At 50.4% G+C, this 142516-nt stretch overlaps 4 protein-coding genes across 9 annotated transcripts in view; 3 read left to right on the forward strand and 1 right to left on the reverse strand.

Moving 5' to 3' along the window:
* Window positions 1-17223: 17223 nt before the first annotated feature.
* On the reverse strand, window positions 17224-84642 carry srgap3 (SLIT-ROBO Rho GTPase activating protein 3). Its single transcript, XM_084705583.1, has 22 exons — window positions 84109-84642; window positions 65707-65902; window positions 56485-56647; window positions 51304-51366; window positions 46234-46419; window positions 43219-43347; window positions 38459-38680; window positions 38152-38253; window positions 36650-36847; window positions 36124-36208; window positions 34334-34361; window positions 32328-32430; window positions 31061-31121; window positions 29297-29374; window positions 28868-29002; window positions 28468-28573; window positions 26561-26788; window positions 25913-25986; window positions 22048-22228; window positions 21019-21162; window positions 19932-20280; window positions 17224-17634 (listed from the first exon to the last, which is right to left on the reverse strand). The coding sequence occupies exons 1-22, from the start codon at window positions 84173-84175 to the stop codon at window positions 17224-17226; spliced, it is 3309 nt and encodes a 1102-aa protein (XP_084561709.1). The 5' UTR covers window positions 84176-84642.
* A 6161-nt stretch (window positions 84643-90803) lies between these two features.
* On the forward strand, window positions 90804-98959 carry thumpd3 (THUMP domain containing 3). 6 transcript variants are annotated; one of them, XM_084704952.1, is made up of 10 exons: window positions 90804-90952; window positions 93004-93233; window positions 94172-94249; window positions 94444-94887; window positions 95316-95446; window positions 95900-95969; window positions 96796-96911; window positions 97323-97430; window positions 97573-97696; window positions 98342-98959. In XM_084704952.1, the coding sequence occupies exons 1-10, from the start codon at window positions 90847-90849 to the stop codon at window positions 98555-98557; spliced, it is 1623 nt and encodes a 540-aa protein (XP_084561078.1). In that variant the 5' UTR covers window positions 90804-90846; the 3' UTR covers window positions 98558-98959. The 6 variants fall into 6 exon arrangements, with proteins under 6 accessions (XP_084561078.1, XP_084561082.1, XP_084561081.1 ...); XM_084704956.1 differs by having other exon boundaries at window positions 90844-90952; window positions 92958-93233; XM_084704955.1 differs by lacking the exon at window positions 90804-90952 and adding an exon at window positions 91679-91706.
* Window positions 98960-99555: 596 nt separating this feature from the next.
* Window positions 99556-108493, forward strand: LOC146272294 (prostacyclin synthase-like). The gene is made up of 10 exons (XM_084704958.1): window positions 99556-99717; window positions 100637-100760; window positions 100914-101089; window positions 101981-102124; window positions 102880-103007; window positions 103641-103822; window positions 105385-105547; window positions 106184-106365; window positions 107967-108118; window positions 108236-108493. Exons 1-10 carry the CDS (start codon window positions 99650-99652, stop codon window positions 108384-108386), a joined length of 1470 nt encoding a protein of 489 aa, XP_084561084.1. The 5' UTR covers window positions 99556-99649; the 3' UTR covers window positions 108387-108493.
* Window positions 108494-110847: 2354 nt separating this feature from the next.
* LOC146272295 (potassium voltage-gated channel subfamily B member 1-like) overlaps window positions 110848-142516 on the forward strand; it is a 36345-nt gene continuing 4676 nt past the window's right edge. The window contains exon 1 of the mRNA XM_084705222.1: window positions 110848-111402. Within this exon, the coding sequence (XP_084561348.1) occupies window positions 110848-111402 (555 nt within the window). The remainder of the gene's footprint in view (window positions 111403-142516) is intronic.

Here is a 142516-nt window from a genome sequence, read left to right on the forward strand (position 1 = left end):
GATACTAGTTAGTATGTTCTCATGCAAGTTTGCTATTGATAAACAACCAATCGGGCTTCAAGACAGGCCACTCCACAAAAACCGCCCTCCTGTCAGTCACCACTTCCCTCCAGTCTGCCAGAGCAGCTTCAAGGTCACCCGTCATCATTCTGCTGGACCGTTCTGCAGCATTTGATACGGTTAACCATCAAATCCTGCTTGCCAGACTTTCTGAGATGGGCATTACTGGCACTGCATTTCAGTGAATCTCATCCTACATGTCGGGAAGATCCTACCAGGTCTCCTGGGAAGGCAAAGTGTCAGGCCCCCACCAGCTCTCCACTGATGTCCCACAGGGCTCCGTCCTTGGACCCCTCCTCTTCTCCCTGTACACCACCTCACTTGGACCAATCCTCACCTCCCATGGCTTCTCCTACCACCGCTACGCTGACGACACACAGCTGTACCTGTTGTTCCCCCAGACTGATCCGGGGATCTCAGCTAGGATTGAGGCCTGCCTCAAAGACGTCTCCGCCTGGATGACCGAGCACCACCTCCAGCTGAACCTCGCCAAAACAGAACTTCTCATCATCCCGGCTAAACCCTCCATCTCCCACGATCTCTCAATCACCCAGGGATCTGCAACGGTGACCCCCTCATCCTCTGCCAGGAACCTCGGGGTGACCATGGATAACAAGCTCTCACAGCTCACAGCCCACATTGCTGCAGTCTCCCGGTCTTGTAGATTTACCCTCTACATCATCCGGAAGATCAGGAGATACCTGTCTGAGCATTCCACCCAGCTGCTAGACCAAGCACTTGTCCTCTCCAAGTTGGACTACTGCTGCTCGCTGCTCGTCTCCCAGCATTTGCAACCTGCTCTCTCCAGAGGATTCAGAACGCGGCGGCCCGTCTCGTCTTCGATCTACCCAGACGCTCCCATGTTACCCCGTTCCTCATCTCCCTCCACTGGCTTCCCATCACGGCCCGTATCAGATTCAAGACCCTGGTACTGACCTTTCGAGCGGCGAACGGGACTGCACCCGACTACATCAAGTCTATGCTCCAGCCTTACAGCCCCAGCCGCCACCTACAGTCTTCTTCTGACAACCGTCTGGTGATCCCACCGCTCAAGAGCGCCTGGTCCCAACACAAGCTCTTCTCCTGCCTGGCGCCCCAATGAGTGAACCAGCTCCCCACCTCCATCAGAGACACTGACTGTCTCCCCACCTCCATCAGAGACACTGACTGTCTCCCCACCTCCATCAGAGACACTGACTGTCTCCCCACCTCCATCAGAGACACTGACTGTCTCCCCACCTCCATCAGAGACACTGACTGTCTCCCCACCTCCATCAGAGACACTGACTGTCTCCCCACCTCCATCAGAGACACTGACTGTCTCCCCACCTCCATCAGAGACACTGACTGTCTCCCCACCTCCATCAGAGACACTGACTGTCTCCCCACCTCCATCAGAGACACTGACTGTCTCCCCACCTCCATCAGAGACACTGACTGTCTCCCCACCTCCATCAGAGACACTGACTGTCTCCCCACCTCCATCAGAGACACTGACTGTCTCCCCACCTCCATCAGAGACACTGACTGTCTCCCCACCTCCATCAGAGACACTGACTGTCTCCCCACCTCCATCAGAGACACTGACTGTCTCCCCACCTCCATCAGAGACACTGACTGTCTCCCCACCTTCAAGAAAAGGCTCAAGACGCACTTGTTCCGGGAGTACAACGATACTTAAAAATGATTGGCTGGACCTGATGTTTCCTCCAGGATCACAATGACTCTTATTGAGAGACTTGTTGCTCTTGTTGGTTATTTGTAATTGACTTAAAACTACTGTACTTGCAGTGTAATATATTTTTGCTGCTTGCTTTTTTCCACAAGTACACCCTTGCACTTTGTTGAGGTTCATGTTGTTAAATTGTTTAATTGTAATTTGTACGACTACATGCTCTTATGGTTTTTCCCTTAGGGACTTATTTAGTTTTCACAGTGTATGCTTCATGTTTTGGCTACCCACAATGTTTGAGGCTACTTCATTGTTATGATCAGTGACCTATGCACTTTTGTAAAGCTCTCTTTTGGGAGTCGTTTTGGATAAAAGCATAAATCTAAATGTAATGTAATGATAAGAGTAGATTGTGTCTTTGTGTCAGGTTGAATAGATGTTCAGAGTCAGGCTCCCTAGTCAGGATAAGCCACGCCCCTTGGTTATGACAAGCCACGCCCCTTGGTTATGACAAGCCACGCCCTCTGGTCATGACAAGCCACGCCCCTTGGTTATGACAAGCCACGCCCTCTGGTCATGACAAGCCAAGCCCCTTGGTTATGACAAGCCACGCCCCTTGGTTATGACAAGCCACGCCCTCTGGTCATGACGAGCCACGCCCCTTGGTTATGACAAGCCACGCCCCCTGGTCAGGATGAGCCACGCCCCTTGGTTATGACAAGCCACGCCCCTTGGTTATGACAAGCCACGCCCTCTGGTCATGACAAGCCACGCCCCCTGGTCAGGATGAGCCACGCCCCCTGGTCAGGATGAGCCACGCCCCTTGGTTATGACAAGCCACGCCCTCTGGTCATGACAAGCCACGCCCCCTGGCCAGGATGAGCCACGCCCCCTGGTCAGGATGAGCCACGCCCCTTGGTTATGACAAGCCACGCCCCCTGGTCAGGATGAGCCACGCCCCCTGGTCAGGATAAGCCACGCCCCCTGGACGATCAGAAAACGAGTTTGGAAACGCAGGGAACGGTCAGCTCCTGAGTGAACAGCAGAGCAGTAATCACAGCTCACATTGGCGTCATGACGTGCCGCTCTCCAGGGCTGCTGGTGGCAAAGCCAGACTTCCTCCCCCTCTGATCAAGACATAGACCCCCTCGTCGACGGCCTGGAGATTTGTATTTGATCTGTCGGCCTGGGAAAGTGGTGTTCCTGCAGTTCTCACCAGCTCATCTTGTATTTCCCCGACAGATAACAGCATTGCTTGATGAGGCTGGTTCTCTGAACGATCACAGTGGCTTTGTGGCGACTGAAGACTTGGTTATCTAATCAAATAACGTGTATAGCCGTTTTTCACAAGCAGTGTTACAGAGGGCTTCACGTACGCCCATGGACCTGCTCCCTGAGCTATAGGCATGCACTGCTCATACAGCCCATACTGACTGCCAGTATGAAAACAGTGATTAAGAAGCACGTACCCTGGAGCGCCCCCTGGAGGCTCACCTGGCAGAGCAGGTACCACCTGGCCTGAGGCTTTACCAGCGGCCAAGATTCAATTCCAGCCTGGGCCATTGGCAGCATTGTATGCCCTCTCTCTCACTCTCTCTCTCCCTCCCCGGCCTTTCCCGTCTATCTTAATCTATCTATCCAATAAGGCAGAAAACTGCACAAGAAAAATCATTCCGGTCAGTGAGAGATCCTAGTACAGTATATTTATGACGGCTAGGATCCTCCAAGATTGAAGCACACGTCGTTGAAAGACGACTGTGACCAGTGATCCATTCTGGACCAGGTGATGATGTCAGTGACGATGTGTGTTGGGTGGACGGGAAGGTGCGACATGAGGAATGGACAGACGTAATGGAACACTAATGAATAGCACACATGCTGTCTCTCCTCCTCTGTGCTGCTGGAGATAGACTATCTCAGGATGGCAGACTTCACATCTGTGAGCTTTTGTCTTTTTCCACCACCAGAGAACTGTCCTAGAGTCATACTGTAACACCCAGTAGGGAGAGGGCCTTGTCAGGATTCCATCTATGAGCTGTGCAGGGGCCGGGTTACCAATCTGAAGAACCCATTATAGAGTGTGCTGTGTTTTCTAGCGAAGGACGTAGTGACAGTCCTCCTCCTGGCTGGCAGGTTTAGTCAGAAGAGCGAGACCAGAAAGGACCAGTTTCATTTGGTTCCATGTCACTCAGAGCAGAGGAGTTCTCAGTAGGTTCGAGTCAGTGTTGACATTTCAGTTTTTACGCCATACTAAGAAAGTTCTCTTCAGATTTATCTACTGTTGCCACACGCTTGTGAATTACAACCATTTACAGGCATGAATCTACAGCTTTCGTAACTTCTGAGGAAGAACTGATTTAGTGTGCTGCATATTAAATAGTTCAAATATTGATGTAAACGGACACTGTCATGGGATCTGATTAGTTTTCTTTTCTTTACTGAGCACACAGTCCTCTGGGCCACCATGAGGGATTGCTGTTGTAACTCTTGGAGGGTACAGTTCAGTTTCAAGAGATCCTTTGGGGTTTAAGCTCTGGATCTCTCTCCCAGAAGTATCTAAATGTCTCTCCAAAGCCCCTGCAAACACAAATATCGGAATCAGGTGACTTCGCTCATTGTGAGGGTGAATCTTGTCTGGCTCTTTGAACTCCGGCTCATCCCTGGTATCCCGAGAACAGCACGATCCGTATGTTCGGCTCGGTGATTGCGAGCGTGGCAGGGGTTCAGCAGCTCAGAATAATTGTGTTTAGGTGATTTGCGTTTGGATTTTTCCATGTATGGGCGTTCTAGATAATGGTCCATGATGTCAGCGCAACAACATTGGAGCAGCTGTTACACTTGAACTGCCACCATCTCTCGTTGCTTCCTCCTCGTCCTCCTCCTCTCTCTTCACCTCTTTCCACCTCTCTCTTCTCTCCTCTCTCTCTCCACCTCTCCTCTCTCTCTCCACCTCTCCTCTCTCTTCACCCCTCTCCTCTCTCTCTCCACCTTTCCTCTCTCTCTCCACCTCTCCTCTCTCTTCACCCCTCTCTCTTCTCTGAGCACAAAGGCAATGTAGCTTTGTCCTCCAGCTCCACATTGCTAATCCAGAACAGACTATATATATTATTCAATAATCCTGAGAATGCCATGTTTTGGTTGTCAGCTGTGCTTGATGTAACGGAACGATGATGTCTGTTCTGTCCTGGGTCACATTCCTGTTCATCAAATGCAGGAGACACGTTGACGCTTTAGATCCAGGTGCTGTATACGCGTCGGTTAGGCACTGGAGGACGTCCCGGGGGTACATAACCCCCCCCACCCCCAATCCTAGGAAAAATACACCCATTACAGCGTAGGTAATGTGTTACAGGCACTACTTTTGGTGTCCCCCAAAAGAATATATGAGATTTTTGCCCCTGAGTTTGGCTAACAGGTGATGAGGCCCTTGTAAGATTAGAAGTGTACAAAATTTCAGACAGACAAAGAGACAAAGGGATGGAAAAGACAAGGACAACATTGGAGCCAACGTTGTCTGGATTAAATTTCCCAGAAATCTAATCTCGCCAAACGTTCTTTGTGGAGTAATACTGGATGAAAACACAGTCCAAGTCAATCACCTAGCATCAAAATTCCTAAAAGAGATAATACTATAGCAGTGGCAGCAGTGAGGTTGTCATGGATAACAACATATGACATGTCTATCCTCGCTATTAGAGCGTGTGGGGTGAGTGTTAGAGAGGCTACATCTGACTCTGTGCAGCGTGTGGGGTGAGTGTTAGAGAGGCTATATCTGACTCTGTGCAGCGTGCGGGGTGAGTGTTAGAGAGGGTATATCTGACTCTGTGCAGCGTGCGGGGTGAGTGTTAGAGAGGCTATATCTGACTCTGTGCAGCGTGCGGGGTGAGTGTTAGAGAGGCTATATCTGACTCTGTGCAGCGTGTGGGGTGAGTGTTAGAGAGGGTATATCTGACTCTGTGTGAGAATTCCTGTTGCGCCCGCAGTACTGCTTGTAATTTGGTTTAAATTGGAAACTGGGATTGTATTCAGTCAGTAATGAAGCCTTTTGAATTGCATACACACACACACACACACACACACACATAGACAAGCACCCACAGACACACAGACACGCACACACACACACACAGACACACACACACACACACACACATAGACAAGCACCCACACACACACAAGCACCCACAGACACACAGACACGCACACACACACACACAGACACACACACACACACACACACACACATAGACAAGCACCCACACACACACAAGCACCCACAGACACACAGACACGCACACACACACATACACACAGATAGACACGCACACAGAGCATCAGCAGGCTGGGTGCTTCCTGGTCTGTGTGGAGCAGCTGTCCCTCCTGTGTCCCTCCTCTGTTCTTCCTGTGTGAGGAGTCCGCAGCTGGCGTGCTGACAGGCTGGTAGACAGGTAGGCTGGTAGGCAGGCTGGTAGGCTGGTAGGCAGGTAGGCAGGCTGGTAGGCAGGCTGGTAGACAGGTAGGCTGGTAGGCAGGTAGGCAGGCTGGTAGGCTAGTAGGCAGGCTGGTAGGCAGGTAGGCAGGTATGCAGGCTGGTAGGCAGGCTGGTAGACAGGTAGGCTGGTAGGCAGGTAGGCAGGCTGGTAGGCTAGTAGGCAGGCTGGTAGGCAGGTAGGCAGGCAGGTAGGGAGGTAGGCAGGCTGGTAGACAGGTAGGCAGGCAGGTAGGTAGGTAGGTAGGCAGGTAGGCAGGTAGGCAGGCTGGTAGGCAGGCTGGTAGGCAGGTAGGCAGGCTGGTAGGCAGGCTGGTAGGCAGGTAGGCTGGTAGGCAGGCTGGTAGGCAGGCAGGTAGGCATGCTGGTAGGCAGGTAGGCAGGCTGGTAGGCAGGCAGGTAGACAGGCTGGTAGGCTGGCTGGTGGGTAGGCAAGTAGGCAGGCTGGTGGGCAGGCTGGCAGGCTGGCAGGCTGGTAGGCTGGCAGGCTGGTAGGCAGGCTGGTAGGCAGGCTGGCAGGCTGGTAGGCTGGCAGGCTGGCAGGCTGGCAGGCTGGCAGGCTGGCAGGCTGGCAGGCTGATAGGCTGGTAGGCAGGTTGGTAGGCAGGCTGGCAGGCAGGCTGGTAGGCTGGCAGGCTGGTAGGCTGGTAGGCAGGCTGGTAGGCAGGCTGGTAGGCAGGCTGGTAGGCTGGCAGGCTGGCAGGCTGGTAGGCTGTTAGGCAGGCTGGCAGGTTGGTAGGCTGGTAGGCAGGTTGGCAGGTTGGCAGGCTGGTAGGCAGGCTCGTAGGCAGGCTGGCTGGTTGGTAGGCTGGTAGGCTGGCAGGCTGGTATGCAGGCTGGCCTATGATGGGAGGTGTGAAGGTGTCATGGTGTTGTGTGTGTGCATGGATGTTGTATGTTTGCTGTGTGTGAGCGAGCGGGCATGTGTGTGCATATAGGTCATATAGGATGTGAGTCATCACATGGCCAGTTAGAGCTGGGATTTTCCACTGATCAGGCCGCAGTGGCAGGCAGAGAGCAAACACAGTGTAATCATTCGAGCTCGGACTCTGGTTGACTCTGAAACAGGAAATCACACCTTTGAAGGACTCCCAAAGTCCAACGTTAATAGAAATGAATTTGCACATCAATAGCTTAGTGCACTTCCATACCGCCAGTCTGGAGGACAGTTCAACCCGTCGATAAATAATGAGCCTTTAGAGTTTCAAACAAATAAATCAAGAGAGATTTGTGTCTATTGGAACAATGCAATACAACTACTGAAGACTATTGAGTGGTATTGTACGTGAGGGGGGTGCGAGACAGTCGAAGTTAACAGATCAGTGTTGTGAGTGACTAGATGGTCTGTCTGGGTCTGCAGTGTTCCCCTGCCCAGCCCTGGGTCTGCAGTGTTCCCCTGCCCAGCCCTGGGTCTGCAGTGTTCCCCTGCTCAGCCCTGGGTCTGCAGTGTTCCCCTGCTCAGCTCTGGGTCTGCAGTGTTCCCCTGCCCGGCCCTGGGTCTGCAGTGTTCCCCTGCCCAGCCCTGGGTCTGCAGTGTTCCCCTGCTCAGCCCTGGGTCTGCAGTGTTCCCCTGCTCAGCTCTGGGTCTGCAGTGTTCCCCTGCTCAGCCCTGGGTCTGCAGTGTTCCCCTGCTCAGCTCTGGGTCTGCAGTGTTCCCCTGCTCAGCTCTGGGTCTGCAGTGTTCCCCTGCCCAGCCCTGGGTCTGCAGTGTTCCCCTGCCCAGCCCTGGGTCTGCAGTGTTCCCCTGCCCAGCCCTGGGTCTGCAGTGTTCCCCTGCCCAGCCCTGGGTCTGCAGTGTTCCCCTGCCCAGCCCTGGGTCTGCAGTGTTCCCCTGCCCAGCCCTGGGTCTGCAGTGTTCCCCTGCCCAGCCCTGGGTCTGCAGTGTTCCCCTGCCCAGCCCTGGGTCTGAGATGACCCGGACCCAATCACAGGATGGGACGTCTGGTTCTCCTCAGTGTGGAAATTGTGTTTGTCGCACACTTGCACGTGCCAGGCACACACGGACACGTACACACACAAACACACACACCCCAGCCTCAGTGCAGCTTCAGAGTGTCAGATGGCTGCTGCCCCCCCCACACACACACACACACACCCCCGCCTGTGTTTGTGCGTGCACATTTGTTTGTGTGTTTGTGAGTGTATGTGTGTTTACACGTGTGCGTTAATGTGACCGGAGGACAGTGCAGAGTGTATAAAGAGATCAAAGGTACAGCCCTAAGTGACCCTGTCTTCGTTAGAGCACGTCTCTCCTGCCCTCTCTCTCCTCAGTGCCAGCTTCCTGGCCCACAGCATCAGCTGGTCTCTCTCTCACACCTCAAATGCACCCTGTTCAACTACATGCCCTTCCCCTCATCAGAGCAAACAAGTCTTCCTTAGAATAGCAGCCCTTCAGTATTGCAGGAAAACCCTGAAGATTGAGTGCTGTCTTCCAGTATCAGTACAGCAGGGGGTCTGTGTTTCATCGAAGCCTGTTCGGACCAGATTGAACAGGTGTTACATTAGAAGGTAAATGGTCTTTCAGTGAGACAGGTATTCAGTGGAAAACATTAATTACTCAATCAAGAATGTCAATTTAGCACAATAAAAACTCTGTGTGTACTTTTTCAGTGGCAGAATAATCTTTACGGTACGTTAGGCGTGGACAAAACAACTGATACGGCAGATGTTGATATCAGCTTTTTTCCTGTTTTACGTCAGTAAGATTTTTTTTCTCAGAAACTCAAATATTTATTATTTCCGTTGTTTCCTTCAGGTTGGTAAAAGCCATCTTTTGTAAGAAGGTAACACAACTCCATTAGGGCATTCAACAATCGGATATCAGGGCTTTCCAGGGTTCAACAGAGGCTTGGGTGGTCAATGAGGGGAAAGTGACGCCCCCTGTCAACGACTTGTGTCGACAAGAAGGCATTAACCGAGTTGAGTGGTCTCCATCTCCAACGCTAACAATTGACAGTAATTCATGTTAAAGAAACACTTTCAAAAAGATACTTGAGTGAAATATTTTAGGCTGATGCCGCGTTCTGTTGGGGTTTGTATTCCTACAGTTCCTCACATCAGTCAAATCCACAAAGAGGGCCGTCCTCCGTGTTGAGTTCCTCCCCGCTCCACTAACAGCTCGGCTTCTCTTTAGCTCCACTTGAAAGATCTCCTCCTGTTAACCCCCAAGCCACGTGTGGTGTCACGGTAACAACATGACAATTATAAACACGTTTACATCGTACCACAGGGGACATCGTGGGCTGTCTGTATCGATCTGGGTGAGAGGGAGCTGTGCTGAAGTCCAGACAGCCATCTGTCAAACTGAATTAACGGGCTACTATGTATGCCCTGTCATCCCCACACACCCAAAGAGCTGAACTTCAGCGGAAAGAGGACACCATTTGAAGGTCTCGGTAGTTATACACTAGAGCATATTCAGTTCCCTGCGGCTGTAGCAAAAACTGACCAAAAGTGTAGTATCATTAAGTTGTGGGAACCAAATTCAGAATCTGCCTCGGTGACCTGGGAGCTGCAGGGTGGGATGGGTTACAGGTGTGGAGGAACCTCTCAGATCAAACTGCAGTGTGGAGGAACCTCTCAGATCAAACTGCAGTGTGGAGGAACCTCTCAGATCAAACTGCAGTGTGGAGGAACCTCTCAGATCAAACTGCAGTGTGGAGGAACCTCTCAGATCAAACTGCAGTGTGGAGGAACCTCTCAGATCAAACTGCAGTGTGGAGGAACCTCTCAGATCAAACTGCAGTGTGGAGGAACCTCTCAGATCAAACTGCAGTGTGGAGGAACCTCTCAGATCAAACTGCAGTGTGGAGGAACCTCTCAGATCAAACTGCAGTGTGGAGGAACCTCTCCGATCAAACTGCAGTGTCGAGGAACCTCTCAGATCAAACTGCAGTGTGGAGGAACCTCTCAGATCAAACTGCAGTGTGGAGGAACCTCTCAGATCAAACTGCACCACTTCCACCAGGCTCAGAAGATCCGTCTATATCACCAGGTTGTGAGTAGAAGGGTTTCCAGTCAAGTCAGGAAATCAACTTGAAGAACGGGTTACATAGATCTAAGTCTCAGGGCTGGGTGTGACTTTAATCCACATAAAAAGCCTTCATAAATACAAGCGTCCTCCGCAATGATCCCATTTCAGAATGTCCGAGAAGGACGAATGCGTCATCGCATCGCCACCCTACCCGCCGCAAGATCAGGGAGTAGCCAGCTCCTGGCCGGCGCCAGTAGGAGCGATGCAACAATGAAAAGATACATACAAATAAAGGAAGGAAGAGCCAGGTGTCGGCATGGCGAATGACCTCATCCTCACATGGAGATTGCAGACGGTAAACAACACCCTCTCCCTTTTCTACACCACCACCTCTCTTTCTATCACAGTCTTATCCTCCATTCTCCCTCCCTCCCCTCACCCTCTCAATGACAGAGAGCTGCAGAGTTTTCACAACCTTCAGAAGGACTTTGCGTCTAAAGCTATGTTGTGACCTCCGTGGAGGGAAGGACTCCTTCCACTCGTCCCACGTTCCTGATCTGTCTCACCTCCCTTCGGACAGAGAGCACTCTGTTCCTGATCTGTCTCACCTCCCTCCGGACAGACAGCACTCTGTTCTTGATCTGTCTCACCTCCCTCCGGACAGACAGCACCACGTTCCTGATCTGTCTCACCTTCCTCCAGACAGACAGCACTCTGTTCCTGATCTGTCTCACCTCCCTCCGGACAGACAGCACTTTGTTCCTGATCTGTCTCACCTTCCTCCGGACAGACAGCACCCTGTTCCTGATCTGTCTCACCTCCCTCCAGACAGACAGCACTCTGTTCCTGATCTGTCTCACCTCCCTCCGGACAGACAGCACCACATTCCTGATCTGTCTCACCTTCTTCCAGACAGACAGCACTCTGTTCCTGATCTGTCTCACCTCCCTCCGGACAGACAGCACCCTGTTCCTGATCTGTCTCACCTCCCTCCAGACAGACAGCACCCTGTTCCTGATCTGTCTCACCTCCCTCCAGACAGACAGCACCACGTTCCTGATCTGTCTCACCTCCCTCCGGACAGACAGCACCCTGTTCCTGATCTGTCTCACCTCCCTCCAGACAGACAGCACCACGTTCCTGATCTGTCTCACCTCCCTCCGGACAGACAGCACCCTGTTCCTGATCTGTCTCACCTCCCTCCAGACAGACAGCACCACGTTCCTGATCTGTCTCACCTCCCTCCGGACAGACAGCACCCTGTTCCTGATCTGTCTCCCCTTCCTATGGACACACTGTGCCCACCCTGGATGAAAGCCATGCAGCGTGGATGCAGGAGCAATAAAACTCTGACTTTTTGTTTAATCTTCTTTAATCCTGTTTGTTTGAGCCAGAACAATGTGAGCCAATGGCGTTCCAATTCAGCTTTAATTAAATTCTGATGAGGGATTGTTCCTAAGGAACTTTTTGGAGTGTTCGCTTCTGTAAGCTGTTGTTTAACAGAGCAAGGAAAGAAAATAGCATTTACTTGGATGTAAATATGAGCTAATCCCAAAATCCACAGTACCTCTGCTCTAACTGCCATTGCTTCATACTGCATCTCTATATGGCATTATGATGATCACCTTTTTACTGACATTTTGTGAAGTTAGTCAGGTTGATGAAAAGCATCGAAGATTATGATAAACCTGAAATTCAAGCAGCAAGAAACTGAAATGTCCAGATATAATTTCCAACCTATATTTCCAGATTGGAGAAAAGCCATGATGGAGATGAATTATTTATTGCACAACATTATGTCTCTTGGGGTTCCTGTTTAATAAAGCATTTGTGTGGAGGTCCATTTTTCCAAGTAGCAAATCTGCCTACTTAGGAAGTGAAGGTTTGTAGAAGGAAATTAAGATTATGCTGTACGCTCTGAAATACGCAGAAAAAAATATGCATATGCCTAATTACTGTATGTTGTGCTTTCAGTTTGCTTCCTTAATTGTTATTTTGAGGATTTGCTAAATTAGGCCATTGCATTTCCAGACCGAGGCGCGTCGCCAGGCGCGGAATTTGTGAAACATTATTGCTGCTTGCTTTTCTACAGGTACACTCTTGCACTTGTTAGCTTCGTGTTGTTTAATTGTAACTTGTTTAACTACATGCTCTTGTGGATCTGGCCTTTGGCACTTATTTTGGTTGTTCACAATGTATTCTTGATGGTTTGGCTACCCGCGATGTTTGGGACTATCTCGTTGTTATGATCAGTGACCTATGCACTTTTGTAAAGCTCTCCCTTGGAAGTCGCTTTGGATAAAAGCGTCTGTTAAATGAATAAATGTAAATGTAGGTGTGTCACCAGGTGTCACATCTCCGGGGGCTTCTGGATCATAACAACATCTCCTGCTTCACGCATTAACAGCCAGTCAGGGAACATCCCAGCATGCCACAGTTACGTTTTTGATCTCATTTAACTTGGTTATGTTGCTAATGGAAATTGAAGAGACACACTTGAAGAGATCCCAGTATCACGGAGGGAGTGAAGTGAAATGGTTACCAACCCCGCTTCTCTCAACTTCAAAGGAAGTGGTTGTATCTTGCCATGCCTGGTGCTTGTGTCAGGAAGTCGGTTCAAGAGAGATTCACGAGCCCTGGGAGGGTTTGAAGGAGAACTGTAGTCTCTCCAGAGGTACTCTGGGGATTGGTTGACTGAGCGGTTAGGGAGTCGGATCATTAATCAGAAGGTTGTTGGTTCGATTACCGGCCATGCCAAATGACTGTGTCCTTGGGCAAGGCACTTCACCCTACTTGATCTTGGCATTTCATGTGTGATTGATCTGAATATGTTTGGAATGTCAGGTTGTATATGTTCAGATGTGAAACTGACGTTTGCATTTTCAAACAGATGATATAGTATTCTCCGACCAATAGACTGCTGTGATTAGGGTTTAGTTACCTTCTTAGGATTAGTGCTCTCTGACGTGGAACTAATGTCCTTCGGTTCATCCCTTTCTCTGTGCATGCATTGCTGACTTGCTGCAACTACAATCTCCTGACAAAAGTGCTGACATACCTGTAACATGAACCACAATGTATAATTAACTTCCATACAGACTGTTTATCTTTTACATTGGTCTGGATTATGTTCTTTACAGAGCTGGCTCCCAAATGGGTAGTCTATGGTGCAATGCACACAAGCCTGTTTGATGCGGCAGGTTCTCCATCTTGAGGCCACATGCGGAACCGCAGCTGAGGAATCGCTAAGTTTGGGCCTTTTCGCTCTCTCCACAGGGAATCGTAATGTTCCAACTTGGTCATATGGGTTGGGTAACATAACACTTTAACCTACTTAGAAAAAGGCAGATTTCATCTACAAAACAAAACAGTCCTGGTCAACTAAAGTAAACTATATGCTAACATACAATTTAGATCAGCTCAGTTTAGCTCAGAAAGCCAGGTGTCTTCCTCCGTCTTTAAAGAAAATTATCGTGGCTGAGATCTTTTCTAGCCTATTTACCGCTGAGACACGGACTGACAGACTCCACAATGCTGCAAGACAGATCGATTGTTCAGTACAAATGTTGTTTTCTTCTCCGTAGTCAAACTAACGAAATAAAATACTCGGAGATGTTTGACATAAGAGAGCAAAACATTGTTGCTTTAATTTGGACATTGGATTCTTAACATCACATCAGTGGCATGGTGTACATCTTACATCACAAGGATCAAACCATACACTCTTGAACAAACGCATTACTTGGAGAGAGAGTAGGGAGAGAGAGGAGAAAGGGGAATCAACATTTTAAGAGCAACTTGTGCTAGTTACCGCAGTAACGGTACACCTTAACCAGCTTGGTCTGTCAATGGTCGTTTTCACGATGATTATATGTTCGTTTTTATCGTAGCAATCATACACGGCTTAATCAATTTTTGTAGCATACATTCCAGAACTCAAATGCACATCCTTGAACATCACGTAGGAAACATAGCTTAGAGAGGGGAGCAATGAGCGCTTTATAAACCGTGCAAGCGGACATGGGGACCCTTGGGCAGAATGTTTTGTAGAGTTAGCTTTAGCATTAAGGGTGAATTAGGCTACCTCAGGTTAGAGGAAATAACATGGGCGTCACTCAACCAAAGCATCGGGAGGAATAACAGTTGGAAAATCCATAAAAACAGGCAATCTGAGATTATTTTACTGAGCCGCTGTTAACGATTTGTAACTTTTTCTTTCTTTTTTAATTATTTTTTTTTGTTGACGATTCGACAGTTGCCTAGTCTTGATAAGCCTTCTGTAAATCGACAAGATCAAAAACTAAATAAATGTCATACATTTAGTCTATAGCCTAGCGTACCATTCACCCTGATGGGATGACAAAAAAAGTTCATAGTAATTATGTATATGGATGCGTACATTACATATGCACATATATCCTATCATTGATAAGAACACGATAGTCCCAGGGGTTTGTACATGCATGAAGATCATTACAAGGGATACAAAAATAAAACACCAAAATGTATATTGAACATTACAACTGAGTGACAACATAGGCCCTTTGTAGGCCCATTAGAAGAAATAAAGAAAAACAAGTTATCATAAGACCATTTATAAATCGATGATTATGTGCACAAAAGGCACTTTAAATACTCCTCTTGATAAAAGGGTAGATAAATAAACTTAAAAAAACACTGAAATATGAAAACAGTCTTGTTATCCCTAAAATATGTTAATTTCACTTCTTCAAATAAACATATAGTCCGTGCATCCTTTCCGTCGTATCTTATCACTTACAGTAAAGGGAATATGAAACACCACTACCCAGTTAGTTACCACAGATGAAGAATTGCAATACAGTAGTATGTTCAAAACCTATATGTTTTACCCCACCCACAAAGACCCATAAATGCTATAATACTACACTCCCATACCAAAGCCGCAGAACCACTTCTTTAAACTCCACGTAGATTGGAATCGATCCACTAGGAGGCGATATAACCACATGTAGTAGCCTACCACATAGCCTACAGTAAATAGATCTCTATTTCAGATGGTAAGGACATTTACTTTTTCCCGGTCAGATAACAGAGAGAGAATCACATGGTAGCGAAGCGAATTCACTGGCATGGAAATGTTTTTATGAAAGTATCTCAGTGCTTACGTCATGTATTGACATTAGGATTGAAGTTAGAATCGGTTTCCCAGTTCCAGTCCCATGACTGAAATTGCGGTGACAGTGACAACTGTCAATCATCATTTTAGATTCCAGAAAGGTAAAGACAGACCATTATACTGAAGCCCTACATGAAAGTTCCGTGTGCGTTTTGACCAAAGCAAGGCACCACATAGCCTACACGTATTGTTTAATGGCAACACATGCGTTGCAGAGTAGCCTACGGAGCAACATCGGGGCAGGCTGCGTTTAGCATGCCAACCACACAGCTCCGCTGCCTAGGAATGGAGAGCGGGTTGCGCCTCTGAGCACAGCGGGTAGAGCTACATCAGCGGTAAATAGTAGCATCTTAAACTAAGCTCCGTGCTGCAATGCATGAGAAACGCGATGTGTAAGGGTCACATCGACGTGTGGGATATGTAGGCTATTCTGACCAAATGGAAGAACGGATGGAGAGACCACGGTTTCCGTTAATATATTACAACATTTAATCAGCGCTAAATATGATCAGGCAGAGCCAGGGTTCTTCTAAACTTATCACATTTTCGATTTTAAAAGAACTTAGAACAGTACTTTCCAGTATATTTGACGCAGTAAAAGCATAACACCGGTTAGTCTTGAACAGGCAAGAGGTATGATCGTGGCAGCGTGTATACAAGTGTGTGGTCTTCAATGAAGGTACGAATACGTTTTTGTTGAAAGAGCCGTCTTGGAAACGAGAGACAAGTTTCCTGTCTGAATGTTGTTTACAACAACAGCATGCTGACGGAATGACGTCAGGATCAGAAACGTGACAAATGCGTATAGTGTCATTATTGGAATATCAGTAGATTTGTATTGTTGTTGTTTTGGTAAAAAAATAGTATGAAAATATGACAAAAATAGAAGAGCTTTGGGTTGTGTTTGGCGCATAATTGCTTGCCATATGCCATTCAGATCATCTTCTTGCCTGTACCGTTTTGACCTACAAGATACACCCCCCTCAGTCGTAAATTATTTACAAGTTAAACTACATAGTTTTACCACAGGTTTCTTACAATTAGTTGGTATTTTCGTTTCGTTTTTCTGCATCTCATGTCTGGAGGCCTATACAACGTTGCTATATGGTTACTTTAAACATCCCTTATACTATATTACAAACAGAAAGCAAAACAACTTCAAGTAAGTGTCTGTACAGCCAAAATTGTCAGCAATAGCCTTTTTGGTTCCAGTCACAGACACACTGAATGTCCTTGTCCAAAACGTTACCGGGACAACCAGTGACAATAAACACAAGTATTGCCTCACTTGCATTCAGATAACACATTAAAAGGAGAGGAACCTAGAATGTTTGAGGTAAAACATAAAAGAGAAAGACATTTTTCATTGAGGTTATTTGACACCAGGTCTTCATGTAGGCTACTTACTTCACATCAAGCTTGACAGAGTGCTGCGTCTACTTGCTATCAAACCTGCAGACTCTCCAACTGGCTCATCACCATGGCAACTCGGGCTCATTGGAGGAGCTTCCTGAATCCATGACATAAAGTCTAAACTGGGGAGGGGGAAAAAAACTAACAAGGAACTAGCGACTTTTACGGGGCGGGGGAGTAGGGAGGAGGGTAACTACCGTTCAGTAACTTGACAATCTTTCCCAGAAGTAGGAGCAGTCTCATTTGACACCTCCCCCGCCCCGCCCTGCCCCACCCTGCCCCGCCCCCCTCAGCTACATGGTCCCAGACTTGTCCCCGGCGGCGTTAGTTGCGTTAGCCGCGTTGGGCCACCGGGAAACATCTTATCAGTGGGCGTGACGGCCCCAGAAGTAGGAGCAGTCTCATTTGACACCTCCCCCGCCCGCCCGCCCTGCCCCACCCTGCCCCGCCCCCCTCAGCTACATGGTCCCAGACTTGTCCCCGGCGGCGTTAGTCGCGTTAGCCGCGTTGGGGCCACCGGGAAACATCTTATCAGTGGGCGTGACGGCCGGGCTGCCCACCCCCGAGGAGCTGGAGGAGCTGGAGCGGTGTTGGGTGGGCGGGGGCCGCAGCTGGGGCCCGCCCAGCCGGGCGGAGAGGGCCGGCTTGAAGGTGGTGAGCATCTCGGAGGTGGAGCTGTTGCTGCGGCGCATGGCAGCGTCCGGGTCCCGGATCATGATGGTGTGGAGCGGGCTGGAGGGCGGAGAGCTGGCCGGGTGCTTGGAGGGCTCCAGGGTGTCCAGGACCACGTCGGGAGCCTGCTTGACCGTGTTCTGACGCTCCAGCTCCCGCAGCTCGTGCAGCGCAGTGGTCATGGTCTTCTCGATGTCCTGGAGGGGGGGAAAGACACACACACACAGAGACACACATGGGCACACACACACAGAGACACACATGGGCACACACACACAGAGACACACATGGGCACACACACACAGAGACACACATGGGCACACACACACACAGAGACACACATGGGCACACACACACACACAGACACACACATGGGCACACACACACAGAGACACACATGGGCACACACACACACACACACACACACACACACAGAGACACACATGGGCACACACACACATGGGCACACACATAGACACGCATGAAATACACACAGAATAACACATATGGACAAACACAAAAAAACACAGAGAGAGAGCACATGAAAGCAGATCATAAATAATCTGTACTGACAGCAACCCCAATAATGTGATCCACTTTGGTGTCAGTCACTTTCAAAACGCATGTAAGTTGTTCTTCCAAGGTACTGAGCATCGACCAACAGCTTTCAACTGAACAGACTGTAACTGTGTGTGTTTCTCTCCAAGCTGCATGTTGGCTGTGAACAACACAGTCTGCTCTGGCTCCAGTCAGACCATCTGATCTCCCAGTCCCAGTCTCTCTCCATCTCTGTCCCTGACAACACAACCCCACTCTAACACAGGCATCAAATAAAAGAGATTATGAGAACACACGCATCTCTATCTCTCACACTCTCTTTCTCTCTCTCTCTTTCCTAAGGACCCCCTGCCTGCATCGCAACATAATTAAAGATCAGAGATAATATTTTAATCATCTCCACGTCTCCCTTGCTGCCAGCAAAGACACTCCTGGTGAGGGATCATTAGCTGTGGAGCTCCTCACCCTGCCCTTTCTAAAGGAGCTCCTCACCCTGCCCTTTCTAAAGGAGCTCCTCACCCTGCCCTTTCTAAAGGAGCTCCTCACCCTGCCCTTTCTAAAGGAGCTCCTCACCCTGCCCTTTCTAAAGGAGCTCCTCACCCTGCCCTTTCTAAAGGAGCTCCTCACCCTGCCCTTTCTAAAGGAGCTCCTCACCCTGCCCTTTCTAAAGGAGCTCCTCACCCTGCCCTTTCTAAAGGAGCTCCTCACCCTGCCCTTTCTAAAGGAGCTCCTCACCCTGCCCTTTCTAAAGGAGCTCCTCACCCTGCCCTTTCTAAAGGAGCTCCTCACCCTGCCCTTTCTAAAGGAGCTCCTCACCCTGCCCTTTCTAAAGGAGCTCCTCACCCTGCCCTTTCTAAAGGAGCTCCTCACCCTGCCCTTTCTAAAGGAGCTCCTCACCCTGCCCTTTCTAAAGGAGCTCCTCACCCTGCCCTTTCTAAAGGAGCTCCTCACCCTGCCCTTTCTAAAGGAGCTCCTCACCCTGCCCTTTCTAAAGGAGCTCCTCACCCTGCCCTTTCTAAAGGAGCTCCTCACCCTGCCCTTTCTAAAGGAGCTCCTCACCCTGCCCTTTCTAAAGGAGCTCCTCACCCTGCCCTTTCTAAAGGAGCTCCTCACCCTGCCCTTTCTAAAGGAGCTCCTCACCCTGCCCTTTCTAAAGGAGCTCCTCACCCTGCCCTTTCTAAAGGAGCTCCTCACCCTGCCCTTTCTAAAGGAGCTCCTCACCCTGCCCTTTCTAAAGGAGCTCCTCACCCTGCCCTTTCTAAAGCTCTCTATATTGACATTTAGTCATTTAGCAGACGCTCTTATCCAGAGCGACTTACAGTAAGTACAGGGACATTCCCCCACCCAAGGCAGGTAGGGTGAAGTGCCTTGCCCCCTGGACACAACGTCATGTGCACTGGCCGGGAATTGATCTGGCAACCTTCAGATTACCAGCCCAATGCTCTACCCACTCAGCCACCTGACTCCTCTCTATGCAATGAGTTCCTCCTCTCAGTGCACAGGCCTGGTAGATCACTTATACCCGTCTGCCTTTGAGAATGATTCAGCATAGAACCCTGTCACAACAACACCGCCAGGTCGCCTGGCCCTGTGGGGTTAGGGTTGTTGCGCCTCAGTATTGTTGGGAGGTGGAGGTCACGAGAGGTGAGAGGTCAGGGGAGGAGAGAGGTCAGGGTAGGTGGAGTTGTCTAAGTAATGGTGTGTATACCGCTGTATTCAACGGTGTTGAACTGTATGTGTGTATGCACATGAACCACACACAGAGAGAGAAATACAAGAACGAAAAGGAGAAAGAACAGTGAAAAAGGAGAGAGAAAGAGATGTAGAAAAACACAGATAGGAAGAGAGAAACACAGAGAGGAACATAGGGATAGAGAAAGAGAGAGAAACAGAGGCTCAACAAACAGACATGGTACTAGACCCAGAGGGGCCCCACCTCTGCCAGGGCCTCAGCCTCCAGGGTCTTGTGGTCTCCCAGGCTGCTGTGACGCGTGGCCCCCGGGGCCGGCCTCAGGGGGTGCCCCTCGGGGTACGTCTTCCTGTCGGGGTAGTTGATGCTGCCTGCGCTGCCGAAGGTTCCCAGACGCCTCTTCTCCGGGCTCTCCAGCCGGCTGCGGCCCGGCGCCACCTTGTGGGGGCTGCTGGGACAGGCGGCGGCACGGGGGGGCGTGTCCATGCCCCGGGGGGGCGTGTCCATGCCCCGGGGGGGGCTGTGGGTGTCGTTGCTCCGGCGACGAGGGATGGCGGCCCCGTCGGACCGTAGCCGCACCCTGGTGAGAGAGGGGCTGTTGGAGGAGAGGTCAAAGGTTATTGTAAAGACAGGGCAGGTAGAACGTCATTAAAAAGACTAGTTAGGTTATTGAAAATACATAAATTTGTAAAGCAACGCAAGTTCAGAATGAGATCGACCTACAAAACCTCCAGGATATCACCCATACAAGAAGCCTGAGGCAGGAACAGGGGTTTGGGAACTCCTGTGAGCTCAAGCTTTCCTCCTCAGGCCTTCAGGCCTCAGGCATTAAAGCACAGCTTTGAGGCAGCAGGAGAGAATGAAGTAGGAAGGCCCACCTCCCCATGACCCCTCCCAGGTGGTAGAGGCCCACCTCCCCATGACCCCTCCCAGGTGGTAGAGGCCCACCTCCCCATGACCCCTCCCAGGTGGTAGAGGCCCACCTCCCCATGACCCCTCCCAGGTGGTAGAGGCCCACCTCCCCATGACCCCTCCCAGGTGGTAGAGGCCCACCTCCCCATGACCCCTCCCAGGTGGTAGAGGCCCACCTCCCCATGACCCCTCCCAGGTTGTAGAGGCCCACCTCCCCATGACCCCTCCCAGGTGGTAGAGGCCCACCTCCCCATGACCCCTCCCAGGTGGTAGAGGCCCACCTCCCCATGACCCCTCCCAGGTGGTAGAGGCCCACCTCCCCATGACCCCTCCCAGGTGGTAGAGGCCCACCTCCCCATGACCCCTCCCAGGTGGTAGAGGCCCACCTCCCCATGACCCCTCCCAGGTTGTAGAGGCCCACCTCCCCATGACCCCTCCCAGGTTGTAGTCGGGCTCGCAGGGGGACGGAGCGTCGTTCTTGGAGGAGGCCTTGTCATCCAGCAGGGGCCCGCTGCTCGCCTCGCTGGCCGTCTTCTGACTCAGGGTGTCTGAGAACGCATCGTCCCTGCGGAAGGGAGGGGGAGGGAGGGAGGGAGGGAGGGAGGGAGGGGGAAGGGGGAGGGGGGAGGGAGGGGGAGGGGGGAGGGAGGGAGGGAGGGAGGGGGAGGGGGGATGTACAAAGAGAGAAACGGGGATAGAGAGAGAAAGAGAGGGTGGGAGAGAGACAGAGAAATATACAGAGAAGTATTGAGAGATTGAGGTCGAGAGAGGAGAGGTAGAGAGAGAAGGGAAGGAGAGGGGGCGAGAGAGAGGAAAGAGAGAGAGAGAGGGGCGAGAGAGATAGAAAGTGTGAAAGAAGAAGAGATAAGCAGCTGGCAGCATGACAGGAGGTTTATTAATCAAACAGATTCAATACGTGTATTTTCTCTCAACTGATCAACCTCATGTCATGTCACTTACACATCAATTACTGTTTTTTTCCTTCTTTAAAAATCCCTCAGGCGCGGACAGTAAACTATTAAAATGATATTCTATCTTCTTAATCGACTTGCCAGTAATTAATCACATTACACTGGAGCTGGAGTGAGAGTGGCTCTATGTCTCTCTATCTGGATGTAAATGTTGCTGCCAACTTTCTCTCTGGGGAATATTCCCCAGCAGTCTTCCTGTATCAGCGAGACATGGATCCCTTCCAGAGAGGAGCCTTCTGTGGCCTCGTCCCTGATGTTAAAGCAGTCTGCTCGGGAATCCCAAGACAACAACGCCAGCTCTGCCTTTAGAAAAGCCCACAACCTCCCCCCAGCCCCCCACTCCACTCTCCCTGTAGCGTGTTGGAAGCGTGTTGGAAGCGTGTTGGAAGCGTGTTGGAAGCGTGTTGGAAGCGTGTTGGAAGCGTGTTGGAAGCGTGTTGGAAGCGTGTTGGAAGCGTGTGGATCTATCGGCCACTCACAGATCCTGCACCACGATGTACTGGTGAGGGATCAGGCCGTCCACGCCGTTGTGGCGGCCCTCCCACCAGTCCTCAGAGGCACGGTGGTACAGCAGCAGAGATGCCCCCTTCTTGAAGGACAACTCTCTGGGAGTCCGACCCTGGTAGTCAAACTTGGCGATGGCCTCAATCTGCTCCACTTCTGAGAGAGGGGGATTGGGGGTTGTAGAGGATTAGGGGGATGGAGAGAGGGGGGAGGTGGAGAGGGATAGGTGAGGCGGAAGAGGGAGTGGAGAGAGAGGGGGAGAGGTGGAGAGGGAGGGGTGAGGTGGAGGGAAGGGTGGAGGGAGAAGGAGAGGGGTTAGAGGGGTTTATTCAAGCTAAACATTAACCTTGCCTGGCTAACCCTGGCTGGCTAACCCTGGCTGGCTAACCCTGGCTGGCTAACCCTGGCTAAATCAAGATTAAGGCATGAGAGAGGCCAGAGCTGCTCCGTTGATTGGATAGCAGAGGCAGACACAGGACACAGGACTCGCCCAGACCTCCAGACACAGGACTCCCCCAGACCTCCAGACACAGGACTCCCCCAGACCTCCAGACACAGGACCCTTCCAGACACAGGACTCCCCCAGACCTCCAGACACAGGACCCTTCCAGACACAGGACTCCCCCAGACCTCCAGACACAGGACTCCCCCAGACCTCCAGACACAGGACTCCCCCAGACCTCCAGACACAGGACTCCCCCAGACCTCCAGACACAGGACTCCCCCAGACCTCCAGACACAGGACTCCCCCAGACCTCCAGACACAGGACTCCCCCAGACCTCCAGACACAGGACTCCCCCAGACCTCCAGACACAGGACTCCCCCAGACCTCCAGACACAGGACTCCCCCAGACCTCCAGACACAGGACTCCCCCAGACCTCCAGACACAGGACTCCCCCAGACCTCCAGACACAGGACCCTTCCAGACACAGGACTCCCCCAGACCTCCAGACACAGGACCCTTCCAGACACAGGACTCCCCCAGACCTCCAGACACAGGACCCTTCCAGACACAGGACTCCCCCAGACCTCCAGGCATGCGACAGGACAACAAAGACGTCCCCAGAAGGCGTGGCTGCTCCGTCCTCCATACAAAACCACAGCAGATCACATACAGTAGATTACAAAGTGCCTAATAGGGGCTGTCAGTCACCAAACGTAATGGCCTCGGCCGAGTTGGGTTCTTTTATCTTATTACAAATCTTCAGTCAAAGACATTTACTACAATTTAATCTGATGTATTTCACCTTGGGGTGGTGGTGGGGGGGGGGGGGGGGGGGGGGATATGATATGCTGTGGATGTCAGACACACAGACTCTTTGTCTGTGAAGATAATATATTCCATTCAGTCCTGAGTCTGTGATTAGGCCTGTCCCACAGGGAGTGAGTCTAGGTTATGCGCGCACACACACCCACACACACGCACGCGCACACACACTCATGCACGTGCACACACACACACGTAGTGGAGATACCTATAATCTACCAGACAAAGAACTGGTGATTGTGGGTACACAGACACACACACAGACAGACCGACAGACTCCTGTTCTCTACATAACGTACATAACGTGACACACACACACACACACACACACTCAGACAGACCGACAGACAAACACACACACACACAGAGGTCAACAGGGATTAAGCAGATGTATAATACAATTCAACTCTCGGCAGGAAATCTCCAAGACAACCAGAAAGCCCACTCAGTGTTCCATTAGGGGCTCCATCCAGGGGTGAAATAGTCTGAAACAAGAGAGAGAGGGAGGAAGAGGAGGAGAGGGAGGTAGAGGAGGAAGAGAGGGAGAGGAGGAGAGGAGAGGGAGAAAGAGGGAGAGGAAGAGGAAGAAAGGGAGAGGAGGAGAGGAGAGGGAGAGAGATGGAGAGGAGGAGAGGGAGAAAGAGGGAGAGGAGGAGGAAGGAGGAAGAGAGGGAGAGGAGGAGAGAGAGAGGGAGGGAGAGAGAGGGAAAGGAGGAGAGGAAGAGGAGGAGAGGGAGGGAGAGAGAGGGAGAGGAGGAGAGGAAGAGGAGGAGAGGGAGGTAGATGGAGGAAGAGAGGGAGAGGAAGAGAGGAGAGGGAGGGAGAGGGAGAGGAGAGGGAGAGGAGGAGAGGAGAGGGAGAGAGAGGGAGAGGAGGAGAGAGAGGGAGAGGGAGGGAGAAGAGGAGCGGGAGAGAGATAGACGGAGGGAGAGATAGGGGAATATTTGCCTGCTACGTGTCCCTCTTGTTTAAAGAGCAAATTCTGCTCAAGGGGGAGACTACGCTTCCGTCTTCTTCGTTCTAAAATGGAATCACTGTGTGTTTGTGAGTGACTGTATATGTCTGTTTATGTGTGTCTGGTTGTGTGTATGTTTTTGTCTGCCTTTGTCTGGACGTGTGTGTGTGTCTGTATATGTCTATTTGTGTGTTACTGGTTGTGTGTGTGTGTGTTAATGTGTGTGTGTGCTTGTGGCTGGATGTGTGTATCCTGTGTGCGTGTGTGTCTGTCCAGTCTGGGGCAGAGCAGAGGAGAGTGTGTGTGTGTCCAGTCTGGGGCAGAGCAGAGGAGAGAGTGTGTGTGGACATTAAGCCCACTGCTCAGGTTCCAGTTCCAGTAGGCTGGAGAGGGTGTCAGCACTCATCACACACAACAAACCCTCCTAACTACATCCAACGTGTCAGGACCTGCTCACCACCACACAACAGAGAGAGGACAGAGACAGGGACAGAGACAGGGACAGAGACAGGGAGAGAGAGAGAGAGAGAGAGAGAGAGAGAGAGAGAGAGAGACAGAGACAGAGACAGAGACAGAGACAGAGACAGAGAGAGGAGAGAGAGAGACAGAGACAGAGAGAGGGAGAGGAGAGAGAGACAGGGAGAGAGAGAGAGAGAGACAGGGAGAGAGAGAGAGACAGAGACAGAGACAGAGAGAGGAGAGAGAGAGACAGAGAGAGAGACAGGGAGAGAGAGAGACAGGGAGAGAGACAGAGAGAGAGAGGGAGAGGAGAGAGAGACAGGGAGAGAGAGAGAGAAAGGGAGAGAGAGAGACAGGGAGAGAGAGAGAGAGAGACAGAGACAGAGAGAGGAGAGAGAGAGACAGAGAGAGAGAGAGAGAGAGAGGGAGAGGAGAGAGAGACAGGGAGAGAGAGAGACAGGGAGAGAGAGAGAGACAGGGAGAGAGAGAGACAGGGAGAGAGAGAGACAGGGAGAGAGAGAGAGAGAGAGAGAGAGAGAGAGAGAGAGAGAGAGAGAGAGAGAGAGAGAGAGAGAGAGAGAGAGAGAGAAATGAAAGACAGATGAGAGATGAAAGAGAGATGAGAGATGAAACAGAAAGACAGAGAGAGACAGGTGAGCCCTTCTAAGGGCTAAACTGTCGCAGATTATCTGAGGTTTACACACACACACACACACACACACACACACACACACAAGGTCAGTGGGTAGTTAGGGTGCATTCCTCTACAGGGTCCTTGAACAAGGCAGATGTTGCACACACACTGTGCCTACAGTCAGCACATAAACATAGTGCTCAGCTGCAACACAACAGCCCTCCAACCTGCAACAACTCCACGCACTCAAGATGTTCAAAGCTGAATTTAACAACAACAAAAATATATATAGTTTAGTTTATATAGTTTTATATAACTACTTCTCTATCATAAAATAATAAAGGCAGAAAAGCCTTGGAAAATGGAATTCCATTATTCTACCCATTTAAGAATAATGGAATTGTTCTGTACTGCCGCACAAATACAGATGAATAAAAAAAATAATAATCTAACACAATAGTGTGTGTATATGAGTGTGTGTGTATATGAGTGTGTGTGTGTATGAGTGTGTGTTTGTACTGACCATCATCGCTGGTGTGAGGCTCCGTTCCGTTGTCAGCTTCATCTATAGTGCCTGGCTCACTGTGGGGACTATCACTGTACACACACACACACACACACACACACACACACACACACACACACACACACACACACACACACACACACACACACACACACACACACACACACACACACACACACGATCATAGGGGGGAATCGTTTTAACTGCAGGCCATAACCACATATTGATATCACATCAAGAATTAAAGCAGGGTAGTGGCCTTGGCTGGGGATGAGGTCATCAGTCATTGGGCCAGGTTACTGCAGCCGTTTAGACTGTCTCTGCTATAGGACTGTTTGATCCAGGACCTGCACTTTTAACTAGGTGTATCTCTCCCCTGTATCCCCCTTTACACCCAGCTCAAACTCACCCCTACTCCCCCTCCCCCTCCTCCCCCCACCCTCCTCCTCACCCTTACTCCCCCTCCTCCTCCTTCTCACCCTTACTCCCCCTCCCCCTACTCCCCCTCACAATCCCCCTCCCCCCCTCCTCCCCCTCCCCCTCCCCCTCCCCCTCCTCCTCACCCCTACTCACCCTCCCCCTACTCCCCCCCCCTCCTCACCCCTACTCCCCCTCCTCCTCACCCCTCCTCCTCTCCACACTCACCAGTACTCCTCCCCCCCCGTCATGCACTTCTCGTACAGGGGCCCATCCAGCTCGCGGTGGCTGGGGAAGATGGCGTCCGTGTGCATGATGATGGTCTTGATGACCTCATTAACGTGCGCCTGGCACGCCACGGGGTCCTGTCCGTCAGGGATGGGCATGAGGGTGGGCCCAAAGCAGATGGCCAGATTGTAGGCGTCCATCATGTTCTCGTCACTGTACTGGGACAGGCTGGGGGGAGGGGGGAGGTTAAGTATGGACCGTGTCAACGTGTCATCACATCAATATAACAATATAACATAACCTAGTCTGTGCAGCTTCTCCCTCACTCCTCACTCCCTCCTCCCCTTTAAGAGCTGATGTCCAGCCATGGTGCCACTCCCTCCTCCCCTTTAAGAGCTGATGTCCAGCCATGGTACCACTCCCTCCTCCCCTTTAAGAGCTGATGTCCAGCCATGGTACCACTCCCTCCTCCCCTTTAAGAGCTGATGTCCAGCCATGGTGCCACTCCCTCCTCCCCTTTAAGAGCTGATGTCCAGCCATGGTGCCACTCCCTCCTCCCCTTTAAGAGCTGATGTCCAGCCATGGTGCCACTCCCTCCTCCCCTTTAAGAGCTGATGTCCAGCCATGGTGCCACTCCCTCCTCCCCTTTAAGAGCTGATGTCCAGCCATGGTACCACTCCCTCCTCCCCTTTAAGAGCTGATGTCCAGCCATGGTACCACTCTCTTGAACGTGAGCTCCTGCACAGCCCTGCAGCCACAAGCTGGAGAGTGTCCGTAAAGCCGGATCTGGCCCAGTGCCAGAGAGTCTCTGCAGGGTATAAACCTGGGCAGTAAAACCACAAGTTCAGGATGTGACATCCAGCTATTTTGTTCTGCGGTGGGGAGCAGAAGGCTCATCAATAACACGGCCGATAAAACAGGACAGGTATATTACTAATGTGAGGGATGTGTTTCCGGGCGGCGTAAATAACTTCCAGAGCAGCTTGCAGACTGACGAGCAGATTAGTAGGACGCGAGCACTTAGGGTCTGACCGATAACTCCTCATGCCCTCAGTCCTGCGAGTGCAGAACTGCAGCTCTCTTTTGGGGGGTTTTCCCCTTCGCTTCTCCGCATCCCATGACTCCACCCTGACTCCGCCCTGACTCCGCCATGACTCCGCCCTGACTCCGCCATGACTCCGCCATGACTCCGCCATGACTCCGCCATGACTCCGCCATGACTCCGCCCTGACTCCGCCCTGACTCCGCCCTGACTCCGCCCTGACTCCACCAGGAGTTCACCAGCAGCTTGGTTTTTATTGTCTTCCCATTCTTAGTTTTCCCCCTGGTGCCTCAACAGAAGAATGATTATGCATCCTCAGTCATGATGGACAGTGTGTTGATGCTACAGTGTACGTTGTGTGGTAGTGTGTGGTAGTGTGTGGTAGTGTGCGGTAGAGTGTTGTAGTGTGTGGTAATGTGTGTGTGGTAGCGTGTGTGTGGTAGTGTGTGTGGTAGCGTGTGTGTGGTAGTGTGTGATAATGTGTGGTAATGTGTGTGTGGTAGTGTGTGGTAATGTGTGTGTGGTAGTATGTGGTAGTGTGTGGTAATGTGTGGTAATGTGTGTGTGGTAGCGTGTGTGTGGTAGTGTGTGGTCGTGTGTGGTAGTGTGTGGTAATGTGTGTGTGGTAGCGTGTGTGTGGTAGTGTGTGGTAATGTGTGGTAATGTGTGTGTGGTAGTGTGTGGTAGTGTGTGGTAATGAGTGGTAATGTGTGTGTGGTAGTGTGTGGTAATGTGTGGTAATGTGTGTGTGGTAGCGTGTAGTAGCGTGTGGTAGCGTGTGGTAGCGTGTGGTAGTGTGTGGTAATGTGTGTGTGGTAGCGTGTGGTAGTGTGTGGTAGTGTGTGGTAGTGTGTCTCTGACTCACTGGTTGAGGAAGGAGAACAGGTATCTCATGACGATGATGACACTGCGAGGGAGAGTGACCACAATCTGCTGGACGTGGTGAGCTCTGTCAGCTCCAGACTCCAGCTCTGGGGGGGGGGAGGGGGAGGAAGGGGGAGGGAGAAGGGGGGGGAAGGGGGGGGGAAGAAAGAAAGAAAAAGAGAGAGAGAGGGGGTATTATTTTCCTCTTCCCTGGTATCATGTGTCCTTCCTTTCCTCCTCATTGAAAACTCTGCTACAAATCCATTAATCTATTGATACTTCTACCCTCTACAATGGCCAACACAGCCCCCCTCCTCCACCAGCCCCCCCTCCTCCACCTGCCCCCCCCCCTCCTCCACCAGCCCCCCCTCCTCCACCTGCCCCCCCCCCCCCCCACTCACTGATGGTGGCCATAAGATCCAGGAAGCGCTCCTTGGGGAAGATGGGGTTCTCCAGACCTCTAAAGTACAGCTTCAGAACCCCAGCCACTGAGTTGATGTCGTGCTCGTTCTGCTCGTCGACCAGAGGGTCTTCACCTGGGGGGAGAGGACTTAGTACTCACACTGTACACTGTACAGGAAATACTAAATACAACGACTACAGGAAATACACAACATACTACGACTACACATGCAGATGACAACATCCAAACAGTGCACGAGTGAGATCGGTTCTCTACTTCTATTCCTATGATGACTGAATGTACTTAAATCTGTCTGAGGGACAGAAAGAGTAATGGGCTATGCTGACTGCATTGGGTTGAAAGAAATCAAGTTTCAATACTCTGTTTCCCCCTGTAGAGAAAGACAGGCCTAGGCTGAGTCACTCACCTCTCTCAAATGAGTTTTTAATATCGTTGACCTCCACCTGAGATCCAGGAACACGGAATATACCCTGCTGCTGCAACCCTGAAAACACAGAAACATGAGCCGGCTCAGAGGGTGGGGGGAAGAGGAGAGGGGAGAGAGGAAAGGGAGACAGGAGAGGGAGAGGGAGACAGGAGAGGGAGAGGGAGAGGGAGAGGGAGAGGGAGAGGGAGAGAGATAGGGATAGGGAGAGGGAGAGGGAGAGGGAGAGGGAGAGGGAGAGGGAGAGGGAGAGGGAGAGGGAGAGGGAGAGGGAGAGGAAAGGGAGAGGGAGAGGGAGAGGGAGAGGGGAGAGGGAGAGGAAAGGGAGACAGGAGAGGGAGAGGGGAGAGGGGAGAGGGGAGAGGGAGAGGGAGAGGGAGAGGGAGAGGGAGAGGGAGAGGGAGAGGGAGAGGGAGAGGGAGAGAGGGAGAGGGAGAGGGAGAGGGAGAGGGAGAGGGGGAGAGGGAGAGGGAGAGGGAGAGGGAAGTAGGAGAGAGGGAGAACATGGAGAGAAAAGACTGGGAGAGAGAAGAGAAGAGAAAGTGACACAGAGAAAGAGAGAAACTAGCTCGCTAGCACTCGACAGACCACCATAACACCAGCTCTCCCGCTACATGAAAGACAGCTGCAGAAACACAGACACAGGAAATGGGACCTGGTCTTAAAGGGGAGTTTGGTGTTTCCTGGTCTTAAAGGGGAGTTTGGTGTTTCCTGGTCTTAAAGGGGAGTTTGGTGTTTCCTGGTCTTAAAGGGGAGTTTGGTGTTTCCTGGTCTTAAAGGGGAGTTTGGTGTTTCCTGGTCTTAAAGGGGAGTTTGGTGTTTCCTGGTCTTAAAGGGGAGTTTGGTGTTTCCAGGTCTTAAAGGGGAGTTTGGTGTTTCCAGGTCTTAAAGGGGAGTTTGGTGTTTCCTGGTCTTAAAGGGGAGTTTGGTGTTTCCTGGTCTTAAAGGGGAGTTTGGTGTTTCCTGGTCTTAAAGGGGAGTTTGGTGTTTCCTGGTCTTAAAGGGGAGTTTGGTGTTTCCGTACTTCTCTTTAAGGGGAGTTTGGTGTTTCCTGGTCTTAAAGGGGAGTTTGGTGTTTCCGTACTTCTCTTTGGAGGGGAGTTTGGTGTTTCCTGGTCTTAAAGGGGAGTTTGGTGTTTCCGTACTTCTCTTTAAGGGGAGTTTGGTGTTTCCTGGTCTTAAAGGGGAGTTTGGTGTTTCCGTACTTCTCTTTGGAGGGGAGTTTGGTGTTTCCTGGTCTTAAAGGGGAGTTTGGTGTTTCCGTACTTCTCTTTGGAGGGGAGTTTGGTGTTTCCTGGTCTTAAAGGGGAGTTTGGTGTTTCCGTACTTCTCTTGGAGGCCCCTCAGTCTGCCTACACCCCAGCACCATGTGGTTCCAGTTTACAGACCCTAATCAGGTCTCAGGGGGTTTTCATTAAGCATGAGCCAGTCAGGGCTGGGGGGGAGACAGAGAGGAGGAGGTGGAGGAAGAGGAGGTGGAGGAGGAGGAAGAGGAGCATGAAGAGGAGAGGAATGAGGAGGATGAAAAGGAGGTAGAGGAGAAGGAAGAAGAGGAGGATGACGAAGAGGAGAAGGAGGTTGAAGAGAAGGAGGGTCTCTCAACGTCACGGTGGTGTGTGTGTGTGAACAGACGACCCCCAGACCTGACCAGAGGGTGAGGGGAGCACCCCACTTCCTGTGTTCACACTGAACGACCTTTGAACCTTGTTTTCACACTACAAAACCTCCAGGGAGGTTCCGACTCACCGTACAGGTTGATGTAGCGGATGCAGCTCTCCACGACCAGAGGGATGGCTTGACCTGAGTCCTGGAATAACACACACAGCGTGAGGACCAAACAGTGGCTCCAGTCTGTCACTGAAGAGTCCCAACAATGAGGAACTGCAACACAACGTCTATCCAACTCATAACAGGAAACCCATTTGAAAGCTATTAGCGTGATGAAACCGAGGAGAAAACAAAGAGCTGTAACACTGACATAGTTTAAAATACCCTTTCCAAATCATTTTTATTGTATTGTCTCCTACAACACTTAGGAAGTAAACGTTTGTTTCTCTTCCACAACACAGTATCACTCAGCGGGGCCGAGCACAACTCAGGGCATTCTGGGCCTTGGAGCGGTCGGGCGCTGAAAGACTCCTGTTGATAGGTTCATAAACATCTAGCGGCCCCGCCATTAAAAGTGAAAGATAGGAGACCATTATTATTCGCAGCCCCCCTCCACCACCCCCCTCCCCCCCCCAAGTTACGAGAGAGCAAACAGTCGTGAAGTAAGAGTGGAGGCGGCGGCATGCTAATGCGGCTCGTTAGCGCACACGCTGTGCGTCTGACTGTGTATGTGTGTGATGGCGAGAGAGAAGAAGCAGAAATAGGCGTGGAGCTAGCTCGTGTTAGCAGTGGGCACTGCCTGGTACCCCACACCCGACCCAACCTCCGCCCCACCCTTTACCCCACTCCACGCCACGTCCACCCCCACCCCTATGTACCTGGTTGCGGGTGCGGGCATTCCTCCTTCCCCTGGGACAGAAAGCAGCGCGGCCAGGAGGGAGGAAGGAATTAAGAAAGGGAGGCAGAGAAGCACACACAGTTAGGAGAAGCGCAGACAGACGGACGGACAGAGCGAAGCGCTCCCTGGAGGCTCGGAGGGGCAGAGCGTGAGGGGGCCAGGGGGGACGGGGTGGGTGGGGGGGTAGGGACTGGTCTGGGCCTGGGCCTGGTGATTGTAGAGAAAGTCAGGGACCATGCTGGCCTTCTCTTAGTCTCTTAGTCTTAGATTTTAATCATAAAAATGCAGCTAAATGTTCTGGGTGGTGAGAGGTGGGAGTGGTTAGTGACAGCCCCCAGAGTAACTCAAGTCTCCTCAGAGCCGGGGAGAGAGGAGGAGGAGGAGGAGAGGAAGGTCTGGCGTACAGGTTACAGGCTGAGAGGGAGAGAGCGGTTAGCTGAGGGAGACGGCGAGGAGAACAGGCTGAAGGTTTCCCTCCACACCCCCCTCGTTCACACATACAGCTACCTTGATGAAGTTCTCCATGTCGCCGTTAAACAGCTTATAGTTATAGACGGAGCGAGGCCTAGGCTTCCGCAGTTTCTGTGGCTTAGGGGGGAGGGTGGGGGGCCTGGGGAGACGACGGGGGAGGGGACAAAAAAACATAACCATCTGAAACAGCAGACCACGGTGGGGGATAACACAAGGTATGTTATGAGCAAACACTGGGTCTGTCGACGGCACCAGTCGTTCATTTCACAAATTGGACAAACCCCGCCCCTCCTCTCTCTCTCTGACAGACACACCCCGCCCCTCCTCTCTCTTTCTGACAGACACACCCCGCCCCTCCTCTCTCTCTCTGACAGACACACCCAGCCCCTCCTCTCTCTCTCTGACAGACACACCCCGCCCCTCCTCTCTCTGACAGACAGACACACCCCGCCCCTCCTCTCTCTGACAGACACACCCCGCCCCTCCTCTCTCTCTGACAGACACACCCCGCCCCTCCTCTCTCTCTCTGACAGACACACCCCGCCCCTCCTCTCTCTCTCTGACAGACACACCCAGCCCCTCCTCTCTCTCTCTGACAGACACACCCCGCCCCTCCTCTCTCTGACAGACACACCCCGCCCCTCCTCTCTCTCTGACAGACACACCCCGCCCCTCCTCTCTCTCTCTGACAGACACACCCCGCCCCTCCTCTCTCTCTCTGACAGACACACCCAGCCCCTCCTCTCTCTCTCTGACAGACACACCCCGCCCCTCCTCTCTCTCTCTGACAGACACACCCCGCCCCTCCTCTCTCTCTCTGACAGACACACCCAGCCCCTCCTGTCTCTCTCTGACAGACACACCCAGCCCCTCCTCTCTCTCTCTGACAGACACACCCCGCCCCTCCTCTCTCTCTCTGACAGACACACCCAGCCCCTCCTCTCTCTGACAGACACACCCCGCCCCTCCTCTCTCTGACATACACAGGTCCAGGGTGGGGGGAAGAGATCTACACCTAAAAATGATGAAGAATACTAAACTACCTGTTTATAATGTCGGGAGTGTTATTTAAGCCTGGGTCATGAAACCCTAAGTCCAATTCAGGGGCCTAGGGACCAGGACCAGAACCAGGACCAGAACCAGGACCAGAACCAGGGCCTCACATGCAACCAGATCTCTGATGCTGTGTAAACACTCCAAGAGGGAATCACTCCTGGAGTGAGATGAAAACATTACAGCAGCAGGTCTAATGGTAGCCGGCCCACATTCTAGCATGCTGGCTAGCTGTGAGTTACAGCGTACAGCCAGCCTGTGTGTGACACAGCCAGTAAGAATTCCCACGAGACATTTAAGTCTTAGTTAATTCAAGTGATTAGTTTGCCTATCAAAATACTATTCTGATGTTTTCTTAATCATTATTATGTGATTGTTATTACTGTTTTTCTACCCCTCATTTTGATTTCCCCAAATGCAGAAAACTCCACACACACCCCCATACACACCCCCTTACACACACAGAGTGAGATGTGTGTGTGTGTGTGTGTGCGTGTGTTACACAGATGGTCTAATGCCCTCAGAGGCTGGTGGAGCTTTTGGGACAGTATTCAGGTTTCCTGTTTGTCTGGCCACACACACACACACACACACACACACACACACACACACACACACACAGCAGGCCGGTTCCATCTGCAGTGCGGCCCTGGAACCTTTCCCAGTACCTTAATTTCACACACACACACACACACACACATGCACGCCTGTTCTTGCTGACTTGTAGGATAAGATAACTTTTCTTTATCAATATTATGTCAAGATGTATTGCTTGTCCCTCTCAGGAATAATCAGACGTTTGTCCTCAATTTCAATAAACAGGGAAAATGAAATGGTCCACCGCGAGGCAAGCTGTGGACTAACACTTTCCAGTCAAGTTGAATCCTTGTACTCATGGTACAGATCTTTATAGATTTTCTCTCAGATCTTTGTCATATCCTTCATGCTAGTTCAGACAGGAGCAGCTGCTGAAGCCGGCAGACTCTTACCTCGTAGTGCCACATTCAGCTCTTTCTCCTGAAAGACAAAAAGAACACATGGAAAGAGAGAATGATTATGAAGGCCTGAACACACTGCTAAGACCAGCAAGTCCAGCTTTCCTGTCAAGGCCGGACGAAGGCACCAATTAAAGGAGTCATGCCTGGCTATTGAGGGAGAGATGAATATATTTGGCCCCAGACACTAGGTTTGGGACAAAGCCATGGATGGGTCGCTGACACAGACTGTGATTGGACCCTGGGGGTGCGGGGGGGTCTGAGAGCCAATCAAAAGGGGGGAGGGGGGTGGAAATGAGATGGGGGAGGGGATGCCAGAGGGTCATCTCACATGTGTGCTGGTTCACCGAGCCCTTTGTCCCCACACAGGACACACACACACACACACACGCACACCACTTCTGGCCATATGCACACCATCCAGAAGCATACAGATGTAAAAGATGTCTGCAGACCAGGGTCAGGGAGGTGGAGAAGTTGGTTCTGAGAGTGCAGACCAGGGTCAGGGAGATGGAGAAGGTGGTTTGTTTGAAGTTTGTTTGCTTTGTTTTACTGAAGGAGGTTGGCTGACATCCAATGTTTAACATCTCTCAAACAATCCAACAAACACGAACCATCTTTTGGGTGTAAGGGAAGGCAATACTGAGTGTCCTCTGTGTGTCAGGGATACCAGACACCATCATTCCCCAAAACATCCAGACGGAGCATGTATAAAGAACAAAGGACCCAGAATGGAGCGCTGAGGAACTCCGTACAGAGCTGGAATGTGTTGGTGTTCAGGCTCCATCCATGTTGACTGTGTGTTTTATTAATCTGAACAGCTCAATGAACTGTGCACCATGTGGTATTCTCCATGGTCAATCTAGCAGCACACACACACACACACAACCTCCATCCTAAACACACACACACACACATGTTCCTGTGCACACACACACACACACTAGGCTTGAGGCACTGCCCGAGACACAGCTCTGATTGGGTGGTACCTGCAGACTCCATATGGCCTGTTCATACACAGCAGCCCTGTGCCCAGCGCACACACACACACACACGGAGATAACACACACGTGTGCATGAAGGGGCAATGGGGGAGTGTGTGTGTGTGTGTGTGTGTGTGTGGGCTCAGCTGTGTTCCTGATGTCTCCATTGATGAGGTGCTGCAGCAGCTGCAGAGATGGTTGAGATGGGCGTGGCGGGGGCGGGGGGGGGGGGCCATGATAGAATGGGCATGAAATGCCCCCGGCTGAGAAGGACAGGGCCCCCCTGGGGGTGGGGGAGGGGCAAGGCACATGAGGGTGGGAGGGGCATCCTGTGCTGCTGCCAGGACAACCGATCAGTCTCCTCCAGGTCCCCCCCAGGGTTGGTGTAAGGTAAGCTATTGATGGAATTCCCATTGATTATTAACTCTGGTTAATGGTTACCTTCCCTTAACCCCCCCGTATCCATAAGAGATCAATCAGGGATCAGGGCAGCCAGTTAACAGGCCTACAAATCCCAGGTTTCTCTGGGTCTTAATTACAGGAAGACATGCTAATCCCTGGCGCCTGCCTAGACTGAGAGAGAGAGAGTTAGAAGAAAAGAGAGAGAGACTGAGGGAGAGAGAGTATGAGGAGAACAGAGAGAGAAGGGAAGAGAGAGAGAGAGAGAGAGAGAGAGACTGAGGGAGAGAGAGTATGAGGAGAACAGAGAGAGAGAAGGGAAGAGAGAACAGAGAGAGAGAGAGAGAGAGAGAGAGAGAGAGAGAGAGAGAGAGAGAGAGGGGGGGGGGAAGAGGCCCTCACCTTCTCCGAGTGTCTGCTTCAAAAGGTCATGCTTGGCCTGCAGCTTGATGATCAGATTGCTGCCATTCAGGAACTCCTTGAATTTCTGCAGAAACCAGAAGAAGATGAAGCTGTCACTGAGCAGCCAGCAGTAATGTGATGTGACGACAGCACCGGAGAACAGATTGTGTCGCCCTCCAAACAACCCAAATTCAATCTGCGCCAGGGATAATTCAATTTTCACGTGATTTCCAAAGCATGCAGACTTGTCATACGCGTTTGGTGGGTTAGCTGACACCTTAATTCTCTATTTGATTCTATTCTATTAGATTCTCTTCAGATTCATGCTAAAAGGTATTTGTGAACTTGAGCAAGGAAAGGTTGTTTTAAGTTCAACTCATACAACGTATTTCGGACGCACAAATGCGCAAACATTTCCTTTTGTCAAATGCTCATTCGAGTTTCCCAAGAAAACACTGACAGGTCTACATCTTTATCTATACAATCAAAAAAAAAATGTTTTCATAAAAAAACGAAACAAACTCACGGTGAAGTAGAAGACCTCCGTCTCCTGTTGGTTGGCTCTCCTCTTGGCTACGTTTATCTTGCTCATGTACGCCTCGGACGCCACCGACCTGATGGACTCGGTGGAGCGGCTGTGCTGGAAGGCATCTGACACGTCAAAGTCCTCCACAGTCAGCATGTCCTGCAGCGTCTGCATGCTGGCGTCCAGGGTCTTCCTCACCTGGGGGACACAGGGTAGGGCAGGGTAGGACAGGGTGGGGCAGGGTAGGGCAGGGTAGGACAGGAAAGGACAGGGTAGGGCAGGACAGGACAGGGTAGGGCAGGGCAGGGCAGGGCAGGGCAGGGCAGGGCAGGGCAGGGCAGGGCAGGGCAGGGCAGGGCAGGGCAGGGTAGGGCAGGACAGGACAGAGTAGGGCAGGACAGGACAGGGTGGGGTAGGACAGGACAGGGTAGGGCAGGATAGGACAGGGGAGGGCAGGACAGGACAGGACAGAGTAGGGCAGGACAGGACAGAGTAGGGCAGGATAGGACAGGGGAGGGCAGGGAAGGACAGGGTTAGCTCAATAATAAAACACGCAAAGGATGTGAAATTATTCCAAACGCCATTGGCCCTTGGTACCACCTCTCTTTATTTTAGCCGTCAGGTCCTAAAGGTGGAGCGTCCACAGCTGTGCAGACGGCAGAGGCACATGAGTGATTGTTGACATTATCCATTTCAAAGACAAATCGACCCTCTACGACGAACACTGTTTGATCGTACTTTGAGTGGCGCATGGCAGCCTTCAGTCCCCTGAAGGAGCTACAGGGTTCATTACAGAGCGACCCTCAGGTCAACCATTCGTCAGACGAACAGCTGAAAATGGACCGGGTCTGGGCAGACTGTATGTAAATCTGGCGCGGTGGCCGTTTTGTAGCATGCTGAGATGGATGAAGGCCATTTCTGGACATGCAGCGCTCATCCATTAGCCTCTGTTTGTGAGACACTCAGGAAGATATGGAGGAGACACACATTGGGGTATGTAGTTAGCTAGACAGGCAGGGCTGTTAACACACATTCATCAGCACCTGTATAGCCTGGAGTGTCTGTCTACTGGTGCCTCTACGACCACCCACACACACACACACACATCACCACTGAGTGGTATCCCATCATCACCAATTACACTCGCTTGTTATCCTTACAGGAAAATGTCCCATTAGCACATGCTAAACATTCACACAGCACCCGGGAACCAGGGCGTGGGGGCTGCTAGACAAACTGGGACTGGAGCAGATGGCATAAGAAGCACCCCCACAGGGGAGGGGGGAGGGGGGGCAGGACCCCCCAGTGGGGGAGACACTGAGGGATACACGGGGGAGACAGACCAACCCACTGACAGACAGACGAGCGAAGCAGCAGTAAGACAGACAGGCAGGCAGCAAGACAGACAACCACACAGAGTAACCAGAGACAGACAGACAGGCAGACAGACTGACCAGAGACAGACAGACATCTCCTCTTTCTCACCCCCCCTACCTCCTCACCTCCTCATTCTCGATCTTCAGTGTGGTGAGGCGAGACTGCAGCTGGTGGTACCTCATCAGGAGCTCTGTCTGAACCGGCTGCTGGGCACTCACCTGGCACACCTGCAGGGCCGCAAAGCATTATGGGTCAAACGCCAGTCACACATTGTGGGCTTCTGACAAAAACATGACGGAACACTGACTGAGTAATTGTACAAGAGGCATTTCACGACTTGCGATATGTTGGCCATAACAGCACTGAGATGTGTTCCGAGAGAAAAAATAAAGTAAGAAACCCAGAGCATCAGAGCCTGGCCTCCTGTCTCACCTCGTCCCCCATGTGTGGAAGGTACTCAAAGCGCATCGGGGGGCAGAACACCTGGTTGTGCATGTCCATGATCTTGTGCTTGTCGCTACGCGAGTCCAGGTTGTCCACGGCGTTCTCGATGACGTCCAGGCCCTCGTGACGAGACGTCTCCAGGTTATACTCTGCGGACAGGTACGTGCGGAACGTGCGCGCCAGGCTGGCGTGGTAGCCCAGGTCACAGCACTGTGGAGCCAGGCAGGAAAACAGGAAAATAGGTCATGAGAAAACTGTTTGGTATGAAATCGTCTGTTTGGAACTTGAGCATTTTGAGCAAAGTCGGATTTCAGGGGGGGGAAACTTTTTCAATGAAAAGACTGAAGAAGCGAGCTATCTTCAAAAGCTTTTGGTAAAAAGAATGAGGATATCAGAGAATGTCTATCCTATCCAGACATGGGATGAAACAAAGTCCAAATACTTTGTTACTGTATTGAAGTACATTTTCAAGCCAGACTCGTTTTAGTTTTTATCAGTATTTGATCTCTCCTCTCCTTTCACTGTGTGTGTAAAAACGTTTTGGTTGAAAAAAGATTCACATATAGAGTGTCTCGGTGCTCTCATTATGTATCCGTCAACAGCGATAACAACTCTTTAACATTCACATGACACAATTACACCATTCTCCTCGTTTCCCTTTATCATGTTGACCCGACCTCAAACATGAACTAAATATCAAATTATCCTGCGCTGCTCTAAGTTAGCATTCCAAAATAGCTACAGTGTAGCACAGAATTAGACACACTAGGTAGCACAGTAGGACACATAGGTCTAATTATCTCATCCACAGAGCGGCATAAACCTCATTAGATTAGACGGGGAAGGCCAGTGAGTGAGTGACGGTGTGAGGAGCTGAGTGAATCACTCAAAGCTCTAACACTGAGGATGTACGCTAAGCTACCTAGTTGTCTTCATCGCTAATTGTTCTGTGTCTTTCAAAAGGGCCAGTGTATCACCCGAGAAAGATGGGGCAAGTGACATATCCCTCTTCAACATATTATACAGTCACTAAAACAGTCTCTAAAATAAAATGTGTATTCTGTTAAGGACTCCAATGAGTTCTCATATTCATTCAACCCTTATTTCACCAGACTTGAAACAAAAACAACTGATCTTTAGCAGGGAAACTGAATAGCTTGTTTGCACAACACGTTACGTCACTACACTTCTGTGGCGCGAAATGCAAACGCAGGACAGGAAGTGAAGCGAACAAACTCTACGCCTACGTTTCGCATTGTTTACACTTGCTCAAATCGATCAAACCACAAGATTTTATAGTGTTACAAAAAGTTGTTGTTCATAGGGGAAACAAATTCAAAAAGTTAACCATAAATCGCCGGAAAAAAATTGCTTGCAAACCAGCATCTGCAGTCGGGAGGAGTCGAGTCGGATAATGATCGTGTGTGCTGTGCGATGACCACTTTATCAAAGGTAGAGTTAAGTTAATACAATTGATGGGGCTATGTTTGTAACGTTAGCTGTGTCTGTACTTTGTAAAGCTAAAGTAATTGTTTTTAACATTTTAACACAACGTTAGCAAAGCTGACGTTAATACAAAGTATTTTACAAGGTGTAGCCTTACTGCTAAAACGTAGCTCAAGTACACAACCGTAAAACGCTAACATTGAGAGGATCAGCTGGGTACAGATATTGAGGAGCACCTTGGTAGCAACCACTAACAAAAAAGTTGCTTTGCTCTTGTAATGGCTTTAACTCTGCATTTCACTTCCTGCCATCCGTTTGAATTTCGCGCGTCTTCAGAATCACGTGATTGCATACAGCTATTCTTGCTCAGAATTCAATTATATTTTAAATGTATCTCTTTGTGTTTGTTTACTGGGTGGGTGTCTGTGGTTTTGTAGGCTAAACTGGTTCCTTGTCTCCTTCAGCTAATGACCAGCTAACCAGAATCAGAATGCGGTTTATTTGCCATGTATGTTATACAAACACGGAATTTACTGTGGCAGGGAGGTGCAAACAATAAACATATACGAATCTTAAATTAATTGAAATTACAAAAGTTTAACTAAAGTCTAAGAACTAAAAAATCTAAGAATAAAACAATTTAAATATAAAATATATATAACGACAATGAAACTAATCTGTCTCCCTATCCTCTCCTTCAGCTAGTGACCACACAGCCAGTCCTGCTCCCAATCCCCTTTCCTGCAGTTCAGACAACCGGATTTGGGATGACACGGTCCCTTTCCGGTTGCCAGACAAAAATCCAGACCAACCAATGTGACCCAAACACAGGGGGAAACATCCACCAATCAGAGCATCTGTCTGTAGGCCTCCTGAACACGGCAACCAATCAGAATCTCTGACCGTGGGCCCCGTGAACATGGGCCAGCCCTCCATACGCTCCCTCCTCCATAATCTATTTCCAAACTTCAAAGACGATGGTGGTCGAGTGTGTTGTGTTGGGCGGAAACACTGAATAAACAACCATCAGAGTTGCTGCGCTAAGTATACTCTGAAGGAAATATCTCATTCCCACCAGGCAAGCCGTCCCCTTTTTCAAAATGTTTGTGCCATTTTTGTCTCCCCTCTCTTATCCAGAGCAACTTACAGTAAGTACAGGGACATTCCCCCGAGGCAAGTAGGGTAAAGTGCCTTGCCCAGGGAAGCAACGTAATTTGGCATGGCCAGGAATCGAAATGGCAACCTTCTGATTGGTAGCCCAATTCCCTAACAGCTCAGCCATCTGACCCCATACAATTAGCAACTCTTAATGTTCAATGGTCCCTTAAATACTGAGGAACAACTTCAGCACAGATGTTCGTGTGTTTGAGTAATGCCCAACCTCATGGTGGTCTAGCCCTGAGGAGAGGAGCATAGGGCCTACCACACTGACCAGCCACGCAACCAGCCAGCCAGCCAGCCATACAACCAGCCACCCATACAACAACCAGCCTGTCATACAACCAGCCAGGTCTGCAGGCTTTAGGACTGATGTCAAGGTACCATCAGGTGAGTCCCTGGGCTGGGTACCTCCTGGCTAACCATGCTAACCTCCTAGCTAACCATGCTAACCTCCTAGCTAACCACGCCAACCTCCTGGCTAACCATGCTAACCTCCTAGCTAACCACGCCAACCTCCGAGCTAAACACGCCAACCTCCTGGCTAACCATGCTAACCTCCTAGCTAACCACGCCAACCTCCTGGCTAACCACGCCGGCCACACTTGTGCCTACACATACATACTCTGAGCCCAGAGGCTGGAGTTGGGTTTCATTCCTGCAGCCGTTAGTGGTTTTGAAAGCAAACCGGACACTGCTAACCAGAGATAATCAGGCCTCCCTTTTGGGTGGGCTGGGGCTAGGCTAAGCTAGCGCTAGGAATGGTGCTGGACTGGTAATCCACCTAGCCTACAGTAATGACCCTCTGACATGCCATCAAGAGAGTGGCGCGCTCTCCTTTTGAAATGTTTTCCCAATGAAATGAAACTTTTCAATGTTGCTACCATAACATTGTATTTTCAGTAGGGAAGTAGATCAGTCAAGGTCAAATTGGAGTGTAATGGTTTCTGTTGTGGCACACCCTGTGGGGTAAGACCAGTCACTATCCTGTTCAGAGAGGAAGGGTCATTTCCGTGTAATTTTTCTACCGTTTCCTCCACACCTCCTGACCTGTGGAAATGGCAATAAAAAACACGGGAGGAAGAGAGAAAGTGAGAGGTGTGTGTGTGTGCGTGCGTGTGCGTGTGTGTGTGTGTGTATGTGTGCGTGTGACCTTGAGTGCTGAGAAAGGCGCCTTGTAAAATAAAATGTATTATTCTTATTAGAGTACTGGGTCATGTTTCAACATTGCTGCGTGTTTTCCTCTGAGCGAGCCGTGTGTGTGACACACCCAGGAGCGGTCATCTCTCTGAGCTCCTCTCACACAGCAGGAGGAAGGCGTCCTCGCATCACCTCACACAAACCCTCCACAGGAAATTAGAAACTCACTGGCTAGATAGCTCGCAAGCTAATAACCGTATCCTCGTGACTGTATCCTACATATCTGGCAGGGATATCTTTCTGTCGTCAAACAACACTGCTGCTGTGACGGAGGTGAAGATGAACCAGAGTTGATGTAAACGCTTGGAGGGAGCAGCTTGCGATGGAGCAACGCTGAGTGAGAGACAGATGCTCACATGCTGACAGGGAAACACGTTACCCTAACGCTGAGAAACACAAACACACACACAGGATTACAGTCTACACTCAGTCAGGGTTCACGATGAGGGCATCTGGGGGTGTCTGGCACGCGTCTTAAGTTTATAGGGACAGTGTACTTGTTTAGTTTTTTTGTGGAGTGTTTGGGTGTTTTTTTTCTTTAACACGTCAAAAGGGCTGGATTATAATTTTAAGGAATGAATATCAGGTTGGCTAATCTTAAATTTATGTTCAAATCAAGATTTCATAACGTAAAAAAAACGATAGGGATAAGAAATGGTCTTCAGATTTTCTTCTCCCCCCAATTGGCTTACATTTACATTTAGTCATTTAGTAGACGCTCTTATCCAGAGCCACTTACAGTAAGTACAGGGACATTCCCCCCGAGGCAAGTAGGGTGAAGTGCCTTGCCCAAGGACACAACGTAATTTTGCATAGCCGGGAATCGAACTGGCAACCTTCTGATTACTAGCCCCCTCGATTCCCTCACCGCTCAGCCATCTGACTCCCTTCTTACTCCCCGGCTTACTCATAGTTCATCTGAAAGCCTTGCTCGCAGTACTTACATCGATCATATCCGAGACGTCGTGGATGTAGTATTTCGCAACGACAGCGTTGGTCGCGGCAAGGTTCAACAAATAGTCGTTTCGGGCTTTTGTACATTTCAGCTTGTTTTCCGAGTACTTGGCTTGTCTCTAAAAGGAGGGGAAGAAAGATGAAGAGATCGTAAACAGACACAAATTAAGCAATAGGTAGGCTAGTTTCACATAATAACATTTATCACAGTCAGCCTTTTTGAATACGATCTATTTTGAGGTGAGGATAGTCAGAAAACCGACAGAATCTTAGCTGTCAGTCCTGCTTCAAGCTAACCTCGATGCGGTTACCGGCTGTATTCAGTCTGGTGTGAATCAAGTGTTCTTCAGACACAACTCATACACAGACACATGCTCGCACAAACACAGAAACACATATCAGACTATTATTATCATCTTTCGCAAAAAACCCTATCAGGCCTTTCAGACACGGAGAGCGGTCTCTGTTGCCATAGTGAGCTGGACAAGCTGTGGCACCCAGCTGGGTCTGATTAAGGCCGTCATTGCAGAGAAGAAGAGATCAGCTGTCCATGTAGTGATTCACATCGTATGTTAGAAAACAGACCGGTATCAGCATGGGGGGAAAACAACAAGCTCAAAAACTGAACTTGATAACAATTTAGATTTTGTTTTTTTTTTTCGACGAGCGAACAAGTAGGCTATAGCTAGCGCTGCATCAAATATCTAAAATATCTAAAAACGGCAAAACCCTTTTTGTGGCTGTTTGTTGTAGTGTTCCAGAGGATGACATCAGTGGGAAAGAAGAGCTAAATTGTAGACAAATACACCACACCGGGTGCCTTATTCCCCATTTCCCATCCCACAGACACTTGATCATGCTAATCCCAGCAGTACTACAGATGTGAAGCTCGAGAAGGGATTACTCTTTTCGCTGTCTGCAGGTGGAGGATTCTGAGCCACACTGGCTTCTGGGAGCTCCAATCAGGTCACAAGGCAGAACAGGAGAATAAAAGAAGAAAGGAATAAAGGAGGAGTGTGTGTGAGTGTGAGTGAAAGGAGTTGTTCCAGCCTCTGTGATAACAGCAGTCTGACGACAGTGAAGAGCAGTGAGTCTGACGGTCTCCTGGTTTCCTGTTGCTGTACTGAACACAGAACGCTGCTTTCATGTGCATGAACTGACTCCAGACGAAGATCCAAAATGAAATCTGCATGTTTGTCAGGCATGCATTATGGTGCGATTCAGAGGCCTGGCTCCGGAGCTAGAGGGTGTGTGAATGTACGCCAACATGCATGATTGTGTGTGTGTAACACCCAGAGAAAAACAGAGAGAGCGAAAAGGGAATTAGCATGAATTACAATCTTTGCTAAACTGAGACTGGAGGAGGCTGCCGTTCTTTAGAGCTGGATCACTGACCTGGAATTCTCTCTCTGCCTGAGAGTGTCTGGCTGTGTTCCATGGCCCCAGGCAGCCCCCGGCCTCCCTGTGCTCTGTTTCTCCCCAGCTTCCCTCTGTCTGACTGGGCTTAGACAAGCAGACCAGCGGCCTCCTATCCTGTAACCTGACAGAACCGCCTCCCCCTTCGGCCGCTATCTAAAAGGTTCACCACACCTTCTCCAGCCTCACAGTTTACCATAGAGAACAAGCACCCTCAGAGGGAAAGTGTGTGTGTGTGTGTGTGTGTGTGTGTGTGTGTGTGTGTGTGTGTGTGTGTGTGTGTGTGAGAATCTCTGGTGGGTGGGGTGGGATAGTGAAATATTCCTGTGTGTTTAGTCTTTGCGAGTGCTGGAAAGCGTATGTGTGTGTGAACCTTCCCCATCTCTAACCAGGACTTTCTCCTCCATCTCTAACCAGGACCTTCTCCATCATCTCTAAACATGACCTTCTCCTTCATCTCTAACCAAGACCTTCTCCATAATCTCTAACCAGGACCTTCCCCATCATCTCTAACCAAGACCTTCTCCATCATCTCTAACCAAGACCTTCTCCTTCATCTCTAACCAGGACCTTCTCCATCATCTCTAACCAAGACCTTCTCCATCATCTCTAACCAAGACCTTCTCCTTCATCTCTAACCAGGACCTTCTCCATCATCTCTAACCAGGACCTTCTCCATCTCTAACCAGGATCTTCTCCATCTCTAACCAGGACCTTCTCCATCTCTAACCAGGATCTTCTCCATCTCTAACCAGGACCTTCTCCTTCATCTCTAACCAGAACCTTCTCTTTCACCTCTAACCAGGACCTTCTCCTTCATCTCTAACCAGGACCTTCTCCTTCATCTCTAACCAAGACCTTCTCCATAATCTCTAACCAGGATCTTCTCCATCATCTCTAACCAAGACCTTCTCCTTCATCTCTAACCAGGACCTTCTCCATCATCTCTAACCAGGACCTTCTCCATCTCTAACCAGGATCTTCTCCATCTCTAACCAGGACCTTCTCCATCTCTAACCAGGATCTTCTCCATCTCTAACCAGAACCTTCTCTTTCATCTCTAACCAGGACCTTCTCCTTCATCTCTAACCAGGACCTTCTCCTTCATCTCTAACCAAGACCTTCTCCATAATCTCTAACCAGGATCTTCTCCATCATCTCTAACCAAGACCTTCTCCTTCATCTCTAACCAGGACCTTCTCCATCATCTCTAACCAGGACCTTCTCCATCTCTAACCAGGATCTTCTCCATCTCTAACCAGGACCTTCTCCATCATCTCTAACCAGGACCTTCTCCATCATCTCTAACCAAGACCTTCTCCATCATCTCTAACCAGGACCTTCTCCATCATCTCTAACCAGGACCTTCTCCATCTCTAACCAGGATCTTCTCCATCTCTAACCAGGACCTTCTCCGTCTCTAACCAGGACCTTCTCCGTCTCTAACCAGGATCTTCTCCGTCTCTAACCTGGATCTTCTCCGTCTCTAACCAGGACCTTCTCCGTCTCTAACCAGGACCTTCTCCGTCTCTAACCAGGACCTTCTCCATCTCTAACCAGGACATTCTCCATCTCTAACCAGGACCCACCTTCTCCTTCATCTTCTCGATCTTCCTGACGGAGCTGCGTCTCTGCGGGCGCTCGTCGTGACGCAGCAGGTTGACGTGGAGGTCACCTGACTTGCTGAACTGCTTCTCCTCCTGCTTCTCTGCGTCCTTCAGCTTGTTCTCTGCGCTGAGACTCTCCGTGTGGTACATGTGGTAGGTCTTCATCACCTGGGGGAGGGGGGAGGGAGGGGGGGGACAGCACCGAGGGGGAGGGGGGGGAGGGGCACAGCACCGAGGGGGAGGGTGATACGTGGGCAGAAAATACACTTTGATGCTGAAAACATGCAAGGCGGCGTGTGGAAATGTTGAAATCAAGCTAATGTTGTTCGACATGTCTCAGTTCAAAGTCAGTCAGTCATACTACACTTGCTGGAGAAAAAAAAAAAAGTTCATATGAAAGGATCACTCAGCCCTGGTCGCTTTGAGGAAATATGCATGGTGTCTTCAAAGTGCGTATGTGTGTGCGTGTGTTCTGTGGTTAAGGCCCAGCCCAACAAAAGGACCATATCAGTATTCTCATCAGCACCCCAGTCAAGACATGAATATGCACAGCAGGGAGAGGGGCTTCTGATCTCCCTCTCCCCCCTGCCCTCTCTCTCTCTCCCCCCTGCCCTCTCTCTCTCTCCCCCCTGCCCTCACTCTCTCTCCCCCCTGCCCTCACTCTCTCTCCCCCCTGCCCTCACTCTCTCTCCCCCTTGCCCTCTCTCTCTCACCCTTGCCCTCTCTCCCCCCTGCCCTCTCTCTCTCCCCCTCTCTCTCTCCCCCCTGCCCTCACTCTCTCTCTCTCTCCCCCCTGCCCTCACTCTCTCTCTCTCTCTCTCCCCCTGCCCTCCCCCTCTCTCTCCCCCCTGCCCTCACTCTCTCTCCCCCCTGCCTTCTCTCTCTCCCCCTGCCCTCTCCCCCTGCCCTCTCCCCCTGCCCTCTCTCTCTCCCCCCTGCCCTCTCTCTCTCCCCCCTGCCCTCTCTCTCTCCCCCTCTCTCTCTCTCTCTCTCTCCCCCCTGCCCTCTCTCTCTCCCCCCTGCTCTCTCTCTCTCCCCCTGCCCTCTCTCTCTCTCCCCCCTGTCCTCTCATCAAGTATTCACTTGATGCTTTTTGATTCAACACTGCGTGTTGTCGTTTCTCCGTATTCACCAAGGAGAAAAGGTACAAATGCTGGTATTTGTAGTCCTATCAACAATATCCAACATTGTTTATTACCAGCCTGGTGTCCAGACATAACTCAATTACCCAGCGTCCTGCTTAATGTATCCCAGGTTCCCTGTGTGCATTGCTCTTGCTAACGGAGGTTAGCGGTGCGCAGGGCAGCTCTCCTGCAGTCTAGGGCTAAAGCCACGTCCGCACCCCCTCCAAAAAAAAAACAGCTCGTAAACAGCTCCCAGACGTCTGTCGTGCCTGCACCGGGCTGGCTGGAGGGGCTGGCCAGGACTCGAGGGTGAGAAGGCTCCTGGAAAACGCCTCAGGATGTCGGACAGGTTCTGGGCCACGTTAACGACAGTTTTTGTTTGTTTCCTTCCTGGAGTTGTTGCTAGCTTCGTCCGGCATTAAAACAACATGGTTCCTTTTATCTTTGAGAACTCTGAGCCCTTAATGGACACTGATCATCCCTAACCCTAACATCATCCCTCAGCAGACAGACTGCAGACAAGGCAGCTTCTGGGGAGAAGGAGGGGTATTTCTGCTGGGGCCCAGAACTGAGGGATGGTTGTATTTACTTGTTTCTTGACATCCTCCCTCCAGAGTTGTATGTACAATCAACACGCCTCCCTGTCTCTCTCCCTTTTAACTCAGAAACCCAGAAAAACTCAGAGTGAAACGATGTAAAGCACACACTTCGAAGGGAACAATGAGGGAAAACAAACATTAGTTCAGGGAGCAGGCAGGGGAGGCAGGGAGAGAGTATTTGAAAGCCAGTGAGTCTTGTTAGATGTGAAGGAAAAGAAGACTGCAGTATTACTGTGTTCCTCCCAGGGCTGTCAACCCATTTAAGAAACAAATTATGGTTTCCAGGCAACTTAACACGTTAGAATGACTCTACATGACCCTCCAGCTAAAGACAGAAACTCATTTGCAGGAGAACGGAGGTGGAACTGGTTCTACCTTGAGGGAGGTGCGTGTGTGTGTGTGTGTGTTGGTACACTCTGGTCTACTTAGCCATTCGGTTATGTCTTTCTCTAACAATAGCTTTGTGTGATTGTAGTTCCGTCTTTCCGTTTCAGAATCAGCATCTTGGAGCCAAAATAAAATCCTCTTCATAGCTGTTTCTCAACTGGAAACAATGGATTTGGGCTTCCCCTCAGAAGTAGAGATTTAGAAAGAAGCTCCAAGCATGTAAGGAGGTGATTCAGGAGGCGGAGATGGTCTCCCTGTCATGAAGCAGCCAGGTCGATCCCCTTGAAAACAAGTGACCTGACTGCTGGTCTGGAGACAGACTCGTTCGTCAAGAGATCCCCTCTCGGCTTAAATGGAGTTTGTTTCCACTGTTCTCATTAAAGAACTCACTAAAGACCTTTGATCTACAACCCAGGGTAGAGAAAGTTCAACTGATTTATTTTCATAATTTGTTACTACACTCTCCAGCATGGCAGCCTGATTAGACAAACGGCTTCCAGTGTCGCTGGGTGATTGTAAAAAATCACCCAGCTGAATGATAATGCAGTGGGGGTACTTTTACTTTGACAGCGTGGCACTGTGCAAAAAAAGGCAGGGGGTTGGGGGGGACTTTTATTTTGACAGCGCGGCACTGTGCAAAAGGGAAGGGGGGGACTTCAACAGCTCAGCGTTGTGCAAAAAAATAAATAAAAGGCTGGGGTGAGTAAATAGCAGGGTGATCAACTGAAGAGGTAGCAGGTCTCCAATCCCATTGCCCATTTTGGATTCATTCTGTGTACTTTAAGCCAGAGGGCTCATTCTCTTGAATCAATACCTGTCTCCGAGGTCGTAGATTGTTTAAACAACGTTTTAACGATAGCTGTGGCCCAGTAGTCTTCCATTTCGGCTGTCAGAGCTTGCAGAGTGCAAGCAGGAGGGAATCCACCTCCCTTGTTCAACCGGACTAGATAGCCCACCCTTTGGTTTTCAGACCCAAAATAACTGAGGTGTGGTGAAAGATAAACGAACACTTTGTTGTTCAAACACCTCCTTGCTTTATATAATCCTGGTTCCCAGAATGCAACAGATGACTGATCAGGGAGTTCCACTCAAAGACAAATCCTTGGTGCTGCATTCACCACAGGGGGCAAATGGATTGTGATACAGTCGGTTGGTCAGTGAAAGGCTCTTTTCTCATTATATAGCCACACTCCGACAACATTACTAGAGCCATCCATTAAGACGACCCCCCTTCAACACAAACATGGCTGGCCTGGTGGGGAAGAGGGATGGGAGAGAGAGCAGCGACCGTAGCAGCAGAAGAAATATCTGATCTCCTTTTCTTCTGCGTCCTCCTGATAGATCAGGACCTCCCTGGGGGTGACCTTGAAACGCACACCTCACCTGAAGCAAGGCGCTCTGTGGCGGGCGCGCTGGAAAGAGGGGGGGGGGGTTAAAGAGAGGGGGGTGGACAGAAATGGACACGAGAGAAAAGAGGACTGCGAGAGACAGGTAGAGAGAGAGAGAGGAAAAGAGACGGTGAGAGGAAGCATAAGGGAGGCAGAGTGACAGGGATGGGGAGACTGGGGCCGCTGGGAAGGAAAAACTAAAGCTAAAACAATCTCCTCCCTCATTCATAACCATCATGTGCAGGGTCCCTGGTGAGCAACCCTAACCCTAACGGAGGTGTCTGAATGACATCTGAAGGACCAAACTAGACGCTTGGCTACTCTGTTTACATGTAAATCGATTTCAGTTTGCATTTTTGCATATCCTCAAGAAAACTGAAGCTGAATGGTAAACAAATCTGTTGTTCATCCTGATTCTTAGTTCTTTTTCTTTCAGTCAGAACAGGAAGTGACCTCGCACCGCCCCCATCTCCACCTCGCCATCGTTCCGAGGTCTGTTGGGTTCGGTGGCATCCTGGCGGACAGATGGTGTTGTCAGGGAGAGAGGAGGCCTGGCACAGCCTTGCCCTGGGATAGGTTGTCCCTCAGGGTAGCGAATGAATAAGTCATCCACAGCTTTTCTCTCCAGGGGAGGGCTGGAGGAGTCTGGAGCTCGTCCAGACTGCTGGTCACACTCTCCTCCCAGCAGACCTGTCCGTCTGTACCATGGAGACACGACGTCCTTCCTTCAGACACGCGGGCGTCGCCGACGTGTCAAAACGAGCCTCTCAAACTCCGGGAGAAACGACAAGAGGAATCCTACACCGAGCGCTGAGCGATTGCTCGGGTCTGTAACTTGTAAGCTGTGGGGTATTCAATGGGGTCAGGACAGCCAGGCAAGATCAATCCATCACAGAAGACGTCTGGGTGTCTGTCATAAGCTGCATGAACCCTGAGGGGTCGGCGATCAGCCTCGCTGCTCAGTTTACATTCCTGAGACTGTGGGCTCGGCCACTGGCACCAGAGCCCCCCTCCCCCCAACCCCTTCCTCCCCCTTCTTCTTCCCCAACCCTTTTGCTCCTCCCCCTCCCTTCTCTTTTTCCCCCCTCTTCCTTCTCTCTTCCCCCTCCCTTCCTTCATTCTCGTTCCTCCAATGTGGAAGTGATTTGGAGCTGGGCAGGCCAGAGTAGCCCACTTGGAGAGAAATGCAATGTTCCATTCCACCATAACAATCTCACAGCCCTCCTCCCCCACCAGCACCCCCACCCCCCTCCACACCAGCCCTCCTCCCCCCACCAGCCTTCCTACTCCCCTCCAGCCCTCCTCTTCCCCTCCAGGACACATTATCCTCATCATCTCCCCTCTGAAGCAAATACAGACTCTGCAGTCAGCTGGAGACAGACAAGGAAAGAAAAAAGGTATGTGTGTGGGGAGGGTGTTGAGAAAGAGAGAATGGTTAGAGGGAAAGGGAGGTGTTAGGGTGAGTAAGAAGGAGACAGATAACGAGGGAGGGAAAGAGAAATAGTTGTGAAGTGATGGAGATAGACAGGAGAGGACAGACCATGTTTTACTTACAGTGTAAAGTTCGTTCGTCACTTTCACCAGCTCCTCGTGCATCTGAATCCCAATGTCCTTGCTCTGAAAGACAAAGAAACACACATGGAACTTCGCTAGCATGACACAAAGGGCAGTAAAGGTTGTATAGAGGGTGAGGATTTAGCATCGAAGAACCAAACATATCAGCAGATTCATATTTCAAATACAGCTTACCTGCTGTTGAGTCGGGCACTCATGACCTTAAATATGTCTGAAGTGTGTGCGCAGCGTGTGCATACACATCGGGCATTGCCTCTTCCTCTACTTATTTCATGCTCATTTCATGCTTATTTCATGCTTATTTCATGTGGGCTATGTTTTGCCGGGTTTAGATGTGGTGTCAGGCAAATAGTCAACTCTCTCTGTCATCTCTCATCCTGCTTCTTTGTGTGTGTGTCTGTGTGTGTGTGTCTGTGTGTGTCGACACCAGTAATATCGTGAGGAGAGCACACTCCCTAGCAACCGTCTCCATCGTCCGTCTCTCTACCAAAGTCCGGTCTGTCGTTCTGTCCTGTCGCCTCTGAAGCCACCGTGCTCCGAGACACTGTGCCTGTCAGCCACCATCACCTCTCCCCTCATCTCTCCACATGGGACCAAAACAGACAAATATACCGTGTCTCAGAGTGGACTCCCTCCCCCTGCTGCGGTGACTGCTAGCATGGAGAAGAGGAACCCGTCTCCAAGACTCCGAGCTCTAGAAGGTTCCACCCCACGGCGCTCAGATAACAACCGTGTTCCGACTGAACCTCCAGCGGAGAGGCAGTCCTTCCGCGCGGCACTCCGACTCGTTTCAGACTCAAACGCGTAAACACCGCCTCCACAGACGCCAGCTGACAGGAAGGAGTTGATGAGGTGTGGAGGAACGAGAATCTGAGAAGTGTAACCGTGCACCAGGAGAACTACAGCACATACTTTCTAGCAGTTTGCACATTTATGAAAACAGCCACCACGTCACATCTCCCCCCCACTGCTCTGAAAGAGGACAGCTTGCTGCCTGTTTCTCAGGTCTCAAGGCTGTCCAGGGTGTATCCTGACGCATGCTGATGTATCTTCTCTGCCCTGGCTTCTCCAGGATTTATACCTCCCTGTCATCGTTTGGGCCGCTCAGGACATAAATCACAAAGGAGAGTAACGTTGTCGGATCAATACGTTCACGGCCCCAGAGACACAAGCACGGCCCGACCACTGCAGTCCTGCAGAGGAATCTCTCTCACACACATCTCACACACACACATCTCACACACACACTTGCAATCCACAGGATGCACGCAAGGCCTCACACTGCGTTTTAACACCTGTGTACCTATTTATATACAGCACACAATCCTTTCCGTGCAAAATACAGGGGCCCTAGCTCAGAATGGGAGATCTATCTCTGAGTGGCCAGAATAAAACAAACATCTCCATTAAGATATGAAAACCAGACAGGCTGCCTTCTGCCTTGATCCTCTAGGGAAGGACAGGCACTACGTCCTCCTCAGTCAAATACGAAAGAGTGCTTCGTTTAACTGTGATGAATGGACAAGACTTCTGAGAGAAAATATTACTCTGGGAAGGAGAAGGGAAGAAAAAAACCCTCCCTTCTGGTAGCTGGTGAATGGCCTTGGTATGATGCATCAGTGAGTGTGCTGTCAGAGTCTCTGCAGAGTGGAGCCTTGCTGCAACACTGGAGCTCTGAGGAGGGGCTCAGCCATGTCGAGGACCGCTCTGATGCAACGCATGCTAACACCCCCCCCCCCCACCCCCCAAGCCAGAGAGAATCAGGAAAGGTCCACCTCTCTTTTTCCTGAAAAGCAGACACGAACACAATGCTGCAATGCTGTCTGATGACATTGTTTGGATCTGGTTTGACAAGGTGTCATTTGACCACTGACACTTTCCTGCTCTCTGATTGGAAGGCTGTCTATGGGGCTCTTTTGATGCATGCGGATGCCTGGAAACAGGGCGCCTGGATACCTGTGAAGCCGTCAATCCCAGTAATCAGTAGGGTTGGACTGGGGGAGTTGGGGTTAAAGGGAGGGGAGGAGTGTTGGGACTCCATGTGTTTTGTGAGCAAAAAAATAAACAAACATTTAATTACACACACACAAGGAAAAAGGTTGGTCGGAACCTTGAGAACGTTCCCAGGGAGACTGTGGAACCTGGTTGTTAGCATAGCGGACTGCCTCCCTAGGCAACCAGGCTGCTTGATTCCCAGGGCCTGCTGGAGGCGGGAGGCGGTGTTTGTCGTCTCTGCTCACACACGTTGCGTGCGTTTCCCTCATTCACATTTTTTGCTGACAGACACACACACACAGACAGACACACAGGTCTGGGGGCTGGCAGAGTGCAGGGTGGACCTACAGCAAGGCGTGCCAGGTGAGAACAGAAGGCCGGTGTTTGGGTTAGACCTCAGACATCTCTGCTATGTCCTGACACAGGGCCAGACGCTACCGACACCAGCAGGAGACGGGGGCTGGGGGGTAGAGGATTGGGGGTTAGGAGGGGTAGAGGTTTGGGGGTTAGGAGGGGTAGAGGATTGGGGGTTAGGAGGGGTAGAGGATTGGGGGTTAGGAGGGGTAGAGGATTGGGGGTTAGGAGGGGTAGAGGGCTGGGGGTTAGGAGGGGTAGAGGGCTGGGGGTTAGGAGGGGTAGAGGGCTGGGGGTCAGGAGGGGTAGAGGGCTGGGGGTTAGGAGGGGTAGAGGGCTGTGGGGCTGGGGTTAGAGGGGTAGAGGACTGGGGGTCAGGAGGGGTAAAGGACTGGGGAGCTGGGGGTTAGAGGGCTGGGAGTTAGGAGGGGTATAGGGCTGGGGGTTAGGAGGGGTAGAGGACTGGGGGTTAGGAGGGGTAGAGGGCTGGGGGTTAGGAGGGGTAGAGGACTGGGGAGCTGGGGGGTAGAGGGCTGGGGGTTAGGAGGGGTAGAGGGCTGTGGGGCTGGGGTTAGAGGGGCAGAGGACTGGTGGTTAGGAGGGGTAGAGGGCTGGGGTTAGGAGGGGTAGAGGGCTGGGGGTTAGGAGCGGTAGAGGACTGGGGGTTAGGAGGGGTAGAGGACTGGGGGTTAGGAGGGGTAGAGGACTGGGGGTTAGGAGGGGTAGAGGGCTGGGGTTAGGAGGGGTAGAGGGCTGGGGGTTAGGAGCGGTAGAGGACTGGGGGTTAGGAGGGGTAGAGGACTGGGGGTTAGGAGGGGTAGAGGACTGGGGGTTAGGAGGGGTAGAGGACTGGGGGTTAGGAGGGGTAGAGGACTGGTGGTTAGGAGGGGTAGAGGGCTGGGGGTTAGGAGGGGTAGAGGGCTGGGGGTTAGGAGCGGTAGAGGGCTGGGGGTTAGGAGCGGTAGAGGGCTGGGGGTTAGGAGCGGTAGAGGGCTGGGGGTTAGGAGGGGTAGAGGGCTGGGGGTTAGGAGGGGTAGAGGGCTGGGGGTTAGGAGGGGTAGAGGGCTGGGGGTTAGGAGGGGTAGAGGGCTGGGGGTTAGGAGGGGTAGAGGGCTGGGGGTTAGGAGGGGTAGAGGGCTGGGGGTTAGGAGGGGTAGAGGACTGGGGGTTAGGAGGGGTAGAGGGCTGGGGGTTAGGAGGGGTAGAGGGCTGGGGGTTAGGAGGGGTAGAGGGCTGGGGGTTAGGAGGGGTAGAGGGCTGGGGGTTAGGAGGGGTAGAGGGCTGGGGGTTAGGAGGGGTAGAGGGCTGTGGGGCTGGGGTTAGAGGGGTAGAGGACTGGGGGTCAGGAGGGGTAAAGGACTGGGGAGCTGGGGGTTAGAGGGCTGGGAGTTAGGAGGGGTATAGGGCTGGGGGTTAGGAGGGGTAGAGGACTGGGGGTTAGGAGGGGTAGAGGGCTGGGGGTTAGGAGGGGTAGAGGACTGGGGAGCTGGGGGGTAGAGGGCTGGGGGTTAGGAGGGGTAGAGGGCTGGGGGTTAGGAGGGGTAGAGGGCTGTGGGGCTGGGGTTAGAGGGGCAGAGGACTGGTGGTTAGGAGGGGTAGAGGGCTGGGGTTAGGAGGGGTAGAGGGCTGGGGGTTAGGAGCGGTAGAGGACTGGGGGTTAGGAGGGGTAGAGGACTGGGGGTTAGGAGGGGTAGAGGACTGGGGGTTAGGAGGGGTAGAGGGCTGGGGTTAGGAGGGGTAGAGGGCTGGGGGTTAGGAGCGGTAGAGGACTGGGGGTTAGGAGGGGTAGAGGACTGGGGGTTAGGAGGGGTAGAGGACTGGGGGTTAGGAGGGGTAGAGGACTGGGGGTTAGGAGGGGTAGAGGACTGGTGGTTAGGAGGGGTAGAGGGCTGGGGGTTAGGAGGGGTAGAGGGCTGGGGGTTAGGAGCGGTAGAGGGCTGGGGGTTAGGAGCGGTAGAGGGCTGGGGGTTAGGAGCGGTAGAGGGCTGGGGGTTAGGAGGGGTAGAGGGCTGGGGGTTAGGAGGGGTAGAGGGCTGGGGGTTAGGAGGGGTAGAGGGCTGGGGGTTAGGAGGGGTAGAGGGCTGGGGGTTAGGAGGGGTAGAGGGCTGGGGGTTAGGAGGGGTAGAGGGCTGGGGGTTAGGAGGGGTAGAGGACTGGGGGTTAGGAGGGGTAGAGGACTGGGGGTTAGGAGGGGTAGAGGGCTGGGGGTTAGGAGGGGTAGAGGGCTGGGGGTTAGGAGGGGTAGAGGGCTGGGGGTTAGGAGGGGTAGAGGGCTGGGGGTTAGGAGGGGTAGAGGGCTGGGGGTTAGGAGGGGTAGAGGGCTGGGGGTTAGGAGGGGTAGAGGGCTGGGGGTTAGGAGGGGTAGAGGGCTGGGGGTTAGGAGGGGTAGAGGGCGTCTCTGCCCTGCTACTCAGATGTGCCTGGAGGCTCTGCTCCCACTGCTGGGTGGTGCGCCAAGCTGTGCTTCTCATTCACAACATGTCCTGACTAGATTCCTGAGGCGTTTTCCACACAGACACCCACCCCCCCCTGAGACCACCCAATGGCCGTGTCGACCTTCACGACAAGGCAAAGAGGCCTGAGACACATTTGTGTGTGATTAGAATCTCGGCTCGCGGGCAGCGAGCAATTGACTTGCTGACCAACACTCTGCCCTCGCCGAGGAGCGATGAAAGACAAAGCTGCATCTTCCTCCCTCAGACCACATGCAGAACAGAGATAAAAGAGTTGGTCTACGGAGAAGGACGATGACAGAGTGGGTGGGTGGGTTCGAGGAGGGGAGGGTTGGGGGTTGACGGATGACAGACTGACCTTCTTGAAGAGGCGGATGACGTCCTCGCTGATCTGCGCCAGGCGCACAATGACGTTGTTGGTGTAGATGTCGTTGAGGGTGGCGTGGTCGCGGCTCTCTCGCCTGGTCTGGTTCAGGACCAGGTACCAGCAGTTCACCGACGACAATAGATGCTGGTCTTTTCTAGAAAAACAATGAGAGAGAGAGGGGACGAGGTCAGGATGATTCACCACGATTCGTTGGTCCCGTTTTGTCTTCCGCACGTGTGTGTTAAATGAGCGTTACACGCTTCTACCTGAGGAACATCCTGGGTTGTGTTGCTGCCCTCCTCTCCAGCATCCTCTCTATCCTTCTCTCTCCCTCCCTTCCTGCCTCTACACCCATCTGTCTTCTCCCTCTCAATCAGTTCATGCAACCAGCCGACCAATCGCACATCCATCCATCAAACCATTCCTTCAATCCTTCCCTGTCGCGGCACTGGGCCAGAACAGCCACCATTCATCTCCCCTCCCTAAGATGCAGTCTGACAGGGCATCGATTGTTTAATTCCTTAACGCTGGTAACCATAATGACCCTTAGAGCCATGGACTCTGAATGCCTAATCAGCTTTCACCGAATCTCCCCCCTTCACATCCCCACCTTCATCCACACACACACACACACACACAAACCCCTGTACATTACACATGCACACCCTTCATTGAACGCACACTTCACCCAACCCTCCACCCCTGTCAGAAACTAGACATAAATCGCTCAACAAACTCAGGGAACAGGGAAAAGAGCATAAAGGGGAAGAGGATGATATCCGGATCGGGTTTCCCTAAGCCAATTGCACAACACAATTACTGCAGAGGGTTAGGGTGAGCGCCAACATCAAAGGCCCTCCCTTCAGACGACTACGCTAATGCTAATCAGCTCTAATGAAGCTGATATCTGGCTGCACCAGAGCTGCGTTCCCATTATTCCCCCTCTTAGCTTAACCTCAGCTAACACATCCGTCTATGACAGCCTGACGTTGTACCACAGCAGGATCTACATCATAGCTAGTACATGCAGTGCAGTAGTGCAGCATAGCTAGAACATGCAGTGCAGCATAGCTAGTACATGCAGTGCAGTAGTGCAGCATAGCTAGTACATGCAGTGCAGTAGTGCAGCATAGCTAGAACATGCAGTGCAGTAGTGCAGCATAGCTAGAACATGCAGTGCAGTAGTGCAGCATTGCTATTACATGCAGTGCAGTATAGCTAGAACATGCAGTGCAGTAGTGCAGCATAGCTAGAACATGCAGTGCAGTAGTGCAGGATAGCTAGTACATGCAGCGCAGTAGTGCAGCATAGCTAAAACATGCAGTGCAGTAGTGCAGCATAGCTAGTACATGCAGTGCAGTAGTGCAGCATAGCTAGTACATGCAGTGCGGTAGTGCAGCATAGCTAGTACATGCAGTGCAGTAGTGCAGCATAGCTAGTACATGCAGTGCAGTAGTGCAGCATAGCTAGTACATGCAGCGCAGTAGTGCAGCATAGCTAAAACATGCAGTGCAGTAGTGCAGCATAGCTAATACATGCAGTGCAGTAGTGCAGCATAGCTAGTACATGCAGTGCAGCATAGCTAGAACATGCAGTGCAGTAGTGCAGCATAGCTAGTACATGCAGTGCAGTAGTGCAGCATAGCTAGTACATGCAGTGCAGTAGCAGCATAGTTAGTACATGCAGTGCAGTAGTGCAGCATAGCTAGAACATGTAGTGCAGCATAGCTAGTACATGCAGCGCAGTAGTGCAGCATAGCTAGTACATGCAGTGCAGTAGTGCAGCATAGCTAGTACATGCAGTGCAGTAGTACACCTTGTACTGTAGCGAACCCTTTAAGCTACAGACCAGATGGATTCAACGCACAATAGGCTTTCAGTTAATGGCAATCGTTGGATCTTGGATCTCATCGCTTGAAAGGTGGTCAAGCTCATCACAGAATGATATCGCGACTAACCATTTCTGGTTAGCTAGTTAGCAAGGTCACACCTCTGCATGCTTTTTCTCTGTTGGGCAGCGACAGTCAGCAGGTCTGATATCTAGTTCAGCTGAATATGTCCAGCCTCCTGTTTGGGAATGATGAGAATTGAGACAAACGATCGACTTTTGGAATTGAGGGAAACGTAATAAATTTGATAGAAAAGAACTACAAATCCCACTTATCGGAAGGGGCTGCAGACCAGTCTGACAAGCAAGAGGTCACTGGTAATAATAGAATGATTAAATTCAAACCTCTGTTGCTATTGGTAAAGAGATTAACTGTCACAAAGTAAATCGAGGAAGTGAGAGCTCTGGGTGTTCTCACAATAGAACACCAAATTATGGGACGATGTTCTCTCTCTTTCTATCTCCCTCTTTCTCTCTCCCTCTCTCTTTCTATTATGTCTTATTCACAATCCTCTCTTTTTCCCTCTCTCTCTCTCTCTCTCTCTCTCTCTCTCTCTCTCTCTCTCTCTCTCTCTCTCTCTCTCTCTCTCTCTCTCTCTCTCTCTCTCTCTCTCTCTCTCTCTCTCTCTCTCTCTCTCTCTCTCACTCACTCACTCACTCACTCACTCACTCACTCACTCACTCACTCACTCACACACACACACACACACACACACACACACACACACACACACCTTATTCACACTACTCTCTCTCTCTCTCTCTCGTCACAGTCCCCTTCATGTGGCCTATTTCCTGTGTGGCTGCAGCTCTTGCGCTCGCTCTGTAACAGTCCTGCTTCAGTGCCCTATCTGGCTCGGGGCGTGGCCTGACTCCTCTCTGTATAATTGGTGTTTGTGGATAAGGAGAGCCCAGGGAACGGGCACCTCTCTCCTAATCCCCCAGAGGGGATGAGATGTATAATCACTTCCTTAAGCCCGACGAGAGAACTTTCTCTCCCGTTTCCCCTCCACTTCCTCGTTCTGGCCCTTTTGTTTGCCCTCTTTCTTTCTTCCTTTTTCTATCTCTCTCTCTCTCATCCTCCCCTTTCCAAGCCTCCCTGTCCAAACAGGATCCTAACTCTCCTTCTGAACACTTCACAGAAACACTCTGAGGCAAGCTTCTCATAGTCCTCTAATCCCAGATCAAATATTAATTTGATGAATTAATATTAATCACTTTTCTCTCTGTTTACTCAAATTTAGTCAGCTGTTTTGAGTGACAAGGGCTCTGGATTATTTGCGTGACAAACAGCTGCAGAGAAGGACATCAATAACTCTCTGACAAGGCAGCGTTCAAAGACGCAGTGCTACGCTAACTCAGATGCAAAATCATACGTTTTTCATACATTATTAGCTTTAGCAATTACTGTAGCATGTAGATTTTAGCTGCAAACTGCAAGTCACGCTACTGTAACATTCGAGGCGGTTTCATCGCTGAGTCAGCAAGAAACTGCAGGCGCAAACAAAACGCTGTAATGGGAAGGAGAAGCCCTGAAAAACACACACAAGAAACACACACAAGAAACACACAAGAAACATAGACAAGCAACTGAGAATGTTCCCAGGACTTCTATTCTCTGGACAGAATATGAGAGCTGATAAGGTCACAACTGATCGGGATTAACATAAACACATAGGAAATCCCATTTCTTCCACAATTTTTCATGGCAAAGTGACTCTGCTCAGCCTGATATAAAGAATACAAGTGCCAAACAAATCTTATTGTACTGCTTAATAATGGATGAGGCCCTAACTATGTCTAGCAGTAGCAAACTACTGAAGTGCTCATGTGCCGTCTGAATACTAGCTGCTGGTAGACCTCCTCCCAACCTTCTCCTGAGGAAGGAGAGTAAGGACACAGGCACTCTTTTCCCCAGCTGTTGTCCTCATTTCACAGGAATTGGGAGCAGAAGGTGGGTAATTAGGCCCGTGTGTGTGTGTGTGTGTGCGCAAACATAGCTGGGTCACATCTCTGGGAGTATTTTCACACAGTGCCGAACGTAGCCCACGGCAAGAAACGTCCGGGCACCAGAGCCTTGGCCGGCTCCCTTTCTCCCCAGCACACAGCCCCCATCCTGGGCAGGGGACACCGGGAGCCTAGCCTGGCTCTCAGGCTCTCAGTCAACAACACCATGGGGCATGGTTCCCAGGCAGCGTTCAAGCATTTTCTAGGACAACCAGACAATTTATGCTGACAGGCCCTTTGGTTTAGAGCAAGGCTTCCAGCGACTCTATAAAGCCCTCCCTGACTCCTTCCTGCCCTGCCTCCCCTGGCCTCCCTCCCTGACTCCTTCCTGCCCTGCCTCCCCTGGCCTCCCTCCCTGACTCCTTCCTGCCCTGCCTCCCCTGGCCTCCTGTGGGTGTGTGCGAGTATGATGACAGCCTGTGGGGGATCTGGTGAGTATCGGGAAAGTCAGTTTCCCCCGTGGCCCCTCCCCCCTCCTCCCATCATTACGGAGTCAGGTGTCAATAACACGTAGAGGACTGGCGGAGCAATGGTGTCCAAGCTGTGAGTGTGTGTGAGAGTGTGTGTGTGTATGTGTGAGAAAATCAGTGTGTGTGTGTGTGTGCATTCGGGAGAGCAGACGGCAACTCATAACATCACACAGCATCTGCCTCCGAGTCTTTCACCCCTCTACTAATAAAAGAAAGAGAGTAGAGGGAGAGAAAGAGAGAGCATGGAAAAGTACACAGGAAGATGTATGTTTTCCAAACGCACAGCCGCCTGACTGTAATCCCTTTAATTCAGGGCCTGAAGGGGAGACGGCCAAGCCTCTTCCTAACTCCGCCCCCTGCTTCGTAACTCCGCCCTCTGCTTCGTAACTCCGCCCCCTGGACAGCTGTCAGGAGCCGCCACAACGCTGCCAGGTAGAAACCCAAGATCTTCACCTAATCACAGGAATCAAACGTCTTACCTAAAACTTTCCACAGTTAGCCAAACCCAGAGCCTGCTAAACACGTCTAATCCCTTTCTACACCTGCCTGTGCTCATCAGTTGGAAGAGAGAGGGGATCACCGAATCAGAGGCGGTATCGAAAGGGAAGGGGAAGAGAATGGGGGCCCGCGATGCCCTGCCAGCCTCCACCGTTAGAAAGATGTCTGCCTTTGCTGCCAACCAGAGACGCTGTTTCGATACGCTGCAGTGCTGAACACAGTTTCTGTGGCCCTTTTTATAGGCTGGGGTGGGGGTGGGGGAGGGGTTATAGAGGCAGTGCCAGCATTTGATAGAGTGCAGCTGCATTGAGATTTAGCCTGGGCCAGATGATACTGAGGTGGAAACACACACAGACACACATCCACACAAAGACACACATCCACACACAGACACACATCCACACAAAGACACACATCCACACACAGACACACATCCACACATCCACACAAAGACACACATCCACACACAGACACACGTCCACACAAAGACACACATCCACACAAAGACACACATCCACACACATCCACACATCCACACAAAGACACACATCCACACAAAGACACACATCCACACACAGACACACATCCACACAAAGACACACAGACACACATCCACACAAAGACACACATCCACACAAAGACACACATCCACACACAGACACACATCCACACAAAGACATCCACCACTCGTGTGTACACAGATTCCAAATGCAGGCGGGGACGGTGTGTTTATCCAGAGCAGCCTCACGTTCTCACAGGGACTGGGGATCTCTGGGGATCTCTGGGGATCTCTGGGGATCTCTGGGGATCTCTGGGGATCTCTGGGGATCTCTGGGGATCTCTGGGGATCTCTGGGGATCTCTGGGGATCTCTGGGGATCTCTGGGGACAAGCATGTCTGATGCTGGTGGCATCAAGCAGGGCAGTCTCTTCTCCTGCCTCTCCTCTGACCACCAGAGAGCAGTCAGGGTGTGGTGACTGCAGCTACAGCTTTGTATCCACACACACACACCCAGTCACCCCCACACAACCCCACACACACACCCAGTCACCCCCACATACAGTCCCAGCACCAATCCACCAGACCCATACATAACACATGCTGTAGGCTTAGCTTTCCACTGGGACTCCGTGAAAAGCTCTCATATTCAGAAGCTAATAAATAATTAGTGAAGCATCACTGGAACGTGGCCATGAATATCGCTTCACTTCTCAGCTCTTCAGATGAACTGGGCTGAAGCTTAATAGGGACAGCCGGCAGATTGAGGGGAAAAACAGTGATTAAAATATCCCCTCTCATGACATGAGGCTATATGCTATGAATTGCAGTGTTAATATAGATATTTATTTCTGGTTTCTGATGAAGTTTTTATGGCTTAACGTCCCAATTAGCCAGCTGAGGTCATAGGAACCAATGGAGCAGCCAAATAGCATCCAGTTGTGCAGGAGAGAGGAAACCTGCAGTCTGGAACAGGTCTGGTCCTGTTCTAGCACAGTTACCGTCACACTGGATCGTGCAGATAGATGGCTCTTAAATTGCCTATTTCCATCAACACACACAGGCGTGCGCGCACACACACAAACACACACACACAAAGACGTGAACTCACATATGAGCACATACACACAGACACAAAAACAGAATTGGACATTAATGCAAACTTCATCTTATCTGTCCCAGACAGGTTATGTTTCTTCTCAGTACTGCATGAGCTGCTTTATAACGGCTTGGTTGCTTCTGATTACGTGTAATCCCCTGCCCACACACAGGCGGCCTGCGTCAGAATTTAACGGTGTGAGATAAGAATCCCTATTTAATGATGAATCCCAAACAGCCTGTTCAATCAATACCACGTTTTTCAAATCAAATCCAACTTTATTCGTACAGCCCTTTATACAGACATAGCAAGACGAGCGGGCACTGGATCGACACAGATGGAAAATAAGAGACTTAGAAATGTGCTGTGAGGAGGTCCTTAGAGGCTCACTGGATGGGGTCCTTAGAGGCTCACTGGATGGGGTCCTTAGAGGCTCACTGGATGGGGTCCTTAGAGGCTCACTGGATGGGGTCCTTAGAGGCTCACTGGATGGGGTCCTTAGAGGCTCACTGGATGGGGTCCTTAGAGGCTCACTGGATGGGGTCCTTAGAGGCTCACTGGATGGGGTCCTTAGAGGCTCACTGGATGGGGTCCTTAGAGGCTCACTGGATGGGGTCCTTAGAGGCTCACTGGATGGGGTCCTTAGAGGCTCACTGGATGGGGTCCTTAGAGGCTCACTGGATGGGGCCGGTGTCTTAGAGGCTCACTGGATGGGGCCGGTGTCTTAGAGGCTCACTGGATGGGGGTCTTAGAGGCTCACTGGATGGGGTCCTTAGAGGCTCACTGGATGGGGTCCTTAGAGGCTCACTGGATGGGGTCCTTAGAGGCTCACTGGATGGGGTCCTTAGAGGCTCACTGGATGGGGTCCTTAGAGGCTCACTGGATGGGGTCCTTAGAGGCTCACTGGATGGGGCCGGTGTCTTAGAGGCTCACTGGATGGGGTCTTAGAGGCTCACTGGATGGGGGTCTTAGAGGCTCACTGGATGGGGTCCTTAGAGGCTCACTGGATGGGGTCCTTAGAGGCTCACTGGATGGGGTCCTTAGAGGCTCACTGGATGGGGGTCTTAGAGGCTCACTGGATGGGGTCCTTAGAGGCTCACTGGATGGGGTCCTTAGAGGCTCACTGGATGGGGTCCTTAGAGGCTCACTGGATGGGGTCCTTAGAGGCTCACTGGATGGGGTCATTAGAGGCTCACTGGATGGGGTCCTTAGAGGCTCACTGGATGGGGGTCTTAGAGGCTCACTGGATGGGGCCCTTAGAGGCTCACTGGTGTGTGTGTGTGTGTGTGTACGACACCTGATTGACAGAAGGGAACTGGACATGAGGACAGCTCCTGCATAGTGATGTCACAAAGACGATATGTGGGATGGGATCCTATACGCCCTATTCTCCCCCTCCCCCCTCCTCCTCCACCCCCCCCCCCTCCTCCCACCCACCCACCCACCTCCTCCCCCCAAACTCAATTAATCTAATGAGAGCCTCTAAATCTGCATGCTGCGTCAGTGCAGCTCTAGCAGACTGACAGTACCCAGCAGAGCCAGAGGCTGCAACACACACTGGCACTGAGCCTAGCACGGCTAACCTCTGTCACAAAGCTAGCTAGCTAGCTAACCTCTGTCACAAAGCTAGCATGGCTAACCTCTGTCACAAAGCTAGCTAGCTAATAAAGTTTTATTTGTTCAGTGCGGGTCAAGCCAACAGCTAGTAGGGCAGGGGCCCAGGTAGCAGGTTGGTTCCTGGTGGTGCGTGGGTGGGGGGTGACCTGCCATCTTTCACAGCTCTGTTTTGTTTTCCCACAGTGCAGCGCTGGCAGCCAGGACGCGGTCACAGACAGGTTGCTAAGCAGCAAGGGGAGCCATGCTGTGCTTGACCTATCCCAGCAGCCTTCGCACACAGAGTATGTACACAAACTGTACCTTATACACACACACACACACACACTAAACTCTAAACCAATCCACACAAACACAAAGACACACACTCTCTCTTTCTCCACTGGATTCTTCACAGCGTTAATGAGGAGATGATTCTGGGGTTGGCATCTAATAACACAGTGTATATTTCTCAGAAGGTTGCTCTTTGCCGCAGAGTTCTGCACTACATGCAGCCACAGCTTTGTGATTAGCCAGAGAGCTGAGTCTAGCTCGGCTGGCTAGCTGTATATCTTTCACTGGCAGCTTTCCCTGACAAGAGAATTGCCCATTGATCTAAAGGGGATACTGGTTCATTAGCATGCAGAGATGGATACTCAGCTTGGGATGGGGCAACTGGCAGGGGGCTGCATTGGTAGAGGGTTGTGTTGTAGGGGACTGTGTTAGTATAGGGCTGTGTTAGTATAGGGCTGTGTTAGTATAGGGCTGTGTTGGTAGACAGAGAGAATATGCTAGGGACTGTGATTTACAGCAGGGGCGAGTACTGGACAGATTGAGGATAGAGTGAGACAAAGGGTGGAGCAGCATGAGAACTGGGGAAAATAATGACTTGGCGAGCATGTATACGTCTGTGTGTGTGTCTGTGTGTGTGTCTGTGTGTGTGTGTGTCTGTGTGTGTGTGTGTGTCTGTGTGTGTGTGTCTGTGTGTGTGTGTTTGTGTGTGTGTTTGTCTACAACTATAACGACACACACATGCAGGAGCAAGTCTTATTGTCTCATTCCCACACTTAATGTCACTGTCTTACACACACACACAAACCTATACGCCCATAAAGTCTGACAGGGTGTGTGTCTGGGCCTGGAGGAGGGAGGGGAACTCACTTGAACTGGTGGTGTTCCCTGGAGCTGCGGATCTTGGAGGAGAAGCGCTCGGCCAGCTTCTCCAGGCTGCGAGAGTACTCCAACTGGATCTCTGCCTTGCGGCGGAAGAACTCCTGCAGATCCTGCAGCAGCTGGATGCGAGAATCGGACTGCTGCTCCAGACACTTGAACTGCTCCACCAGCTGGTTACGGATCTCTGTCGGAGCAAAACAACAACCACAAACGGTTGTTTACACCTCAGGAGGGGGGGGGGGGGTGGAGGTTGTTTACACTTCTGTCTTGGGTCCTGTCAGGACAAGCCTGCGGTGTCAGTGATGGAGTTGTGATGTTTCAGAGGGTTTAAATACATTGATGCCCAACAAGAAATCTGTGTTCACCTTTGACAAGTGAATATTTTACCGCTATATGTTGTAACTGTGAAGATTCCTCAAGCAAGAGGCATCAAACCACGGTTTTGGGGGAGTTTGGAAAAACAAGCTTTTACTTTATATCTCTCGACCGTGAGCATTTATAAATAATCTGGTTCATAATAAACCCAAACTGCTTTTTCTGAAGAGGAGAAACTCCCGCTCTGAGTTTGGAGGGACCGTGTGAGAGCGAGCTACAGGAATGTCTACCGCCAGCCACCGTCCTGTCATCAACGCTGCGATAACCAGCGTAGCTGCAAACCCCTCAGTTAGGGTCCAAATGCGCCACCGAAGTACGTCAGCGCTCAGGGAACTTGACCCATTCTGCAGGACCTCACCGTCAGAGGAATCCCACGGTGCCTGAAACCAGAATCTGCTTTGTAGTGTCGTCACCACGAGTCTCCACGGCCTTCACCAAGGGACAAAGACTGGCCTATTTCACCTGACACAATTGGAGATTTCCTTTTGAGATCTACATAAAGGGGAAGTATATGACACCAACAAGGGCACAGAGCCAGCAGGGTGGCTGAGTCCGATGGAAAAGGAAAGCCCCAACTCAATATGCATCCTGTACCGAACACATGACATCTAACCTGTTTGGTATATCAAAGGAGCGTTCACTCCCACATCAAACAAAAACGTTCCTTCGTTTTGTTCTCTGCGGGGTTCCTGTCTGTGACCGGGGTGGACAGATAGCAGCACTAACAGACACACAGACAGCAGCGCAAACAGACACACAGATAGCAGCACTAACAGACACACAGATAGCAGCACTAACAGACACACAGATAGCAGCACTAACAGACACACAGATAGCAGCGCTAACAGCCAAGCCCTGCCCGGGTATATAACCAGGCCCTGCCGGGGATACACCCAGGCCCTGCCCAGGATACATCCAGGCCCTGCCCAGGATACACCCAGGCCCTGCCCAGGATATAACCAGGCCCTGCCCAGGATATAACCAGGCCCTGCCCAGGATATATCCAGGCCCTGCCTGACACCCAGGATTTGGAGCCCCTCTCTCCCCCAGTGATGTTGTTCTGCCTGACCCTGGCCTCCAGCACTACACTACAATCTGTGGTTAACCACACTGTCCTGGCCCTACCCTTTACCCAGGGGCCTCCCTCTCTCTCTCCCTTTCTACCTCTTTCATTCTATCTCCCTCTTTCATTCTATCTCCCTCTCTCATTCTAACCTCTCTTGCTCATTTTCTCTCCCTCTCCTTTTCCCTACTCCTTCCCTCTTTCACCCCGCATCCCTCCCTCCCTCCCTCTCTCTCTCACCCTCCCTTCTCCCTCTCCCCCTTTCTCCTTCTCCATTTCTCCTCCCTCCAGCCCAGCTTATGTGCCGAAGCCCAAGACAGCCTACAAGGCAGCTCGAAGGTTCTCGTATAACGAGGACCAGCCGTGAAGATGCCTCTGCTGCAGCAACATTCCGCTTCTCCGCTTTCAGCGACGCCTGAACGTCACCACACTCAAGACGTCTCTCCTTCCTTCCTTTCACTCTCCTGACCCGTTCTCCCTCGTCTTGTGTGTCATTCCTCCTCTGGATGTATTTGGTGACAAAAACGGTGGCGGAGGAGAAGAGCCATGAATGGCAAGTAAGACCGCTTTTTAAAAAGTCTTGTTTGAAAAAGGGTGAAACAAGAAGCGGGGGTTGGTGCAGCTGCAGATCTGACAGACTGGGTCTGGGGAGGAAAATAGGTCACGCACGCCAGAAGTGTGTCTCTCCTCTCCTCTTAGGAACCACGGCAGAGTTCCTCCCCCAGTGTTCCAGGTTCCCTCACAGGGAGAACGCAGAACCCTCGCTGTGGCTCATCTGGTGTGCCCCGCCTCCCCTCAGCAGGAGGGGGGGGGTGACTTTAACCCCCGAGGACTCAGACGACGTCCCGACAGCATCGAATCGAGCTTGCTTAAAACCAGCTAGCTGCAGCCATGTCTCAAAGCTCAGAAACATTCAAAACCGACCTTTTAAGAACATCAAATGTGAAACATAGGAGAATGTAAAAACATTCATGGGTTTTGCGGAATTAAACATTGAATTTCATGACATCAAGAGACCTCTCTGTTGCGAAGCAGGGCTGGTTCTTGGAGGGCACAGTAATCAAGGCTCTAAAGCTCATTATTTCACAGTGAGCTTCCCATTGAAAAAAAGCGCATTAGCATCAAACTGCAGTCTGGGGTCGTTTGTTTTTGGAGTTTGTCTGGATAAACACAAGCTGCTCCTGGTAAAAGGGGAGGGGTTCAGAGGGGTAATCTGACTGTCAAAAAGCTTTGGTAATTAGAAATAAGCCATGAGCACAACCTTCAATCGAAGGGTACAATTTACTTCCCTTTAATTCTTCGTTTGATTAGGCAGTCCAGCAATTACACCCAGCAGACACACAGCATGGCTTCTCTGCTAAACGTTTCAGTTTGGGGATCTGAATGCAGGCTGTCCACTCACCGAGGACGGCCACCAAAGAGAGATGAGAGGCGGGGACAGGGGGGAGGCAGGGGGGCAGGGGGGCAGGGGGACGGGGGGGGCAGGGGGAAGGGGGACGGGAGGGCAGGGGGACGGGGGGGCAGGGGGACGGGGGGGCAGGGGGACGGGGGGGGCAGGGGGAAGGGGGGGAGGCAGGGGGGCAGGGGGAAGGGGGGGAGGCAGGGGGGCAGGGGGAAGGGGGGAGGCAGGGGGGCAGGGGGACGGGGGGGGGGCAGGGGGAAGGGGGACGGGAGGGCAGGGGGACGGGGGGGGCAGGGGGACGGGGGGGGCAGGGGGGCAGGGGGACGGGGGGGGCAGGGGGAAGGGGGGGGAGGCAGGGGGACGGGGGGGGCAGGGGGGGCAGGGGGGAAGTGAGGTTGGGGAGAGGGGAGGTGAAGCAGAACGGTGGTGAGCCTCGCCTTGTGGGCCGGTTCCTCGCCCAGCTGGGACCACATCACGGCTGATGGCGAGCCCCTTCTGATGGCTGTACATCTGGGACCTGGCTCTCATTCCACAGGGGTGTGGGGCATGCCACACCCCCTCTTAGAAAATGATAAATCCCTCCGTCCGTTCTCCCCCACACACACACGCCCACAATCCCCCCCCCCCCCCTTACATTTCTGATTAAGTAAAGTATATTTAACGTCCGCATCCTCAGTTAGGAGAAAATGCGGTCCCACTGACTTTTGACGAACAAACCGACGACCTTGCTAACAGACTGGAGGGTCTGGGAGGTATCAGAATCACTTTGTTTGCTGCACTGCATCAAGAGAAAACTACAAGCTTTTTAGCAAGTCAGATCAATAGTGAATGATTGCTCCGATCCAGTTACTACAGCACTTATAAAGAAAAGCTGTCTGATTCTGGAAAACTAAACCGATGAGGCAGCAGTTCTGTGGCTTTCAGAGAAGCGACTGGAGTCACTGGCGTCTTTCACTGCGCATTTAAACATGCAGACAGATGGGCCTTTGTCAACCTGCATCAATCCACTGTGCGTCCCTCCAAGTCTGTTCTCTGTTGATAAAACCTACCAGTGTCTGTGAGGGTAGAACTGGCACCACCGTGACTGTACTGTATGTTTCAGTCTGTACTGTCTGTCTATGTGTGTGAGTGTGTGTAGTATAGAGACATGTTAAATGTCAAAGAGGCTCTTTGCTTTATCTCGTTAAACAATTGTGCTGAACACATCTCCATCTGCAAACAACCCTGTCCAACACCGCCACACACACACACACACACACACACACACACACACCCTCCCCTCACCACACACACACACACCCACCCTCCCCTCACCACACACACACACACCCTCACCACACACACACACACCCTCCCCTCACCACACACACACACACCCACCCTCCCCTCACCACACACACACACACCCTCACCACACACACACACACACACCCTCCCCTCACCACACACACACACACCCACCCTCCCCTCACCACACACACACACACCAGCCCCTCACACACACACACACACACACCCCTGTCCCTAGCAGCCTGTGTGACACTGGTTATCTACGCTGATCTACAGCTGAGCTCATTAACCTGCCCTGGGAGACCGGCAGGCCTGAAGCTCTGACCTTGACACAATACCACAATACATCACCATTATCACCTCCTGTGTGAGTGTGTGTGTGTAGTGTGTGTGAAGCTGGAGTGTGTGTATAAGCACCCCACCCGGCCACCACGCCCTCCCCATGGCTGTGCTGGACAGGCCTGGTGTCTCTTCCTGGTGTGACAGCTTTGAGTCAGCAAGCGTGACTCCTCACCAGCTACGCCAACGAAAAGCTCTCCATTTGCTGGCGTGGGTCGACTGCATACATACTGGAGGAGGGAGTTTACTGATCTGCCCCGGTTACACTGGTCTGGGGTCTCTTGCTGGACAGGCCTGTTGAGGTGAAAGCTGCTGATCCACAGGGCGGATCCTCCCAGAACAATACCAGGAAGTGGGACATCCCTGACCTTTGACCTGTCAACATGGAGGGAAAACAGCCCGGCTGGCCTGGGCTTCAGGGAGGTGTGCTGGGCATGACTGCCTTTCAGTGGACTAGCCTGACAAGGGCCACTTGGTAGGTGTGTGCGTGTGTGTGTGTGTAGAGATAGTGTGTGTGTGTGTGTTGTGTGTGTGTGTATAGCTAGTGTGTGTGTGTGTGTATAGCTAGTGTGTGGCTCCCAGAGGTCATAAATCTTCCTCAATCTGAGATGTTTTTATCTTCCTCTGTGGTTTCCCTAAAGCCAAGAAGAAAATGCTCCACAGCAGCTGTGTAAAAGACATCTCGCTTCAATAACCTGCTGCTCTCTATACACTTCTATAACACAAGTGTTAGGAAAGTAAACGATCGTTACTTTTAAAGCCTAAGTCTGTATAACCTGGTATGTAAACCATGGATGAAGACAGAAATGCACCTTACTTTTGTTCCTCAAGGTAGCCCCTCCCCACACTGCCCCGCCCCGCCCTGCCCCGCCCTGCCCCCCCCGCTACTCAGAAGTGGTTCAGGATGCTGACCCACTGACGCAGCAGATTCACAGGCGGGCAGTCATCATGGATGGTTGCATAATGACTCCTTCAGGCAATTAAATGGAAAGAGAACTGATTAACCTCCCGCAGCTACATTAATGTCTGTTCATTAACAGAGAGGGGACCTGAGACTGGCAACCTCCTGGGGGGGGGGGGGGGGGGGGAGGAGGAGGGGGGGGGGGGGTGAGGAGTGGGATAAACAAGCAGAACTTAGAAGAGAGAGAAGTCAGTGAAGGAGAAAATATGGCATTTGAGAGAAAGGAGGTGGGTGAAGGAGAGGGAGACAGTTTGAAACAGATATGAAGAATGAGAGAAAAGACAGAGAGAAGGAGGAGATTAGAGGGAGACAGAGTAGAGATTTAGAGGATGTTGGTCTCATTGGTACACAGGCTCGTAACACACTATGGTGAAGCTCTAAGTGTGTGTGTGTGTATGTGTGTGTTTTTTGAGTATCCTCAGGGCAGTTGGCACAGAAGAGAGGCAGTGCATGGGTGTGTGTGTGTGCATGGCTGTGTGTGTGTGCATGGGTGTGTGTGTGTGCATGGCTGTGTGTGTGTGCATGCATGCAGTGTTGTGCAATGGGCAAACCCGTTAAAGCCCAATGGCCAAAGCCATTGTTTCACACATGCACGCTCGCGCGTACACACACACACACACACACAAACACACACGCGCGCACACCAGGCAGCCAATCTGCTGACACAGAACAGTAAACAGGGTTCATTTCACCTCGAGGCTGTTCTGTCTGGATATTATCAGTTTAATGACTGAACTGAAGTGTATCGTTTGTGTGTGAAACTGTGAATGTGTCACATTTGCAGAGCTTTGGATCATTTCCAATATGAAGCCAACGCAAGGGTGTTGGTGATGCATGATACCTGATGCAAGGCATGCAAAAAGTCACAGACATTCCAGTATGAGACTGAAAGAGAGCACTTGTATTGCATGCGTGTGTGTGGGTACAGCGTGTGCGCGTGTGTGTGTGTTTATGTGCAGGGTAATCCAGGAGGTTCATGGGTTTCTGGAACATCTGGGAGCGCCACATGAAAAACAAACAGACTCACGGAATAAGCTTCCTTGGCAACAATGACCCAGGCTTGCTATTGCTGTGGTTATACACACACACACACACACACACACACACACAGAGCAGATAAAGGGGCTTCCTCTGAACTAACTACAGTCACCTAATCCTCCTCCAGCCTGCTCAGCCTTGGCTCCATAGAGCCCAGGTCTCTCACAGCCCTCCTCCACAGGATGAATGCTGCTGCTGACACACTGACACTGAGGCAATCATGCCAGCCTGTCACCCTGCCTACCTGCCTGCCTGCCTGACTACCTATATCAACTGGCCGGCCTGTCTGCCCTGCCTCTGTCTCTCTCTCCGTGTCTTTCTCTCTCTGCCTCTCTCTCTGCCTTTCTCTCTCTGCCTCTCTCTCTCTGCCTCTCTCTCTCTGCCTCTCTCTCTCTGCCTCTCTCTCTCTGCCTCTCTCTCTCTCTGCCTCTCTCTCTCTGCCTCTCTCTCTCTCTGCCTCTCTCTCTGCCTCTCTCTCTCTGCCTCTCTCTCTCTCTGCCTCTCTCTCTCTGCCTCTCTCTCTCTCTGCCTCTCTCTCTCTGCCTCTCTCTCTCTGCCTCTCTCTCTCTGCCTCTCTCTCTCTCTGCCTCTCTCTCTGCCTCTGCATCAACACTTACTCCAGTCCGACACCCTCTCTGTCTCCTGTGTTGCAGGTGGAGCCAGAGTGCAGCAGCCTGGCCCAGTGCAGCAGCCTGGCCCAGTGCAGCAGCCTGGCCCAGTGCAGCAGCCTGGCCCAGTGCAGCAGCCTGGCCCAGTGCAGCAGCCTGGCCCAGTGCAGCAGCCTGGCCCAGTGCAGCAGCCTGGCCCAGACCCAGTCTGGCTCCACCTGATAAGAGAGCAGCAGCAGATCAATGACTCGCCTCTACTGGACCCTGGGGCCTCCTTAGCCTGTCTGTCTGCCTGTCTGCCTGCCTGCCTGCCTGTCTGTCTGTCTGTCTGTCTGTCTGTCTGTCTGCCTGCCTGTCTGCCTGTCTGTCTGTCTGTCTGTCTGTCTGTCTGTCTGCCTGCCTGTCTGCCTGTCTGTCTGTCTGTCTGTCTGTCTACGTGCCCATTTCTCTTTCTGCTAGTCTGCCTGTGTGTCTACCTGTCTGGCTCTCTGCCTACCTGTCATCCTGCCTGTCTGTCTCTTAAGGACACTCCCCAGGTATAATAAGATTCTGTGTATCAGATCTTCCTTCCTGCTGAAGCAATCTTGGTGCGTGTGGACGGCAGCAGTGATTTGCGGTGGAAAAATACATACGATTTCTTTCAGATGAATAAGGATATGAAACCGGAATAAGACCTGGCAGTGTGAATGTCAGGCGAACGGAAATTCAGACACACATGCCCTCATCACAGAGAGAGGGGGAAGAGAGAGGGAGACAGAGAGTGACAGAGAGAGGGAAGAGAGGGGGAAGAGAGAGGGAGAGAGAGAGAGAAGAGAGAGGGAAGAGAGAGAGAAGAGAGAGGGAGAGAGAGAGAGAAGAGAGAGGGAGAGAGAGAGAGAAGAGAGAGGGAGAGAGAGAGAGAAGAGAGAGGGAAGAGAGAGAGGGAGAGAGAGAGGGAAGAGAGAGAGGGAGAGAGAGAGGGAAGAGAGAGGGGGAGACAGAGAGTGACAGAGAGAGGGAAGAGAGAGGGGGAGACAGAGAGCGACGGAGAGAGGGAAGAGAGGGGGAGACAGAGAGGGGGAGAGAGAGGGAAGAGAGGGGGAAGAGAGAGGGGGAGAGAGAGAGCGACGGAGAGAGGGAAGAGAGGGGGAAGAAGGAGTGAAGAGGGAGGGAAGAGAGAGACGGAGTGAGAGAACAGGAAATGGAGAAAAAAAGAAGAAATCATGTTCAGACATTCCTCTCATCCCTCCTCTGCATCGATTTCTGTCTCTCGCCCCGGTATCACCATCTAGGGTGTCATCGGGTTATCGAGTCCTTCAGGGAGCCAAGCCCTCCGCCCCTAGAACAGCAGACACGCCCCCAAACGATGGAGCTGTCAGTCATGACCGTTTCTATGGCACCGGCTGCCCAGAAGCACAGAGGAATTGGTGGTGGTAGGGGGGGGGGGGGGGCTGCATGGTGTCTCCATGGCAACATGGGCGTGCACCAGGCAAGTCCATTGGGAGCGTCTGATTGGTGAAGAGGTGAGGGGGAAGAGGAGATGGCGATAGGCTGGGAAGTGGAGTGAGAGAGAGATTCCACATGCAGGTTGGTCGGCAGTAAGGAGACGTGAATTCTGTTCTCTTTTTGTGTATCTCGGAGTGGGTTACACAGGAAACACAAGATGTTTAGTACAGTCAAGCCAGATCGGATTAGTGAACTATTGTTGCCTTTAGAACCTTAGCAACAGTTGTAAATTAAAGTCTACACACATTTTCATACACTTGAGGAAAATAGGCCTACATTGCTCTGTAAGAAAAGCTAATTTAACACCCTGCATTTACATATGAGTAAATCTACAAAAAAAAAAAAACTGTCACAGCAGATAACTAAAGGCCTTCAACTGAATAGGAACCTGCCTGGAGTCATTCCCCTGGATGAAGACATGCAGAGCATCTGATCGCGCTAACAAGCTTAGCCGTGACATTTGTCAATGTTCCAACATTGATTCAGTCAGAGGGTCTCACAGACAGCTAACGCTGCTGGGACAAGCATCCACAGAGGCCAAGGTCACCTGGTGCTGAACAGTCAACTGAGAGAGAGGGGGAGAGGGAGAGAGGGAGGGGGGAGGGGGGAGAGGGAGGGGGGAGAGGGAGGGGGAGAGGGGAGAGGGAGGTATGGAGAAAAAGGGAGATAGAAAAAGAGGGAGAGAAAAAGAGGGAGAGAGACAGAAAAAGACCAAAGGAGGGAAAGAGAAAGAGAGACAGACACACTGGGCCATAAAGAGAGATGAAGAAAGACAGAGAAAGAAAAAAGGAGAGGGAAAGAAGAAACAACAATGAAGGAAGAGACTTGATGCTCTCCTGCAGACATGAATGGGGAGAGCTGTTCAGTCCAAGCCCTCCGACCTCAGCGAGCACAAAGACGCAATTCACTTTCAATTCCCCCCCCTTCTCCCTCCAGAAAATTATCTCTCTGACTCTTTCAAACAAAGCCGGCTGCATCCCTCCATCACCCGTTGTGAGTCATAGTGCAGAGTAACGTACGGTAAATTGATGTCTAATGGCATGTGAAAGGAAAGGAGAAGAATCCATCTCCGCCGAATACGTGATGTGAGACAACTATGCTGATGGTTAGCTAGCACTTTCCACCTGAAGTTGTCCGTGTCAGGGTCTGTCATTTAGCCTACTTTCCGATGTGTCAACGCTGTACTAGGCTACGTTAAAAGGCCCTTACAACTTACAACGTTCCCTGGGTATAATTGCTAGCAGAGTGCTGGCTTATTAAATAATGAGCACCTGCGTTTGATTCAGTTCGGTCTCCGTCTAGCAAGGCTACTTAATGACTGCTGCGATGTCAATAGCTGTCAAAGCTAATTGGGGAGGATCATAAATTATTTCAGTCTGCTTTGGGACGTGATCTTTATTTGATGCGTTATGATCTAAATCAGCTATGTCCAAGGGTAATACGGACTTTATTAAAGACTCCAAATTGACTATTTTGACCTTGTACACATTTCCCCCCGGCAACTCATAAACTGGGGCTGCCGCTGTTGGAAGTTGACATCGGCCGTTGGGTTCTGTGTTTCAATTCCGTAATGGTTTCTGAAGCTTTTTGTCTCCTTTACAATGCGTTGAGTGCATAAAACTGACTACACGCTGTAAGCTCATGAGCTAAATCGCGGTAAATAGAAAACAGAAGAAAATTCAATTCAAACAGGGCCAGCGTGTTCGCGTTAATATGGGCTTGTTTATTTCACAAAAGGACCTCTGCAGTCCATGCAATATAGTAAGAACAAACCCGCAATTTATCACAAACAGCTGAAATTTCTGAAGCCTGGCTGACACCATTGGAACGATAATATTTCTAACAATGGAACTGAATGTAAAGGCTAAAACACTGGACCCGAGAATAAGGAAGGGTCTGTTCGACAGTCAGATAGAGAGACGACTTATTCTAATGCTGTTGATGATGGTGGATCCGGTGGTTGCTTGATGAAAATGACAGGTTACTCCTGCTCTGCTGAGCGAATACATTATTAGCTTCTCTCTCGGTGCCGATTCTGTTTCTATTTTCCTCTTTCTCTCTCCCTGTATATCTCTCCCTGTATCTCTCCCTGTATCTCTCTCCCTGTATATCTCTCCCTGTATCTCTCCCCGTATCTCTCTCCCTGTATCTCTCCCTGTCTTTATCCCTGTATATCTCTCTCCCTGTATCTCTCCCTGTATCTCTCTCCCTGTATCTCTCTCCCTGTATCTCTCTCCCTGTATATCTCTCTCCCTGTATCTCTCTCCCTGTATCTCTCTCCCTGTGTATATCTCCCTGTGTATCTCTCTCCCTGTATCTCTCCCTGTGTATCTCTCTCCCTGTATCTCTCTCTCCCTGTATCTCTCCCTGTGTATCTCTCTCCCTGTATCTCTCTCTCCCTGTATCTCTCCCTGTGTATCTCTCTCCCTGTATCTCTCCCTGTATCTCTCTCCCTGTGTATCTCTCCCTGTATCTCTCTCCCTCTCTTTGTAAAGAGCACTGCAAGCGTTGTAGCCCGAGTGTCCCATCAGAGGCTGTGTAGCACTAAGGCCTTGTCAGATGCTTGTCTGTCTTCTCACATTGATCTACCCCTCGTCAGAGCTGGCAGCAAGCCTGGAGCAAGAACACAGGGAGAGACACTCCCAAACATTGCATAATTCAAATGGCATGTTGTTACTGTTAAGTAGAGAATCAATAGAATAATATTCAAGCCTTGAGTTAATACAGACACTGTCTGGGAACACACGCCAAGCTAATTTGCTGAGTTGAGAGCCAACAACAATTACCAAGACAAAACATTCTGGAAACAATTATTTTTTGTTAGTAGTTGAATTATTAGTTGGACAATAATAAAGCTTAATGGTCTACTCAAGCCAAAACAGTGACAGAAAGGAAAAATAACTGACGGATTTTCTTTGATCGTTTTTGAAAAGCAGTAAATATTCCAAATGCATTGAACTTACGTATCCTTAAGATCTTTAAGATGTGTATATTAAGGTTACACAAAAAAACAAAAATGTTTCTTTGTGATTTGCTTTCGTTTCACTGCAATCTTTCTGGTGGTTTCACCTTGAGAAGTTCAAGACAAGATTGGTTTCGTATTCATCTCAGAATGTCAAGAGCCTTCTTTTAAAACAGACTTGGCAGAGACTGTTCAGTAACTTTTAAAAGCGATTTGAATTGGGTTAAGCTTTACACTGAACTCTCCTTTTGGACATATTTTGATTCGTAACTACAAAACTCATCAAAACTCTCTTCTGCTTAGAATTTCAGCTTTTAACAATGTCATCAAAACTCTGTCATACACTCAACATCCCTATCCACACCTCTGGCTTGATAAAGTAAGCAACCACCACAGAAAAATGTACTAATTATTATAATTTATTGAACTTGAGACGCCAGTGTTGTGGGACTCTAAACAGCTACGTATTTTAGGATGAATACAAACTGCAACCTTCTAAGGAGGGGTTACCAAACATGGGGGACTCTGGGTAACAGAACTGCAGTGAAGTGGGACATACATTGCAGAAGAATAAGAGTGCATATAAGAGTGCAATTTAGCTAAATATTTAGTTTGGTCTTTTCCTTTCATTACTTCTTATAGCACAAAACCTTTTTTTATTTTATTTTTATCGTGCCTAAGACTTATGCACAGTGCCGTGCGTGAGAAGTGAATTAAACCACGTTCTGGGGTTTTATTAAGCCTGCAAAGCTAGTTGAGTTTGTTTGCTTTTGGTCTGGCAGAGAGGTGTGTGCAGAGACCAGCCTGCAGAGACCAGTCTGCAGAGAGCAGTCTGCAGAGAGCAGCCTGCAGAGACTAGTCTGCAGAGAGCAGTCTGAAGAGAGCAGTCTGCAGAGAGCAGCCTGCAGAGAGCAGCCTGCAGAGAGCAGTCTGCAGAGAGCAGTCTGCCGAGAGCAGCCTGCCGAGAGCAGCCTGCAGAGAGCAGCCTGCAGAGAGCAGCCTGCAGAGACCAGTCTGCAGAGAGCAGCCTGCAGAGAGCAGTCTGCAGAGAGCAGCCTGCAGAGACCAGTCTGCAGAGAGCAGTCTGCAGAGAGCAGCCTGCAGAGAGCAGCCTGCAGAGACCAGTCTGCAGAGAGCAGCCTGCAGAGAGCAGCCTGCAGAGAGCAGCCTGCAGAGAGCAGTCTGCAGAGAGCAGCCTGCAGAGAGCAGCCTGCAGAGAGCAGCCTGCAGAGACCAGTCTGCAGAGAGCAGCCTGCAGAGACCAGTCTGCAGAGAGCAGTCTGCAGAGAGCAGCCTGCAGAGAGCAGCCTGCAGAGAGCAGCCTGCAGAGAGCAGCCTGCAGAGACCAGTCTGCAGAGAGCAGTCTGCAGAGAGCAGCCTGCAGAGACCAGTCTGCAGAGAGCAGCCTGCAGAGAGCAGTCTGCCGAGAGCAGCCTGCAGAGAGCAGCCTGCAGAGAGCAGCCTGCAGAGACCAGCCTGCAGAGACCAGTCTGCAGAGAGCAGCCTGCAGAGAGCAGCCTGCAGAGACCAGTCTGCAGAGAGCAGCCTGCAGAGAGCAGCCTGCAGAGAGCAGTCTGCAGAGAGCAGCCTGCAGAGACCAGTCTGCAGAGAGCAGCCTGCAGAGAGCAGCCTGCAGAGACCAGTCTGCAGAGAGCAGCCTGCAGAGACCAGTCTGCAGAGACCAGTCTGCAGAGAGCAGCCTGCAGAGAGCAGCCTGCAGAGAGCAGCCTGCAGAGAGCAGCCTGCAGAGAGCAGTCTGCAGAGAGCAGCCTGCAGAGAGCAGCCTGCAGAGAGCAGCCTGCAGAGAGCAGCCATTCACCAGAACCGGCAGCAGAAGCGAGAACTCAGAGGTGTGAAGACCCTCACAGCAATATCACACTATGCCTCCCTCACAACAGACACATTTCCTTTCACACTTGTGTCTGTGTACGTGTTTGTACAAAGTTGACACAAACACCTGTCCTTGAAGAGAGGAAATCCTATGAACAGTACTGTTAGGCAGAAAACTAAGCTTAATCTTCCGTTGTGAATGAGAATTGTTTTTTCTAGACTGACTCAGGTCATGATTGTACGTATTCAGCAGCTAAATCTCTTTATAAAGCCCTGGCAAGTGAGAGACATCAAGACAAATAAAGATCAAACTATTTTCAAATACTTTGACAAAACCACAAAAGTGTGTCTTCAACAAATGCCTCAAGCCTTATTTGTCACCAGACAGCCAACCGGACAGCCGGCCGCCCCCTACCAGGGCCTTAGCCGAGGCATGGTGGGCACGGTGACGCTGGGTCACAGAGAGGTGAGTAACACCAGATAAATAACCGGCAAATGGAACAGACAGGCCGTTCATAAGACAACCCTCTCCACAGGAGGTTCCTCATGAAGTCACGGCTGCACAGTTGAGTGGTTTCTAAGAGATTAGGAAGCGAGGGGGAAACCAGGTCTGGACATGAGGCAGTGTTAGGCTGGACATGAGGCAGTGTTAGGCTGGACATGAGGCAGTGTTAGGCTGGACATGAGGCAGTGTTAGGCTGGACATGAGGCAGTGTTAGGCTGGACATGAGGCAGTGTTAGGCTGGACATGAGGCAGTGTTAGGCTGGACATGAGGCAGTGTTAGGCTGGACATGAGGCAGTGTTAGGCTTTATCAGACCAATCTAGTGGAGGACTTTAGGGCCAAGCTTCACTGCGAGCTGGAAATGGATGAACAAGGAGCTGGGATTAGATATCCATGCATCCAGTGTGGAAGGGTGTGGGTGTGTGTGTGTGTGTGTGCTTGTGTGAGTGCGTGCGTGTGTGGATGTTTGTGAGTGTCTGTGCTCTTTAAAATCGCTAAAAGATTCAATTGTGTTATCTTTAATGTGATGTACTTAGTATCCACAGCTTCAGAACTGAATTGATCCCTTTAAATCCTAAAGGAAAAATAGTGTGGCCTTCTCTCTGCTGCAGTTTAGATCCACAGGTTTTTAATGGGATTTAGAAACAAACACACTGCTGGCCATTTCAGAACAGTCCTGCAGTAAAACATCCTTGGGTGCGTTTTGAAGTATCAATCTTTAGTTATATTTCTACAAGGAGTCAGTTCCAGGGTTGTTTGCTTGGAGCCTGAGACCTGAAACTCCCCATTGGGACAAGCACATGTTGCGGGAACAGGACATCAACGCTTGTGGAGATGAAGACGATGGACCCACCGGGCCCGTGGATCCTTGATATTCACTTTCCTCAGTATCTGACTTCAACCTCAAACTGATCTGAGATCTGGCAGAGCTGTTAGCTTTGATACACTTGCTTCAATGTCTTGGCAACACTAAACTGTCCCACTCTTATTGATGACTACTTCCTGTGGACATTTGTCCTCCGCCCCCTGGGTCTCCGTGTTTTGTTTTACTGCCCCTCCCAAGATTTCTTCAAATCAAATCAAAATGTATTTGTATAGCCCCTTTTACAAGCAATGTCAAAGAGGGCTTCACATACGCCCATAGAACAGCCCCTCAGCCAACCTAAACCCTCTAAGGAAGACGAGGAAAATCTCCCAGGAAAACTCACTGGAGGAGAAAAAAAAATGGAAGAAACCTCGGGAGGAGCAAATCAGAGAGGGATCCCCTCCTTCAGAGACGGCTGGTGAAAGAGCGGAGCAGAATACAGCCTTAACATAGTCATACAGCAGGGAAGTGTCAATGGGTGTTGAAACACCAACATCCAGTGTTCATTTCTTCAATGTTTCTGTCCTATTAGAGAGTGAAGATGTGGACACCATCTTTTCCCTTCAACAGTTCTGTAGAAGAAAAGGTTGCCTGTGTGTGTGTGTGATGACTGAATGTTCTCGGAAACGGCGCTGACTGACAGGTGAAGACCAGACCAGACTGGTCTTTGCTTTTCCTGAGAATATTCTGGTTGGTTTTTATAATTAGTTCCCTTCCTCACCAACCCCAATCCTTTCCTCTACGGTTGTGATTGCTCTCATCCTCCCCCAAGTACTGGAGGCGGTGCAGAGTGGGGGGTGAGGGGGGACCCTCCATTCTGTATTCTCCCTCTGATTGGCTCTTCTAAGCCCTCTGCAGTCAAACCAGCTGCCAATACTTGGGCCTGAGCCCAAACCCCCTGTTTGCATGAGCGCACGAGGGGGAACACCAGGAGGCAGAGGTCCAGTCTGTTACAAGGTTTTCCTTGGTAAACAGATTTTAACCTACCTTCTTCAGTGAGTCCTCCTGTGAACACAGCGCACAAGCGCTCCATTCAAATGTTAATCCAGAGCTTTGCCAGCTGAAGATCTTGAATGGAGGTGAACTCCATTACCCAGAGTGCCTCAAAAAAACTGCTTGGCAACCGGCTTCCCATGCCCTCGGAGACCCATCCCCTGCACAGATTCAAATTCACGGTGGCAGTTAAGACTGGTAAGCTTTACTGTCAAACTGACCAATTAAATGAATTTCCTTCCTGAGATTCTGTGTTTTCTTCCAGACATGGGACCTTTAGTTAAAATCATTTGAAATAATTTGTTGTTGGTTGACGAGGGCACAATGATTAATCACAAAAATGCTTCTGCTTTCTCCTATTGGCTCAGAATATTACCTCAATGTCAGGAGGGAAAATTACTATTGATGTCATTTCTTGATTACCGACTGGAACGACCATGACACTAATCATAAATACTCCTGCCACCTCTCCGCTTGCCCTCTTTTTCTCATCTACCTACGTAGGCCCCGAAAAAACACTAACTCACACCCTGACAGAAGCAATTTCCAAACTCCCATCCCATTATGTGCCCTTATGCAGGGACGGCATAACGGCAGCCATTGTTGTTATTGAAGCGACTGATGAACAAAACCATCAGGCCATGAGAGTCAGAACCCTGTGGTGGGGGCTAAGAACACAGCTGAGAATGAGTGATGAGGCAGGGTCTCCACATATTAGCATGTCTTTCCCTCACTCTCTCTCCTCTCTGTCTATATCTTACTATCTCTTCTCTCCATCTTCCTTCCTCCATACTGTTTCTATCTATTTCCACCCCCTTCACCACTCTCTCCATTCTCTTTCTCGCTCTCTCTCTCTCTCTCTCAACGCCTTGATTAACAGAACCAGGCTCTATGAAACAGGAGCATGTCTCCAATGGCAGCCTCAGATCTCCTCAGATCTCCACTGAATAATTCATTCAAAAACGACCTCTCCATACAACAGACATGTAACAGCAATGAAAGCAAGACTTGGCGCAGAGATGTTTCAACTCAAGATGTGGAAGCAAGCTTCTAGTTAATGTGTCGCCGCTTACACACATGCTGACACACACACACACACACACACACTCATGAGGGGGCAGGGGGGGGGGGGTTCAGTAATGACATGTTGAGGATCTGCAACCTGAGACTAAACACAGACTGTTAAATGATATGGAAGAGTGTGTGTGTGTGTGTGTGTGTGTGTGTGTGGTGGGGATCTGACATGCACAGTATAATGTGGATGTCCACATCAGAATCTGTGTCAACTATTTATTTGGAGCCATGCCCCTGCCCACACACAACACAGACGTGCGTCGACGGATAACAGATTGACAGGATTGGCAACTAGCTAAACCCCCCAGTAAATAGCCTTCATCTACAGTAAATCCCCATGTCAGTCTATCAACCTGTGATCCGATACGAGATTAGAAATAATCCAGGACTTGAGGAAACTGAGTCTAGCTGTGTGAAAGCTCATCGAGGCAGAGGAAGGGATCAGGCTCTCGTTGGTGCAAACAGGAAAAAAAGGATGAGAAGAGTCTGTCAAGTCGATAATGGACAAGATATCTTCTTGCGAAAGGTGGTGAGGACATCCTTAGGCGTGCTGCTGCTGGGGTTGAGGGTGGATACGATTAAATTAAACTGAAACTCAATCTAATTCAAACAGTGTCAGATAGGCGTTGACCTGTTCTGTAAAGGCCAGGACAAAATCATTTATTTATTTTGGGGGGGGGGGGGGGGGGTATAAATGCTTTTGTTTAATTTAATTCATTTCATTCCTAGCTCCATATCATCTGGGTATTGGGTGTTTGTGAACGGGATGACACATATTCCCAGAGGGCTGTGTGTTCTCTAAAAGGGCTACAGTCTCTTGTAGAGACACCCAAAAGACCGTGTTTTCTGTCACAGAGGCACAGCGTCATTATCAGATGCATTCTCTCTTTCAGAGACACATACAAACACGAACACCGCATACATTTTCGATGGCATGCTGTGAACCTATTATCACGCGTCAGTTTAATGTATAGAAACACAGAGATTACGTCTGTTGGGACACGCTGCTGTGTCAATGACTTGTCCAAATTCAATGGGATGTGTGTGTTTCTAAGATACGGTATTTCCACAAATACGTAAACCGATATGAGCTGTAAATAATTCATTTTTAACATTGTCCTAAAAATAACCGTATTGTTTACTATTATAATATTTCATTGTTCTCAAGTACATTAAATGAGGTGATATTCGAAGACCAAGTATTTCTCCGTGAGAGGCACTGTGGTTCACCACCGCTCAAAGGCTTAATAAACGTAAACAAAGGAGGGCAATTAAGCCCCTGGTTGCCCCATCCAGTTCCTTCCATTGCACGGGCCAGCCAGTAGACCAGATGATTATACAAAGCAACAAAGCACCCTCCAGACCACTTTGACACGAGCTGGCGAAGGAGTTATCGTGATTTGACTATGAATAGGCACTGACACACAAACATAGCCTACTTCATTGTAATGAAGTACGGTAAGGTATTTTTTTATCAAGAAAAGTGGAATCTATGACTTCTACTTTAACCTGACAACAAATGGGATGCTCACAAGGTCGAAATCAAAACGTCTTCTTGTAACATATCCTTAGCATATGCATGATCCATAAGCAACACTCACCTTTGACTTGCGTCTCATACTCTCCAATGATCTCCTTGTCCTTCTTGAATTTAGTTTGAGATGACATTTTGTCCTACGGTGTGAGGGCGAGAGACCCAGTAAAATGCGCGAGAGGTCCTCGGTGTCGATCCTTTGCTTTGCAGCCTTTTCTTCCGTCTTCGCTCCTGTTTGTGTCCAATTCATGCAATGAAGACAATTCCCTTACGTTACTACTTTGGCCTTTCGAAGACGATAGAAAAAGCTACATAAAAGCTGTCGCGAGCCCAGCTGAACTTCTCTCCACCTGCAAGTGCTTCTATTACTCTCTTTTTTGGCAGAGAATTAAGCTATTCTTGAGAGAAGATGGGAGCTCCTCCTTTCTCCTTCCATCCAAAGCAAAAGCTGCAGAGAGGGTAAAACTAAACCGTGCTTTTTAAACCAGTTGCATCGTAATGTTGTGGTAGTGCGCGTTCACCCATTCCGATAGTTGTTTTCTTGATTTCGGTGTAGCCAAAAATGAACATCGACGTGCAGTCTACGACGGTACGGGCAGGTCCATCGGTTTTAGCTGTGTGCTCTCGGAACGTTTGCGCTGCAGGGAAAGATGAATTGAGTCGAAGGTCACGTGATTCTCCTCCCAATGTAGAATACCCCTCCCCGAAGCTATCTCTCTCTGCCCCTCTCTCTTTCTGTGTCTCTCTCTCTACCACTTTCTCGGCCCCTCTCTCTCTCTCTGCCTCTCTTTCTCTTTCTCTCTGCCTCTCACTCTCTGCCCCCCCCTCTCTCTCTCTCTCTACCTCTCTCTCTCTGCCCCCCCCCTCTCTCTCTCTGCCTCTCTCTCTCTACCTCTCTCTCTCTGCCCCCCCCTCTCTCTCTCTCTGCCTCTCTCTCTCTACCTCTCACTCTCTGCCCCCCCCTCTCTCTCTCTGCCTCTCTCTCTCTACCTCTCACTCTCTGCCCCCCCTCTCTCTCTCTCTGCCTCTCTCTCTCTACCTCTCTCTCTCTGCCCCCCCCCTCCTCTCTCTCTGTCTCTCAGTCTCTCTCACACGCAAACACCCATCCTGGCATAGGTCTATCTGTCTCTCCATATCTGTCACACAAACACACACAACACCAAATGACTGTGTACAGCCTGCTTCATCTTTCATCATGAATTAGCATCTGCCTGATTGATCAGGCTGCCCAAATTATGGCTCATGGGGATTTTCATGTGGAATATTTGCACGAGCCAAGGAAGTCCTGAAAGTTTGTTGAGCTCATCAGACTGTTAATGTTTTCAGATGCATGTCATGATGACAGCATAGTGATCTCCCTAGCATTGTGTGTGTGCATGTGTGCGTGTGTGTGTGCATGTGTGCGTGTGTGTGCGTGCGTGTGTGTGTGTGTGTGTGTGCGTGTGTGTGTGCATGTGTGTGTGCGTGTGCCTATGCAGGCCTCAGGCCTAGCTTCAGACCAGCCTCTCCCAGTGATGTCACAGTGATGTGTCCAAACACAGTGTTATATCACACATGCTTCCTCTGGGTGGGAGAGCTACCATGTGCTGAGGGGGGGATGGAGAGAAGAGGGAGGGGGAAGGAGGCAGGGGGAGGAGGGAGGGAGGGAGGAGGTAGGGGGAAGGGGGAAGGAGAGAGGGGGAAGGGGGAATGGGGAAGAGGGAGGCGGGAGGAGGCAGGGGGAAGGAGAGAGGGGGAAAGGGGAGGGGGAGGAGGCAGAGGGAGGGAGAAGGAAAGAGGGGGAAAGGGGAGGGGGAGGAGGCAGGGGGAGGGGGAAGGAGAGAGGGGAAAAGGAGAGTGGGAGGCAGGGGGAGGGGGAAGGAGAGAGGGGGAAAGGGCAGGGGGAGGGGGAAAGGGGAGGAGGCAGGGGGAGGGGGAAGGAGAGAGGGGGAAAGGGCAGGGGGAGGGGGAAGGAGAGAGGGGGAAAGGGGAGGAGGCAGGGGGAGGGGGAAGGAGAGAGGGGGAAAGGGGAGGGGGAGGGGGAAGGAGAAAGGGGGAAAGGGGAGGAGGCAGGGGGATGGGGAAGGAGAGAGGGGGAAAGGGGAGGGGGAGGAGGCAGGGGGAGGGGGAAGGAGAGAGGGGGAAAGGGGAGGGGGAGGAGGCAGGGGGAGGGGGAAGGAGAGAGGGGAAAAGGAGAGTGGGAGGCAGGGGGAGGGGGAAGGAGAGAGGGGGAAAGGGGAGGGGGAGGCAGGGGGAGGGGGAAGGAGAGAGGGGGAAAGGGGAGGGGGAGGCAGGGGGAGGGGGAAGGAGAGAGGGGTAAAGGGGAGGGGGAAGCAGGGGGAGGGGGAGGAGTGATGGGCTACCTCTACTTATTCTGTCTGTTGCAAAATCGACAGTGATGCAACTTCACACATGAACTTGACACAAAGTATGGACAAGCACCCAGGCACTTAACATGGTTTCACAGTGTAAATAATGCATGAAAACAGGCTTGGAAACAGAGACGTTGATATAGCACTCGTTCTTCATACAAGCTCGACCTATGACAATGTGCTAGGACAAGAATCAATGGGAAATGGTGCTATAGAAGATAATACAAGAGATGAAGCCATAGCATTGAGGCAAGTTAAATGATGCACCAGGCACAAAACAAACACACTGCAATGCCAACGCCGCCCCCCACTTCGAAATCAGTTTCACTTGTCTGAACCTCACTCTAGGTGGAATTGTTCACAGTCAATTAGAGAGCTTTTTTACCACATTTGCTGTCGCTGTTTTCCTCCGTGCTTTCACACTGTTTCTGAGTCATCGGTCACAGCCGCGGCAGGGTGAGTCATATTTGTTTGAGAGGAAGACCACCAGTTCCAATACACAGTGTGTTTTACATGTGATGTGATGCACACAGACTTTCAGATGAGGAGACGGCCTGAATTACTAGCGGTGGAAGCTTTGTCTGCAGCGACCGTCTGACAGGGAAGCATACACACGGTCAACTTAACCGCTTCCTGTCGCCCTCCGGTTGTATCATGGGACAAGTGGCAGTTCTACACGGGGGGCTACGGGGGCCAGGGACATATTTAAAGGGGCCCTGGCCCCCGAAGCCCCCCGTGTAGAACTGCCACTGGTCCCATGATGCCCTCTTTGTTTCAATTGAAACTCTTTATGTACAAAATAAACGTTTGCAAGATTTTAATGTAAAGCTTTTTTCCGTTTTCAGTTTTTGTTTCTGCTGAACGTGTGAAGCAGCTGAACCTGGATGTCAGTCAAGATCAGGGAGAACCTGATTGAGGGTGGTTCCACAGTGGGTTCTGGCAGTCTGGTGTTCCAGGAGAACGTTATCAGGCTGGACCAGGCCCGGCAGGGACATTCTGCTATCTCGCATTGTTACATACTGTTCTTATTTTTACCAAGAAGAAAATTCATAATTTTGAACCTAACTCTGCCTGCAAGCACATGACCAACAGCAATGCCCGCCCAGGCATGTGCACACGCGGTTAACCAGTTGCCTTAACTGATACCTCGGAAGATAACGTTTGGTGAAGGACTGCAACTGCTCTTGAGAGCGAGAGTTCCCAGGTCACGCCAGTCCTGTGGGAAGCTACTTCCTAGCACGATGCAGGGAAGGAAAGACACGGCACTGCCTAAGCTAAGTTGGACCAGTCACTCTGGAGAGCCTAATTGATCTGTGGCAGAGCGGTGAGAGCGCCTCTCTAAAACCCCTCCAACATCCATCCGCACTAATCTGTGCCCTCTGGAGGCGTGGCCTGGGTGCTCTCCCAGGAGCAATGACGGTGGAAACGGGATGTGGGCTTGTTGAAGCCGTGCCTTGCCGTCTCAGGACAGTATCTTCTGGCTGATGACCACCTGCCTCAGGAGGATCCTCAGCAGGGCTGGGATAAGACCCTCAGGAATGAGAAAAAGCTTCTGGCGGAGTGCGTGTGTGTGTGAGTGTCTTGCGTGTATGTAAGTGTGTGTGTCTGTTGTGTGTGTGTGTGTTATGTAACGCCGTCTGATTGGCTGGTGAACTTCAGCGCTCCACTCTGAGATCTCCGCGAGCCACCCGTGTGATCACCTATAAGTCACCTGTGATCCAGAGCGGCTTTTCTTTGCATGGAAACACACAGGAGAGCCCTTGAGAGCGGTGTGACATCAGGATGGATTTTGTCCTTTAGTCTGCACCCCCCCCCCTCGCTCTCCCTCTCTTTTCTACCCTCATTGCTAGGCATTTCGGCAGTGTGTGTGTGTGTGTGTGTGTATGTGGGGGGCTTGGGAAACTATGACTTCACTGTTTTTTAAGCACAAAGGTCCATTGTGAGTCTCTGCAGGATTTCACTCTGATGGGAACTGAGTGCGATCCACTGGTTTGTACACCGCACTGCAACACAACACAAACCACACACACCAGCGGAAACATAGGGATTGTGTCTGGAGAAGGGTGGACTACATCAGAGTCAAGTTTTAACAATGCATTTGGTATCTCAGTCGTAACTCCCTTAGGGTCGACTCAGAACCACAATGCAACGGGAGGCTGAAAAAAACTGGATTTTCTCGGGAGGTTTTTGCTGTGCAACTGCAGCATGTTTACTTTTCTAACAAACAAACAAAAACAAAAAAACATTATTTTGAAAGAATGAACCTCAGGCTTTACAATACAGGCAAATGATGTTCATTTGGGTGAAGATTTCCAATTACGGCTTTTGGATTCCAATTCCAGAGGGCAAACACCCTGTATAAAATACCCACAGGATTTCCGAGCTCAACACCATTTTCCGTTCCCCGTCTCTGGTTGGACAGACCGTGGTCTTGATGCGTTACACAGCTGGAGAAGAATCAGGAGTGTTCAGCCAGAGAGAGAAAGAAAGAGAGTGAATACCCAGCTTGACCTTTAACCCCTACAGGGGGTGCGACGAACTCGCATTAAGGCTCATATCCATTCTGTCCATTTCGACATCCAGCTCTTCGTCCATCACTCTGTCCTTCTATCTCCAAACCCCTGGCACACTGCAGAGTGTCAATACACTCATTGGAGTGTTGGGACCTGCACTGTGTTACCATGGATGCAGAGGTGCGTTCTCACATCCCATAATGTCATAAAGATAAGAGAATTTCAAAAGATTTGCAAAACGTTTGAGTAAGGCAATTTGAAATCAGCGTTCCTCACTGAAAATCATCGCTAAGATGTTACCAACAGATGACAGATGATTGTACCGTTTCACCACACGTCAGTCCAACGCCCCCCATCAGTCTCATAAACACCACTACAACCCACCGATCTCTCACACCATTCTGTCTTGTTATGGTCACGTGAGTACTCAGCAAGCCATGCCCCTTAACACTCCACAGAAATCTGAAAAATGTCCTGCGTCGTAAACTGGCCTCAAAGCCTCCTTCTTCGAGGACACATCTGGCAGTCAGCTGCAGTGCGCTCGTATTGTTCTTTGTCGCTCGTAAGTGAATTCAGGTTATGAGTCACTGATTTAATTTTTCCAACTCAGTGAGATGGCTTTCGGAGCGCTGGCTGGTGAAATCCAAAGCCCTGACTGATGTCCAAGATCGAGGACGGGAGCTCTGAAACAGGGTTTTCAGGGGGACTTTGATAATGGGAGTGATTTCGGTCTGGTGTTTACAAACACACATTCTCTCTAAACTGAAAAGTGGTACAGCACAGATTGAATGCCACGATTCAGTTCGAAAGGAAAGACTCATTCTTGAACTGAAATTGGACTTCCAATTCCAATGGTTCCAGCAATTCAACTACATTCAAGATTACGTTCCCAACGCAACTTCAGTAAATTTGAATGGTAGCACCAGCCGAACGCGTGTGATTATTGGTGTCTACATAAAAGAGCCTTCTCTCCCAGAGGCTTGACTTGAAGGGGGCTTACACACAAGCAGCCACCCTCTCAGTTCTGATCCCCTGGTGATTAACACCACATTGAGAGAAATCCTGAGGAGCCCTCACACCAAAGACCCTCTGAACACTTGTGAACACGGTGGCTTTGAGCCCTTTCATGTTATTGAATGAAGGTCATGCTGGAAACCCTCACAGTCTTTATGCCCAAAAGCTATTTCATAAAATATCTCTCACTAACGCTCTTTCTCTCACTCTCTCTCTCTCACCCTCTCTTCTCCTACTCTCTCACCCACTCTCTGTCTCTCTATCACTCTCTCTCATTCAGTCACGCTATGTCTCTCACTCACTCTCTCTCTAAATATATTTACTTTAAATATGAAAAACTGGTAAAAAATAATTTACCTTGAATATGTTCTTCAATGAAAAAACATGGTCTTCTGTATTTGTGTGGCAGTGTAAAAGTGCAATGTTGAGAATTTTCGAAAGGTTGAAAACATATTTTGGGAAAAATACGCAATTTGCGATGTCGACATGACTGAGAATAGATATTCCTGATCACCCATGGCCATATATGAGGGAGATGTTCGAAATTGTCAGCGTCAAAAAGCATTTCTGGCGAATGCGCTGCGTGTATGTATTTTATTAATCTAGTAATGATGTGAGGGCCAGTTACCAGCATGACACTAAAACACGTAGCTACGTTTTTCCTAAGTAGGATATGTCAGACATTTCAAAATTTTAACATGATTGGAAAGTGTAGTCAGTACTTCAAATGTTTCCAGTCTTTATAGAGACGAGTATCGTACTTCAAGCTATTTGAGTGAAGGATGTGTACTTTTGCAATCTATGAGATGAAAATTTTGAGCGAGTCTCACTGCAGTTCTCGGTAGAAACGGTTGCTTCTCTTTGTCAGACGGCTCTCTAACACGCAGCGTACGTGGCAGAGGAGGAAGCCCTGCTGGGGCTGGTTAGATGAACTCGAGACCTGAAGGGAGTAACAGACAAAAGGAGAGAGAGTCTTTGAAGCCCCTCAGAAATGACCCCGGAGCCCTCTCACCGAGGGGTCTGACAGACGAAGGTAACGCGGACGGACAGGCTTGTTGGGTGCTAACACACAGTCAGAGTTTTCTTGCTTGACAGCTTGGCTCGTTTATCCGCGTGTGACTGTCTCTCAGTGGTTGTTCTGACTCACAGTTCTTTTTCTTTCTTTCTCTCGTTTCACCAAACTTTCATTCTTTCAAAAGAAATAATGCTACTCTGCTGGTCCTACAGTTGCCGGTAAACAAGGTCTGCAGTAGCCCGGTAAAGAGTATAAAGGTGATGCTAGTGTTTTTGTTTTTCAGAATACAAGTTATTTTGATCGGTTGTTTTGGACAAGTGCTGTCTGTGCTGCTATAGCACCTGCTGAGTGGGAGAGCTGTTTTCTCTCTTGGCACCAACACACACCAGGTTCTCTCACATAACACCCTCTGACTAATCAATCTGTGAGATAATTTTTAAATTACACTTACTCAGGAAAAAAACTTGGTTAAATTAGATTGTTTGCAAAGGAATCCATCTTAAAGTACCGCGTGTGTGCTGTGTGTGTATGTACGCTCGATCTTCATGTGTTTGATCGATGGAGAGAGAGAGATAAAGATATAGATCGTACTTTGACCCAGACCTCCAGAGGAGCTATGCTGATTGTCTCATATTAAACTCGTGTGTGGCTATTAATCACACATCCCAAGGTGCCAGAAATGAGCGGACCCTCATTCTACACACTCCATTTACTGGATAAGCACAATGAAGTGCTAAGGATGGCAATGAAAACAGATGGATGATGATCGATGGTGAAGAAACGTTTTTACAAACCACCCTTTCTACAGCACAGTTATCTGTATAGCTACTAAGACAGTGATTCAATACATTTTGGGATGAGATGTGATGATAGTATTATCTTTTTAAGTTGGTTAATTAACTGCCAAATACGAAGGCCTAATATCTAAAGACTATCTTGTACTGTTAAGAAGAAATATTACTTGCTTGTAAAATTCAAATCCAACCCTTCTTCTCTCTGTAAACACTTTAAATGAATCCACTCATCCTAATAATTGTTAACAGAATGTAAGAAACAGCCCCACTCAGTAAGAGTTGGAGCTAGCATGTTTTTCTTCTAATTTGTGACGTGTATTCACTGCTGAATTCGAGTACTAATGTTTGTGATTAGTAATTGTAGCTAGTAAATTATAATTCTTGACTGTCTTTCGTATTAGAAAGATTTGCCACCAGAAAAATACTTTTGACATACACTTGCATTTCGCATGCTATTCTAAGATAGAGCTGCTGTTAAACTACGTTTGACGATGGAACAGACTAAAAATGTTGAAATAACGCCCTCTATCGATTGAATGACGTGAACACGTTAGAAAATAAGATGACGGTAGATCGCTGCTGCAAATTATTATTTAGCCTAAGAAATCGGATAGCCTTTAAAAAAGCGGTCAAAGTTTATGTGAAAATCAAAAGCGTTGAATTCATCGGCTCACCGCACTAGTACAGAAACTCTTAACCCGGAAGTGTTGTTTCACCCTCGTGGTGAGACATGACAGACGATCAATGAACAAGTGTGTTTCAGTGACTAGAGCTGTCTACGCTGCAGTTGCTAGCCTTAAAAGTCCGACTCCTACCCGTTCACTGGTAGGATTTATTTGACAATCACTGGATTCCAGAGAAATACATTATAATATGAGAAGGGGGTTACTTTTAACCAATACCGCCAAACCAAATTGTTCTATTTTAGATAACATTTGCTAGACCAGTACCTAGCTAGCTCTAGCTACAATCCAAGCTAGCTATAATCAGTAAGCTAAATTCAGTAGACAGTTGGCCAGATGTGTTCTATAGTAAATCTAGAACACACCAATATAAACTAGCTAGTGCTATCTTGCTAGCTAGCTAGCTGTTCTAGAAGTCCGTACTTGTCCGATACATGTGGTAAAGTTGTTGGGTTACCAACATGCTATAACATCTATTATAGAAGGCGAAGTTGTCAACTGGAAGGCACATTTGTGAAATGTAAGGCAAAGTATTCTCTTTTCCAGATTCCTTGCTTGCTTTCGGTCACAAGGAAAAATACGTGTATTCCAGACTGTTCCTGGCGTAAGTGGCTGCGTACCATGTCATCGGAAGGATCAGGCCCCGTAGCGGGGGACAATGCGGGCGATGCCAACATGACCGTCACTATCGGAGCCACAGTTCCCACCGGATTTGAACACACAGCCGCAGAGGAGGTCAAGGAAAAGATTGGGGTGGAAGCCACTATAAGCAGAGACCGTGGCCGGATTTACTTTCAAATAACCACGAACAACCTCTTTCAGGTAAGAAGGAAGGAAGCCGTTGATGGAAGTGCGATGAGTACTGAATCAGCCCTCTGTGGACATTTTTTGTTGTTGTTGTAAGTCACAGTTGATTGTCAGTATTGAACTATGAGTAATGATATGTAATTGTCAGCACTCTAGGCTGCTCGTGAGAAGTGGGAGGATCCTTGCACTGTAGCCTCACACAGGGTTTGAATCCCACCCGGGGAACTCGCGTGTACTCTCAGACCCCCGGGCGTGTCAGTGTGGAGTTTGTATGTTCTCCTCTCGCTCACAAGGGTTTCCCCTGCTAATAACCCCAATATAAAACCCAAGCAGAACAGATGGCTGTGCTGCAGGACATGGGTCCTGGGTCTGGTCTCCTAGACCTGGCTGAACACTGCTCCTGGCTTCCCTCAGAGGAAGGCCTGCAGGATGGGAAGGAAGTTCATCAGTGGACACTCGAGTGTGTGTGTGTGTGTTGGTGACGTTGAATGACCAGTAAATGTTTCTTCATCAGAATGAATAACACCTTTTGGAAGGTTTGAAAACCTGATTGACTATTCTGGAACCACGTACAGTGTAATTAACAGTACTGGTGTTTTAGACACACAGTTATGCAGTTCCGGATTTCCGAAATTAGGCAATGCCATAGTCACTATGAACTTGCACCCGATTGTTGTTTATGTTTTCTTGTTCTGTGTTGCCGGGGTGATTAATTCACAAGACTTTGCTGATTGTCACGTATCACACGCGCATGGGAGTTTTTCTTTGTATTTTTTTTAACACATGGATTTAAATGACAATGATATTTCCTTTTTCCATTGTGAATTCTGACTGTTTGTTTTGATGTGGGCAGTTCTTCATCTTCTGTGTGGTTGGCCTGTAGACCCGGTCCTCTCTGCCCCCTCATCCAGCCTCCTCATCCAGCCTCCTCATCTAGCCTCCTCTCTCTGCAGGTGCATCACCTGAAGTCTGTGGATAACCTGTTTGTGGTGGTCGAAGAGTACGATAACTATCAGTTTAAAGATTCAAAGGTAAATGTTTTGGCCTTGTGCTGTTAAAAGAAGATTCCTGGGATTTAGTTGTCTTCAGTCAACATCACAGACCCACACACACACTTTCTCTCTATCACACACACGTACTTTCTCTTGATCACACACACATACTTTCTCTCTATCACACAGACACACACTTTCCCACCCCATACACACCTCTGTCTGCCCTACAGGAGGAGACCCTGGCAGAGCTGCAGCTTCTGGCCTCTAAACTCCCGTGGACCAACGCCCTGGAGGTCTGGAGGCTGAACAACTCCCTGAAGAAGAAGAGACTCCGTCGCCGTGGCCCCGGGACCAGGGGGAAGCCCAGCACCAAGCCCCCCAGAGACGCCGTCTCCACCGAGGGCCTCGTCGCCGACACAGAGCGCCTGCAGCTCACCGAGCCGGACCAAGGAGACGGGTTGCCAGAGCGGGCGGATCACCCCCCAGATGAGCAGGACAAGTTGGGGGCGGGGCCGGAGGAGGAGGCGGAGCCCAGTGTGGTGAAGTTCCGTGTGACGTGCAGCAGGGCTGGGGACAAACACAGCTTCACGTCCAGCGAGGCGGCGAGGGATTTTGGCGGGGCCGTGCAGGAGCTGTTTCAGTGGAAAGCTGACATGACCAAGTTTGATGTGGAGGTACAGTTTGGTGGAAGCAAGTTCCAACATGACTGGTAGATTCCACTGCATTAGCCAAACAAAACCCTCCCATGTTGACACCCTAGTCGAGATAAGGCTGTCTTGCACGCCATGACTCAAACTATGTAGAAAAGAAAAACTATACAAATATTTTTGTTGGATTCAGACGGGTGCGGTTACTTTAGACTTAAGTTCTAGTAATTACTAAAATAATATTTTGTACACATTTTTCATTCAAAAAGTAACTACACCACATACACTACTTTAAAATGGCCCATTCTACTTATTAAAGATGTGTTTGTATTAACATGAGCATGAGAGAATGTTCGAAGTGAAAATAATATAAAAATGATTTGGTTCATATATATTCCACACCTGCTGCACTAGACTGGCTCAGAGTCCTCAGGCAGTTTGTGTGTGTCCCGCAGGTGCTGCTGAACATCCACAAGGTGGAGGTGGTGGTGGGCATCGCCCTGACGGAGGAGAGTCTACACAGGAGAAACATCACTCACTTTGGGCCAACAACACTGAGGTCCACCCTGTGTTACGGCATGCTCAGGTCAGGATGATACCCTGGTTACAGCTCAGGTCAGGATGATACCCTAGTTACAGCTCAGGTCAGGATGATACCCTAGTTACAGCTCAGGTCAGGATGATACCCTAGTTACAGCTCAGGTCAGGATGATACCCTAGTTACAGCTCAGGTCAGTAGGATACCCTGGTTACAGCTCAGGTTAGAATGATACCAAGGAGTCACATCCTGTGGAAGCAGAACCGGAGCTGAAACACTAAACCAAAACCTGTTCAGTCCTCACACAATGCTACACTCAGCGTTCGTAAGCTGACTCTGGCAGGTGGGCGTGTGTCGTAATAAGATCCACCGTTTCATTAGTTTTTCCCCTTGTATTCAGCCTTTTTTAAACAAGTTAGATCTGTCGTGGATGTTCTGCTCCACCTGTTGAATCCAGACAAAGGTGGCAGTTCTGTTTCCCCCGTGTGTGTGCTGAGACAGGCTGTGTAAACCTGAGCCCTCCGATGTGATCCTGGACCCAATGTGTGGCACTGGAGCCATACCACTGGAGGTAGGAACAGGAGCACCACTCCAACACGCCACACCCGCGGTCTTCAACACTGGTTCTCAGGGCCTGCTGTCCTGAAAGTTCTAGATGTTTCCCTGCTAGACCACTGTAGAGACCACTGCACTAGACTGGCTAGAATAACTTAGTGGAAAGCTCTTTATTTATAAAATGTTATAAAAACAATAATAATACCTATTTTTATAGGTACCTTTCAAGGCACAATAGGACACCTTACAGCATAGAAACAGAAATTCAATACTAAACAATACAAACACACAAACATCCAATGCAAATCGAACTATAAGTGTGCAGAAGATTATCTTACAGGATGTGAGGGAGTGTAAAGGTGAAGGAGGGCAGATAAGGTGGAGACACGTTTTTGAGCACTTTGTAAGGAGGGTTGGGTATCGAGAACCGGTTCCATTATAGAAGATAAGACGCGCATTTCGATTCCTCATTTCGGTTCCTAACTTTTTATGAAAGTTATTACAATCCCTTGGTGTGCCAGTTTTTAGCCAATTTTAAGTAAAAAAAAAACAACAAAAAGAAAAAAAAAAAAACAATCTCACATCGGCCCCAAGTGTGTCAGACCACCGGTATTCCAGATTTCCAGTCCAGCCCTGATGCCTACAAATGTTGTTGAATAAATACAGAAGGCAGGACATGTTTAGTTTTTCTCAGAAATATCAATGGTCATTCTCCTGTCTTTTTGCACATCAGAATCAGAGCTAACATAACATTATGTTCTTATATTTTTTCTCTTAAACAAATGGTTGACACTGACCTCCTGGTTCCACTTCCTGTCCTCCTGGTTCCACTTCCTGTCCAGGGTGCCCTGGAGTGGCCGCAGGCCTTCTACGTCGCGGGGGACAACAACGACATGGCAGTGAGCCGCACGGTCAACAACATCAGCCACGCCCAGAAGAAAAGACACGACAGGGGCAGGCGAGTACAGACCCACCCCTCATCCACCCCTCATCCACCCCTCATCCACCCCTCATCCACCCCTCATCCACCCCTCATCCACCCCTCATCCACCCCTCATCTACTCCTCATCCACCCCTCATTCACCCCTCATCTACTCCTCATCCACCCCTCATCCACCCCTCATCCACTCCTCATCCACCCCTCATCCACCCCTCATCCACCCCTCATCTACTCCTCATCTACCCCTCATCCACCCCTCATCCACCCCTCATCTACTCCTCATCGACCCCCTCATCCACTCCTCATCCACCCCTCATCCACCCCTCATTCTCCCCTCATCCTCTGTTATAAAAAACAATACCAATTTGAAACGGCCCTGTTGGGTGAAGACTTCCTGTGACGGAGATGTTGTGTTCCTGTGCGTTGCAGTGAGACCCCAGGGCTGCAGATCGACACGGTGCAGTGGGATCTGTGTCACCTGCCCCTGAGGGCAGCCTCTGTGGACGTCATCGTCACAGACATGCCCTTCGGGAAGAGGTCAGGGGCTTTAGGGGCCTGGATTGTTGTGTGTTTGTGTGTGACAAGCAAGGCCAGATCACTGGGACATTATGGAACAATAATGTTGTGTGTGTGTGTGTGTGTGTGTTTGTGTGCGTGCGCGTGTGTGTGTGTGTTAAAGAATGGGCTCCAGGAAGAAGAACTGGGACCTGTATCCTTCCTGTCTGAGAGAGATGGCGCGTGTGTGCAGACCAGGCACTGGCAAGGCTGCTCTGTTGACACAGGACAAGAAGTGCTTTGCCAAGGTAACCTACCTCTCATCCAGACCAAACACAGATCCAGTGTTAGTCACAAATGATCATTGTTACCCCAGGGACACACTGTATATGCAGCATGTCTTGACAGTTTAGAAAGTTATGCCAGTATTTCATTGTTATTACTTACATTTATGCGTTTAGCAAACGCTTTTTATCCAAAGCAACTTCCAAGAGAGAGTTTTATAAAAGTGCATAGGTCACTGATCATAACAACGAGATATCCCCAACATTGCGGGTAGCCAAACATGAGGCATATATTGTGAAACCACATCCCGAAAATTTCAGAGTTATCATGGCGTTTGTAGGAAATATGTCAGGAAACTGGATACGTTGTTATTCAAGCTGCACCAGCCTGTAACAGAAGGATCCGGCAAGATCTTCACCAGAGTCATAAGATATAGATATCATGAATAGCTGTGCAATCACTCTGATGTTGCCTCAGAAACAAAGTCTGCATTGTGGCACCTGAATAGAGACTTTGTTCTGAGGAAACATCATTGCAATGACAAGGGCTGAATCATACGTTTTGTACGCCCCCTGGCACTATGGAAGTATCCAATCCAAATGCCCCCATTGGGCCTTGGCCTGCGAGCGTGTCATGATGGCTTGTTGATGCTCTGTGTCTCTGCCCAGGCTGTGTCCAGGATGGGCGGGCTGTGGAGGAAGTCTCACACCGTCTGGGTGAACGTGGGGGGGCTCCACGCGGGGGTGTATCTCCTCAAGAGGACCACGGGCGTTTTCGGACAGACCCCCGAAGATATCTGGGAAGGGCCGGCTGCCGCCAAGGCAACCAGCGAGGAGAAGGAGGGTGCGAGGGACGTGACCCAGGGAGGGACCACTCCAGTTTAGTTTGACGTTTGAGTGCTTGTTACACCAGGGCAGTCTTTATTTATTACCAAACTAAGGCCATTTCCATTTTTGTAGGATGCAAGACAAGTCACTTATTTCCTTACACCCCCCCCCCCCCCGCCCCTTCCCCCACAGCTCTAACCGCAGTAGTTGAGATACGTCATGTCGTTTTCCAGACTGGTTACTTTGACTCAGCGTTCATAGGATGTTGGGTGGGTACAAGACGCGTCCTCCATCCTTGACGTCTGCTTGTTTTAAATGAGGCCACTTACTCAGTTCCACTTCATGTGTTTGCAGGGAATCGGTCCAAATGACCTCACTTCCTTAAAAAAAAGCTTGTGTCATGTAAACAGTTTCTGTACAGTGTCTGTTTATAGTAATAAAAGTATTGTTTTACAGAGATTTTTTAATTACACTGATGGTGATGTAATTATGCTAACGGTGATGTAATTGTTTGACATTGTCATGGTTTGACTGGCCTCAGTGGAGGGCATGCACGTACAACCCAGTGAACAACAGCCCTGTCCACCTACACATAAATCAGCTGCACCCATCTGGTGAGACACCAGGAATGGTTGATATTAATTACTGGACGACGAACGGTAGGAATGTTTTAATGTCATAAAGTTATGAATGAATGGAGAAAATACACCAGGTCTAAAGTTAACTTTGAACTGTTAAAATTACAGTTCAAATTTTAAAGTATTCTTTTTATTATAGTACTGTGTCTGAGTTTGTAGAATAATACAACAATGAAATCCATGACAGGGTAAATCTTCTGTCTCCACCCACCCAAACAACTCCCGAACTTAGTGGCACAATATTCTGTATTTAACGTAACGTTTTAATGTAGCCTATAACAATCAACCAGTGACCTAGACGGATACGGGACGTAATCAAAAGTAAGAACCAGTCACAAATGTTTATCTCATGCAGACAAGTGAGGTAAGGCAGTCGTGACTCATGACGTTGCTGAAAGGGGGGGTGCAGAAAGTGGCGCGGCTGTGACATAAAGAGGCATGTCAGGTACATCGGTCTCATCAAATCCACTGCCCCCTCCAAGGTGCACAGACTTCGAGAGAAACACGCGACATGATTTGGACAATTATTTTCCTAATCCAGGCTGTGCTTGTCTACCTCGTACTTTCGAAACGCTCGAGGTAAGTCAATTTAACCTTTTTGAGGCTTAAACGTTGTTTTACTTCATAGTCTAAATTTATAATGCTGTTGTTATACTTCTTAGTCTAAAATTATAATGCTGTTAAATTATCAAACCACATGATCTCACATGAACTAAACAAATCCATGTTCAGGTCATCTAAGATATACATGCTATGTACATACTATACTTACGGTGCAGTTTAATTTGCGTTACTCATTCAATTTAATTCTTATTATCCCTAATTCTTAATTTGGGGTGTGTATGTTTTATGCCGTTCGCAGACATAATTGTGCTGTCAAACTGAGGATATACTCTGCTCTTAAAGTCACCCCACCGTCTGTGAGGGATAATCCTGACATTCATATTGAGAGACAAACCTTTAGGAACAGCAGTAGCTTTTAGACGACCAGAAGAGTTTCCACTTAAACATTTCCAGCTAATGTAAACTACCAATGAGAGGCTATGCCTAGACACGTAATTACATTTGTAGTGAGCCCTTAGTCCTCCACCTGGATGTGGAATGTGGTTTTGGTACCCACACAGGTATTTGAAGACCACTTACAAAAGTCAAACCGCTTGTTCAGGTATTTATGGTTAATCCACTTCACAGTTCTAAGATACACAGACATGTCTTCGTGTTTGTCGGTTTTGTAAATACTGTGGTCAAGTTAGGATATTACTAAGACAAATAACTGTAAATCGTTATGAAGCATTCATACACAGCTGTCTTTAGACTTGCCTTATGTGCTGATAAGAGCAACCAAATATTGATTCAGTCCATTGTGTTCGGCACATGTAAACTTCTACTAGGCCATTCTAGATGGATTATTTTTTAATGGTTTTGTCTTTCTGTGTTTAGTGTAGGTCTGGCTGTCGATTGACACCCAAAATGAACTGATCAATCTTGTGGTCTGCAGGTTGAGAAGGGAGCCCCCTTTAGACAAAGGGGTGATCCCCTGGCTGGGCCACGCTCTGGAGTTTGGGAAGGACGCCGCAAAGTTCCTGACCCGTATGAAGATGAAACATGGAGACATATTCACGGTGAGAGAGAAGTGGAAGACCTGTTGGTGTCATAGCCCTGGAAATACCCCAAAGATCAGCATGTGGACAGTCCTATGGCGATGCACTGCTTCTCTAAAAGTGTGTGTGTGTGTGTGTGTGGTGTATGTGCATTTGTGTGTGTGTGTTCCCAAGGTGCGTGTTGCTGGCCGGTATGTGACAGTGTTGCTGGACCCCCACGCTTACGACGAGGTGCTTCAGGATACCAAGTGTCTGGACTTCTCCCGCTATGCACAGATCCTTATGGAGCGGATCTTCAGCCTGAGACTGCCCCACTACAACCCTGCCAAGGACAGAGCCATGATGGGCCAGTACGTATTCATGTCCGTCTCACTGCGTCCATGATGGGCCAGTACGTATTCATGTCCATCTCACTGCGTCCATGATGGGCCAGTACGTATTCATGTCCGTCTCACTGCGTCCATGATGGGCCAGTACGTATTCATGTCCGTCTCACTGCGTCCATGATGGGCCAGTACGTATTCATGTCCATCTCACTGCGTCCATGATGGGCCAGTACGTATTCATGTCCGTCTCACTGCGTCCATGATGGGCCAGTACGTATTCATGTCCATCTCACTGCGTCCATGATGGGCCAGTACGTATTCATGTCCATCTCACTGCGTCCATGATGGGCCAGTACGTATTCATGTCCGTCTCACTGCGTCCATGATGGGCCAGTACGTATTCATGTCCATCTCACTGCGTCCATGATGGGCCAGTACGTATTCATGTCCATCTCACTTTGTCCATGATGGGCCAGTACGTATTCATGTCCATCTCACTGCGTCCATGATGGGCCAGTACGTATTCATGTCCATCTCACTGCGTCCATGATGGGCCAGTACGTATTCATGTCCATCTCACTGCGTCCATGATGGGCCAGTACGTATTCATGTCCATCTCACTGCGTTGAGACAGGGAGGAAAGAAACTGCACCAAACCAAGGAAAATTTTGTTTTTTTGTGGAACGACATGACATGGTCCCAAGTGAAAAAAAGAATATGATTTTCTCAAAATAGCCACTGTCCAAGCTGGTGCTGACTTGAACAACTCACAGTCCCTCCCCCTCACTCCTGTTTGAGTCGACATACTCCCGTCAACATCCACAGGGGGCGGGGGGCGGGGGGGGCGAGATGGACAGATTGGCACTTCGTGACTCACACAAGCTTACTGGTGACCCTTGACCTCTGTGTCTGCAGGCACTTCCGAGGAAAGAGCCTGACCCTGCTAAACGGCACCATGCAGAAACACCTGCAGGCCCTGCTGTTAGCGGACGCGCCTCCTAAGCCGACTGACTGGAAAACTGACGGGCTGTTTAACTTCTCTTACAGCCTTCTCTTCAGGTATGGAAAAAAACAGCCTCCCTCCCTTCGTGTCTCCCTCCCTCCGTGTCTCCCTCTTCACCTCCCTCGTCAGCGACCGGCTTGTTACTCTTGACGGCCAGAATAAACAGTTTATGCCCCGGCCCTTCTCCACGAGCCTGTGTTTGTAAACACATAGGGAAGACTGCAGGGTGACACAGACTAACGCACAATGAATGTGGCCAGGTGGTGCCAGTCGTCATGCACAAACAAGACTCAATAGGAGGTTTCTCTGCGTCACCCTTCAAAGGACCTCAAATCACCACAGACATCTGACACAGAGCTGGTGGTTACGGAGGGAATCATTGCTCCTGAGGGGAGGAGAGGAGGAGTCGAGGAGGAGAAGAAAGGAGACAGGAGAGGGGAGGAGGAGAGAGATCTACTGTGTAAGATAAAGTTTAGAGTAGCCTGTTGAAGTTCTCGGTTAAGAGACTGTTCCCTGTGTGGGTACCGGATGCTCTGCTGTTGACCTGAACAGGGGCGCCGGGCGGAGATGCTTATCTGCCATTGTTAATGTTCAAAAGCCACCAACTGTCAAATGTTCTGAAGGTATTAAGTAATGCATGTTCCTCCCACGCGTAACCAAACACATTTTAACTTGACATTTTCGTCTCCCTCCCTCCGCCCACACACTCCCTTTCTCTCTCTTTCTCTCTCTCTCTCTCTCTCTCTCTCTCTCTCTCTCTCTCTCTCTCTCTCTCTCTCTCATTCTTCCTTTTCCTTCTGTGTCCCCACAGGGCAGGTTATCTTACTTTGTTTGGCGGGGAGCTGAACAACAACAGCGTTGACCCTTCCACAGTTTACAAGGAGTTCCGCAACTTTGACCGACTCCTGACTAAAATGGCCAGGAACACACTTAAACCAGGTAACACACACACACATATTTGGTCACTCTGAAGCAAAATCTACAAGATCAAATAGTTTATCTGATATATTGAAAACTCAATAAAAAAAGTCATTCCCTAATAAGAAATGGTTAATCACTTATTAACTCCCCCCCACATACACACACACCTACTACCTAACTGAGGTGTGTGTGTGTGTGTGCCTTTTATCATGTCTCCCAGGACTCATCTCTCTTGTCTCTCTCCATCACATAGTTGTACCCACTCACTCCCACATGAATACACACACACACACACGGAACAGATCCTGTTTCTGATACTGACAGCCCCACCCGGCTCACAGCTGTTAATCTTTGTGTCTCTCTCTGAAGTCACTCCCTGGATATATGATGTTTCTGTCATACCTCTTGTACCAGAATAGCAGCGCCGTAGCTATTTTTACCCCTTCAATATTGTTTTCTTCTTCTTGAGTCACCTCATGAAAGGTGTGAGGTAATCTGTTGGACCTATTGACATGTTTTTGGTAACGCCTGGCTTACCTGCTCTATGTGTCTGTGTTTCTGTTTGTGTGTCTGTGTGTGTTTCTCTGTGTCTCTGTGTGTGTGTTTCTGTGTGTGTGTGTGTGTGTGTGTGTGCCTGCCTGCCCTCCACAGAGGAGAAGAGGACAGCCGTAGACCTTCGCGGCAGACTGTGGGAGCTGTTAGCCCCCGCAGGCCTGGCTCCTGCCCCCGGCTCCAGCGCTTGGCTGCACGGCTACAGGCAGCAGCTCCAGCAGGCAGGGGCTGACGAGGACACCCAGAGGAGGGCCACCTTGCTGCAGCTCTGGGCCACGCAGGTAGGCCTCTCCCTGGGGAGACTCCTGGAGCTCCCGGGTGCTCTGACGCCTCTCCATCACCAACACGCGTCCCGGGACTGGGGGCGCCGCCAGGAATTTTGGGCCCCATGAAAAAAGAAAAATCTTTTTTTTATTTTTTTATGATTTCTATTCGTTTTTTTCTATTTTTGGGGGGGGCCCTGTCAGTCAGGAATTGTCCTAACTTTTCCCCGCTATACGGTGCCCCTGTCCCGGGACACACACACAGACATACACACACAGATGGTGCCGCGGCCAAACGCTCCTTCCCTGCTTGATAACGGTCTCTTTGGAGGCGAGTCTGTTATGAAAGTCGGTAGTGTTATGGCGCACCTCCTTGAGGGAACTCCTGGAAACTGGCCGTGCCAAACACAACAAATACACTCTGAAAAGACAGAGACGTTGTATTTGATGGCGTGACTTGATGTGACAGATTTTTCCGAGGCACACCTTCGCCCTTTTTATGTGTTCTTCTTTCAAGGTCATCTTTTTTGTCGTTGTTTGTTTCGCAAAATAGAAACAGAATGAGATAGTGGAACAGGACAGTTCACTGAAGCGACACTGTAGACTGACTCATTATCAACCGGGTCACCATGACGACCAGCTCTGATCTGTTTCAGGACCTTTTATCACACAGCTAAAAAGTTTGAAATAGGTGGATTTCAGGAAGTGCAGTTTCCATTCCTACCACACGAGTGTATCCTCTCACCACATTGAAGCCTAGGAAAGTCTCAAATATTAATCTGATCCTAGAGACTAACCAGTTCTTGGTTTGTGGTTCCTTAAAGGCTTGTTACCCAGCTTTTAAGATGAAGAATATGTCGGCCTTTGGCTTTCCACGCGATTGCAACATTTATGAGTTTTACTGGTTCCTTATATGTCAGTTTAGAGAAGTTAAATGAATATGCAACTAATGGAGGACGACTCAAAAGTGGTTCTCCAAGTAGGAGTAAAAAAAATAAAAAATCATCTTCGCATACCATATTTATTTTGCACTTGCTTATCTCTTTTAAAACACGGTAACTACGGTAATAAGCGCTACACAGATGTTTGGAGGGGGCTGAATGTGTTTTCATTTGACGTTTTCTAGTTCCAGGCAGATGGCTGTGAAGCCTCCTGTTCCTTCCTTAGCCCTATCTCAGTTTCCGACAGCTTTCCTTTTTAAGGAAACCGTTAAAACTGTTACTACTCGGTCCCGGGGTCTTGAGGATATCCAGAACACAAGTCTTAATCACACACACACACTCAAAAAGGAGTCTGGCTTCAATCAACACATCTCTAAACACCAAAGCCAGGGAACTGTTGTATTCCATTACCGCCGACAGTTTCTGTTCGCTAATTGAACAAAGTAAACAATGAGGAAAGACAAAAAAAAAAAGAAGATAAATAGTTTGAAAGACTGGAAATCGCGGGCGTGAGCTGAAATGCAAAGCGATATCATGTTCTCCTCTCCGGTTACGTAAGCGCCACCTGCCGCCTCGCGCTGCAACGGAGGAGCAGTCAGCCATGGCACTGCCGTCATGTCAATTATTCTCCGTTTCCAGGGTAACGTCGGCCCCGCCGCGTTCTGGCTCCTGGGGTTCCTGCTCAGCCACCCCGAGGCCCTGGGGGCGGTGGGGAGAGAACTAGAGAGCCTGGCTCCCCTGAGGCAGAGCACGGCTCCACAGCCCCCTCTGGTGGACCGTCTGCAGAACACCCCTGTGTTTGGTGAGTGAAGGACTCGTGCGTGTTGCAGAAGGAGGAGATGGTGGGGGCGTTTGGGAAGAGTGTGGTGGGGGTGTTATAGGAAGGATGTGGTGGGGGTGTTATGGAAGGATGTGGTGGGGGTGTTAAGGAAGGATGTAGTGGGGGTGTTATGGAAGGATGTGGTGGGGGTGTTATGGAAGGATGTGGTGGGGGTGTTATAGGAAGGATGTGGTGGGGGTGTTATGGAAGGATGTGGTGGGGGTGTTATGGAAGGATGTGGTGGGGGTGTTATGGAAGGATGTGGTGGAGGTGTTATGGAAGGATGTGGTGGGGGTGTTAAGGAAGGATGTGGTGGGGGTGTTATGGAAGGATGTGGTGGGGGTGTTATGGAAGGATGTGGTGGGGGTGTTATGGAAGGATGTGGTGGGGGTGTTAAGGAAGGATGTGGTGGGGGTGTTAAGGAAAGGTGAGGGTGTTTGGGAAGGGTGTACTGTGGATGTTTAAGAATGGTGACACGCAAGTTTCATTGGACATCCTGATGGCACAACCCCAACACAAAGGATAAACGTCTGCGACAGTCCTACGAAGCCTCTTGACCTTTACCTCACACAACCTGCTGAGTTTCCTGCCTGTCTTCCTCTCTTCTGGCCGTCCCAGACAGTGCCCTGGAGGAGGCTCTGCGGCTCACTGCCGCCCCCTTCATCACCAGGGAGGTACTGCAGGGGAAGGCTCTGAGGATGGCAGACGGCCAGGAATTCCAGATCAGGAGGGGAGACCGGGTGATGCTGTTCCCCTTGATCAGCCCTCAGATGGACCCCGAGGTGCACCAGGAACCCCAGGTAGGAACACCCAGGCTGTTACGCCCCCATGGCAGGGAAGTCTAACAGAAGCAGGCACTAATCTAAACTGCGATGATAGGATAGTTGACCGCAAATTAAACTAAACAACAACCTTGAGTTGCCTGACCCCAGTCCGACCCACTCAGCAGACAGCAATACTGACAAGCAACAGGAAGTAATTATTTATAAAAGCACATTTCACTGACCAACCTTATTTATAGCACCCAACCCCGTCTTTATAGCTCAACACAAGCACAACGCATTCATTCTCTGGTGAACTAGCATGGCTTGAGCTCAAGGTTGAAGACAATTGATGCTGGCCCGTTTGGACTGTTTTCCGACGGGTTAGAGGATCACGCCCACACGAGGTGGCCTGTGCCTGGGATTACCCACGGGGCGCCTGGAGTCCGACCAGGGGACGGGATTAGCTGGGCACGGGAAAGGAAACACGGCTAATAGGCGTGGGAAGAGAGGCAGGGAGGCAGGGAGGCAGGTCACCAGGCTGCGTCATGGCTTGGTAGTCTTTCTCCCTGATCAGCCAGTTAGAGGAGCCTGCGGAGGAGGGTGGGTCAGCCAGTTAGAGGGGCCTGCAGAGGAGGGTGGGTCAGCCAGTTAGAGGAGCCTGCAGAGGAGGGTGGGTCAGCCAGTTAGAGGGGCCTGCAGAGGAGGGTGGGTCAGCCAGTTAGAGGGGCCTGCAGAGGAGGGTGGGTCAGCCAGTTAGAGGGGCCTGCAGAGGAGGGTGGGTCAGCCAGTTAGAGGAGCCTGGAGAGGAGGGTGGGTGAGAGATTGGATTCAACCCTGTCGGGGTGGTCTGAATGTCACTGGTGGAGATTAGCCTGCTGGTTTGGAGAGTTTCGATGTTTCAGTCAAACACGAGTGGACTGAAGTGTGTTTACAGCCGCAGGGGTGGTTCTGAGGGGCGGGCAGCAGTGGCCCTGTGACAGCAAGCTGGATCCCCCTTGTGGCCCCCCTTACATCTTGTCTGACATAAATATTACATAATACATTTTTGCAATCATGTTCTTTTTGCAAGAAACCACAAAAAACGTTTGAGAAACTGTAGAATAATTATAAACATGGTCTTTTGCCTGTTAATGCCTGCAATGCAGTGAAGAAAACTATACGACAACAATAATGTTTAATGTAACTGGCCCCCTGTAACAGTACAACTGGCCCCAGCTTGGCCCCCCCAGTTGAAATAGTCTAGAATCTCCACTTGTAGAGATGTTCACATTGTGTGCTGCCTTCCCTGCCCTGCCCGCCCAGCCTTATCATGTCTCCTTACAGTATCACATCAAATCAAATTAGATTCTTAGAACTCTTCTTACATTTACATTTAGTCATTTGGCAGACGCTCTTATCCATAGCGAGTTACAGTAAGTACAGGGACATTCCCCCCCCCCCCCCGACACAACGTTATTTGGCACGGCCGGAATCGAACCAACAGCCTTCTGATTGGTAGCCTGATTCCCTAACCGCTCAGCTATCTAACACCCTTCTTACAAGCAATGTCACACAGATGTCCTAACGTACGAGAGAACTTAAAACTGCAGCTAAATCAACCTATTGCGCCTGACGTCCATAATTGTGTCTCGTCCCAGGAATACAAGTACGACCGCTTCCTGAACGCCGACGGCTCGGAGAAGACGGACTTCTCTAAAGGAGGCCGGCCGCTCAAGTACTACAGCATGCCGTGGGGAGCGGGCGCCAACGGCTGCGTGGGCAAGCGTTTCGCCATCAACGCCATCCGACAGTGAGTGCGACCTCCGTGTGTGTCACGGGTTCAACTTTTTCACGATGTTTTGTCGTTATGTAACCTATGCTAATGTGGCCTTTGTGTGTGTGTGTGTGTGTGTGTGTTGCTGTCCAGGTTTATCTACTTGGTTTTGGCTCACTACGACCTGGAGCTGTGTGACCCGGAGGCCCAGCTGCCCAAGGCGGACGCGGGGCGTTACGGCTTCGGCATGCTGCAGCCAGACGGAGACGTAACCATCAGATACAGACTCAGAACATTTTCATAGTTGGACTTTAAAACACCGACTTGACATTTCATTCACCGTTTTTTAATAACCATACACCTGTTTTTATCAATTTGTGTAGATGTGTATCTATTTTTGCTATCACTCAAATGTACAGTAAAATAATATTTAACTATTTAACGTGAAATATAAAATTGTATATTGGAGCTGCCTAGCTTGAGTTGTTTGTTTTCCAGAAATGATTCATTTCAAAATGTAGTCCCAGGCACAATGTTTTCCGTGAAGCTCAGATCAATGTGTTTGAGGATCTCAGTTTTGAACACATTACAGTTTAAACTTCAGCCCTAAATATATTTGGCCATCGTGTAGCCTGTATATCAAGGTAGATGGCTATGTAGCCACGGCACGTACGCAATACGGAGCTATCACAACAGAATTGGACCTGCGGTATCCCAGGAAGCCGTTTAGTGTGTGTTCGGGTGCGGGTACGCCCGGGAGTAATGGGAAGACGGTCCTCTCTGTAAACAGAGTTCGCCAGGTTTATTACCCAGACGCATGCCTGCGGGTTGAACGGTACACCGAGTGGAAAGTTTAGATTTATGCGCCATTAGAAAAACAAATGATCAGTTGACCTACTTTTCTTAACAGGATCCCTATTTAGCGTTTATCAGTGTACGATAGCACTGTCCTATCAAGGAATAGCGGTGCCCATATGTAGTAATAATGGATCATTTATAAATACAACTTGACACCTTTGTAGTCATAAACGCTTGATATGACATTGTAAGGTGTACTGTATAGTGCAGCTTATGGTATGTAATGTATCCTGTGTAGTGTTGGTATACCCTTTAAAGGTCTCTCATTGGTCCAACTTCTGATATCCTACTGGGCTCGTGGCTTTACTCCATTGATCTCGCCTACAGCTGAGGCGGAACTAGGCGCGTGTTGCTGCCAAGACTGTACAATGTAAACACTTCTCTACTTGGCGTTCCTTGTCACACGCAATTATTTATCGTCATCTTTTGAGTTGCGCGTAACTAGCGGGCAGACAACATTACATGTGTTGTCATTATACAACATTGCTACGTTTTTACTACATTTCCTGACATTGAAGTCGATTCTGTAGTCGCCTCGGCCACTGAGGATGGCACGCTTGGTGTCGCCTGATACCGGACGGTAAGGGTTAACCTTCCCGCCTGCCTGCAGCAGTTAGTTGGATCCTTTTGAGAAAGCAGCCGTTGCAGAACACAGTTGGAGCCCCGTCCTGGTCCGTCACAAACGGCGCGAGCACACACACAGTAGCCAGGTAGAGAGCACGCGAGAGGGATTCACGGCGAACTTGTTGAATCTCTTCAGATGGGAGGAGCACGGAAGATCCCTTGTGTGCTGTAACAGTTTGGCTGTTACCGATTAAGACATGTTGCGGGGTCTCCAGAAAAACCAACCAGCAGAGCGGCGGCGACGATCATAGAGTCGTGATATTAGTAATATCGCCTTCGTTGATGGTGATCTTTTACACCGAATCGGATTGTGGTGAAGATACCGGTATGTAAGTCTTAGTAACGTTAGACGTTAGATTGTAGAACGTTTATGCCAACTCCCTCCTTCTTTGTATTTTGGTCTATAGAGAAAAGCAGTTCTTGCCTATTTTAACTCAGTTAGCCTATTTGGACACTTGGATATATTGACAAAACATGTACGTTTGTACTTTAAGTTTACTTTAGACTTTCAGTGGTCTAATATTCTTAGTACATGTATTTAGCCAAACACGTGAACTGTTATGACAGAAAAATGTGTCATAGGCGAAACCATGTCTCCTTCTAATAACTGGTTTAAATAGACACATTCAACTTGATTTATTTTGTTGACAATGCATCTTGCTCTGTCTTTTGAAATGTTACATCTCCACTGTATGCTCGTGGCTCCGTGCGAGCTTTGAATCAAATCTGCTCATGTTGTATATGGGGGCTGTTATCTCGAGGAGCGATCACAAAAATCCTTCAAATATCGAGTAGATTCTGCTTCGTACTTGGTACAATGGTGGGACAACCTGCCGCTCAAAATGAATAATTTCAGCACCTAAACAAAGGAACAGCGAAGAAATGTGGACGTCTGTGAAGTGACACGATAATTCAGCACCGGACAGCGCTCCCTTGTAGAGTCGAGTTTATCATTGCCCCCCCCCCCCCCCCCTCCCTGGTCAGCGACGAAAGCTGCTGCGCGTCTTAAAGCAGATTAAATTATCTATTTGGTTCTCTGATGAGTGGATAAACCTCCTGACATTCTGCGACTAATGTTCCCTCTATCACGGCTGTAGGTCATCAGGATTGTATGGCCATTCTTTCAAATGATTAGGCCTGGTCTGTTGTAACGGAACTGTAACGTTCTTCTTTTTCAGCCACAGAGATGGAAACTACACCCTAATGCGGTCCTCTTCCGGACAGCATCTCCCTGATCACATTTTAACTTTTCATTCTCGAGCGGCGGAGATTCTTTTGAAAGGATGAATAAAACCGGGTCACGATCCACCTCCTCGCTTCCACCGGAGCCGTTGGAAATTATCCGGAGCAAGTCACACTCCCGCCGGGTGCGACTCAATGTCGGGGGTCTCCTTCACGAAGTTCTGTGGAGAACACTAGACCGACTGCCACGAACCAGACTCGGAAAACTGCGAGACTGCAACACACACGACTCTATCATAGAGATATGCGACGACTACAGTTTGGATGACAACGAGTACTTTTTTGACAGGCATCCCGGCGCGTTTACGTCCATTCTCAACTTCTATCGCACAGGAAAGTTACACATGATGGAGGAGATGTGTGCTCTGTCGTTCAGCCAAGAGCTGGACTTCTGGGGCATTGATGAGATTTATCTGGAGTCGTGCTGCCAGGCCCGGTACCACCAGAAGAAGGAGCAGATGAACGAGGAACTGAAACGAGAAGCAGAGACCATGAGAGAGCGGGAAGGCGACGAGTTTGAGGACACGTGCTGTGCTAATAAACGGAGAAAACTTTGGGATCTCCTAGAGAAACCGAGTTCGTCGTTCGCTGCTAAGGTAGGCTACGTTCGATGTCCCGTGTCTGTGGTTCGTCTTCAACGGTTTATGACATTGGCGCTGTGTTTTGACACTGTTGTGTAGGCTGTAGTAACGGGGGCTGCGCGGGAGGAAGTCAATAGCCTAATGAATGAATGTAATCTGACCGGAGGTGATAGCCACGAGCTGCCGCCTGTGTTGTGTGTGCTAGAGTATGATTAGGTTACTCATCTCAGTTTACCTGCCTTATTATGCACCATAATGATACACAATTACCTCGTCTATCTAAAGTATGCCTATTTATTAATGTATAGATTCCTTATAAAACAAGACATTAGTTTAGTCTAAAGTTACACCAGAATTGAGAACTCATTCATTGTCAGAGAAGCTGGAAAATTACAGAACATTTACCGTTGCCCAGGAGAGGTAAGAAACTGCATGTAAACCTCAGGTTTAGGATAACACCAGCCTGTCTTCATTTTAACATCTGATACGTTTGATCCACCCTTGATTTATTAAAGTCAGCTGCCTAGCAAAGCACTTAACATACTCCAAAGGCATAACAATGCAAAATGAGACCTAATGAACTAGAGCATCACCTCGCCACCTCGCAAGTCGCTGCAGTGGATTGGTGTCATTTGATTCGGTTTGTTGGTCTTCTCGTAATTTCACTGGCAGACGGAGAGGTGAAGGAGAGGAGTCTTCTAGATGCGACACCACGGAGACTAGTTGATATCAGTGTAGGAAGCAAACCTTGACCCTGGTCAAGGTTTAAACTTGGGCACCTTCTCTCTCTCTCTCTCTCTCTCTCTCTCTCTCTCTCTCTCTCTCTCTCTCTCTCTCTCTCTCTCTCTCTTTCTCTCTCTCTCTTTCTCTCCCTCCCCTCCTCCCTCTTTTTCTCCCCCTTTCTCTCTCACTCGCCCCCCTCTCTCTCCTCTTCTCCCTCCCCCTCTCTAGACTTCTGACTCTTATGCACTATGCACAGTTCCTCGTTCTTCTCCTGTATGGCCTGGAAGCCCTCAGTACGGCACTTCTGCCTGCGTGGTCGTTACTCTGGATCAATGGACGCAGTCATGTTAACAGAATGTTTTAAGCAAAGTACATTTGCCAGTGTTTGACCATGTCAATATTCAATTTACATGATTAATAACAATCCAATAGCTTTTATATACAACTGTTTTGGGACCTATGCTACCAGTTAACGGCCTCATCCTTTCCCATGCAATTGCCGATGAAATTGATCGAAAAATAATTAGTATTGCGGGTCGAGGCAGAGCCCAGTGGGATATCAGAAGTTGGACCAATGAGAGACCTTTAAAGGGTAGACCAACACTACACAGGGTACATTACATACCATAAGCTGCACTATACAGTACACCTTCCAATGTCATATCAAGCCTATATGACTACAAAGGTGTCAAGTTGTATTTATAAATGATCCATTATTACTACATACGGGCCCCACTATTCTTTGATAGGACGGTGCTATCGTACACTGATAGACGCTAATGACTGTATATCGGATGGACGCTGGAAAAGTCTGATTTACAGTGGATAAGCATACGTCATGATCCAGTATATGAACTAAAGATGCAGTAGCCTACCCTACACCCAATGCTCCACCCAATTTCATCCATAGTTCCATGCCAAGGCGCTGAGTGTGTGATTTTGACCCGGAGAGTCCTCTGTAACCCCTGCTTTGAAGTTGAGTGAAGACATCAGAAACAGAGACGGACCCTGCACCTGCCATGCAGAGCGACAGGACATAGGGCTCTTCCGGGGTCTGTCGAGCTCGGCGTTGGACGTTTGCGTCAAGTCAGTTTATCTATAACAACCGATGCTGAAGAAAGTGCTGTACAAAGTTGTGCACCGATCAAAATAAGACGTGAAAAATAAATGAAAACTTGATACAAACAAGACGAGTAAGCATGAGTGACCCTGAACTGACTCGAACGCCACAGACAAAAAACACGTTTTAGACTAGACTTGGGCTAAATGTCACAGTGGTGGGAGATGACCGGATAAAAACGGCCAGTTTGTTCCACGGTCGATGTGCCACAACCAAAAAGGCACAATCACTTTTAGATGTGTCGGTTAGCAGCCGCCCTGGCAAACGCTGGACTGTCCGGTGCTGTTGCTCTTCTGGGAGCAATCCCAACCAGACCGCAAGCTCGCGGTATAAGTCAACCGACTGAGACTAGCAGGTTGCGAATAATGACTTGCTTTTTATCTCGGTCGTGTGGCTTGAGCGTGGCGCAGCGCTAAGGGGATTAGTCTCCAGGATATCTTTAAGAGGCTCAGAAATCCTTTGAACGAAGAAAGGAGGGAAGGGAGGGGAGAGGGGGTAACTGGGTGTAATTTGTCCGTTTGACAGATAGGGTGCTTGTCCCATGTTTTTTCCTGCGTAATGGGGGGAAAAAGCTATGAAAGGGTCACAGGGAGGTTTAATGACGCCCGCGAGATTCCCGCTTGTTTTCTCGTGCTCAATTGGAGGGGGAACGTCGCCGGTATACACTGCTCCTCCGAACACAGATCCCACCTCATTTATTTTTCAGTGACGATACATTTTCAATTGCACATTAATAACGCTTGACTTTGCGAGGTAGGTGCCATCTCAAGTATCTGTATCTCCAGAGGTCACCGTGATTCCCGCCCCAGGAGTTATGACCTGCGCAAAAATACACGTACGGAACAGGGCCTTTCTGAGAGGGACCATTTCTCACCGTCAAACCTGCGTCCCCGGTGAAGGACACCGTGTCGACAGGCATCTCTCACGTAAATTACCAGGAAAGGTGGGTTTCCCTCTTCTCGCTGAATTAATCATGAAAAAGAAACATGCAAACAGCCTATAAACTTCCAAACAACATGCTGGAGATGATTTATTAATCTATTAACGATGAGCCATCTTGTTTTCTCGGTTGGGTGTCTGGTCGTCTTGAGCTGCGAGGAAAGAGAGTGCGGCGTGTTTAGCGAGCGGGAAAGGGAAACGGGGTTTTGTGAAGGCGAACCGTGGAGCTTAACTGGTGCTTGTCTCAACACTCAACAAGTCTCAACATGTCTTTGCCAACTCAAACTCCCTATACCCTTTGGAGGGAGAGGGGGGGGGGGTGGCTTGCACCAGCTATCACAAGCACAGTGTAATACAGCGCTAGCACAGGGTTACCTGTGTGAGTCATCCTCTTAAAGCCAACCAGTGCAGCCCCAAACAACTGCATCTTCAGTCAAAGAAGAGCCTGGGAACCATGAATACAGATTCTCTGTTTGTGGCTGCCAGTGCTCCAGTAGTCTGCACTAATTAAGGAAGTCTCTCCTCACACTCTCTCTCTCCTCTCTCTCTCCTCACTCTCTCTCTCCTCACTCTCTCTCCTCACTCTCTCCTCACTCTCTCTCTCCTCACTCTCTCCTCTCTCTCCTCACTCTCTCCTCACTCTCTCCTCACTCTCTCTCTCCTCACTCTCTCCTCTCTCTCCTCACTCTCTCCTCACTCTCTCCTCACTCTCTCCTTACTCTCTCCTCACTCTCTCTCTCTCCTCACTCTCTCCTCTCTCTCTCCTCTCTCTCTCCTCACTCTCTCCTCTCTCTCCTCACTCTCTCCTCTCTCTCTCCTCACTCTCTCCTTTCCTCACTCTTTCCTCACTCTCTCCTCTCTCCTCACTCTCTCCTCTCTCTCTCCTCTCTCTCTCCTCACTCTCTCCTCTCTCTCCTCACTCTCTCCTCTCTCTCTCCTCACTCTCTCCTTTCCTCACTCTTTCCTCACTCTCTCCTCTCTCCTCACTCTCTCCTCTCTCTCTCCTCTCTCTCTCCTCACTCTCTCCTCTCTCTCCTCACTCTCTCCTCACTCTCTCCTCACTCTCTCCTCTCTCTCTCCTCTCTCTCTCCTCACTCAATCTCTCCTCACTCTCTCCTCTCTCTCTCCTCACTCTCTCCTCACTCTCTCCTCTCTCTCTCCTCACTCTCTCCTCACTCTCTCCTCTCTCTCCTCACTCTCTCTCTCCTCACTCTCTCCTCACTCTCTCCCTTCTCTCCACACCCTCTGAACAGCGGCAGCGTCTATATGCAGGTTCCTGTTCTTGTACATTCTGTCAGATGTAACCCATCGCTTCGCTGCTCGAACCCTGCCTTGTTCGGGTGAAATGTTAAATTGCTGTCCTCTCAGGATGAATAACAGGAGGGTCCTTGGTGATTAGGTCTGCCAGGCTGAAGTCTTCAACAAACTATTGGTCCTTGTAGACTCAATATGTTTTCACCCAGAAGTGCCTGACAGGCAGATTGTTTTAAGGAGGAAATCGATGGCAATTGCATTAAGATGTAAGGCGAGATGGGTAGAGTGACGATACGATCACACAGGCACGCACACACAAACACAACTACAGACACACACATAAAAACTGACCAAAAGAAGCACATTTAAGTCTGTGTCGATTTTGTACTGCTGGAGATCTCCCTGAGAAGTCAAAACAGTTAGCCTCACACCCTAGCCTCACATCTTAGCCTCATATCCTAGCCTCACATCCTAGCCTCACATCCTAGCCTCACACCCTAGCCTCTCACCCTAGCCTCACACCCAAGCCTCACACCCTAGCCTCACATCCTAGCCTCAAATCCTAGCCTCACATCCTAGCCTCACATCCTAGCCTCACATCCTAGCCTCACATCCTAGCCTCACATCCTAGCCTCACACCCTAGCCTCTCACCCTAGCCTCACACCCAAGCCTCACACCCTAGCCTCACACCCTAGCCTCACACCCTAGCCTCACATCCTAGCCTCAAATCCTAGCCTCACATCCTAGCCTCACATCCTAGCCTCACACCCTAGCTTCACATCCTAGCCTCACATCCTAGCCTCACACCCTAGCCTCTCAAGGAGACCAACAGCTATGGGGGTTCTCTGTCTGTAGCAGGGGTGGTGTGTGTGGCTGGTGTTGGTCTCAGCTCGGCTGTGAAGCGATACGCCAAACAGCTCCAAGCTGCCGTTACCCCATTTGAATAGGGGCCTAATGTGTTTGAGCACATTCCTGTGAGTGCGTGCTTGAGTGTGTGTGTCCCTTGATGTAGCTCATGTGCGCACGTGTGGGTATTTGTGTGCGTCCGTGACCGTGTGAGTCACGGTTGGAGTTAATCCTCAATGTAAGGACTGTGGGATTCCATTTCATGTCTTGTAATTATAATTGAATTAAATCAAGCATACTGCCAGGGTGGTAATAACATCGGGAAGAATATCAGTTTGCTGTATATTGTTGAAATGGCCATGAGACACCTAGGTAAGAAGGACGTTTTTGAGGGGGAAATTGTTTTTGTGGCGTAGTGCATTTGGAAGAGTTGAATTCTTCTCTCTCCCTATCTCTTTATTTCTCTCTGCATGTCTCTCCCTGTCTCTCTCTCCCTCCCTATCTTTCCTCTCTCTCCCCACCGCTCTCTACACACCCTTAACTCTTCCCTACATTCTTTCCATTGTATCTCTTCTCCTCATGCGCCTCCTCTCTGTTTCTCAATCTCTCAGTTCCCCTCTCTGATTATAACGGTAAAAAAGTAATCATCATTTAAACACTCATTACCACAGAGGATGCAACAGATACAAGATATCACAGATTATAATTACAGATAAGAAAACTTAAAAAACTATATTGTAATTCATACAAATTAATTTGACAGTCAAACCAAGATGAAAAACCACTACCTCTAGCCTACTACTAATCAGAATGGGAGCTATCATGGAAGTCTCCTGTACCAATGTATTTATTTTTAGTTTAGCTTCGATACGGTTTTTAAGTATTCATGACTATTCCTCACTCTAGAGTCAAGGCCATCTGTGAGTGGAGATTTACATTTGCATTTACATTTATTCATTTAGCAGACGCTTTTATCCAAAGCGACTTCCAAGAGAGAGCTTTACAAAAGTGCATAGGTCACTGATCAGAACACCGAGGTATCCACAAACATTGCGGGTAGCCAAACATGAAGCATACATTGTGAAAAAACTAAAATAAGTGCCAAAGAGAAGAACCATAAGAGCATGTAGTTAAACAAGTTACAATTAAACAACATGAACCTCAAAAAGTAAATGCTAATTACTTTTGGATGGTGTTGCAGTATTACCCAGGCTAGGCTTGGCTGGAGCACCACATGTCTTGGAGGGACTTCAAGCAGAAGGGGGGGGTTCTGAAATACTTCAAATTTTGCGAGGATCTGTACTTCAAGCTTGTGAGGAAACTTGACTGAATATTCTTTGAAGGCTGCGAAAGAACAGATTATGCATAAATATGAGCCGTCAGTTCTGGATCGCACTATTGTGTAGATGCTCGATGAAAGAGCCGGAGTATTAATAGGACGCTGTTCCTAAAGTAGCCTAATGCTAACACTTTCTAATGTCAATTAGCAGTCATATCTATAAAGAACAGACTAGCTTTAGAGATACCCAGGGCTTGCTGAAATATTCACCCAGACAGTTAGATATGGTTTTTTCCAGATGTATAAAATCTGTCAGTGTTTATTTTTATTTTTAACTTTTGAAATTTACAGAGGATAGAGAGCTACCAAATGCGTACTTTTTCACACAGGTTAGCGTGCATAGATAAACATTAGCATTATTGACCAGAGACATATCTTTGATGGGGCTGGATCGATGCGTGTCAGCCAGCACATGCATGGAGGTTTGGTGTGTGGAGACATACCCCCTCTGGAGGAACTGCTAATCGATGTGGGAGATCTCCACCATCAATAAGCTGCTGGGGAAAAGGATTAAATTGTTTGTGTGCTTGCCAGGGTGTTTCACGTGCCGTATCCACTAAGCTCTGCTGATTTCCAGCCTTCAAGTTCAAACTCAGCCTCATAGACCTAAAGCTCGTGAACTGGTGGGGTAGATCGAGACTATTGGCAGTTCATTTGTCAAACTTGACATCACCCACTTTGGAAATTCTAGAAGTCTCTCCTTGTTAGTCTGTCTCTGTCTCTGTCTCTGTCTCTCTCTCTCTCTCTCTCTCTCTCTCTCTCTCTCTCTCTCTCTCTCTCTCTCGACACACAGACGTTGTGGCAGAATGGGGTCTTGACGAAACGTGTTGTTAATGTGTTGGTATAGAGGTCATCTACCTGAGGACCAGAGATTGGATGTGTCCCATGTAGAGGGGGTCACTTCTCTCTTCTAGAAAGGTCTTTCTCCAGTTATTCATCACGTTTCTTGGCAGACTTCCCTCCCCGATCCGATATTCAGCCAGCCAAATCTACATTTGATTAAATCAATTCAATACTTCCTAAATGCTCTGTACCAAAGTTGTCTTGTTTGACGATGTTAATTAATTTGAGTGAATCCTGTGTTACTGTAACAGCTGACATCATTATCACCGCTGGTCAAGAATAACAGAGGAAGTTGACTGTAGTGTTTTCCCATCAATCTTGAGTGAAGCCATCTGGTTCTGTAAATAGCCTGGTGTCTGTGGTTGGGGATTTCCTCCTTAATAGGGGAGACTACTGTATGCTCAGCTAGTTGTAAGGATTAGCTCACAACTGTGTTCTAATAATGGTCGCCGTTACAGCATGACGTGTGCTTTCAAATAGCTTTGCTTGCTAAACATAGAGAGGTCTGGGTAGGTATAAATAATGACATCCGATTAAGGCATTAATCCGATCGGACCAGAGTGGAACCGACAGGGCGTCTGGCGTGGGCGAGGCCTGCTAGGGTTGCCAGGAACCGCTTGACCCATCAGGTGCCCAGAGGAAGTGTTGGCACTGTGACGCTCGTACCTTTTTTTTCAATTTCATCCCACCAGGTTGCCATGGTGAGGGGATTTCCATGGTGTGATCTCCTCACCCCTTGTAAATTAGAGCGACTGAGCCCTGCCGGTGCTGCACTGTAGCGTTAGCACTTGCGAGAGCTGTCCTCACATGCACGCTAGCTAGCTAGCTGTCCTCACATGCACGCTAGCTAGCTAGCTGTCCTCACATGCACGCTAGCTAGCTAGCTGTCCTCACATGCACGCTAGCTAGGTACTGGTGGATTAATATTTTCCTTGTTTTCTGCTATTGTCACATTTCAATGGTTCATTACAACAAATTATTTAATCATGCAGCCTAGGAGCGAATCTAGGTTCCCACTTTTTGGGGGGCTAAGCCTCTAGATAAAACCTATTATTTTTCCTGTCACCCAGCAAAACTAGGGGGGTCTGGGGTCGTGTTCCCCCAGAATAATTTTAGGAAAATATCCTTTTAAATAGTGTCCTTTAGTGGGTTTTAGGAAGAAAAAAGAACAAATTTAGATATAAAATATTTTTATAATTATTATTTTTATTTTTATTATTTTTATTTGGGGGGGGGGGGGTGCTCCAGCCGTGTGAGGTTTAGAAGTAGCTCAAAAACCTGCCACCCGCGAGCAATACATTTTCACCCGTGACACTGTTTTCAAAATAGCCCAATTTGGACAACAGAGAATCATCCCTCAAGCAGACAGACAGAGAATCATCCCTCAAGCAGACAGACAAAGAATCCTCCCTCAAGCAGACAGACAGAGAATCATCCCTCAAGCAGACAGACAGAGAATCATCCCTCAAGCAGACAGACAGAGAATCATCCCTCAAGCAGACAGACAGAGAATCATCCCTCAAACCGACAGACAGAAAATCACAAAGAGGGAGGTGGTGGGGGGGAGAGGGGAGGGAGAGGGGGGGAGGTGGTGGGGGGGAGAGGGGAGGGAGAGGGGAGGGAGGTGGTGGGGGGGAGAGGGGAGGGAGAGGGGAGGGAGGTGGTGGGGGGGAGAGGGGAGGGAGAGGGGGGGAGGTGGTGGGGGGGAGAGGGGAGGGAGAGGGGAGGGAGGTGGTGGGGGGGAGAGGGGAGGGAGAGGGGAGGGAGGTGGTGGGGGGGAGAGGGGAGGGAGAGGGGGGAGGTGGTGGGGGGGAGAGGGGAGGGAGAGGGGAGGGAGGTGGTGGGGGGGAGAGGGGAGGGAGAGGGGGGAGGTAGTTTGGTGGTGGAGAGGGAAATACAGGCACCCACTGTAAATTGAGTGAGACAACTTTCCGGAAAGTTGGAACCCGAGGCCGCTGGTTAGAGCTTAACCACCGTGACCTGGCACACCTGACCCTGTGACCCCTCCAAGACCCTCCTTCTGACAGGCCCACACCCGACCCTGTGACCCCTCCAAGACCCTCCTTCTGACAGGCCCACACCCGACCCTGCGACCCCTCCAAGACCCTCCCTCTGACAGGCCCACACCCGACCCTGCGACCCCTCCAAGACCCTCCCTCTGACAGGCCCACACCCGACCCTGCGACCCCTCCAAGACCCTCCCTCTGACAGGCCTACAACCAGACACGCGTCAGTGCGGGAACATGGAGCCACCGTCTCAGCCCCATCAGGTCAACCTGCTCTGCAACAAGTAGGACACTCCCCCAGCTTGAGCTGGAGAGCAACCTTTCATTCCCTCTCCTGAGGGTTTCTCCAACTCAGGCGTCATCGGATCCGATTGATTGATGTTCATGGTCTGGTTTTGTGACCCGAGCCCAAGTGCTGCATTACGTTTAACCCACTTGTCATCTACCCGTGACCGTGAAGTTTAAGGATGACTGATGCATTTTTAATGGACCCAGTAAGCTACTGTACATTGTATACTCTCATCCTGGCTCACTTACACTGCTGAGTACATCCACGATGGAATAGGCCATCTGGAGAAGTGACCTTCTGTTCAGCTACAGGTGATTGGCTTACCTCGACCCGTGTATCTAATAGTACAGAAATCCCTACGAACACTTGGATTTGATTGCTTAATCCAGATTGGCAGAGTTTGCCTACCGTACAATGCGTCACTAGTTAACTTTATTTTGCCAAGCAAAGCTAATCAGTCGCAGATCAAGTATTTGAAGTCCTGCCGAGGTATCTCTGATATAACCTTGAAACATTGGCGGTGGCCCTATCCAGGCTTCAGTCCTGTGGCTGTGATCTTCCGGAAGCCTCAGGCATGTGTGGAGTTTCTGCTGGTGGCCTGCTCTGGCATATGGGGTTCCTGGAGAAGACACACAGACCTGCGTCCTGTGAAGATCGTTTCAAGGACACTGTCGTCCGACAAGGAAAGACAGAGGACCTGGTAACAATGTAATATACCTGCTCTGTGGCTCACATGCAGCCAAGCAGGAAGACAGTGGAGGCTTTTTGTGAGGGGGGGATGAAAATGTTTAATGGAACGGTACTCTCAGTGGGGGGAGCGGGAGGTGGAGGAGAGATGTGGAGGCTCATTAGCTCCTCCTTCCCCCCTTCTCTCCTTCCCTCCTTCTCTCTTTCTCTCCTCCCCTCAGTCTCTCCTCCCCTCCTTCTCTCCTTCCTCCTTCTCTCCTTCCTCCTTCTCTCCTTCTCTCCTTCCCTCCTTCTCTCATTCCCTACTTCTGTCCTTCACCCCTCCCTCCCTCCCTCCTCACACGGTGTCACACGTCAGGGTCATTGTCTGTGGGTCAGTATAGACAGTGTCATCCAGGCTCTGGCACCAGTAATTACCTGAAACTTATCCTTTTTTCCAACACTGTTAATCTCCATAGACAGCTAAGCCCAGGGTTCAGTTAACATAAGATGGGCCAAAGCATTCAAGCTATATTAACATCTGGGTGTGTGGAGAGGGGTTGGGTGTGTGGAGAGGGGCTGGGTGTGTGTGGAGAGAGGGGCTGGATGTGTGTGGAGAGGGGCTGGGTGTGTGTGGAGAGGGGCTGAGTAGGTGGAGAGGGGGACATTTTACATTTAGTCATTTAGCAGACACTCTTATCCAGAGCGACTTACAGTAAGTCCAGGGACATTCCCCCCGAGGCAAGTAGGGTAATGTGCCTTGCCCAAGGACACAATGTAATTTGGCTCAGCCGGGAATCGAACTAGCACCTTCGGATTACTAGCCCGATTCCCTAACCGCTCAGCCACCTGATTCCCCCCCTGACCCCAGGGGGAAGGGTCAGGACCACCCACTGTGGATCCCCGTTGATCCAGATTACAGCTGTTTCCCTCTCAGGGGGCCTGACAGGGGGGCTCAGCGAGGAGACGGGGGGGCGGGGGGGCGGGGGGGCGGGGGGGGTGTGTCGGCCTCCATCGATCTGGATGACTTGCTCAGCTTCAGTCACCTGCTCACTCACCAACAGGGGAAGAACAGCTGTTGCCATAGAGATGGCTGTACGCTAGGCAGTGCGGGCTTGGGAGAGGGAAACAGTCAGGGAGAGTTCAGCTGGATTTATCAATCAATGTCCTCTCCTCGTCCTCCCACTCCCTGTCCACTGAGGCAGGATGACCTTTCCAGATAAAGTGGGTCTATACAGATGTGGTGGGTTGGAAACAGACTCCAGTCAATGTTGAGGGAACACTTAAAGATTGGCAGGTTCAGCTCTTCAGTGGGCAACTTTCCCCTAGTGGGAGACTGAAGTTCTACTCTCAGAAGGGTGTGTGTGTTTGTGTGTTTATGTGTGTGTGAGGATACTTGGCTTTGTGTGTGTGTGTGTAAGATAAGATGTGGTGAAGGGTCTACCAACGGCTGCCTCATGTATGGACAGGTACAGCCTTCACCCTACACACACACACACGTCTGGGTAGAGAACCATGCTGTGTGTGTGTGTGTGCGCGCGCTCGCAATCTGTCCCCTGAGAGGTCTATAAATACACAGCCCCAGACGTCCTCAGACACACACAAAGGTCCAGCTGATGAATTCCCCTCCCTGATTAAATACACACAGGTAGAATGTGCACACACACACACGCGCGCAAATATACACAATCAGGTTGTGCTTTCGCTGATTCGGTGTGACAGGGTGAAAGCATTTGATCACACAGCATCAAACTTTTGAGCAATCACTGATTTCCCTGAGGGAATCACATTCAGCTAGGTAACACATAAAAGCCTTTCTTAGTTCCATCAAAAGGATGGGATATGAGCCTGTCTTTGTTTCAGCATTTTCACCATGACATCCCAAAAGAGCACAGACAGAAGCAGAGGGAGAGAGACAGAGAGAGAGAGAGAGAGAGAGAGAGAGAGACAGAGACAGAGAGAGAGACAGAGACAGAGAGAGAGACAGAGACAGAGAGAGAGACAGAGAGAGAGAGAGAGACAGAGACAGAGAGAGAGACAGAGAGAGAGAGAGAGAGAGAGAGAGAGAGAGGGAGAGAGAGAGAGAGAGAGATACAGAGAGAGAGAGAGAGAGAGAGAGAGAGAGAGAGGGAGAGAGAGAGAGAGAGAGAGAGAGAGAGAGAGAGACAGAGAGAGAGGGAGAGACAGAGAGAGAGAGAGAGAGAGAGAGAGAGAGAGAGAGAGAGAGAGAGAGAGAGAGAGAGAGAGATACAGAGAGAGAGGGAGAGAGAGAGAGAGAGAGAGAGAGATACAGAGAGAGAGAGAGAGACAGAGAGAGAGAGACAGAGAGAGAGAGAGAGAGAGAGAGAGAGAGAGAGAGAGAGAGAGAGAGAGAGAGAGAGAGAGAGAGATACAGAGAGAAAGGGAGAGACAGAGAGAGAGAGGGAAGGAAGGAAGGAGAAAGACACCTTGGCAGGAGAGGGAGAGAACAGAGAGAGACGGAAAGATAGGAGAGGAGGCGTGGGTGAGGTAGAAGAGGGATGGGAGAGAGGAAGAGAACACAGGAAGGGACAAATGAGGAACACACAACTCATGTCTTCCAGGTGAGACACTGTGGTGTGACGTTGCAGCTTCAGCAGTAGGCTCTTGACAGGGAGTAGCAGACAGTGTTTCAGAGAGAGTGAGTGTGTGAGTGTGTGTACGTGTGTGTGTGTGTGTGTCCATGATACAATACATTCTCCCCTCCTTCACTGAAAGAACCTGCAACCTACTGGATTTTCTGTCAATATCCTCCATGCTGATTACGCCTCTGAAAGATGGAGCGACACCAAAACAAGATCCAAACATCCTTTCAAAGGCCTTTTCTTCCATCCCCATTTAAAGACATGTAAGAGATGTGTACAGTATGTAAATACACTCGTTATGGACTCCCCCTCTACCAGACTGCTTTTTACTGGGTCGTATTCTGACTGGGAAGGCAGGGTGATTCTGCACTATCTGAGCAGTGAGTCAGTGACATGCAGGAGGGTGATATTGGGCTATCTCTGGTGTCTGGCAGCATATACAGCCCTGGATCTGTGCCTCTAGATTAATTAGTCAGCCAAGAGAGACTAACGGATGTGTGTATGTGAGTGTGTGAGTGTGTCTGTCTGTGCTTGTGTGTAGGTGTGAATGTTGTAACTGTCTGTCAGTGTTGCAGGTGGTGTGCTTGTGCGTGTTTGCTTTGCGACAGGCAGTCACACAGAAACACAATTGTGTGCTCACGGTTCGAGCAATAAACCTGACCGGTCCGATCGTCAGTTCAACCGAGGGGTTTTGTGTTTGTGAGCAAAACGAAAGGGAAAGTGAAAGAGACTTTTCTAGGTCAACGCAATTAAGCATTGGATCTGCTCGTTTGACGTTTAAAACAAAAAGCTCACAAAATGTGCCTTAAAAAAAAAAAACAACAGCAGAATTTACCACACATTTTTTTAAAGCACCCCACATAGCAAAGGGATATTCTTGAACACAAAATAACGCAAACACACTAAACTGTGCTCCTGTGGTCAGTAATCTCTCGACATGTGCACGTGCACTTACCCCCATGGCGTATTCAGTGCGGCTAACAAGAAGCTAACGCCCATTAGCTTGCTAAGCTAATAACTCTACCGAGTTTCATCGCGTTCAGCGGCAAGGCCTCAGCTACAGCTAGGCCAGCTAGCTAGGCTAGCTAACAAACCTGCGTTATGAACACACACAAACAGAGACTAGCCAGGGTAACTAACACGCCTGCTAAAGTGTAAATGAGGGATGCGGGACAGATCAGCCACGCTAATGATGTTGCTGCCGCGGTGCGAGCGATGCTAATCTCCCGAGGTCTTCGCTTTAAAAAGTCTGCCAGCTTCCCCATACACTTCAGCCCACCTGGAGCCTTCGTGGCTGCTCTGCCCTGCCGGAGGACTGACATGAGGGGGCGACTATCTCATTACACGGCCCTCTCTGAGGTCCAGCTCAATTATCCATGTGTTGGACTGCGGTCGTTAGCAAACCGTGGCGTCTGTCGGTTGGATACCGTGTGAGTGTGTGTTGAGTTGTACGTTGTGCATAGTGAGTGAGCTACCATCACAGCATCTACTGGGTGGAGTCCCTCAAGGGACAAGCTTGCTCTCCTGAAGCAGAGAGAGAGGGGGGGGAGAGAGAGAGAGGGGGGGAGAGAGGGAGGGAGAGAGAGAAGAGGAGTAAGAGATGGAGAGAGAGGGGTCTCCCTCTTCGTTTCTTTCCTCGTATCTCCCTCACTATCCCTTCCTCCTCTCTGTTTTCCTTTTTTCTCTCTCTCTCTCTGGGCTGCACATTCCGTCTCCCACCCTTCCAACACAGCGCAAGCAGAGATGGTTGGGCAGCCCAGCCAGCGTCCTTCAGCATGTCTAGGGGGGCTGCTAAGTGGGCCAGCCAGCTAGTGTGACAGTACCCAGAACCAGGGGCTGTGCAGAGCTGGGACAATCCTCCAGAGAACGGGAAGGATGGAGAGAGGGAGGGAGGGAGGCGGAGAGGGAGGGAGGGATAGAGGGATGGAGAGAGGGAGGCAGAGAAGGAGGAAGGGAGCAATGGAGAGAGGGAGGGAGAGAGGCGGAGAGGGAGGGAGGGGGGAGCCAGACAGACAGTGAAGGCGGAGAGAAAGAGAAAGGACAGGAGAGGAAAGGACGAGAGAGAGAGAGAGAGAGAGAGAGAGAGAGAGAGAGAGAGAGAGAGAGGGAATCATGTCCTGAGCATAGGTTGGAGTGGAAGTACATGAAGGTGACGGAGAGGGGATGAAAGGAGAGTGGGTGGAGAGAGGGAGGAGGGAGAGGGCAAGAGAAGAGCGGAAGAAAAAGCGAGAGAGAGAGAGAGAGGGAGAGAGAGGGAGAGAGAGAGTACCCCCTCCCCCTCACTCCCTCCATCCTTCTCTCCCATCGTCATCTTAAATCCACGTCCCTCCATCTGTATTGTGCTCTCTGGAATACTACCTATCTGGGTTAATATCTATCTTTCTCCTTGTCTCATTATCTTTCTATACCTCCTCCCCTCTCCTTTCCTCCCCCCTCTCCTCTCCGCTTCTCAGTCCGATCCGTGGGGCTGCCTATTGTATGCTGAATGCTGAGTCAGAACCAAGCATTGAATTTCACTGCTTTTGCAAATCTCTCATAGTGAGCCTCCACACAGGTATTGATCTACAATTATTATTCGTGACGTGGGATTACCGGAATACTCCTTTTGTTGGGCCTTGCTTCTCGTGGCGGGAGGGAGGGGGTGGGTGGGTGGGAGGAGGTGTGGGGAGATAATAAGACCAGGAAAGAGAGATATGTGGTCAGGCAGTGGAGGTAGTAGTGGACCAGCCCGAGGCTGGGCTGGGTAAGCCAAGCAGTGGGAAGCAGATTGAATGTGATCTGTGGGGAACTGGACTCCCGTGGCCATTACGTTAACACTTGTGGCTCCTGTGAGCTCAACTTCCCATACTGAGAACAGGGAGAGAGAGAGAAGGGGAGACAGGGAGAGAGAGACAGGGAGAAAGACAGGGAGAGAGACAAGGAGAGAGACAAGGACAAACAAGGACGAGGACATAGACAGGGTCAGAGAAAGGGAAATTCAAAGGAGACAGAGACAAGCCAACGAGGACGATGTGAGTATTAATTAATGAAAGCATCCATGTATTCATTTATTTTTAACAGCAAACAGAGAAAACAATCCAGCAACCACATCAGTGTGTGAATGCGACCCCTGCAGATCGGATCACATTGTGACCACATTCATCACCTCAGGACCGGACACCAGGCTCCTGGACAGAGGAGGAGAGCCTCTTAATCAACACCCTGATTAGTTGGGGTGGAGGGTGGAGGAGGGGGGATGGAGGAGGGGCTAAAGGATAGGGAGACAGTGGGGTGCTGGGGTGGGGGGGTGAGGAGGCGTGTCCGTGTCACTTGTCCCAGATAAGGGCACAGTGTGGCCCTGCATCAAACATTCATTCTGACGTGACAATCTGGCAAGCAAGGCTGAAGTCTCTCAGGTTTGTTTTCTTTTTTGGCTCTGCGATGCTGTGGTCCTGTACAGCGTTTCGGTGGGACTGTTCTGTTCAGCCTGGGGGAGCAGAGGTTCATGGCGGAACAAGACAGGACTCAGGGGCAATGAACAGGAACATCAGGAAACTGAGGGAAATCATTTCCTCGTGAAATGAAAGAAATATGTGCTTTGAAGTACACCATTTAGAATGTGTGTTGGGCATGAGTGTGTGTGAGTGTGTGTGAGTGTGTGTGAGTGTGGGGGGTGAATACATTCAGTGTCAGTGAAACCAAATCACTAAGGATTTACTTTCTAATCTTTGTGTGATCTCTGAGTTCCCAAGTCTAAATCCAAAAAAAGATTAGGAGAGAAGGAGAGGAAAAGAGGAAGAGAGGAAGAGAGGAAGAGAGGAAGAGAGGAAAAGAGGAAGCCTCCTGCTTCTAGTCTGGCGTCTCCACCGCTGCAACATGAACAGGAACAGCCAGGCCCTGAGACCCTTCCGACAGCACTGCAGACGTAACTCAAGCTCTTCATTATGGATATCAATCTTTGGGAAGGAAAATAGGAAAAGGGTAAATTCATTTTGATGGCAAACAAGATTGAGTGGATTTTGTGTGAGAGATTGTGTGTGTGTGTGTGTGTGTGTGTGAAGTGTGATGTATGGATGACCAGTGAAGGAGCAGCAGATGTCACAGGATGAGGGCTTATGTACCAGTATGACCGCTTCTTTACAAAGCTGGTGGAGTGTGTGTGTGTGTGTGTGTGAGAGGACATTTAGTCCTGACAAGGGTAGGTAGGAAAGTCCACACAAACACACTAACATACACATACTAACATACACACATTAACATACACATACTAACATACACACACTAACATACACACACTAACATACACATACTAACATACACACACTAACATACACACACTAACATACACACACTAACATACACACACACTTGGGGTATACAGAGCTGGCGTGGAGGGATGGAAAGAAGGAGTGAGGGAGTGAAGGAGGGAGTGAAGGAGGGATGGAAAGAGGGAGTGAAGGAGGGAGTGAAGGAGGGAGTGAAGGAGGGATGGAAAGAGGGAGTGAAGGAGGGAGTGAAGGAGGGAGTGAAGGAGGGAGTGAAGGAGGGATGGAAAGAGGGAGTGAAGGAGGGAGTGAAGGAAGGAGTGAAGGAGGGAGTGAAGGAGGGATGGAAAGAGGGAGTGAAGGAGGGAGTGAAGGAGGGAGTGAAGGAGGGATGGAAAGAGGGAGTGAAGGAGGGAGTGAAGGAAGGAGTGAAGGAGGGAGTGAAGGAGGGATGGAAAGAGGGAGTGAAGGAGGGAGTGAAGGAGGGAGTGAAGGAGGGAGTGAAGGAGGGATGGAAAGAGGGAGTGAAGGAGGGAGTGAAGGAAGGAGTGAAGGAGGGAGTGAAGGAGGGATGGAAAGAGGGAGTGAAGGAGGGAGTGAAGGAGGGAGTGAAGGAGGGATGGAAAGAGGGAGTGAAGGAGGGAGTGAAGGAAGGAGTGAAGGAGGGAGTGAGGAATAGAGGGAGAGAGTGAAGGAGGGAGTGAAGGAGGGATGGAAAGAGGGAGTGAAGGAGGGAGTGAAGGAGGGATGGAAAAAGGGAGTGAAGGAGGGAGTGAGGAATAGAGGGAGGGAGTGAAGGAGGGAGTGAAGAAGGGATGGAAAGAGGGAGTGAGGGAGTGAAGGAGGGAGTGAAGGAGGGAGTGAAGGAGGGATGGAAAGAGGGAGTGAAGGAGGGAGTGAAGGAGGGAGTGAAGGAGGGAGTGAAGGAGGGATGGAAAGAGGGAGTGAAGGAGGGAGTGAAGGAGGGAGTGAAGGAGGGAGTGAAGGAGGGATGGAAAGAGGGAGTGAAGGAGGGAGTGAAGGAAGGAGTGAAGGAGGGAGTGAAGGAGGGAGTGAAGGAGGGAGTGAAGGAGGGATGGAAAGAGGGAGTGAAGGAGGGAGTGAAGGAAGGAGTGAAGGAGGGAGTGAAGGAGGGATGGAAAGAGGGAGTGAAGGAGGGAGTGAAGGAGGGAGTGAAGGAGGGATGGAAAGAGGGAGTGAAGGAGGGAGTGAAGGAAGGAGTGAAGGAGGGAGTGAGGAATAGAGGGAGAGAGTGAAGGAGGGAGTGAAGGAGGGATGGAAAGAGGGAGTGAAGGAGGGAGTGAAGGAGGGATGGAAAAAGGGAGTGAAGGAGGGAGTGAGGAATAGAGGGAGGGAGTGAAGGAGGGAGTGAAGAAGGGATGGAAAGAGGGAGTGAGGGAGTGAAGGAGGGAGTGAAGGAGGGAGTGAAGGAGGGATGGAAAGAGGGAGTGAAGGAGGGAGTGAAGGAGGGAGTGAAGGAGGGAGTGAAGGAGGGATGGAAAGAGGGAGTGAAGGAGGGAGTGAAGGAGGGAGTGAAGGAGGGAGTGAAGGAGGGAGTGAAGGAGGGAGTGAGGAATAGAGGGAGGGAGTGAAGGGGGGAGGGAGAGAGGGATAGAAGGAGGGATGGAGGGAGGTAGTGAGGGAGGGATAGAGGGAGGGAGGGAGGCTGGTAAGAGGGCGGTCAGGGCCGGGCTGGCTAGCCTTGTATGGCAGGGCTGGTCTGGGCTGGCGTGCCAGACTGACAGGCTGTATACGCTGGCCTGGATGGATGTGGGCGGAGGGCTGGGAGTTAGACGTGTGTTCATCCTCCCTCTGGAAGAGCCTGGTGAAACCTCTCCACCAGGCCTCGACACCGCAGTGTGTGTGTGTGTGTGTGTGTGTGTATGTGTGTCTGTGTGTGCCATGAAACGGAGTGGCAGAAGCTGCAGGTTTACCTTCCTTATCTATTATTTAATGGAGGACACTACATTAGAGAGAAATCAAACCCCCAGTTAGTTCTTTTTTTCTAGGTCTCTGTAGTCAGGAGGAGGAAGGACATTTAAAGAGAGAGACAGACAGAGGGGGGGGGGGCAGAGAGAGGGAGGGGGGAGAGAGACAGAGAGAGAGAAAAAGAGAAGGAGAGAGAAAGGGCAGGAGAGAGAAGGAGAGAGGTAGAGCAGGAGAGAGAGGGAGATAGATAGGGCAGGAGAGAGAGGGAGAGAGAGAGGGAGAGAGATAGGGCAGGAGAGAGAGGGAGAGAGATAGGGCAGGAGAGAGAGGGAGAGAGAGAGGGAGAGAGATAGGGCAGGAGAGAGAGGGAGAGAGATAGGGCAGGAGAGAGAGGGAGAGAGAGAGGGAGAGAGATAGGGCAGGAGAGAGAGGGAGAGAGAGAGGGAGAGAGATAGGGCAGGAGAGAGAGGGAGAGAGATAGGGCAGGAGAGAGAGAGAGGGAGAGAGAGAGGGAGAGAGAGAGGGAGAGAAAGGGCAGGAGAGAGATGTGTTGTGTCTCCTGGAGAAAGACAATGCTTCCTCTTTGCATCAGTTACTGTAGAAATGGTCCAGAGGGAAGGGGGAGGGAGGGAGGGACAGATCGACTCTGTGGGAGTACAGTCTCTGTTTGCTATGATCATGTCCTGTTTTCCTTGACGTCTTGTGTTTCAGTGATGCAAATGTGAGGGGGGGGGGAATAAAAAAGCCTGCCGTCACCATGGCAACTATCAGCTCAGTTTTTACACAGAGGTGCTGCAGCTAGAGTCTTCCTCTCGGGGGACGTGCTCAATTTCCAGCATGTGTGCCGGTGTCTGTGTGGCGTGTGAGAACTTATTTTGCACAGTCAGAGATTATTAGTATGCAAATCCCGTCTGACTCATTGTCAAGTTGTCATAGACTCTCTCTCTCCCTCACACACACACACAAACACATGCACACACACACACACACACACACACACACACACACACACACACACACACACACACACACACACACACAGGAGTGTCTGCTGTTGGTGTCATACAGTAAGGTGTGACAGACCTGCTGGCTGACCATCTCAGTGAATGGCTGAATGACAGGCCTGCTGGCTGACCATCTCAGTGAATGGCTGAATGACAGGCCTGCTGGCTGACCATCTCAGTGAATGGCTGAATGACAGGCCTGCTGGCTGACCATCTCAGTGAATGGCTGAATGACAGGCCTGCTGGCTGACCATCTCAGTGAATGGCTGAATGACAGGCCTGCTGGCTGACCATCTCAGTGAATGGCTGAATGACAGGCCTGCTGGCTTTCCTTGTTGCTGATGGTTGGATGACAGACTGGATGTATGGGTGAATACATAGACGTTCTTTTGCTAAGACGCCAACTTGACACACGGCGACAAACATCCGCCGCCGATTGGTCGACAGCTCAGCCTATAGGAGGACAAATCTAGCTCAGGAGGTCAGATGGAACCAGGGCACGACCAGAGACTGACACAAACTGGGCCACTGCAGTTTAGACCTTTACGTAAATGCCAAACATGCATGTAACTCCCTCTGGTCACACAGTAGAAGCAAATTATGCATCATGCTGCATGCGCGGGAATGTGGTGGTTGTGAGTGATCGTCCTCCGCAGAGTGTGCAGCTGGCTTCACAGTCTGCAGAACGGGAACCCTCCTCCTGTTGTTGTCTAACCAACTACCCCTTTTCTGCCAAGCTGAGAATTTAAGGTCATCTCCCCCGAAACTGAAGGTCATCTCCCCCGAAACTGAAGGTCATCTCCCCCGAAACTGAAGGTCATCTGCCCCGAAACTGAAGGTCATCTCCCCCGAAACTGAAGGTCATCTCCCCCGAAACTGAAGGTCATCTCCCCTGAAACTGAAGGTCATCTCCCCCGAAACTGAAGGTCATCTCCCCCGAAACTGTCACCCTCGTAACTGTCAGGTTCTCTCAGTTTTTGGTTTATTAAAATGATCCTGGAGGGGGTCAGAGGAGGAGGGGGTCAGAGGAGGAGGGGGTCAGAGGAGGAGGGGGTCAGAGGAGGAGGGGGTCAGAGAAGGGGTCAGAGGAGGAGGGGGTCAGAGGAGGAGGGGGTCAGAGAAGGGGTCAGAGGAGGGGGTCAGAGGAGGAGGGGGTCAGAGGAGGAGGGGGTCAGAGGAGGAGGGGGTCAGAGAAGGGGTCAGAGGAGGAGGGGGTCAGAGGAGGAGGGGGTCAGAGGAGGAGGGGGTCAGAGGAGGGGGTCAGAGGAGGAGGGGGTCAGAGAAGGGGTCAGAGAAGGGGGTCAGAGGAGGAGGGGGTCAGAGGAGGAAGGGGTCAGAGGAGGAGGGGGTCAGAGGAGGGGGTCAGAGGAGGGGTCAGAGGAGGAGGGGGTCAGAGGAGGAGGGGGTCAGAGGAGGAGGGGGTCAGAGAAGGAGGGGGTCAGAGAAGGGGTCAGAGGAGGAGGAGGTCAGTGGAGGGGTCAGAGGAGGAGGGGGTCAGAGGAGGAGGGGGTCAGAGGAGGAGGGGGTCAGAGGAGGGGGTCAGAGGAGGAGGGGGTCAGAGGAGGAAGGGGTCAGAGGAGGGGGTCAGAGGAGGAGGGGGTCAGAGGAGGAGGGGGTCAGAGGAGGGGGTCAGAGGAGGAGGGGGTCAGAGAAGGGGTCAGAGAAGGGGTCAGAGGAGGAGGGGGTCAGTGGAGGAGGGGGTCAGAGGAGGAGGGGGTCAGAGAAGGGGTCAGAGGAGGAGGGGGTCAGAGGAGGGGGTCAGAGGAGGGGGTCAGAGGAGGAGGGGTCAGAGGAGGAGGGGGTCAGAGGAGGAGGGGGTCAGAGGAGGAGGGGGTCAGAGGAGGAAGGGGTCAGAGGAGGAGGGGTCAGAGGAGGGGTCAGAGGAGGAGGGGGTCAGAGGAGGAGGGGTCAGAGGAGGAGGGGGTCAGAGGAGGGGTCAGAGGAAGGGGTCAGAGGAGGGGGTCAGAGGAGGAGGGGGTCAGAGGAGGAGGGGGTCAGAGGAGGAGGGGGTCAGAGGAGGAGGGGGTCAGTGGAGGGGTCAGAGGAGGAGCCACAGGCTTGGAAGACGAGGCGTGAGGAGGAAATAGTTTAGGTTTTGTAGAGGCTCCCTTTCTCTCTGGGTTTGTAACGGCGGGAAAACCTGCTGTCGATACGCGAGGTCTGTTCCTGCCTGGACAGTAGACAGGAAGCTGCCTTGGACAGGATACAGGAAGCTGAGGAGTAATTCCTCCAGAACTCTGTTGAGGTGTTTGGGAAAATAGGCCAGCTTTGTGTGTCTATCTGTCTGATAAGACAAGATAAACAATAAGATCAGATAAGATTAAGATTACGATTGAACACCTATTAATCCCCAGACGGGGACATTTGGGTGTTACAGCAGAGAGATATAAATAGAGAATAGAGATAAAGAAAATAAGAAAATTAAACAGAATGGGCAAGTAATAAGCATGTCAAATGAGAATACACATGTGAACAAACAATATACAGCCAACCTTGCATTAATAGGATAGCCAAGAGAATTCTCTCTTTCTCTCTTTCTCTCTTTCTCTCTTTCTCTCTTTCTCTCTTTCTCTCTTTCTCTCTTTCTCTCCATCTCCCTACCAGTCACTTTCCTCTCAGTCACACACACGCATACCACTCATTTTTTGTGGGTTTGTTATTGTTGCTGTGAAATGCAGTATTTATATCAGATACTTGATTCAGATGTCTGTAGTACAACAGCTGTTATCATTCCCCATGTCTAGCTGTCAGTGCAGCGTCTGGATATGAAGAGGACTGAGATGAACGAGTCACACAGTGAAGCGTTAAACACATTGAGCTCAGACTGACCCAAACAGTCTGGTTGGTAGACAGACAGACAGGCAGACAGGCCGGTGAGACAGATTTGCAAACAGACATGCCTTTTCTATTTATAATCAACTGTCAGAACAGGAAGCCCAAATATAGCCCAGGAGTTCTGCCCTCCTCACCCACCTACTGAATCATTCAGCATCCCAGCAGGCTCCAGGGCCTCTGCAAAGGTGTTCCTCCATCAGTCAACGCCCACCACACGGACGACACACACGCACGTGGCGTGGACAGTTTAACGTCTGTGTTGTTGCATGTGCACATGGTATAATGTGAGAAGAGGAGAGAAGAGGAGAGGAGGAGAGGGAGCGTGTTAGACAGCATGAAGGCTGAGGAGAGGAGAGGACGAGAGGAGAGGAGGAGAGAAGAGGAGGAGAGAAGAGGAGAGGAGGAGAGGGAGCGTGTTAGACAGCATGAAGGCTGAGGAGATGAGGAGGAGAGGAGGAGGAGAGAAGAGGAGGAGAGAAGAGGAGGAGAGAAGAGGAGATGAGGAGAGGGAGCGTGTTAGACAGAGTGAAGGCTGAGGAGAAAAGGGGAGGAGAGACAGAAAAGGAGAGGAGGAGAGGCAGAAGAAAGGAGAGAAGGAGAGGAGAGACAAAAGAGAGGAGGAGAAGAGAGAGAGGAGAAAGGAAGGAAGGAAGGAAAAACAGGACAGAAAGAGAGAGAGAAAGGAGGATGACGGAGAAACTGACTGTCTGCCTGCCTCCAGCCTACCTGTCTGTCAGCCTGCCTGACTCCAAACCTGTCTGCCTGTCTGCCTGTCTGTCTTTCTGTCTTTCTGTCTTTCTGTCTGTCTGCCTGTCTGTACATAAACACCAGATTCAGTTTCACCCAGCACAGTAGATTCATTACAACCCTGTCTTCCCTCAACATGCTGCTCTGCTGATCGTAAACCACATCAAACTGATCACAACTTCCTTGACAGAGAAGAGAAAGCAGGAAGGAATGTAACCGGAGAGAAACAGGGGAAAGAGCAGCTCTCTAGTTCAACCACCTGAACCTGGTAGACTGTGAGCAGGTTACCATGACTACGGTGAGCGGTGAACCCTGGAGGAGATCCCTCCAGGATCTCAGGTGTTCTGGTGGATCACATGATCCTGACCTGCAGCTCTCCATGGAACTGAGCCCTCTCAGTGGGAACCCTCCATCTTCCGTCTCGCCGAGCGAGGTTTGGAGACGCTTGACTAACTTTCAAAACAACGTCCAACCGAGTCTGGACCGTGTCCGAGCCTGGCCTGTCACACGATGCCTGACACCACAGCAGAGCTGGATAATGTGTCGACGGTTGGAGCATCTGTTGGCTGTCTGAAAGGCTGTTGTTCCCTGAATGTGAAAGCTTCAGAGCGGAGAGGGATTTCTTCTCCTGTTCATTAGTGCAGCGGTGTGGGAGCCAGATGATGTTGATCATAGATCCTTCCGGCCCATGGCCCAGCCTAACCCTGTTACTGCTCTATGCAAACAGGCCGGATCTCTGAGCTGCAGCTAGGCACAACTCAATCTATATGTCGGGGTTGTGAGCTCACTTTAATCCCTCGATTTTCATCCCGTCCGTGCGGTCAGTGTAAGCGTTTTCTTCCTTATGTCTGACAGATGCTGGTTGGTCCTGTTTGTGTTTGCTGGTAACGTTGTGATGCATGGAGTTTTGAGACTGAAGTACTGTTTGAAATGTATCTGATTTATACAAAACATTACAACTGTGCCCGTTTTCCCTCCTAGTCTCCCCAAATGAGGAGTACGATCTACTTCAACTCCTTCTCTTCAAGCTTGACTGACTCCCCGCTTCTCTGTGTGTGTGGAGTTGGTTGTTTGTGTGGGTGCCCAAACCACGACAGCTGTATTTTCAGCTTGAAGAAGCAGGGGGAAAACGCCAGTGATTGTGTACCACGCACATGTGTACCACGCACATGTGAACGACGGTTTCACACGTCTGCGTAGAAAGAGAAAGAGGAGAGAGAGAGACAGAGAAAGAGAGAAAGAGAGAGAGACAGAGAGAGAGAGAGAGAGAAAGAGAGAGAGAGAGAGAGAGAGAGAGAGAGAGAGAGAGAGAGAGAAAGAGAGAGAGTGAAAGAGAGAGACACAGAAAGAGACCGAGAGAGAGAGAGACAAACGATTAAGAAGGAAAATGCAAAGCTGAGAGAGTGAGAGAGTGAGAGAGTCTGGCGTGGGTCTGATCTCCGTGGTGGTGTCGTCTGGTCCAGTGCCCACGGTGTTTCCCCTCTACGGCACCGTGGGCAACAGGCGCCATGCTCACTCCACTACTGAGGGGCGGCCTGGGCAACACAAGCTGTCTGATTTTCCACAGCCTGGAGGGAGGGAGGGAGGGAGGGTGGGAGGGAGGGAGGGAGGGGAAAGGTTGAGAGATGGGGGAGGGAGTAGAAAAAGAGAAAATAACGAGCTTCCTCACAGTATAAAAATAGAGTGAATTAAAGGGCAGAGGAGAGTTTAACTCAATCAGAACCTTTCCTACACATCCTGCATGTGGCCCCAGTCCTCCAGGACAGCACATCCTGCACGTGGCCCCAGTCCTCCAGGACAACACATCCTGCATGTGGCCCCAGTCCTCCAGGACAGCACATCCTGCATGTGGCCCCAGTCCTCCAGGACAGCACATCCTGCATGTGGCCCCAGTCCTCCAGGACAGCACATCCTGCACGTGGCCCCAGTCCTCCAGGACAGCACATCCTGCACGTGGCCACAGTCCTCCAGGACAGCACATCCTGCACGTGGCCCCAGTCCTCCAGGACAGCACATCCTGCACGTGGCCCCAGTCCTCCAGGACAGCACATCCTGCATGTGGCCCCAGTCCTCCAGGACAGCACATCCTGCATGTGGCCCCAGTCCTCCAGGACAGCACATCCTGCATGTGGCCCCAGTCCTCCAGGACAGCACATCCTGCACGTGGCCCCAGTCCTCCAGGACAGCACATCCTGCACGTGGCCCCAGTCCTCCAGGACAGCACATCCTGCACGTGGCCCCAGTCCTCCAGGACAGCACATCCTGCACGTGGCCCCAGTCCTCCAGGACAGCACATCCTGCATGTGGCCCCAGTCCTCCAGGACAGCACATCCTGCATGTGGCCCCAGTCCTCCAGGACAGCACATCCTGCATGTGGCCCCAGTCCTCCAGGACAGCACATCCTGCATGTGGCCCCAGTCCTCCAGGACAGCACATCCTGCACGTGGCCCCAGTCCTCCAGGACAGCACATCCTGCACGTGGCCCCAGTCCTCCAGGACAGCACATCCTGCACGTGGCCCCAGTCCTCCAGGACAGCACATCCTGCATGTGGCCCCAGTCCTCCAGGACAGCACATCCTGCACGTGGCCCCAGTCCTCCAGGACAGCACATCCTGCATGTGGCCCCAGTCCTCCAGGACAGCACATCCTGCACGTGGCCCCAGTCCTCCAGGACAGCACATCCTGCATGTGGCCCCAGTCCTCCAGGACAGCACATCCTGCATGTGGCCCCAGTCCTCCAGGACAGCAGAGATGGACGGCCACACCGGCCAACCTGCACCTGCTGGAGGGGGAGGCAGGGAGGTAGAGAGAGAGAGGGGGGGAGGGAGGGAGAAGGGGGAGAGAGAGGTAGAAGGGGGAGAGAGAGGGGGGAGGGAGAAAAGGGGGAGGGAGAGTGAGGTAGGAGAGCAAGCGAGAGCGAGGAAGGGAGGAAGAGAATTGGGGAAAGAGAGTGAGGGAAAGTAAGGGAGGGAGAGATAGGGGAATCAGGAGAGAGAGGGAGAGAGGGAGTCAGGGGGAAAAGAGGGGGAGAGAGAGAGGCAGTCTTTTAGCTTTCAGCTTCCTGAACACGACAGGTGAAAACAAAACAGCCGTAAGTCGTATTGGTAACTTTCCTCTGTAGCCAGAGTGAAGATATCATCCTCTGAAATTCACCTCCAGCAAGAAGTTCATCTGTGACCTTTGACCCTGAGTGGGTTGGTAGTAAGGAACATGAGCATTTAAACACCCCTCTTATAAATCTCATCTTTCCCGTACCGCCCTACTGTAACTGTAACCTTGACCCGTCTCACCGCAAACTTTACTAGTCAGTGTGTGTGTGTGTGTGTCTGTTAGTGACTGTGTGTGTGTGTGTGTGTGTTTGGTTAACAGCCCTCAGATAAACCACGCACTCATGAAACAGGCTTAATGGCTCTTGTCAGACTTCTTTACACAGTATATATCACAGAAATGAAAGCCAACGCACACACCAAACATCTCAACGATCCTGTTGTTACATACACTGAATGCATAGACACCAAGCTAAACATTCATTCATCACTGGGTGGAAACCGTTCTCCAAATCCTTTCATTCTCAGAACCGTCCATGTGTAACTAAATGAGACACACATTAGTTTGTGTGTGTGTGTGTGTGTGTGTGTAAACAACTGTTCTAGGCATCTCTCTAAGAGAGGATTTCCTGGTTGGGATCATGAGAGACAAACAGATGTTCCCTCCTGGGGGGCCACTAACGAGAAGGGTGACCCCCCCTGAGCCGCATTCTGACCCCCCACACCCTGGCCCCCACACCCTGGCCCCCACACCCTGGCCCCCACACCCTGGCCCCCACACCCTGGCCCCCACATGACCCCCCACACCCTGGCCCCCACACCCTGGCCCCCACATGCCCCTCCGCCGGGTGGAAGTAACACTTCAGAACCTTGTGAAAGGCTCTTTACCTCTTCCACTCTCCCCTCTCTCTTCCATGTCTGCTGCTGCTAGCAGGGTCTCTCTCCTCTCTCCTGCTGCTGCTAGCAGGGTCTCTCTCTCCTCTCTCCTGCTGCTGCTAGCAGGGTCTCTCTCCCCTCTCTCCTGCTGCTGCTAGCAGGGTCTCTCTCTCCTCTCTCCTGCTGCTGCTAGCAGGGTCTCTCTCCCCTCTCTCCTGCTGCTGCTAGCAGGGTCTCTCTCCCCTCTCTCTTCACACACACATCCCCTCACACACACACACACTCAACCCAGTCCAACCTCTACACAAACATACTGTACACATGAGCACAAGCACACACACACAGTGCCCCCACCCCTGAGACACACACACACACACTGTTCTCTCTCTTCCTGTGACTCCATCATTGGAACACCACCTTCACACCTCCAGTGGACAGCTAACGAGCCAGCCAGCCAGGAGGGAGGGAGGAAGGAGAGGGGAGAGGAGAGAGGAGAAGTGACGAGAGGAAAAGAGCGGAGAGGAGATAGAGGAGGGAGGAGGAAAAGGAGGGAATGTCGTGCTGGGAGAGGTGGAGGTCACATCTGTTCCAGGGGGAGGGGTCCTGTACGACGGGGCGGAGCCTGCTGTCCCAGCCAGGGGAAGGATGGAGTTGTCAGAGGGTGGAGGGTGGAGGGACAGAGGGAGGGTGGAGGGACAACAGAGGACGGGGTGAATTAAAACAATGAAACACAACTAACGTTGGCGTTAAATTCTGTTCTTTACCTTTGAGAAGTGGTTAGAAAATTCCAGTTCAAATACAAATCCCATGGTAAAAAAAAGAAAAGTTTAGTTTGATGTACTTTCTGACAGAGATTAATTGGAACGGAAGTGATGCCCTGATGTCTGTTTGGCTCCAACAGTAGAGAGGGTGAGGAAGGGGTGAGGAGGGGGGTGAGGAGGGGGGTGAGGAGGGGGTGAGGAGGGGGTGAGGAGGGTCCAACAGGCTGCATGCTGGGACAGGGATCATCTGCTCCAGACCCAGCAGCACTGTCTGGATGACTGGACTAGAACCAGCCCCAGAGGGGAGTAAACAGCCTGCCAGCTGAACTGTGAGAAAATAGAGAGGGAGGAGAGGGGGTGGAGAGGAGAGGGGAGGGAGACAAAGGGAGCAGAGGAGAGGGAGGAGAGGAGAGAGGGGGAGGAGAGGGGGGAGGAGAGGAGAGAGGGGAGAGAGAGAATTCCCTCCACGTGTAGCTCAGTCGGTGAAACAGAGAGGAGAGTCATGATGAAGTGCTGTGGTACTGAACCTGCGTACACACACACACACACTCACGCACATGCACACACACACACACACACACACACACTCACGCACACACACACGTAACACAGGTAGGCCTGGTCCAGCAGAAATGCCCAAATAGGGGAAACAGTCCTTCCCAGTTGGAGTGTGGTTCAGTCCGATTATATTCCCCTTTCCTGCCCTTCCTCTGGCTGGCCCCAGGTTGTAGACCACAGTCTCTCTCTCTTTCTGTCCCCCTCTCTCTCTCTCTCTCTCTCTCTCTTTCTGTCCCTCTCTCTCTCTCTCTCTTTCTGTCCCTCTCTCTCTCTCTCTCTCTCTCTCTCTCTCTTTCTGTCCCTCTCTTTTTCCTCTCACGTTCTCTCTCCACACCTCGTCTTCCATCCTTCATCCCTTTCCTCTTCTCTCTCACACTCTCTCTCTTTCTCTGACTCTCTCCCCTGCTGTCACCTGTGTAAGTCTCCCTCCTTGCTTCAATCTGTCACTGCCCCTTGTCCCACCCCCCTCTCCCTTCCCACCCCTGCACACCCCCTCATCCCTGTTTCCTGACACCAGTATCCCATGCCCGGTACACAGAGAGATGAGACCAAATTATTGATCACATCCACACTCACACGCACCCTGAAGTATTGTTCCTCGCAGTACTTGTCTTTATGGAAGCCGAAGAGGGGCAACCCTCTCTCTCTCTTTCTCTCCCCCTCCCTTCCTTTGCTCCTCCCCCCAGGAGCGAGGCTAACCTTGAGAAAGAGTGAAAACTGGGCTACCTCTGTCGCCCTCAAGCCTTTCATGCCCCACTGAGCAGGCAGCCACCCACACACACACACACACACACACACACACACACACACACACACACACACACACACCTTACTGAGGACAGGAGGATGGCTTGGCTTGCTCTCCAGGAGGATATTAAATATTCACTCTGCCTTCAAGGTGATGGAGGAAGAGGGAATACTCAGGGGCCAATTACAGAAATAGGACCATGTGTGTGTGTGTGTGTGGGTGCGTGTGTATGTGTTTGTGCGTGCGTCTGGATGTGGATGGGTAAACCATAAATGTCAGTGATTATGCAAATTGGATTTGTAACAAGCGATCTGCATGACCTCACTAATGCACATTAGTAGTTATTGATGAGGTCACAGCTCCATGCTGTTACGACATTCTCATTATAGAATACCGCTGCACACACACTTGCTACGCAAACGTTATACACACAAACAGGCTACACACACACACTCAAATTTGATGGATCCATCTAACCTCGAATACTAAACATCACGTTAGAATACACTCATCCCCCATCATTGCTTAAGCTGTTGCCTGTTATACACACACTCCCTCTCTCTCTCACACACTCACACACTCTCTCTCTCTCTCTCTCTCTCTCACACCCCCAGTCGTCCTCTCTCTCTCTCTCTCCCTCTCCCCTCCCTCTCTCCTTCTCTCTCCCTCCCTCTCTCCTCTCATCCTGTCCCTCTCTCTCTCCTTCTCTTTCCCTCCTCTCTCTCCCTCTATCCCTCCTCTCTCTCCCTCTCTCTCTATCTCTCTCTCCCTCTCTCTCTCCCCTCTCCCCTCCCTCTCTCCTTCTCTCTCCCTGCCTCTCTCCTCTCATCCCGTCCCTCTCTCCTTCTCTCTCCCTCCTCTCTCCCTCCTCTCACTCTCCCTCTTTCCCCTCTCCTCTCCCTCTCTCCTTCTCTCTCCCTCCTCGCTCTCTCTCTGTCTCCCTCCCTCCCTCTCTCCTTTCATCCCGTCCCTCTCTCTCTCTCTCCCTCTCTCCTTCTCTCTCCCTCCCTCTCTCTCCTCTACCATCCCTCCACTCTCTAGCTATTCTCTGCCCCCCCCTCTCCCCCTCTCTCTCTCTGGGACTGGCACACACTGCCTAGCATGGAGTGAAAGGGTTATAATCAGAGGTAGAGATGGTGGGGGCACACTACAGCTGCTGTCCTTCTCTCTCTCTGCAGTTAGAACAAACACACACACGTATGGTATCCCCAGACATGCTAACCACACACACACACACACACCTGGGGTCGGTTTCAACGCTGCCGTTTCTGTTTAGCTCGACTCATTAGGCAAGCCTCCATCCGGGCTGAGGGTCAGGCTCCCTCCCTCCCTCCCTCCCTCCCTCCCTCCCTCCCTCCCTCCCTCCCTCCCTCCCTCCCTCCCTCCCTCCCTCCCTCCCTCCCTCCCTCCCTCCCTCCCTCCCTCCCTCCCTCCCTCCCTCCCTCCCTCCCTCCCTCCCTCCCTGGCCTTTCCTCCCCCTCCTCCCTCCTCCCTCCCTGACCCCTCCCTCTTCCCCTCCTCTCCTCCCTGGCCCCTCCCCCCTCCTCCCTCCTCCCTCTCTGACCCCTCCCTCTTCCCCTCCTCTCCTCCCTGGCCCCTCCCTCCTCCCCCCTCCTCCCCCCCGGGCCTCTCTGATGCAGCGTTCCCACGCCAGCAGCGTGGTGTTCCTGTGTGAAGCAGCCGAGCCTCTCTAGCCAGGGGGGCGTGCCAGCTACCTCAGCTCCTGCTCCTCCTGCTCACAACCAGCAAGC

Source organism: Hypomesus nipponensis, chromosome 9 (assembly GCF_054491055.1).
Source record: "Hypomesus nipponensis isolate SF chromosome 9, ASM5449105v1, whole genome shotgun sequence".
In the NCBI taxonomy this organism is placed as follows: Eukaryota; Metazoa; Chordata; class Actinopteri; order Osmeriformes; family Osmeridae; genus Hypomesus; species Hypomesus nipponensis.

What these genes read in the sequence shown, in the direction of transcription:
- LOC146272294 (XM_084704958.1), top strand. Translation starts at nt 99,650, where the DNA reads ATGATTTGGACAATTATTTTCCTAATCCAGGCTGTGCTTGTCTACCTC. An exon ending in GTACTTTCGAAACGCTCGAG is followed by an intron (nt 99,718 to 100,636) that starts GTAAGTCAATTT and finishes TGTGGTCTGCAG; the next exon opens with GTTGAGAAGGGAGCCCCCTT. An exon ending in TCTTACAGCCTTCTCTTCAG is followed by an intron (nt 102,125 to 102,879) that starts GTATGGAAAAAA and finishes GTGTCCCCACAG; the next exon opens with GGCAGGTTATCTTACTTTGT.
- srgap3 (XM_084705583.1), bottom strand. Translation starts at nt 84,175, where the DNA reads ATGTCATCTCAAACTAAATTCAAGAAGGACAAGGAGATCATTGGAGAG. An exon ending in ACGTCTCGGATATGATCGAT is followed by an intron (nt 38,681 to 43,218) that starts GTAAGTACTGCG and finishes CTGGCTCCACAG; the next exon opens with TGCTGTGACCTGGGCTACCA. An exon ending in TGAAGATCGAGAATGAGGAG is followed by an intron (nt 36,848 to 38,151) that starts GTGAGGAGGTAG and finishes TGTGTCCCCCAG; the next exon opens with GTGAGGAAGACCCTGGACGC.
- thumpd3 (XM_084704951.1), top strand. Translation starts at nt 92,473, where the DNA reads ATGAACAAGTGTGTTTCAGTGACTAGAGCTGTCTACGCTGCAGTTGCT. An exon ending in AAAAGACACGACAGGGGCAG is followed by an intron (nt 96,912 to 97,322) that starts GCGAGTACAGAC and finishes TGTGCGTTGCAG; the next exon opens with TGAGACCCCAGGGCTGCAGA. An exon ending in ACAAGAAGTGCTTTGCCAAG is followed by an intron (nt 97,697 to 98,341) that starts GTAACCTACCTC and finishes GTCTCTGCCCAG; the next exon opens with GCTGTGTCCAGGATGGGCGG.